Here is a 144179-nt window from a genome sequence, read left to right on the forward strand (position 1 = left end):
CTTCATTAGGTACACAATTTCTCGAGAATAACACAAGTATCTCAAAGTCTAGAGTACTGGCATATTGTAGTAGAATTCCCAAGAAAATTTCAAAAACATGTACTCAAAAGCAACAAATTTAACTAAACAAGAAAGGAGCATATCCAACTAATAAACATTAAACTTGGCTATAGAGAATGTATACTCCATTACATTTGGATCATAAGTTATTACTGAGAGGGTTTTTGAATCTATGACAGAAACAATGGCTAGATGACTCTTTAAGGGCATCTTTACACCACCCATTTCCACAATAATATGGTCAAGCATTCCTGTAGAAAAAGTTCCAAATGGTCATCCAAGTAATTCACTATGAATGCTGTTAATTCATTTATAAAGCAGTGCATAGCCTTGTACCTGCTGATGCCCTTCCTGTCCTTAATTTGCTCAGGTCTCGTGATAAGGCATCCATTGCTGCCTCCATCTGTGATTGAGAGCTACCTTAATAGTAGGCCCGATATCTGGCACAACTTGAACTGTATCTCCATCATCATCATCATTCCCTACAAACGCAGACAAAAGCTGTAATATACAACCATGAAGAAAATTGTTAAGTCACTGTAATAGGTGGATTGGAAACTCTGATTAGCAAAGTTTCTTGTACATCTGAAAATTGTGTGGTTCCTCCACAAAAAAGACTCTCCCTTGCCATGCTGTTTATAGGCACCACTTAATTGAAATAAATTTTAAAAACAATACAAACAGAATCTAAACAGCCAACACATCATTCACCAATGGTCTCATAATTGTTCTAGAAATATTACCTCATGGGCTCAAACAAACACATGGCTAGCATTCAGCTTGTATCTAACAAGCAAAGCCAACATTCGAGAGTGAGAAAGAATGTATTTTCAGAGGTCCATTTGAGACCCTAAAGTCAATAAAACAAGCAATGTCAATATTAGATCAGTGCCTAAAGGCTAAAGCATATTCGATTCCATTCCTCCTATGAGGGTTTTCACTGGAACTGAAATGGATCGTTTATAAAAAACGATAGTAATAATTGGAATGTCCAATCCTTACCTAAATAAATATGTTATTTCAATTTGGAGCAACCCAACATGGATATATCTAAGTTGAGAATGTTTTTTCTTTAACCTTTTAATTTGGTCTATATTCAAATTCGGTTTTTATGATTTTCACAAATACAACTAAAATATCTTCGAAATTATTAAAGTTGGCAAGAAGCTCGGTCTTTTTAGCCTTTCCTTTATCTATGTCTTGATATTTTCACATATACTGCAGAACATCTCCTTGTAGAGTTCCAGCAACATATTCGATAAATCTTTCTTTAGATCATGAATTTTTATATGTAGAAATAAGGATAGAAAAGGTTTGTGTATCCATTCATCAATTACTTCTTTGTAGGTTTTGACTGAAATATGAATTAGTCAAGATAGGTACCACCTGATGCAACATTGATTTTATTAAGAACATCTCTTCTTTGATAGAAGGGTGTCGGTGTTGGATCATCTTTAGCTTCAGTGGCAAAGAGGTTAGCACAAAAATATGGTCTGAGTCCTGTTTAAGAAACAAACTCAGGGTCTTTTGGGACTAAAGTTTGCACACTCTCACCGATCTCCCAAACCCCCTGGTACTTGCTGTATTATTGGGTGTTACAAAACATTTGAGAGCTAGCAAACATTTCCTATTTGCGTTGTCTCTTTTTTTTTTTTTTTTCTCTTCAGTGGTGCTCTTTTCAGTAAGTGCATCAGGTTTGAACTCCCCGAGAGGTAAATCTAGGTCAAGTAACCTTATATTGACTTCCAAATCCTGAATCGATTTCTTATAATTATCTATAGTGACAGTAGGAATGGATCGAAAGTGGAGGATGGGAGACTGTGAGAGCGAGAGTGGTTCTGCGGACAGATCCTTTATAGCTAAACATGATCCTAGAGGTGGACGACCGCCGGAGAGAGGTCGTCAACTACATCTGATGGACTTTTGGAACCCCCTTCCAAAGGAGGTTGCCCAATCTGAGGGTGGTCCAAAGGTGATCTGTGATACTAGTGGAGAGAAGAATGTTGGGAGTGGGAAACCAATCCCACAGAAGAAGTCGCTTGCTACTGTGGTCGGTAATGTCATGTCGGATGTGGATTTGCTACCTAAGCCCATCGAAGCAAGATCGTATACTAAGATTGCCATACCCCAAGATGCCTACGAGAAGCGCCTAGATCTTTTTAAGTTTGCATTGATAGGGAGGGCTAACTTTTAATTTGTGTAAATGGATGAGATCAAACTTATGCTAAAGAGGTGTGGAACTTGAAGGGTGAGGTGTCATTGTCTCCAATGGGGAAGGGATTTATCTTGTTTCAATTCAAGCTTGAAGAGGATATGAATACTATTTGGAGATGTAATATAATAAAATTTAAGAATCAATTTATTCGGTTTCAAAGGTGGAAGCCAGAATTTGATGTCCATGTTGTTAACAAATCGATTAAATTGGGGTGTATCAGGTTTCCAGACCTACCACTAGAATACTGGAACAAGAAGATCTTGCTATCCATGGCAAAAGGGGCGGGAAAGCCTATCGCTCTGGATCGTAGAACTAGATCTTCTGCTATGGGAAGCTTTGCGAGAGTTCAGGCCGAGAAGGTGCTGGGATCCAAGAGGTTGGATCAAAGAAGACAGCCTGGGTCTGGTGAGATGTACTGGTTCAAATATAAAATCATCTATGAAGATGAGATAAATAAGTGTAGTTTCTGCCATAAAGTAGACCACGTTATCCAAGGTTGCAGAGATAAGAAGATGGTTGATGCTCAAGCAGGGGGTACTGAGCAGAGGGAGGCGGATAAGGAGGTCAGCGGTGCCTTAGAGGAGGTAGCCATGGATGGGATCGGTGCTTCAAGGAGAAGATCGATTGAGGACGGAGCTGAGGTGGCAGAAAATCTCGTTTCCAATCAGGGAAAGAGTCCTGCCTCAGATGGAGTCCATATTCCCTTAGATATTCCGCAATCTAAGGGGAATATGACGTCTAATATGGAAATAGAGATGGGAAGAGGCAATATCGAGGTCGTAATTCCTCTTGAGGAAAATTTGACCACTGAGTTAAATAATGACTTCAATGGGAACTCTAACAGACCCTATAACTTTGAAACGGATCATCTCATTGGGTCGGCAGCAGGTTCGGGTTGCGGGTCGGTTCATGGGAGGTGTTATGAATCCTCAAAGCAAGATGAAAAGGAAGAACGTAGGCCAGTGGTTCCTTCTGAGGAGAGCTGGGGGAAGGAAAGAGAAAGTCTAAGGGTTGAGCAACATGTGATAAGGGTTGTGGCACAAGCAGGGGGCAAGTCATCGGTCTGTTCTAGTGGCTCCCCATCGAAATTTTCATCAACATGCTGATGGGATTTCGGTCCATCACCATGAGGATGTGCTTCAGGTGGATAGGCTGGTTCGTGAGAAGGAGAAGGGCGCGGACACTAGCAGGCGCCAGAAAGGGAAGCCAGGTACTTCCCAAGAGCAGACTTAGAGGAAGTTTGATAGAATTGCTCTTAAAAAAAAGTAATTACATTAGTTCTCTACTGGAACATCAGAGAGATGAAAAAGAAGGCTGCTCGATTAGCCTTAGGGAAATTATTCAGGGAAAATTCTTTGGATATTGTCTGTATCATTGAGCCAATGTTGGAGGTGCAACAATTTCCTAGAATGTTTTTTTCTAAGCATGGTCTCGATGCTGATTTTATTCACAATTACAGAACTAATAAGGCCCCGAACCTATGGGTCTTTTGGAGAAGAGGGTTATTTAAATCGTTGGTGACTAGTATATATCTGTAAAGGTTCTTTGGCAGCAGAAAGCTTTTTCCTTGTCCATGGTCCATGCGAAGTGCCTAAGAGCTAAGAGAAGGGAGCTGTGGGCAAACTTGGTTGCCTCTTGGCCTGGTCAAGGTATGCCTTGGATGGTGATGGGAGACTTCAATGCTACTCTTTTTTCTCATGAAAAAAGATGTTTGAGATGTTTCAACATGGGATCTGCAGCAGAGTTCGGGGCTACGGTGGATGGGTGCTCTCTTATCCAAGTTCCCTTTCAAAGGCTCTCAAATTCACCTGGACAAATAATAGAAGAAGTGGGAACGTGGTAGCGGTCATGGGTAGAAGTTTTTGCAATGATTCTTGGTTTTTAATGTTCCAGGAATTCCATCAAAAGGTTCTGACATGTGGTGATTCTGATTATGCCCCTGTATTGTGGAGTTGGAGGCTACGATCAGGCCGGCAAAGTGTCCTTTTTGGTTCCAGAGATTTTGGACAGAGAATGAGTCTTTTCTCCAGGCTGTGAGGGACTCTTGGGGTGATTGGGTGAGTGGCTTAGTCATCTATGTGTTCAGCCAGAAAATTAAGAGAAGAAAGGTGCAATAAGGGTGTGGGCTAGGAAAATTTTTCCAAACATTAATTTGGAAATGGAGGATGCTATGAAAGGGCTAGAGGAGGTGCAATCTGAGATCAATACTAATGGAATGGATGACCATACTTTTAGTCGCGAAGCTGATGCTAGAACTTGCAATTTAAAGGTGATGGAGAATTATGATAAGCTCTTGGTAGAAAAATCTAGATCTTATTGGAGATTAGAGGGTGTGCTCGAAGTTCTTACATGTCTCAGCAAAAGTGCGAAGAATGAAGAATCCATTAGATCTCTGAAAGATGGTGAATTTCAGATTATCTCTGATAAGTTGCAGTTGGAAGATTTTGTTAATGCCTATTATAAAAATTTCCATAAATCTATTCATACAATGGAGCACTTGAATCTGCTAGATAGTATTCCCATAGTTCTGGAGGACCTTGACAAATGAAGGTTGGACTCGATTCCTGTTGATGCTGAAATTAAAAGAGCGGTTTGGGAACTTGATCTAGATAGTGCCCCGGGTCCAGACGGTTTCCCAAGTACGTTCCATAGAGTTTGCTTGGATATTATTTCTGGGGACGTATGCATGGCGGTCAAGGGTTTTTTTAGCAGTGGTTTTATGCCACAGGGACTAAATAGTAATTTCCTAGTCCTAATTCCCAAGGTTAAGGGTGCCATGTCGCTGGATAAAGTTAGGCCCCTTTGCTTAGGAAATTTCTTTTGCAAAATTATCTCTAAAATTTTGGCTTTGAGATTGCCCGTCCTGCTGCCTAAGCTCATCTCTGAGGAGCAGGGGGCATTCCAGAAAGGGAAAATCATTCATGCAAATATTTTCCTGGCATCTGAGTGGTCTAACATGATATTCTTATTGACTAGAGGGGGTGGAATGGGTTTGAAAATAGACATTTAGAAAGCCTATGACTTGATTTCATGGACTTTTTTGTATCATGTCTTAAGGAAATTCGGATTTTCTGAAAGATGGATTGCATGGGTTCACCAGCTGCTGGCTTCTGTGAAGCTATGTGTGCTTCTGAATTGTGGTCTAATAGGCTATTTTGGGGTAGAGCGTGGTTTGAGACAAGGGGACCCTCTATCACCTATGTTGTTCATTCTAGCTGAAGAAGTCCTGTGCTGAGGTCTTCACCGATTGGTGGCAGAAAAAGAAATAATTCCGTTGAAAGGTCCTAGAGGGAGTATCATGCCTACCCATAGCTTGTTCGTGGATGATATTTTTATCTTTGCAAATGCATCTATTAGATATTTTTTCCATTTGAAGTTATTTTTGCAAATATGCCAGGAGTTCTCTGGGCAATGTATCAACCTCGACAAAAGCAAATTATTCCTCAACAATCTCCCTCCTCAGAGAAAGCAGGTCATTGCGGAAGAGTTAGGCATTCCTCTATGCTCTCTTCCTACCAAATATTTAGGGGTGGAGATCTTCAAGGGCAGAGTTAAGAAGGAGCATGTCTTGTCTATCATGGACAGGGTGAAGGATCGGCTAGCTGGCTGGAAGGGGAAAATTCTATCTTTGGCATGAAGGGTAGAGTTGGTGAAGATAGTGATCCTAAGCATGCCAATTCATAGGTTTGTGGTGTATTGGAGGCCTGAGCCTTCAAATGTGGCTATGGAAAGGTGGATGAAAAATTTTGTCAGGACAAAGGAGTTAGATATCTCGAAGAAAATAGTAGTCCACTGGGATCAAGGTTGTAAACCCAAGGAGGAGGGAGGCCTTAGGCTACGAAGGCTGAGAGATGTTAACATGGCACTGTCGTGTAAATCAGCTTGGAGAATCAAGAATGAAGAATCTATGGCTAGCAGGTTTTTGAGGGGTAGGTTCCTCAACAAAGAATGCCTACCAAAAAAGGCATACAGAAACTCCTCTATTTTTCCTGGAATCAGAAGAATTTGGGACTACATAAAATCTAAAGAGAGATAGATTGTTGGGGATGGTAGCAAAATAAAATGCTGGAAGGACATATGGGTGTAAGCAGTCACTGGAAGAAAGAATTGATCTGGATAATGTGGATTTGTGATCCTTTGTAGGTAAGGTGAGCCAATTTATTGAAAATTTTAATTGGAAGTTCCCTAATGTTGACTCTCTTGGCATGAAAAGCATCATTGAGAAGATTTCTAGGATTCCCATCCCTGAGTACGTCTACCAAGATAGATGTGTTTGGAGCTTAGCTCATGATGGTATGTTTAGCTCCAAATCGGTGTGGGAAGACCTTAGAAAGAAATAAGATATAGTCTCTTGGGCATCCCTTATTTGGTGCAAAAAGCAGCTGCCCAGAGTCTCTATTTTAGCATGGAGAGCGATTCATGGAAAGTTGTCTATAGATGAAGAGGTGAAGAAGAAAGCAGTCCCAATTGCATCTAGGTGCGAGCTATGCAAGTCTGAAGAGGAATCTTTAAATCATATGTTTGTAAATTGTCCTTTTGCTGCAAAAATCTAGAATCTTCTTTGTGATAGTTTCAATATCAGATGGCCTGGCCTGGGTTCGCTGCTTGATCTTGCTCAGTGGTGGAAAAGACAATGGAAAAATGTGTGTAGTAAGGAGGCGTGGAGCTTGGGAATGGCTATCGTCTTAGACCATCTTTGGAAAGAAAGAAATAACAGAAAATTTGAGGGCAAAGGCCAGCTGCCCAAGTACATGTATCTCATGGTGGTGGATGATATCAGGAGGAACAAGCCTCTCACTTTGGGCGAGGTTAAATCGGCTACTGATGTGCTATGTTGTAACCGCCTGGGGCTCTCCATCCAGGCTGCTACTCACAAAGACATTTTGGAAATTTTTTGGTGCAAACCTCCCATAAACTGGATTAAGCTTAATTTTGATGGAAGTTCGTTGGGAAACTCTGGGCGCTCTAGTGCGAGAGGAATTTTTGGAATAGCTCTGGTAGAGTTATAGCCAATTATAAAGTATTTTTGGGGGTTACAGGCGAATTTGAAGCTGAAGTCGAAGGGTTAATGGAGGGGCTCATGCCTGCTAAGGAAATGAATTTTAATCAGCTGTGGATGGAATCAGATTCTAGTGCAGTGTTCATTGTGCTTCATCAGAGGAAAATTCCTTGGTTTGCCCTACAGAGATGGTTGACTATCCTCCCTTTCTTAGATAGCATAAGATGGAAAATCACACACAATGATAGAGAAGGGAACTCTATTGCGGACTACTTGGCCAGAGACGCTGCTAAGTTGGGAGTATCTGCTAATAATGTGACATTCCCAGCGTACATTCAAGATATGATTGCTAGAGATGCGGAAGGAAGACCGCATTACCGTTTCGAGTAGTGCCTTTCCTTTCTCTTGCTGATGGCAATGCCGAAGGTGGGGGATAGGTTTGGCAAGTGTTTGGTTGTTGTTATTTCGGTTGTTGCTCTATTTTTCCTTTCCTTTCTTTCTTAATGAAATAATCTTTCTAGCAAAAAAAGTGAGAATAGAAGACATTAGGTTTCCTTGAAGAGACATCCTGAAGGAGTAGTGAAAACGAAATCTAGTCTACATTGGGCATCAATCTGCAACTCCTCCTGGAGAGAGAGGACCAAGCATTCATAGAGAATGATAAACTTAACCCATCTCTATTTCCTCTTTCTCTCACAAAATCCCACCCCACTAAAATGCACATAATTCTATTATGTCTTCCATTTTTCGTTTTCAAACCCAAACCTACCTCATCCCACAATATGACCAGTTCAGCATCAAGCAATCCTAGCCCTTGAAAACACAAGCGGGTTGGGGGATTGATCCTCTTCAACAGACCAAGATAACTACAGTTTGTTATTTAGGTCTATTGACGAGTTGATCCTGTTTGACTTAGAAGATTCAACCAAACCCAACCTTCTTTTGAACTTTTAAACAAAAAAAAAAAAAATTCCAACATACACAGACTAGGTCGTTGTTCGAACACTTCATTGGTCCATACCATGGAGGCTTGCCTAATCAGCTAATGTCATTTCTTTCTATATTACTATTTTTACTGTTTTCCATAGATCATAAATCAGGTATCATATGAAGACAAAAATGTCCACCAAAAAATTAATGAGGACAACAACCAAACTCAGAATTGGAAATTTCTGTGGGGTTTCGTGGCTTATAAAACTATCAAGTTTTTTGGCTCTTGCTAAAAGAAAATGGACAAGATAATCAGTAATTGTGAACTCATATCCAAGTTGACAATTAAAGGCAGGAACTTTCCTAATTGGCGAAACAATAGCTAGATGATCCAAATCTAGCCACTTTATGAGTTATTATTTATATATACTTTAGGAGTACTTGTTATACCTTTCTACATCCACGGAAAGAGAAATGGAGGGTGGTTTCGATTTAAGATATTCAACAATTCCTTTAGAAGCTAGAAAGTTTATCTCCACTGTGGGTGAAAGTAATGTACACTCATCTAAAGATTATTGTTGTTCTATCTTAATGTATAAAGCTAATAACACCCCTCTCCCAAGATGCCTTTCTCAAGAGTCTAAGACTCAAGACTTTTTTATTTTTTTTTAATCAAGGTGTTTGGGCCAGTTTACACGCACCTCAACTAATTTTTAGGGAAACTAGCGCAACAACCCTGGGATCGTGCACCTATCCACACAATCCCCAATTCATTCTAGCCATCTGGGTAACCCATGGATGGATGTCAAAGACTCAAGATAATACACATCCATCCGTAAAGGAATTCCTCTTTCGCCGTGAGTGTAGGGAAACCTCCTCCCATCCTACAAGTATTTAAAACTATGTTCTCAAAATAAAGTTTTAACACCCCCATAGGCCACCCCTCCTATCTGGATCGAAGGGAGGGGAGGCGAGGAGGGGTGGGGTGGCGTGGGGTGGGGTCACAATGGGGCCGTCACCTCGTTTAGTCACTAGTGTAGGAAAACTTTATCCTAAAATATTTGTTTTAACATTATTAAATCTACCCTCCAATACCATGGTTTGGTGAATCAGAATAAAAATGGGTGAATTTTCTGATTCAAATTGAAATTGGTTGAGCCCCAATCCGGTTATTCTAACCAATTCTTATAACCCAATTTTAATTCACCTCATGTTTCATTTAAAAAATAAAATAAAAATAAAAATAAATGCCATTATTTTATTTTTATAATCCGTTAAAATAGTAGAAAACCCATGAAACTTATCTCTTGTAACATGATTTTTAAGTTTATTTAATAAAAAAAATCTCTAATTTTTTTTTTTTTTAAATCTTTGCTTGTTCTTTCCGATTACCATTCTAGGGTTCCAATCAAATTTCATGTCCAATTTCGAGTTTATCTTGTCAAGTACTCAAATATATGTAAGCTGAGTTATATTATTGTTGTTGTCAATCCTTAATTTGAATTATTAAGGAAAGAATGGCTCTTGCAATCAGTAGAGGAAGGATCCTCAAGCCTTCGCTCCCGACACTTTGCTTACGTGCTATTCAAGCCTTTAGAGGCATGAAAATTTTGCATGGGAAAGCAACTGCTAATAGATATCATGTATTTATATGTCTACCATTATAGATATTTTTCACATCTTTTACAGACATGAGCAAAGTATAACTAGGATTTTGCACTATCAACCCCTCCTTTCTTTATAATACTCTACTAATTATGTTGGTACCAATATTTGAACGTGGTTGCTTAAGAACATTAACTTGGTTCTTACCATTTAAGAAACCCAAGATATTGGTAGTACTATAATAATTCATAACGTGATTAAAATATCAAGTCACTCTTTTTTTTTTTTTTTTTTTTATAGGATTAAAAGATATAAAAAATAAAAAAGAGAAAATGTCACTTACATGGCCCCATTTAAGGCTATTTGCATAGCGCTCCATTTTGGCCATGTGGAAGGCTGATGGATAGGAAACATATGGCTTGGTTCAGCCACATGTAAAATTTCAAGGTACATCTTATCCATATGGTGTCCACTATTTATCCTAGTGTACATATCATAGGCTAGGCTAGGCTTATCAGCCACTGTGCTGAGTTGAGATTTCTAGGTCTAGGATCAGGTCATGTGGACCTGACTAAGCCCGGCTCGACTTGACCTTATGTATATTTAGGGAGAAAGAACGTTGTCTATCCACACCCTCCCTTATGGCTAGAAAAAAATAGGCGTGAAAATATCCAACATGTATCAGGGCAGCCAGATCTTTTCATGCCTAGCCACGTCTACATGTAGAGGGCACGAGTAGATAGCATTCTCTTGATTAATATGGGAAAAGAGAGCTTCCTAATTGTGTGGTTAGCTCCTATGCCTAGACATAGTAGTGAGTGAAAACTGCTTGGCTCATATGAAAAAAAATAATAATAAATAAAAATTCCATAAATTTTGATGCCCTTGCACACCTTTCATTAAGGGATAGGATTTAAAAAACCTGACCTAGCCTGACCTGATTGGACTCTAAGTGCTTAATGATGCGGACAACATAACCACAAATTTGGGCATCAACAAGGTGCTCCATTATAGATATCTAAGGCCTTGTGTGCAGCCTTATTTTTATGGACCTTGAAGAGAACTTATCCCAGTGTAGAAAAAAAAAAAAAAAGGGCAGGAGATCACTTATTGGTCATGTGGCCCCGCATCAGAGCGTCAATATGGATAGATATTCGCTATTTCCATAGGAGGCGGGGTGGTAATTTCGTGATCTCCTGTGTATAGCCTCAGGAACCAAGCGACCAGGTAGAATTCTTGTTTAAAAGAAATTATAAAAAAGACAAGGAAGAGTGATAATTTTTGTAATTTTATGCTCATGGTGGCCTGATTTAGGAAGCAAAGAAACAATTGGAGATTCAATGCAACTTCGAGGAAGCAGAACTTATCTAATGAAGGGGCCACGAAATTGAAAATGAAAGAAGCTAGCGACAACCATAAACTCCCTCTTATCTGTACCTTTGTTGGCATCAATGGTGATTCTTTCCACGAACACCTCTTTTCCCATGCTTTTTCTCTTCTTATTTAAAGACCCTTTCTCTCTACTTATCTATCTACCATTTTCTGTCAACCCACGAACTCTCTCTACCTTCTATTACTAGAATTCATTTTGAAATGGCAGGAACCAGAGAAGTAGTTTTTCAAGATTTCTTTCCATCGATGGTTGAAAGATTAGGCTCCGAAGGATTTATCAGCGAGCTCTGCAATGGGTTCCGTCTGCTCATGGATGTAGAGAAGGGTCTCATCACATTTAAGAGCTTGAAGAGAAACTTCATGTTTTTGGGGTTGCAGGACTTGAGTGATGATGAGCTGTTCTGTATGTTGAGGGAAGGGGATTTAGATGGAGATGGGGCATTGAATCAGATGGAGTTCTGTATTCTCATGTTTAGATTGAGCCCATGTTTAATGAATGGATCGAGAAGGTGGCTAGAAGCAGCTGTTGTCAATGAGTTGTAAGCTGTAATTTTATATGTCAAAAAGTTTATAGATTGACAAATATTGTCTTTCCTGTAATTTGGTACAATTGAGTGTGGATCAGGTTCTAGAATCATTCTTGTATGATTTGATCCACATGGATGGAATTCATTATAGGATTTTCCTTATAATGGGCAGCCTGATACAATGTAAAAACTTCTATTTTTAAGTCAACTTTTTCTGAACCACCCCTTCCCTCCGACAAAATGTTAAGGGGCCAAGGTTAACCTTCCAACCCAGAGAAGAGAAAGCCTCTTAATCCATGGGGTCTCACCCTAAGATTGGATTGATAGAGGTATTTTGGATCTCTATAAATATGGACAACAGTTAATAATAGATATTCATTATTTCACGAGTCTAACCATATAATCATATCACTTTGAACAAAGAGATTCTCTCTCCACCTTCATGATTGCAAACTTTCTCTTAACTTTTGATGCACACAAAGAATAACCAAGAATTGCAACTAGGGGCCTGTATTGGCTGGCTTATTGTCAAAATCACATCTCAGCTTGATGACACACTATCCACCATATTCTAGAGGTTTTTTGAAACAAGATTCTAATCAAGTTGGGTTGAATTCTGCAAGCGAAATGGTATAAATCAGTGGCCCTCATTGACAAACATTTTATGGATCCAAAAATATTCTCTTTCCCCTAAATCCCACCAATGGCTTATGTACACGTCTGAAAATTACCCTCCCCATTGTTCTAGGAATTCTATTCCAGTGTCAAAACCTTTGAATGAATAGATTCACTTTTCACTATAGTTGAAGAAAAACTCAGTCCACCATCTCTGAACAATTATTTTCTTGTATCTATCTATTGATTAATTATGTCTTTTCAAGATATTCATTTTAAAATAAATCTAAGATCAAAGCCTTAGTGTTAGAGGATTCAGCCCAACATATGGAGGAGACAAAGGTTAGTTGTTGTACTACAACTCTACAAGTGCAACACCTTTGAGGAAACGCAACAGATCTTTGCAGCAACACCATGTGAAAGTGAGGAGGAGATCGTCTTCCCCATTCGACTAGGGTTCAAAACCCTAGATGTAAGAACTAGATAGAGAAGAGAGAGAGACTATGATTTCGTAAGGAGTGTCTCCAAATCGCAGGAATGGCAAGAGAAAGATATTATGTGCGGGCTAATTTAATTCCCCCTCTATCTCTTATAAAAAAAATATCTCATCTGCTAGACCCTACTTTGCTCTTATTGGTATTAGTGGGATCCGCAATTGCGCCATCCACTAAAGGATCCTTATTTAGCCATATCTCCAATACTCAATTAATAATATTTGCATACAAAGACCCTATCTAACGAATATACCACCAAACAAAGTAAGTTTATTAAAATAAAATACCTCCATATTTTGTAATGTGGCAAAACAAATACAAGTATATAAATAATTGTTGTCAGAATGTATAATACAGAGAATTTGCATCATCGATTGGACACCAAAAAATCCTTGCGAAACATTTAAAAAATAATTATTAATACATAATAATTTTTAATTCTTTTGTAAATAATTTACAAAGCATACCATTGTGTGACTGGAAGCTATCCATTCATTGGGTTTATGAAAAGTAAAGATAAGAGTACACAAACTTTTCGAAAATTTTTCCATAAAATCAATATAAATTATTATTATCAAAAAGATATATTATTTTTTAAATACCACAAGGCATTTATTTAGCCACATGGACATATGATATGTCTATTCTAATCATTTGATAGAGGGCATGGTCTAGAATAACCATATGTCCAATTTCAAAGTATAATTTAATCAAATACCTCATTTTTGTATTACATATCACGTGTATGTCCATGCGGCATATGTACTAGTACTCTAGACATTATTGTATACTCTCTCAATTCTAAGTGGAAAGAAACGGTTTGGATTAATTTAAAGAAAAAAAAAACTATAAAAATTGATGGCTCAAGTTTATTTGCGACTTTCAAAAACATCACCTTCCATTATTGTTACATGAACAGTTGCCCTAAAATCAAACATGGAAGCTATTAGTTTTGAACCCACACCCACACTCAGGAAGAAGAGAAAAAGATAAGATGCAAAAGAGATGTACACCAATTTTATAGTGGTTCAGCAACCTTGCTTAATTACATCCACTCCCGGGGGCTAGTCTAGCACCTCTGGCTTTTAACTCTCAATTTTTTTTTTCGGGATAGCAGTCAAACCCTTACAAGTAGTTTTTCTTGGTTCACTTCAAAACAATTAGGTGTTCTTCCAAATGGCTCAACACAGAACCAAGTATTTTCCCAATGGCTAACACCCAACCTCAAAGTGTTTTTCAATGGAAAAATACAAACCAAGTGTTTACCAAATGGCACACACCCACCTTTTAATTTTAGTCTTCAAGTGACTCTTCTTGTGTCTCTCACACAATGTAACAATACTCATTTGCAAGAGAGAAAATAAAGCATCTAAACTAGGCAAAATCTGCGAAATATAAGTAAAGAACATCTAGAAGTCACAATTGCAGAGGAAGTGTCTGAATGAGACCTCAAAATTGGTGCATTTGGCACTTGAAACTTCTTTCTTAGTCCTTTATTTTATTCCAAAAAGATATTAATTTAAAGGATAAAATGATTCTCAAACTATTTTGGAAGCATAGCATTAAATAGATTGATGGACATGCATGAAGAAGGGTAGGAATGTCTATTCAAACCCTTTTAACCATCTCTCTCTCTCTCTCCGTCCGAATGCTTTGAGTGTGAAAATCATGTCTTGTTGGGCATCAAGCGTTGGTCATTTGGGACAAACTCCAATGACTATGTGAGAAGTTTATAGAGGGCCAAATAATTAAGGGAAATAAAGTCCAAAATGACAACACTTTTCCTTTTTCACATGATCAAATTTTTTTTTTTTTAATTATTTGACATCATTTTTTTTTTGAAAAAAAAAAAAAAAAAAAAAAAACCATTAAAGTAAAACCCCAGATACACCAATGTCAGCATTGGCGACAAAGAAAGTACTTTTGTTGTTAATAGCCCAATGGGTTAATGGAGCTAAAAGAAGGAATGGGCTGTTAGAACGGCTGAGCCGAAAGGAGATAGTAGGAAAAAGATTATAAAAAAAAAAAAAAAAAAAAAAGGGTAATTTTAGATGACCCGACTCGGGATCAATCATGGCCAGTTCTGACCCATTGATCAATTCAACAAAGGAAAAAATTCAATGAGACTGATTCGATATGCAATTTCGAGTTTAAAAAATCCTTGGTCGAATTGGTTAACACAAATTGGAATTGGCTGTGATTGATCCTGATTTTGACCGTTTTGAAATGGTTAATTCTTGGATTTTTGGGATAATGTTGTTCGATTTTCAGATTTAAGGGCCGACTCTAAATCAACCAAGATAGATTCAATATATGCCAAGTTTAAAATCCTTGATTGAATCGGTTGATTTGGATTGGAATTAGCCATGACAGATCATTATTCCGACTTGATTTGATATGCAATTCCAGTTTGAAATTCTTGATCAAATTGGTCAGCTCGAATGAGAATTGATCAGTTGATTCTTAGGCTTTAGGGACTCGATCGTTGGGTTTCATCACTATTTTACTCTTCAATATATTCCATATCAATGTTCAGATTAGTGATGTCTATATGTGAGAGTTTGGTAATGATCATATCTTCCACTGTTAATAATGAAAGTGACTCATGCAGAGATAGTTTTATTAGTATTAGTGATAGCTGAACATAGTTATAATAAAAATGGTAAAGAAGTTGTTCTGATCATCTGCAAGTATAGTATTAGAATTAAAAAGGGACACTATAAGAGACTTAAAAGATAAAGCATAGAAGAATTCGTACAATACTTCCAAGTAGGAGAACCTCTTTTTTTCAAAGTGATATGATAAAAAGACAGACCTATTAAGGAAGTATTTTTCCATTAAAATTAGTAAATCATAAGCTACCTTCATATTTTGGAGAGCAAATTTTGGTCCATCCAATTAGGTGTGATTTTTTGTCTGATTTATGTTTCCATTCCAAAAGTGGAGATATATGGAATCTAGCTTTTTGCAAGAAACTTTGTGAAATGTAAAACAGGACATGAGGTAAGACGGTGTGATGAAAGAATAGATTGGATGAGAACAATGTGGATAAACCTGGTACCCCTAACTCTAGGATGAAATAAATTGTTGCCAAGACATATAGAATCATTGTTCATCCAGGATTAGGCCATGCAAATTTGACTGAGCCCGGATGGACCTAACCTTATATATATTTAGGGAGAAAGAACGTTGTTCATCCGCACCCTCCTATATGGCCTAGACACATGAGCACATGAAAAATGCCCGACCGTCTGAAACAAAAAAAAATTCCATACATTTTGATGCCCTTGCACACCTCTCATTGGGGGTTGGGATTTAAAAAACTGACCTAGCCCGACCTGGTTGAACTCCTAGCGGATAATGATGTCACACCCCGTATCCACTCACGTGAAAGCTGGTGATATGGACATACACACATGTCCACAATCTATTCAGGATCTAAGATGTAGTACTTTAAGTACATAAAATTATGAAATGATTCTACAATCACAAGAGAATAATAATAATAATCAAATATACACAACTGGTGAAGTCTAATAATAATTATCATATTTATCAAAAGATTTTCATAGTGGAAGTCATAATTATAGTTATGCCACTACGGCTACATCTAATATGTAAAACAAAAGAATAAAAAGAGAAGATGATACTCTCATCCCCAACGTGCTTCGAATGCATAATCATCACAATTATATCCGTCCTTGTGCATAGCTAGCTTCTCATCCCAAAGGTCATCACCATAAATAGCCAACCATAGACTCCGAATGGTTACCTGAATCAACATATAAAAAGAGGCGACAATGGAAGTGAGCTTCCATGAAGCTCAGTGAGGGGTGCACACACACAAACAAATATAAATACAACAATAAATATTTACAAGATAAAACAAATATACATATGAAGCAACATAATGGAACAACAAAGATTTAATGAATACAATTATGCTTTGGATTATTATCACATAAGTCTATCCACTAAACTAATTAAATGTTAGGGTCTGAGTACTACTACAATATAAGGGATATCCTTGGTCCTGAATCAAGTACATCGATCACCCAAAGATATATGCTAGTTGCAAGTCAGAAGCCTGCAGGTCCTGGAATCAAGAGCATTGATCACCCCGTAAACCACTAACAAATAATACCACCTTATAGCCATGGTCTCGGAATCAAACACATCGGTCACCCAAGTATAGAGCAGCCACCTCATGAAAATAAAACTAATTTACATTAGGGTCTGAGTACTACTGCAACATAGAGGATATCTCTGATCCCGGAATCAAGCAAATCGGTCACCCAGTGATATACACTAGTTGTGAGTCAGGAGCCTATAGGTCCCAGAATCAAGAGTATCGGTCACCCTGCAAACCCTAACAAATAATACCACCCTATATCATGGTCCCATAATCAAGCACATTAGTCACCCATGCCATAAGAGTGTAGCACTCGATTGTTTTTCCTAGTCCACTTGTTCTAAGTCTCTAGTAGGTACTAGTGCTATTGCAACATAAGGGATATCCCTAGTCCCGGAATCAAGGACATCGGTCACACAGTGATATACGCTAGTTACGAGTCAGGAGTTTACAGGTTCCGAAATCGAGCACATCGGTCACCCTGCAAATCCCTAACGAATAATCTCACCCTACAACCACGGTCTCGAAAAACCCATCGGTCACCCAAGTTGTTTAATAGTCAACACATAAACCCCTATTGGTAAGGGTTGTAGCACCAGGGTGATTATTCTCCTAACCAAATGCATTATAACATGCCACATACCAAATCATAGTCACGCTCATACACACTATCATACTATCACGCAACACCACATTCACCAAATAGAACAAGCTTATCATATGCAATGCATCATGTTAGAAACAACAATATCATCAATATCCACAATTTAACATGCAATCAGGAAAATAAGTTACACATGCAACTACCATGAATGCACGTATGGATGACATATTATAAAAACTTCATAAAATAACACAAAATCCCCTCACCTCGATTCCTAGGTGATGATAGACAACCGATGGCCTCGTGCCACGTTGTCCCGTCACTTCTTAGTTCTACTTCTAGGATAAATAAGATTTAAAAATAAATAAATCATCCATAGGAAAATGGGATCCTAGGCATATGTTCTAGCTTCATTTCCTATTCTCCCTTTTCTTTGAAATCGTTCCCAAATTGAGAATTTTATGCCTATAGGGCTGATTTATATGTGGGGGATGTTCACCCACCTCAATGGGTTGGTTAAGATGGATTTACACAAATCATCCAAAGTTCCAATCATGACTAAGCTAAATTAGGAAATTTCGTTTGAGGGTTTATGTGGTGACCATTAATGATTTATGTGATCACCTCATTAGAAAAAAACAGGGTCTTTAGGTGCAGATTTAGGGGCGGTTTAATTTATCTGCCACTATAGGGTGTCAATTAGGGGCAGTTTTTTTATTTGCCTCTAAAGGTGGACAAATAGGGGTGGTTATATTTATTGGCCTCTAAAAGGTACCCAATAGAGGCAGTATTTGTGTATCTACCTCAATAGATAGTATTTTCCTAACTAAAATATAAGAATGACATATCCTATAGGGGCGGATTTGTTATATACCACTAAAAGTTATCCAATAGGGCGGTATTTGGTGCCCGCCCTAGAAAAGGTTGTTTCCAAGAAAAATATAAAGCATCATGCCACCACATACCCTATAGGGACAGTTTTATTTATTCGCCGCTAATTTTGCTACTATAGTAGCACTTTACTTCCCGGCCCTAACACTACAAAAGGAATATAACGGCTTATTGGGGTGGTTTATTGCATCAAATATCCTATGGGAGCAGTTGATTATCGGCCACTAAAGTTTTTGGAGGCAAAATTCATTGGAATGGAATTGGAGAGTCCCGCACTCTATTTTCCTTGCCTCGTGTTTTTTTCCCAATCCCGCTCCGTCCTCTGTTCTACCTTGAAATCCTATCAGCATCAGTCCCACGCTCACTGGCTCGGGGGTGTCTTCACTAGCTCAATATATGCATTGCAAGTGGAAGATGAATAGATTATGAGGCGTGCATTTCCCTTTCTTAGTTATTTGTTATGCAATTATACTCTGTTCTTTCTTTTTCCTTCGAAAATCTCTTATATGTCTTTCACTTCTCCTAAACCCTAACTTTCCCCCATTCTGTTCTTACCTTATAGCATTAGTAAAGGGGTTGGAGTACAGAGACCAACTTTATAGTGATTGGTAAGGAGGACAGCTGGAGGAATACAGAGTGGTCTAACTACTGCTCTAAACTAAGGTACAACACCAAATCATCTTCGTTCCTTACATTTTTAATGTATGATTTCTGTAAAGTGTTTTTAATTAATATACTACATTGTTTTGTAGGACTATTATGAAATTGAAATTTTAGAAAAAAAAAAATGGGTTATTCAAAAAATGGGTATCCAGTGGAAGGACTTCAGGTTTGAATTAAAAGAAATATATGATAAATCAACGACGATTGATGAATGCTTTGCAAGACGTGATGTCCGTGATAGTGGAAATACCTTATAGATATGTGGGGTGATGTGAAGTATTAGGTAATGATGCCTATGCAAACCTTTTACTTGTTTTCATATTTGCTTTTTGAATATTGTATGATTTGTGTTTTCACTATGGTATGCAATAGAAAATGAGTCACATTGCGGGCCGACAAAGTTTTGCTCAAGTTTTTGATGAAAATGTTAGTTTCATATCATGGGAACTACATTTCATTGGATCATTTGAAGAACCCATGATGGTATATTTTTGTATGTTTTTATTCTTTGTTTTATTTGATCAGCTTCAATGGAGAAAAACCATTGAAGGTCGATTTTTACAAGATAATACATGTGAAAAAGAACTTAGAACCGGTTGATGAAGAATCAAGCAAAAAGCTAGTGTATATTGTGTTTTTTATTCATAGTTACTAAGTCCTTGATCATTGTTGGTAACTTGCTCGGTTTACAATAATTTGTAGAAAGAGATGGAAGATAAGTTAGTGGCAATACCAATAGAATTACAAAAAAAAAAAAACAAAGAGACTCATGAATCCATATGGACATAATCATTTGGTGAGGAATCCCATGGCCGAGTGCGCCTAGTTGGAGTTGGGGTAAGCCCAAAAGACCTTGAATCGTCAAAAAGTAATGCCGCATTCAACCGGAAGAACAAGGAGTTTCAAAATAAAGTGGAGATGCTACAGGAGAAGATGGAATTAGAAAGGAAGAAGAATGAAGCTGTGATGAAGAAGAATGAAAATGTGATTAGCAGTATGCAATCACAAATTGAAAAACTTACCCAATTTTTCATGAATAGAAACTCGTAGGATTTAGTTAATCTAGGTAAAGATTAGCTCTTCTCAATTTTGATGTTAGAGATTATAGTTTTATCGATAATGATCCATAAGTTTGTGATCATCTTTTGTTTTGAAAAACCAGGAAGTAACAAATGGAGAATTCAGCTTCTATATGAATCTTATACATTTCCTACTGTTGAGTAAGACAATTCTTCCTCTTATAAATGAAAGAGGAAGAACTGTCCAGAATGAGACATTGAGTAAAAACTGTAATGATGCACTTCGCATTCTTCTCCATTCAAATTTATTTCTTGTATCTTGATTTTCTGTTTTTTCCTATATGATTCTTTTTTGTTTTTAATCCTTTTTTTTTTCTCTCCTTGTTCTTTGTATTACAATTTATAGGCTGGTAAGACTCTTCATTAACTCTATTTCTTTTGTCAACCTTTTTTTCTCTTATGTATTAGTTGTTGAAATAATTTATTCCTTAAATCATTCCTTACTTTTTTATTTTTTTTTTTCAGTAATTGGTTGTTCTCCATGTGGTAGAATTATGCTTATTCCATTGTCTCTCTTTACCCTTTTTTCTATCTAATATCTTCCTTGATTCAGTTTTACACTTTACAGAAGCTTATTGCTTTTCAATCTTCTTTTTTTGCTTCTTAGTTTTCATCTGTACCCCACATGGTTAATTATTTTCCTCCTACCTCTACTGTAGTTAGTAATTCAATGATTTTCCCCCTATTGATCTCACTGGATGAACCCTTCTCTTTAAGTTTATCTCACTGGATGAACCCTTCTTTTTATGGTCTTGAATCTTGAATCTTGAATCTTGAATCTTGATGCTGGTTGGTGTTTTTCTAGGGAATAGTAATAAGTGAAAGCTTGAAGGAAGTGGAGAAGGCCCAAATCTTAAATGGGGGTCTTCTTAAATTTTTTTTTTTTTCAATGAAAACAATGTCTCTGTGGGACCCATATGATTTGACTTCTGAGGATCTATGGATGATAATGATTTCGGTGCAGTGTGAAGACAAGAAAGAGTGAGGGAAGAAATGGGAAAGAGAGAGGGGTCATTGGCCCATAGCCCATAACATAGCCTCAGTTTTCCTTCTCCTTTCAAGTCATTCATCCTATCCGATAATAATTCTAGTCAGCTGTCTGAGAGAAGGGATCATAACCTTTTGGTGTATTGCTTTATTTTATTTTTTTGTGAAATAACCCGTAATTTAGGCTTGATCTATCACAAGAATGCTCTTACTTCGATGATGCAATTACAAGAAGGACCACATATAAAGTACTCATAAAATAATCACAAATGGATCATTCTAAAAATTAAACTAAAGATCTAGCTTATTGAGTAAGCCAAAAATTAGATCTAGCTTATTGAATAAGCCAAAAATTATCTGTAATTTTACCTGCAGGTAGCAAACTCAACAGAGAAGAAACAGAAAATTTGGCCATCCTTTGAGAGGACCCACCCTGATAACCTAAGCTAACTAATATCATTGAATTTGGGAATCTGATTGTGACCAAACTGTGACCTTTTCTTGGGTTCATCACCATCAACTATTCTACCTGGCCATGTTAGCCAGCTAAGTGTATCACCACTTAATATATTGTCGGTGTATGATGTCTTGTATTCCGTCACAGTTTAATTCAAGGAGTACTGGTGCAGCACCTTAATAAGTAGGACGACGGTCCCGCTAGCCGATTAGCTGGCCGTGGGGATTGCAAGGGGTGCAGGAGGCCCCCTACATAGTAGGGGGTGTAGGGGGGCGCAGCCTCCTACTCGAATTTTTTATTTGAAGGCAATTGTGTACTTTCCGGATTAAAGTTTTTTGCTATATATTTGTAGCGAGGGTTTCTTTTTCTGTAATGCAAGCAATACTGAGAAGTGTGAGGGACGAGAGTTGTAACCCTATTCTCCATTGATAATGAAGCAGGATCTCATCTCACCGGGGACGTAAGCAATTTTGTTAAACCTCGTAAATCTGTGTGCAATTTTCGTTCTTGTTTTTCCTTATCTTCTGCATCGTTTTAGGGTTGCGTTTCTACTTATATCTCCCACTTGATTCTGCTACTTGTGTATATACTATTAAGAACCACTCTATTATCCAGTACTGCCCAATCTATAAGTTAAAAGAGTGTAGAAGGAAGGAGAAACGATTGCTCATCATCATGGATTATCTTTGATATAATTTAATTTAGTGGCTTTGATTCAAGAGATGGCAGCGGGTTTGACGCACGAATGGCAAAGGAAAGGAGTGAAGAGTGAGGAGTGAGGAGGGAGTAGAGAGTTTCATATGTTAATTGTTTCAATGCTTCAATTTATAATATTCAGTTGTTTTATTGTTTTATAATTTGTTACATTGTGGAGGTTGACATAATTGGGGTGAGTTGATCTTCTTCTAAGGGTTTATCATGTAGAAAATGAGGGCATCATGCTAACAGGAGAAGAGAATGAGATTCAAGACCTTTACAAGTCAAATTTGATTTACATTTCACATGATAGGAAAAATGTATCTTGCTACTTTGAGTACAATGGTTTCACTATTTTTGTAATGTTTTCAATTTCTTTTGTTTAGGCTTAGAGAACTGGGTCTGTAGAACAGTATTTTGAAATGATTCACAATCATTTTCTCTTTTATGAAGACTTGTTTAATCTTCTCAATTATTTCCTCTTTTGTCAAGATTTCTTGTTTAATCTTCATTTTTTTTTTTTTGGTTGCGTGAGTGTGGGGGATTTATAATTATCTAAATTTATCAAAAGGGACAGCAGCCTTAGGGTCTTAAGGTGGCAAAGATCGGTGCATTCATGCATAAATCTGTGATTAAAAAAAAAAAAAAACTACTGGGGCGGTAATAAACTGCTACTAAAAACTAGAGAATATTATATCTTTAATTGCGGTAAACGATCTGTCCCATTACACGCCTTTAGTGGTGGTATGTATAATGCTCCAAATGACATTATTATTAGCAGCAGAAAAATATTGCCTCATAAGATATAGTTTTATACACTTTTAAATACGATTATTATATATTAGCGAGGGTAATTATCCGCCCCTAAAGGCTACATTTTTAGCGGTGGATTATATAAGCATCCCTAAAGACCCCTTTTACGCACGGGGCCAAAATCTGCCCCTCAGCAATAGCGGCGCCACATATAGTGACTGGTATCTGGCGGTTTTTATAGTTTTAGCGGCAGAAAAAACCCACCACTAAAGACCATTTTTTTTGTATTGTCCCAATCCACTATACCCATTTTTAATTTTATTTTTTCCAACCCAATTTTGGGTTTGAATGTGAAGTATAGAGGGTTTGGGCAAAACCCACAATTTCTAGGGTTTAGTTACCCAAATTGGGGATTTCATTAGGGAGGGTTCATAGACTCAAATTGATCTATCAATCTTGCTAGAATAAGTCTCTTACACTAAAACCCTCTCCCAATTTGTAGCATTGACAAATGGAAAAGTGGGTTTTAGGAAATTTTTCCATTTCTAGGTTTTGTGTTACCCAAATTGGGTTTTGAAATGGGGATTTCACTAGGGAAGGTTCATGGGTTTAAATTGAATCATGGATCTTGCTAAGACAAGTCTCTAACATCAAATCCCCCAATTGATTTATACATTAGGTAAGTGGGTGGGTAGATTCGGTTGTGGCGATCTCCATTAGCTTTAATGGATAGTGGAAATGGAAGGGAGAGAGAGAGATGACTACTTAGAAGGTAGAGAGAGAGAGAGATGGCTTACCTTAGATGGGTAGGTGCTCCCTTTCTCCTCTCTTCTTACTCCTCCCTTGGTCTTCTCCTTCTTCTTCTTCTTCTTCTTCTTCTTCTCCTTTCTCTCTTCTCTTGCTTTTAGTTTAGTAAGAATGAAAGAAATGAATGGCTAAGGCTTCTATTTATAGCCACTTAAGTTTCTTGAGGGCTGTTTGGAAAAATAGTTTTCACTTTTTACCAGGTTAAATAGTCATTTGGCACTAATGGGCCCACCTTGAGGTGTCCGGATATATTAGTCTATTCCCCAATATGTTGTCCCAACTAATGGAAGTGGTTTGAGGTGCACAGGTGCGAGGGTCTGAGCCCCACAATAACCCTGTTTTGGCCGGTATACCTCACCAGAGGTGTCCACCAATGAAGGCCGAGTTGGTTCCCTTTGTGTGGAAATGGATATTTAAGTTGAACGGTGCCTTTTCAAGGTGTTTTCAGTGCATGGAGCCCACCCCTGGGTACATTTCACTATTAAAACTCGGCAAATCCACAATTTACTAGTGGTTGTCACCCGGGTTATATTACCCATGTCCAAAAGTCCAAATTTGCCCGGGATTTTGAACGCGGGTATAACAAATGATGCAGATAACATAACCACAAATTTGGGCATCAACAAGCTGCCACATAATAGATAGCTAAGGCCTCATTTTAATGGACAGTGAAAGAGAACTTATCCCAAAGTAGGAAAAAAAAAGATTGGAAAAGAGATCACTTACTGGTCGTGTGCACCGCATCAGAGCATCAATATGGGTAGATACTTGATTTTTTCATAGGAGGCAGGATGGTAATTTCGTGGACTCCTGTGTTTAGGTGCAGGAACCAAGCGACCAGGTAGAGTTCTTGTTCAAAAATAATAATAATAGAAAAAGACAAGGAAGAGTGATATTTTTTGTAATTTTATGCTCATGGTGGCCGGAGATTCAATGCAACTTCGAGGAAGAGGAACTTGTCTAACGATGGGGCCACGAAATTGAAAATGAAAGAAGCTAGCAACAACCGTAAACTCCCTCTTATCTGTACCTTTGTTGGCATCAATGTTGATTCTTTCCACCAACACCTCTTTCCCATGCGTTTTCTCTTCTTATTTAAAGACCCTTTCTCTCTACTTCTCTATCTACCATTTTGAAATGGCAGGAACCAGTGAAGTTTAAGGGAAGGGGATTTAGATGGAGATGGGGCATTGAATCAGATGGAGTTCTGTATTCTCATGTTTAGATTGAGTCCAGGTTTAATGACTGGATGAAGAAGGTGTCTGGAGGAAGCTGTTAATGAGTTGTAAGCTGTTTTCTATGTCAAGAAGTTCATATATTAATAAATATTGTCTTCGCTGTAATTTCGTACAATTGAGTGTGGATCAGGTTCTAGAATCATTCTTGTACGGTCTGATCCATACATATAGAATTCACTATAGGATTTTCCTTATATGTATTTCATGTGTGTTGATCAGGATCATAGGTCTCGTACAAGAACCTGATCCACTCTCCAATTGAGTCCTGGTATCATCAAAACCCTTTTCTCAGATTTTTTATATTCAGTTTGTGTTATATTATTGGGCAGCCTGATACACATCTAAAAACTTTTTAAGTCAATTTGTTCTAAATCACCCCCTCCCTTCAACAAAAGGTGAAGGGGCCAAGTTTAACCTTCCACCCTAGAGAAAAGAAAACCTCTTAATTCATGGGGTCTCACCCTAACATTGGATTGATAGAGGATTTTGAATCTTTATAAATATAGACGAGAATTAATAATAGATATTTATTATTTCTCAAGTTTAATCATATCATCAAATCACCTTGAACGAAGAGATTCTCTCTCCACCCTCATGATTGAAAACTTTCTCCTAACTTTTAATATACACAAAGAATAACCAAGAATTGCAACTAGGGGCCTATATTGGCTGGCTTATTGTCAAAATCACATCTCAGCTTGATGACACACTATCCACCATATTCTAGAGGTTTTTTGAAACAAGATTGTTGGGTTGAATTCAACTAGCAGAATGGTATAAATCAGTGGCCCTTATTGACAAACATTTTATGGATCCGAAAATATTTTCTTTCCCCAAAATCCCACCAATGGCTTTTGTACACGTCTGAAAATTACCCTCCTCATTGTTTTAGGAATTTTATTCATGTGTCAAAAATCTATGAATGAATAGATTCACTTTTCACTATGGTTAAAGGAAAACTCAGTCCACCTTTTCTGAACAATTATTTTCTTGTATCTATCTATTGATTGATTATGTCTTTTCAAGATATTGGTTTTAAAATAAATCTAAGACCAAAGCCTTAGTGTTATAGCATTCAGCCCAACATATGGATGAGACAAATGTTAGTTGTTGTACTACAACTCTACAAGTGCAACACCTTTGGGGAAACGCAACAAATCTTCGCAACAACATCATGTGAAAGTGAGGAGGAGATCATCTTCTCCATTTGACTAGGGTTCAAAACCCTAAATGTAAGAACTAGATAGAGAAGAGAGAGAGACTATGATTTGGCAAGGAGTGTCTTCAAATCGTAGGAATGGAGAGAGAAATGTAATATGTGTGGGTTAATTTATCTCTCCCCTCCTCTATTTCTTCTGGAAAAAAATATCTCATCAGCTAAACCCTACTTTGCTCTTATTGGTAATAGTGGGATCCCCAATTGGGCCATCCACCTAAGCATCCTTATTTAGCAATATCTCCAATATTCAATTAATAATATTTGCATATAAAGACACTAAATCTAACGCATATACCACGAAAGAAAGTTTATTAATCAAATTTCTCCATTTTGCAATGTCGCAAAATGAATATAATTATTGTCAGAATGTATTATACAAAGGATTTGCATCATCGATTGGATGCCAAAAAATGCATGTAAGACATTTAAAAAATAATTATTAGTACATATTAATTTTTAACTCTTTTGTAAATAATTTACAAAGCATACCGCTGTGGGACCAGAAGCTATCTATTCATTGGGTTTATGAAAAGTAAAGATAGAGTTCAAAAAAAAAAAAATTCCATAAAATTAATATCAATTATTATTATCAAAAAGATCTGTTATTTTTTAAATATCACAAGGCATCTATTCTGCCACATGGACATATGATATGTTTATTCCAATCATTTGATCATGGTTTCAAGTATTGGTCTTGAATTGGTCTTATCGGATCAGTATCAGCTCTGATCAATCCCCATTTTTGACCGATCCGGATAGGCTATCCGTATTGTTTCAAGGGTAAAATAGTAAAAAAATAGTACTTAAAAAAAAGGGGGTAAAACTGATCGATACCTACAGATCCGATCCAACACGGATTGGTATCGACAAATACTGATACTGATACCATCCCCTAAATCACTGCATTTGATGGAGAGGACATGGTCTAGAATAGCCACATGTCCAATTTCAAAGTAGAATTTAATCAAATACCTCATTTTTGTATTACATATCAAGTGTATGTCCATACGGCATGTGTACTAGTACTCTAGATATTATTGTGCACACTCTCAACTCTAAGTGAAAAGAAACGGTTTACATTAAAAAAAAAAAAATATATATATATATATATATATAATTAATGGCTCAAGTTTATTTGTAACTTTCAAAAACATCACCTTCCATTGTTACATGAATAACTACCCTAAAATCAAACATGCAAGCTATTAGTTTTGAACCCACACCCACACCCACACCCACACTCAAGGAAGAAGAGGAAAAGAAAAAATGGAAAAGAGATGTACACCAATTTTATAGTAGTTCAGCAACCTTGCTTAATTACATCCACTCCCAAGGGTTAGTCTAGCACCCCTGGCTTTTAACCCTCAATTTTTTTCACGATAGCAATCAAACCCCTACAAATAGTTTTTCTTGGTTCACTTCAAAACGTTAGGTGTTCTTGCAAATGGCTCAACACCGAACCAAGTATGTTCCCAATGTCTAACACCCAGCCTTAAAGTGTTTTTCAATGGCTCAATCCAAACCAGTGTTTACCAAATGGCTCACATCCAACCTTTAATTTCAGTCTCCAAATGACTCTTCTTGTGTCTCTCACACAACGTAACAATATTCATTCGGAAGAGAAAAAATAAAGCCTCTAAAGTTGGCAAAATCTGCAAAATATGAGTAAAGAACATCTAGAAGTTAAATATGCAGAGGAAGTAGTGTCTGAATGAGACCTCAATTGGTGCATTTGGCAATTGAAACTTCTTTGTTTGGCCTTTGTTTATTTCAAAAAGAGATAAATTTAAAGGATCAAAATGAATTTACAAACTATTTTGGAAGCATGACATTAAATATATTGAATGGACATGCATGAAGAAGGGTAAGAATGTCTATTCTCTCTCTCAAATGCTTTAAGTGTAAAAATGATGTATTGTTTTCACCTAAAAAAAAAATGATGTTTTGTTGGGCATTAGGAGTTGGTCATTTGGGAAAAACTCCAATGACCATGTGAGAGGTCTAAAGACGGCCAAATAATTTTGGGGAAAAATAAAATTCAAAATCACAATTCCTTTCTGTTTCACATGATCAATGGATTTTTTTATTGTATTTTATTTTATTTTTATCAATTAGAAAAAAATAAACATCAAGATTATGTCACTACTTCGATCAACCCTCTAAAACCCTACAATTGTACAAGTCATCCTATAGGGTCCACTGGATAAGAGGTTGAGTGGTGTGGACACTGTTGTATGGGACCACCAAGGAATTCCACATGTGGTAGTCTCAAAGCCTATCAAATTTGCTAATATATTGATTGGGTAAGCATTGGCTATTCGAGAAGGACATCAAAATTATGTCACCACTTTCGATCAACCCTCTAAAACTCTACAACTATACAAGTCATCCTATAGGGTCCACTAGATAAGAGGTTGAGTGGTGTGGGCATTGTTGTGTGGGGCCACCTAGGAATTCCACATGTGGCAGTCTCAAAGCCTATCAAAGTTGCTAATATATTGGTTGGCTAAGCATTGGCTATTCAAGAAGGTATACTGGAGGTCTTAGCTGAAGGGCTGGATCGTTTGATGGTAGAGAGTGATAACCAAGAGGTGGTTTTATGTCTACTAGACCCAGCAAGGAGTTCAGCATTGTTAAATGGGAAGTAAACAAGTATTGGGGATTACCTCAATATAGCTTTCCTTGCAGTGGACTGGATCAGGTTGCACCACGCGTCGTTCTGCATGAACAGCGACGAACAAAAGGTTGTGGCGATCTTGCTAAACAATATTTCACCCTTCAAATCCAAGGTTGCAATGGAGATCTTTGGAGACACACACTCTCAATTGGGAGAGACAGAAGAGAATGGGGAGAAAGATAACTCTTGTAATTAAGTCAAAACCCTCTTATTTATAAAGAATTGGCTAGCTAGAGTTCCCAATCCTAGTGGGTCTATTATTATCACAAGTGGGTGACCCACGAAGGAATCGAAACCCAATCTGCCCCATATTAATTAACATCTCTCACTCTCCCACACAAGGTGGACATACTCAATTGTCCATTCTAGAAGTCTCTCTACCACAAGTGTCTCATCATACAGGAAATGAAGCGTGCGGCCTAACGAGATAATATGAATGTAGGAATGCTATATCAAGCTTCCATCTAAACAACATAGCACATCACTCACAAATAATCTGGGGTACCCTAAATAATCCAATTACACCAAGTCTAGCACTCTTGATCCCTCATGATGAGTAATACTGACCCTAAAACATGCAATGTGCTTATGACTATATTGAAACATAAATACGACAAGTCGCCCGAACAATAAGTCACAAAACAAGGGTGTAATTTTGAATAGTTTTTCCTAAGCCCACATATCAATCCGACTATTTTCAACCGCTTTCTCAATCGTGTCTTGCTGGACCGCATCATCTATGATCCTAAGGAGCACGTCAAAGTAGCATCATTGGGCATCCTCTTCATGACATGGTCTCAGGTAGAGGGTATCCATAGAATCAATTCAGTTTGATCCAAGTGGCTCACATAGTGACGAAGAAGGGATCCATTTAGTCACTCTCACAAACGGTCGAAATAAAGCACATACAGTATGAAATGTTTGCTATGATGCAACTCCCACTAAGGTGGACATGTCACTCATAAAATAGAAAGAACACCATATGAGTCTAGGTTCAGTCGCACTTTCAAGCACTTAACCTGAGTAAATCAGCTCAGTCGCCCCCATGGCATTTGTTTGAGTTCTCACATTCAGCTATAAGTAGGCTACATTAAGACGTGGGATCTCTGTGTTCAACCATAGAAAGGTCTCATTTTAGCTCTAACTAAGGCTCCACTTAGCTAAAAAGCTATCTGTTCATCTTGCTCACTATCTTCAAGCGCCAAGGTGAATTTGGCTCATCTTGCTCATTGTTTCCAAGCACCAAGGTGAATCACCCGTGTAATTAGGTCGATTCAAGCTTAGTGACATATTTACTAAATAAAATGTGTACACATGTAAATCACTCTAAAAAATTGTCTCACATATAAATCAAATAGTGATAACAATAATGTCTAAAGAAAATGTCAAAACTCAAAATACAAATCATCCACGTCTAAGTCCCAGATTCCTAACATGAGTAAGAAAAATATCCCGAGCAATAGGCTTAGTCAATGGATTAGCCACCATGCTACTCGTGGAAATATGCTTCAAGACAACTTTTCCTTACTAACCATTTCTCGATTGTAGTCATATCTGATATCTATGTGTTTGGCTTTCTCATGAAACTTAGTGTCCTTAGTGAATGCCAAAGTTGTCATACTATCACAGTGTTGATTCATCTCTTCATCAGTCTTAGGGCACTAGTTAAGGCTCAGAACATAAGCCTTGTCCATGGGAGTGTCAATTGGTTTAGACTTATCCATGTGGAATCGTAAGGATCTTTATGTAAGTCTCTTGTCCTCATAGCAGCTTGCCACTTATCCTTAGCAAGTGGGAGAGCACCTCTCGAAAGAAGGGTAATTCCCTACCCTCGCCAAGAATAGGTGAGACGCTTTCCTCATCTTCTATCTTAAAGAGATCGAGATCCCTACTGGCGTCACCAATGCTAAGAAATTCTGGTGCTATATGTTTTGTTGCTTCATATTGACAATCCAATTAGACTGTGTATGGGAAACCAAAACATGGGTACAAATAAATATGCAGAGAGAGTGGGATAGAAATGATACCTACTTCGGCTCAGTGCTCACGAGCAAAGTGCCCCATCTTCTTGCAGTTGTAGCATTTGACTTTGGATAAATCTTTCTTTCTGCCACGCCTGCCTCTTTTATACTTGGCAAGCTTGCTTTCTTTTGGTGCCTAGTTCTAAGCCATACCATGATTTCTTGGGTTGCCCCCGCCTCAAGTTCCACATGTTGTGCAACATTAATAAAATTTCTAATGTTGTTATTATGTGTGAGAACGAGCTTTATGGGGTTCCAAGAATCTGGTAGTGTTCTAATGACAACTTGAATCTGCTGCTCATCAGTAAGAGTGGTCCCAACATCTTTCAGCTTTCGATTAATAGAGATATTACCCTTCTGTAGACACCCAATTCTTCTGATTAACAAAGATGACATTTGACTAAGGTAACCCAACCTATAACCACCTAAGAATCCCAAAAATCCCACGGGAAGGAAAAGAAAGGTCTAATTATAACTTCTAATATACGAAGGAATTTGGTCCAAAATGATCATACGGATGGATAGTACTCAGAATCACGATTCCAATGATATATGGTACATCAAATTCGGACCGTCGGATCCCGCCAATCATTCCAAGAAAATTATACCTTGTTACCTCTGGCCGCTACCCTCCCAGTGGCGACTCCACTGAGGAACACTGTTAACCTTCTGACACTAGATGCTACCATTAAATGCAAGAACATTTTCCACCACAGCCGGTTGAAAACATATTTGGCTAACCCCATTTTTGTAATTGTATTCGCTAATCGCATCATGCATCGTGCTTGAAGTGAAATCATTTAGCAAGGGATTCCTTGTCATGCCCGCACCCTCGGGGAGGTCAGTGCATATCATGGAGAGTACTCTGAGAGCAAATGGTAGTTGCTTCCTGTACAAGGGTGTGGGGTATTGTTAAATGGCAAGGATGTTCGTAGTTGTGCCAGCACCCTCGGGGAGGTCCATACACTTTATGACATTCTGAGATCAAATAATGATATTCCTGCATTACACTTTTACACATAAATAGTCATAGTTCCACCACCCCGTGGCCAGTTGCTTAACCTTGTGTGTAGTCACGAGTAATGGGCAGGGAAGTCACCCCCTTGATCTCGTACCTCTGGGTATATCAAAAGGATCACGTACCTCGCGTATATAGATCCTGTCAAGGAATCCTTGTCGGTCCTATTGCATCCACTGCATACTCACATCATTTAGAAAATAGTTGGAGAACGTTAGGAATGCCACAAGTTGATCTGTAGAATTTATTTGAGGTTTTGAAAATGAATCTTCCAAGGAATGCCACAAGTTGATCTGTAGAATTTATTTGAGGTTTTGAAAATGAATCTTCCTATAATGTATTATAGTTATAATGAGATGCTCTCTTAAGTGGGTTTCCGATAAAAGGTGTCCTTCCTCCTTAGAAATGAGATGTTTAGATGATTTGGTATATGTGACCTCAGGGTGATTCCCGTTTAAGTCCCACAAAACACCAAATTATCTAAAAGACCCGAGGAAATTAGGAGGAAGTTCACCTAATGGGATGAGATTAAGGGAAGCATGACTTTATTGATAGAGAATGTCTTAATAGGAAGATTCTGGTTAAGCTATTAGTGTGAAGCTCCCACTTATGGCATTGAGTGGACTAGGGGCATCAACCCCTATCCACTCCCTATCATTAAGTGGACTAACTTTGTTAAATCATTAGTTGACATTTAAATGAATGAATGAACAAAGGGTTGGGAATACAAGAGTCCTAAAATAAGCCACTTTTGGTTTAAGCATAATTCCACACTTTAAGTATTCTCTACGGTCCGTTTGGACATGTCAGGCTAATCGGTTGACTCGCTTAAGTCTAGTGTCACCTCCATCGTCTCTCCGAGATTGTCTACTGCCAAATGATTATAGCCCAATCTACATGGACCCACATGACTTTGAATCACCCGAGCAAGCATAGGTCCATCCCGTAGAGACCTTGCAGACAGAAATGACCGAAGTCAAGAGAGGATTAGCCTAGATCTTGTACATGCTTCAAAACCCTCCCAGGACTGATCCTAGGATTGAACCAACACCAATTACAGGAGATTTGGAATAGAACAGAGCTATGGGTTATCATGGAAATTCTTTTTGAGTCAACTCAGGAGAACCAGAACAAGTCAAGCCAATCGGTCAACGAGGAGTTTCACCTACTCGCTCGAATGGTCAATGGGGAACCTATTCCAGGGTCCCTCCGCCCAAGGTAGTGATTGAAGATGAGAAAGAAAAGTTTGCGGCCCATGTCCAAATGGAACCTCCAAAGACTGAGAAAGAAAGAAAACTCATAGAGCAATTAGAAAAATTAGAAAATATGATTTGAGTGGGAGAAGGCTCGAAAAATCAAATGGTGAATTTTGATGAAATGAGTTTCTTCTCCAGGGCATAAATCCCCAAAAAGTTCAAATGGCAAATTGATAGATTTGACAGGTCAAGGGACCTTAAGGCTCATCTCAAAGTCTTCGTTAGCATCACTAAATCATGGCAAGTTGCGGATAACCAGATGGGACAAGCCTTCATGTTAATCTTATCAGGGCCAGCACTGAGGTGGCTCACACAATTAAAGTTTGCCCAAACTCAAAATTGGGCAACAGTGGTGAAAGCCTTCACTAAGTAGTACTCATACAACATTGAAGTGGATGTGAAGCGATGAGAGCTTGAGACATTGAGGCAACAACCCAAATAAGAATTCACCGTCTTCCTAATGAGGTTTAGAGATAAGGCCGCTAAGAAGGCAGACTGACCTTCTAAGGCAGAGCAAGTAGAAATGTTGACTAAAAACTTGTTAAAGTGTTATTATGATACCCTCTATTACCAACAACTGTAAACTTTTGATGCCTCAATAGCCACTGGTACATGTGTGGAAAACAAAATAAGAACACTATAGTTGGACAAGGAAAAGGTCCCGAGGCCAATGTGGTAGGCACAATCTAGCCGTTGGTATCACCTGCCACCTCTTCACAACCTTTTGTGATGAGAAGCTAAAGAAACAAGGATTGCTAGGCACAATAGCCCCAAGGACAATCAGCAACCCTCCTCTAGTAGAAAAAGAGAAGGAGAAAAATTTTTAAGAGACACACCCTTTGTACCTCCTTCCAAGCCATATAAGAATTTTTATGATGCTTATATGAGTATTGGTAACCCTAGTGTAAGGCCTTTGCCTATAACTATTCCACTTAACTCTTTTTCTATAGACATGTTAAAAGTTGTCCAAGATCAGTAGCACCAATTAAAGCGGACCCTAAAACCCAAACCCAAGCCAAAGCCCACCTATGTAGAAACCCAACTATCTAGACCACCCTCTGTGAGGGTAGCGGTCGGAGATGGATCCTCGCCCTCTCTCCTTTCTCCCTTCATCTTCGTGGCAAGGGGGAGGTGGCTCAAGTCACACGTGCTTCACTTGCAGGCCCTGCACCATCGTATCGCCGCTTTTGGAGTCACCACCTATGGTTATGGGCCTAGGACCCGGGGGTGGGCTCGATTCTTGAGAAAAGGGCCTAAAATTTGGTATGGTCTAGATATTTAGGGTAAGTGTCAGGTTACAAACTTAGTACCAGCTCAGACTGTCTTTTGTGTTCTCTTGGCTCAGGGGAGGATAGTCTTGACCTCCAACTTCCTTTCTTGAGAGATGCTAATCATGATGGTATCTGAACAGAGTTTCGACTAGGAAGGGTTGCTTTCAGATTTGGATTCGAACAGAGCTTTGGCTAAGGAAGACTATTTCTGGATTTGGATTCGAATAAAGCTTTGGCTAGGGAAGGCTATTTCTGGGCTTGGGAGAAAGTGGTACTCCGATAGAACTTCAACTCGGAATAGGCTAAGGGAGGGCTAGGCTGAGATGGCACTTCGACAGAGCTTCTACTGGGAATGGCTATTCCTAAAAAGATTTCAGGGACACTCAGACAGAGGTTCAGCTAGGAAAGGCTATTTTCGGGCTTGGGATGAGGTGGCACTCCGACAGAGCTTCCGTTGGGAATGGCTATTCCTAAGAAGATTCTAGGGACACTCGGACAGAGGTTCGGCTAGGAAAGGCTATCCCTAAAAAAAAAAACAAGTTGGCCCAAAAATGGATTGAAGAACTCCAAAGTTCTGAAGAACACTTTGAAGATCCGAACAGAGTTTCAGATCTTAACAAAGATCTCTTCGTAGACCTGAAGAACCTCAAAAAAAGGGGGGGATTCTATCTCAAGAATGCTCAAGAACGCTCAAGAATACTCAAGGGAGGTGGCTCAAGAACATACTATTTTTGGCTAAAAACTAGATCTAACTAGGAATTTGGATTGAAAATCTTCAAGATCCCGAAGAACACTTCGAAGATCCGAATGAGTTTTCGGATCTTGACGAAGATCGCTCCAAAGATCAGAAGACAATCAAGAGGGGGGAGGGGAGGAAAATTTCACTCTGAAAGGGGATTCAGGTGTTTGTTGGTGTGCTTTTTCTAAGGGAAAGGGGGGTATTTATAGTTTTTTTTCAACCAAGTAGGAGAGGGGGAATCCCTTTATCCAGTAGAGGAAAGGGGGGCTCTTGCCTAAAGTGAAAAGATAGGATTTTTGTCCAATGGGTAAAAGGGGGGTTGAAGGCAAAAATGGGTGGGGAGGGCTTTTGTCTAGTGGGTAAATGGGGTTTTTAGAAAAAGGGGAGTAGAAAGAAATTTTATCTTGGAAAAAGGTGGTTTTTAGAAAAGCGGGAGGAGAGAGAAAATTTTATCGAAAAAGGCAGTTTTTGGAAAAGCTAGAGGAGAGAGAAAATTTTTCCAAAAAAGGCAATTTTTGAAAAAGTGAGGAGAGAAAATTTTATCAAAAATGTAGTTTTTGAAAAAGCGAGAGGAGAGAGAAAATTTTGTCAAAAAAAGTAGTTTTCAAAAAAACGAGAGAATTTTATCGAAAAAGGTAATTTTTAGAAAAGTGAGAGGAGAGAGAAAATTTTACCGGGAGTGCGGGTGATGTCATGGGTGCACGAATGCATGGTTGTGCAGGCCATGTGCATGGTGTGCGGGCTATGTGTACGGTGTGCGGGCTATGTGTGCATGGTGTGGGGGAACGGTGTGCATGGTGTGCAAGCCATGTACACGGTGTGCGGGCCAGGTGTGTATAGTGTGCGGGCATAGTGTGCATAGTGTGCGGCAGGGCCATGCACAGGTGTGCGGCTAGGTTGGGCTTGGCTGGGTTGGCTGGGCTGGTTGGCTTGGCTGAGCTGGATGGCTTGGCTGGGCTGAATGGCTTGGCCGATCGGGCCGATGTGCGCAACATGCTGCCAGAAAAACATGATTTTCCTAGAATGATTGTCGAAGATCCGTCAATCTAATTTTGGTGTACCATATATCATCAGAATCGTATTTTTGAGCACTATTCATCTGTATGGTTATCTTAACAAAATTCCTTCATATATGAAAAGTCAAAATTAGACCCCTTCTCTCCAACACGGGAATTTCTAAGGTTTCAGACCTGGGAGTGTTCCGGAGTTATCTGGGTAGGTAGGGGATAAATTTTAGGGTGTTTGGGTCAGGTGAGAGATTTTTCAAAGTTTCCAGTGGGACTGTCTATGTGCATGGCATATGTGCGAGAAGGCACGACATGCGCGCGAAAAAACATGATTTTCCAGGAACGATTGCTAGAGATCTGTTGGTCCAATTTTGGCATATCATATATCGTCAGAATTGTATTTGTAATTACTATTCATCTGTATGGTCTTCTTGACCAGATTCCTTCATATATGAAAAGTCAAAATTAGGCCTTCCTCTCTCCCGCGTGGGGATTTTTAGGGTTTTGGGTAGGAGAATGTTTCCATCAGCATCTCTGTCGGTCGAAAGTCAGAAGTCGGAAGTCGCGTCTAAAATCCATATTTCATCATAGCTCGAGGAGGGTGACAAAATTGGGTGTCTACACCCTCTTTTTCATATTCCCTTCAACCATATACTCCTTCCTTTGGCCCTCCTTCATTAATCCCCTATGTTCCACCTCCTCCGTCATCCTCACAGCCAGCCCCAACTTGTGGTCCTATAGAGAACCCAAATATCCTCTCTTCCCTCCTAAAAACTTTAGCCTCTCAACCTCCCCAACCTCAGATACTATCATCTCCAGATGTTTCTGATGAGGAAAATTATAGGGTTGCTTTCTTGAACGAGACCCAAGATACGATGATGGTTTCTGAGCAGCAAGCTGATGGTGCTACAGTTACTGACATAGGTGACAATGAAGAAGAAGGTGAAGGTGAAGCAACCGGTCCTCAACAGTACTCAAGCAGTGGTGGTGGTCCTAATCCTTATCATAACTAGGATCCCAAATAGTTTTTCACCCTTTTTGATGTCCCTATACCCAAATGGCCGGATAGAATTTCAAAATTTTAGGCTTGACTCACTTCTGAGCTACTTATTGAAGGGGCTACCCCAAATTCTGTTATCTCAAAGTTTTGGGCAAGAACACAAGGAAGATTGAGAGAATGGTTCCTTTCCCTTAGAGGATGTCGACAACTTCAACTAGTCCAAGTTCCTAAGGTTGAAGCATTTTTGGTCATTCTCCACAATGAGTTTCTTGGTCCTCCTCAAAATCTTAAAGACAAAACGAAGGAAGAATTCCTCCAAATGAAGTGTTGTTCTTTTCAAAAGAAGGATCATGATATACACTATGACTGAATGTCTTCTCGATTTTATCATATTGGTGGACCCGATGACTCAACCCTCAAACGGATCTTCCTTAGTTCCCTTGCCGAACCTCTTGGGGTTGAAGCAACAAAATTATGTGAACAACAAGGTATTGCCATTGATCGCCTCTCTCTTGGTGAAATTTATCAAAAGGCACTTTCTGCACTTGGAAAGTTTTGCAATAAAAAACAGTTTCTTAAGGAATGGGTTAAACTTTCCTTCAAGCTGAAGAATGCTTGTGACAAATCCCATTTGCAAATCAAGTGCAAAGATCCACATACTTGTGACTGCTCCACAAAAAGGAAAAATCACTACAAATCTTTCCGACCCTACAAGAAAAAGATTTGGAAAAAATGGACGGCAACCCTCTCACAAGAATTGGAGATAGAAATATTTTCGTGAGAAGAAGGTTCATGGAAAGAATAGTGATCGTTGCTATGTATGTGGAAAAAAGGGGCACTTTGCAAAAAATTGCCCTAATCAGAAGAAGCGGGAAAAGCTAATCCATATGTTATCTCAATTCCAAGAGCCATATGAGGTCTCTTTTGATGAAGACATTGAATCAATCTACTCTTTGGATTATGAACTTTCTCAGGATTCTCTATTTGACATTGAAGCACCTTCAGATCTACAAGATTTTTCCTCCTCCTCTAAAGATGAGCTCGAGGGATTTGACCCCCTCTACCAGTTAGATTTAGTTCATCCAACTCCTCCACTAGTATATACACCACCAATTACTCTAGTCCATCCTAGTTATCTTCCATTTGCTCCAGTTTACCTTTTCCCTTCAACCTATGACAGACCTATCAAAGCAATTGCTTTCTTTGACATTGGATCTGCAACAACCATTGTTAATTCACACATCCTCCCATCTTGGTGTTGGAAGCCTCATAAACAAGAATTTTGGGCTGCAAATGGACAGATTTTTACTGATCAAGATATTACCCACTTTGGTTATCAACCATAGAGTTCTAGGTTCTTCCCGTCCTGCCAAGGATATTCTTCTTGGTTTTGATGTTTTAAGTCAACTTTCTACCTTAAAATGGACCCCTACAGGATTGAATGCAAACAAAATTTTCTTCCATGGACACAGGTTACTAACTTGTTTCTTGCAAAATCTCTGTCCTCCTTCAAGGAGCATCTTATGGCCACTTCTTGTGCGGAAAATCACACAGAATTCATGCAAAAATGCTCTTTTCCATTATTGCAGAATCCAGATTTCTTCATCCAGCTTCCTTTAAAAAAGAATGAAGATATCAACCCCACCAAGGCGAACCATTCTGGGATGAACCCTAAAAATCCTCGCTCTGGCTATTGAGGAACTCCAACAGCTCCAACAGCAAGGGTTGATTGAACCAACCACCTCGGCATGGGCATGTGTAGCTTTCTATGTGTACAAAAGAGCAGAGTAAACTAGAGGAAAGATGAGAATTGTCATTAATTATCAACCTCTTAATGCTTTTCTTGTAGATGACAAGTTTCCTTTGCCAACAGGGCCCGTTCTTCTATCCCAATTACCAGATGCCTGAGTTTTTTCAAAGTTTGATCTAAAAGCAGGGTTTTGGCAACTTGGTATTCATCCAGATGATAGACTAAAGACAGCTTTCTACATTCCTGGCCATCATTATCAATGGAAAGTCATGCCTTTTGGCTTAAAAACAGCTCCATCCATCTTCCAAAGAGCCATGATGAAGATTCTCTCTCCTATTGAGAAATCTGCTTTGATCTATATTGATGATATTCTTCTCTTCCCCAAAGACATGGATTCTCATTCCAAATTGTTGCAAGAATTCCACTCTATTGTGCAAGCCTATGGAGTTATGCTCTCTACGAAGAAATTGACAATCGGTGTCTCTGAAATTGATTTCCTTGGAGTCACCATTAGAGACGGACAGTATCAGCTTCAACCTCTTATTGGAAAATCACTATTCCAATTTTTTTATGAAAATCTTACTAAGTAGCAAGTGTAATAATTTCTTGTAATTGTCAATTATATGTTGGAATTCATTCCCAGCAGAATCCAACTCACAGCAATTCTACATGCCTTTTTGAAAAAGAATGCTCCACCATGGTCTTCTCAACATAAAAAGGCGATTCAGTCATTGAAGCGGATAGCACAATCTATTCCACCATTAAAACTCCCTTCTACAAGATTGTAAATTCTTCAGACTGGCGCAAGTGATCATTTTTTAGGAGCAATCCTTTTTGAAGAGCTGAATAGCCAAAGGCATGTTTGTGGTTATAAAAGTGGATAGTTCACTCCAGCAGAAAAAAATTTCCATAGCATATTCAAAGAAATTTTGGCTGTGAAAAGAGGTATTGAAAAATTTCAGTTCCACTTAATTGGTCATACTTTTCAAATAGAGATGGATATGTCTTCTTTCCCAAGGAAGTTAGTCTAGGCATCTCGGTATGATCAGTATGTCATCCCTGCTATAGCTCAAGAGCAATTCTTTACTCTTGAACTACCACCTGATCTGTAATACCCTGCTTCTTAAACCCGGTCTGATTTCGTGGTTGAACCGGTTTGACCATGCAGGAACCGAGCCAGAGAAAATTAGAGCGGGTTCCTTATGGGCTATGATGGCACGGGTGACCTTAAACATCGGCTGGCCCGACAAGTCCGAGCCAGTGCCAGAAGAAACGGGAGTGCCCAAGCCGTGCACATGCACCTACCATAAGGCCATGTACGGATAAAACAAGTATTATATCCATATATTAAGGTATATATGTATGCTACATCGTATGCCAGGGGTGGGGTTCGTGCCGAGGCCCGAACCCTGTCAAAATCCCAAGTTTTGGCCCTTAGGTGGGCGGACAGGTGGGTGCACCCACCCATCTGAGTGACCCATCCATGTGCACTATTCACTTAATTAGGAATTGTATATATAGCTTTATGTTTTTCTTTTCTTTCCATTTATGTCACCCGTACGTTGGTGAGGATAGTAAAGAGGAGAGAGAAAAGAAAGGGAAGAAGAAGGGAAGAGAAGGAAGAGGAAGAAAAGAGGGATTTCAGTGGAGCCGAAGCTCGATCTTCCCATTCCGGTGCCGGGAGAGTGATCTTCAACTCTAGATCTACAGTTAGAGGTAACCAAAGTTGGGTTTTGTGAACATTCACCATACCCAAGCTTTAAACCCTTGATTCGAGTAGAGTTTCTTGAGAACTTGTAAATCCCCTTTGAAATGATGAATCTAAAGTTTAATAGATGAGTTATGTGTTGATCTTGAAGGATTTGAAGAGATATTGACAAGGTGGAAGAAGCATTGTGGGTTTGAAGTGATTTGGAGGGTTTGAAGTCGTTCTTGAGCAAAGAAGGTAAGATGGTTTCCCATCACTTGAATCTAACCTAGATCTAGGTTAGAACCATCCTATAAGACCTTGAAGGTGTGAAGAATGGATGGGAAAAGCCCCCATTTGATTCCCCAAAGAATGGAGAAAATGGGGAAGAAACAGGGTGTTTCCCGCCAAGACCGGTGGGTGCAACCGGTGGGCCCCTACCCGCCTGTGGGCACCCACCTGAGAAGGCAGGGGGCCATCGGGCACAACCGGCGGGCCATCCTACCCCCGGTCCTAGCAGGGGCCCCTGGCCCAACGGCGGGTGGAACCGGCGGCCCTACCGCGGTCCCAACCGGTGGGTAGGATCGGTGGGCCAGAGCCCACCTGTTGACCCACCCGTGTGGCCCCGACACGATTTTGTCATCGGATTTCATTAATTTTGATCCTAAAATGGTGAAGTACTAACCCCGCTCAATTATGTTAGGTTCACCAAATCTACCCGATTCGCACCGATCTCACCCGTACCGACGGAACTTGTTTCAAGGCATTGTTTGGCATTCATTTAATTATATCTAGTCTAGTCATGCCATCATAAATATGCTATGTAGACTATTCATTCCACACATTGATGTGCATATGTGCTATGTTTACTTTCCAAATGCCAATTGAATGAGATATTTATAAGTTGGATGTGGACATCATTATGCATGTTGCATTGATAGACTAGATACCGTAGTCGGCTTGGAGACGAGTGCATTGGTGGCCCGTGGAATGGGACACGGAGGCACTATGCAATCGTACTATTGTCATATAGGAGCATGCGGTATTAGGATTCTCACCATCCCGTGCTAGACCCTTCCCAACAGGGGTTAAGGTGTTGGGTTATCATTTGGGGGGAAGCAGTGGTCGCGGTCGTCGGGTCACTGTGGCGGTTAGACATAAGCCCGCGGGTCATGTAGGACAGCGGCAACCCCGGTGGTACATTCAAGAGGGCCAATCGTACTGCTTTTAAATTGCTGGAGTCAGCACCTTTATTTCAGTCATTTACATTTCTGTTGAGAGCCGGTGGACGGCATTGTCTTTACTTTTCCGAGTACTCACGGTGGGCCTTCTCCGACAGCCCTATGGGCATATCGCGGGAGGGAGTTCGCGGCTCGTACCGGAGTATACGCGCACTGTGGTTGTAGTAGCACTAAAACCAAGGACTTAGTAATGTTGCTTAGGTGGATGTGATTTAAAATGTATAGCATGGCATGTAGTGCATATGATGTGTTGTGATGTGTGGACTACTGTGTGGTCCATCTTACCACTTACTGAGCTAGTGAGCTCATCCCACGTATACGCCCCTTTTTAGATGATTTTGCAGGTCATACATCTGAGGAGCACGGGGTGGGTCCCACAGTCGAGTTTCCTGAAGAGGACTGGTGGACCCCTGAGGAGTTAGGGCATGGCACTGACTGCTCATACAAGAGCTGTGCTGCGGGACAGTAGTTCTGAGGCCGAGCTGAGCTCCACCTTTGAGGCCGTGTTGAGCTCCATTTCTGAGGCCGAGCTGAGCTCTTCTATGTGATGCCGAGCTGGCATGACCCTTGATGCCAAGCTGAGCTCTAGCCTTGATACCGAGCCGAGCTGTGTACTCTGATTGTTTTGGTGGATTTCCTTATGTACTTGATATTTGAATTTTATTCTTTTTGTGTAATTATCATGTCTTCGGGCCAAATGTATATAATTATTATATCACAATTCGGGTATCAAGTATTATGGGCTTATTCACAGGTAAAACTTAGTCTTCGGCTGATCTGATGAGTTTATATTAGTTGTGTGTATGCTGTGGTGGAATACAGTATCTAATGATCCTGGCAGGTTTGGGTTAGCCGGTGTTAACTCGGTCACTGGCCCGGTTCAGTGTGAACGGGGTGTGACAAACGGTGGTATCAGAGCGTGATGCTCTGCTTCACTCACAGCATACCATTAGAATCCCATAGACTCTATAATAGGGAAATGGGGTTGGGTTAATATAAAAGCTTTAAAGAGTAAAAGCCAAAGAATGGAGTATTAAAAAGGGTTGCATTATATGTTGCATTCATGGCATGCTGAGTATAGATAAAAGGTAATTAGGTTGGTGATATAACCTATAGAGTACTACTTGACGAAATTTCGGCAGCATAACGGCGTAAAATGGGATTTCCAAAAATTTTAACAAACTGATAAACATAGGAAGGAATCTCCAAGTGCCTGCCTCTCCAGGACTGCTCCGCAGATGGTCTCGTAGATGAAGTCCGCGTCCCAGGCTCATGAACGGTCCAGAGGCTTACTCCTGGGAGGATGTAGTATCGGTGTCCAGCCGCGATATACCCAGGATGCTGGCCAAGGTGCCCACCGTCAGCTGGATGTCTACCCCCTTCACCAAGCTGCTAATGGTGAACTCCCCGTACGGATACGACACCTCCAAGTTGCAGTAGAACCGACGGACTAGCTGCTCGTAGCATGGTCGGTCTACATGAAGAATAGAGTCCCAGCCCAATGCTGAGAACCTCTCCTGAAGCCGAGCCTTATGGAAGTCTTCGACTACCACGGTCTTCTCCATCATCACTGACCCCTTCAGGAAGTTAGGCCAGTTGGCTGCTGCCTCTGCACTAAGGAAGTGCTCCTCATCATAGTCTGTAGGGTCAGACCGGGCAGGTCCGGGTCTCCCTGTGCGAGGGGCTGAAGAGCTGGTCTCCGCACTCTTCCGCTTAGAAGCGATAGTCTTACGTCGAGCGCCAGAGGAAGATGGTCCTTTGCCGGTGCGAGATGACATCCTGGCAATAAGAAAAGAAAGTGGGGTTAGTAAGTAATGGAAAATGACAGCATTAGAAAGGGGAAACCCAAAACCGAATACTCGCAAAATGGAAACGGCGACAAGCTAGAAATGATAGGGAACCTATGGACATGATGCACGGTAAGCGACAAAGGAGAAATATGCCAAAACAGTAAAATGACGGCAAAGAGCATATTAACATGAGAGGATTCGATTCAATGCACCAACTCATTCACAACGAAGTAAAAGCTTTAAACCCTAGGTCTAGAAGAAATGCCATAGTAGCGGGATCATGAAAGTGCAAGAACATACCCAAATAGACTATGGAGTTCCATGAATACAAGTATGGGATGAAAATCAAGGAAACCAATACAAAAAGAGGGATTTTCATGGAAATACATGGGGATTCCAAGCATAATGGATGATTCATGAAATCTAAAGCATATCAAGCACAAATCAAATGGAATGCATCACAAGGGAGTTATCAATTGGAGAAAAGGATCAAAAATGTAAGAAACCCCCAAATTTGGAAACCTAGGGCACGAATTGGGGTTTTCTCCAAATGAAGAGATAAAATTCCTATAAACTACAGATGACCACAGTAGAGGCATCACAATCACATGGAAATACTATTCTATGGTGAAAAATATGAAAAGGAAACCTAAAAAGTAAAGCTTATGCATGCATTCTACCCCAAGTGAAAATTCTGAGAAAAGAAAAGGAGGAACTTACTTGAAGGAGGGAGAGTTGACTCTTCTCTAAAGCGCCGAGTTGATGAGTAGACTCGCGAGTAGAAGCGCCGAGGAGACCTCCAAGATCGCCCAAGGAAGAAAGGAAGAAAGAGAAAGGAGATGGGGAAAGAGACAAACAGAATAGGGTTTGTAGGGCCCTGTTCGTGTTTTTACACGGGCAGGACCGGCGGGTATGACCGGCGGGCCCCTACCCGCCGGTGCCACCCGCCGGTTTGATGCACTAGGACCGGTGGGCTCGACCGGTGGGCCCTTACCCACCGGTGCAACCCACTGGTTGTGAAAATGGGGAAATTTTGAAAATTTTTTTCTTCCCTTCTCTCCTCCTAGCATGATTACATTGATCCTCATTATTGATTATTATTCCTATGATTAATGTGCTATGGTCAAGTGGGACCATTGACATATCTGTTGGGGCCTTTGCCCTGTATCTTGGAATTAAGCTGCGGTTATTTACAGGCTATCATACACTACAACACCTTATGTGATGGCATAAACTTGTGTGCCAAAATCAATTCTACGGTGTTTAACCAGTATGGTGTGTGATATGTTCCAGGTACAGGAATACGATGGTACGTACTAGATCCAGTAGTAATGCCCGAGGTACCTCGCGGGGTCCTCGTCCGGTCGGTCGACCACAAAATCCCAGGGGGTCCCGCTCTGTGGGGCAAATCTCACCTCCACTACTTCCAGAGACCCTTGGTCAGGGTGGGGCACATGGGGACCCACCTATGACTACACTCCCGGACCCTCCACCGGTCATTACACCAGGAGATGTTGCTACTATAATTCAGCAGTCCCAACAAGCTTTTCAGCAACAAATGCTTCAGCAACAGCAAGCATTTATGACTGCTATCCAGCAACAGTTGGACTTTTCTCAACCGGGTCAACCTCCCCGGGTACTCACTCCACAGGACCCGCCTGTAGGGTCGGGAACGGGACCACAAGTGGGGGGTACACCCCCAATCCCACCATTCGGTGTTCCTCAGTATGGGATGCCTCCTCCATACTCCTACTATCCTGCCTATGCACCTAACTTCCCGACGATGAGTAATACGTCAAGGGTAGTGGAGTCATTCAAGAGGAACTTACCACCTATATTCTCTAAGGTGGGGAGTGATCCTCTGGAACCGGATCAATGGATCCAAGAATTAGAGAAGATATTTGAGGTGCTTGAGTGCACGGATGCACAGAAACTCATTTGTGCTGGTTTGCAACTCAAGAAAGAGGCAAATTCTTAGTGGTAAGCCTCCAAGCCTATATTGTTGGCTGCTCATCCAGAACCCACTTGGGAGCAGTTCAAGGAGTTGTTCTTGGACAACCATTATCCGTGCAGTTTCAGAGACCGAAAGGAGACTGAGTTCATGGCCTTAGCCCAAGGAGGTAAGACTGTCCTTGAGTACCAACAACAATTCGAGAGTTTGTTCCATTTTGCCCCAAGGCATATGAGGACAGCTGAAGAGAAGGCAGCAAGGTTCCTAAAAGGCCTAAAAGCATCTATTGGGTCTGTACTTGAGGTCTTAGATTTGACCGAATATGGCCAGATAGTGCAGAAGGCCAAGACCATGGAAGATAAGCAAAAGGGTGAACAGTCCCTCACCCCTGGACTGTGGAAGAGAACAAATCCATTCCCGGATATGGGAAATTCTTCCAAGGCATACCGCGGATCATACAGTTCTGGGCCTATGTATAGGCAGCCCTATAGGCCATCTAGCTACCCTCCTAGGCCAATTGGTGGTTCGGGTTCCACCTCTTTTCGCCCGAACACTAGTGTGGCACCTACAGCTCCAAGGCCACCTCGACCTCCATCTACAACGGGTCAAGTGCAGAGGGGCCCCGCTCCAGTTTCGACATCTCAGATTCGTTGCTTCAACTGCCATTCATATGGGCATTATGCGAAAGACTGTCGGGCCAGACCAGCCTTACCCTCCAGTCAGCCCTCTGCGTACCGACTCCCTTCCTCGGGAATAACCAGGGAAGATGTATGCTCTGTCAACCGAGGAAGCTAAGGCCAGTACAGAAGTAGTGGCAGGTACATTTTAAATTAAGAAATTCATTATGATTAATATTGATGACCTGTTGAAATTATATGCATTGTTATACTAGGTATCCTACCCATATCAGGCATACCAGCCTATGTTTTATTCGATTCAGGAGCTACTCATTCATTCGCATCTAAGAGATTTGTAGAAAAACTTGGGATGTCACCCAGGATCCGAGATCATGGAATGATTGTTAGTATGTCGACTGGTAAAGTTGCACAGTTGAAGGAAGTGTATGGGCCATGCCCAGTGGAGATTAATGGGAAGAACCTTGATGCACAACTCATTAAGTTTAATATGCAGAATTTTGATGTTATATTGGGTATGGATTGGTTGTCGGCTCATCGAGCTAGTGTGATCTGTGCTGAAAAACCGATTAGGGTGACAGATGATGAAGGGAAAGAATTGGTATACCGAGCAGATCCCATGAAAAGAGTGAAGAAGGTCCTTGTCTCTACTCTTCAAGTGGTAAAATTAATCGAAAGTGGATGTCATGGTTACTTGGCATCGGTACTTGATGTTGACGCAAGGATTACACCTCTAGAAGAGGTAAAGGAGGTTAAAGAGTTTCTCGATGTTTTCCCAGATGATCTGATGCATTTACCACCTGATAGAGAGTTGGAGTTTGCCATAGACTTGACTCCTGGAGCAGCTCCGATATCTAAGGCTCCATACAGGATGGCACCAGCTGAATTGAAGGAGTTGCAGATGCAGTTGCAGGAATTATTAGAAAAGGGGTTTATTCGCCCAAGTGTTTCACCTTGGGGTGCCTCGGTGTTGTTTGTCAAGAAGAAGGATGGTAGTTTGCGTGTGTGCATAGATTACCGGGAGTTGAATAAGCTAACTATTAAGAACCGATATCCATTGCCACGCATTGATGATTTATTTGATCAGTTGCAGGGAGCCAGAGTATTTTCAAAGATAGACCTTCGGTCCGGCTATTATCAGCTCAAGATAAAGAACAATGATATACTCAAAACAGCATTTAGGACTCGATACGGTCACTATGAGTTCCTAGTGTTATCATTTGGGCTAACCAATGCACCGAAAGCATTCATGGATCTAATGAATCGAGTATTTCAGGATGTGCTCGACAAGTGGGTAATTGTTTTTATTGACGATATCTTGATCTACTCCAAGACCGAAGAGGAGCACACTCAACACTTGAGGATGGTGTTACAGAGGTTGAGAGATCAACAGTTGTTTGCCAAGTACAGTAAGTGTGAATTCTGGCTTGAACAAGTTGGATTCCTGGGGCACGTAGTGTCTAAAGCCGGAATCGAAGTAGATCCTGCTAAGGTGAAAGCAGTAGTGGAATGGGAAAGCCCCAAGAATGTTACCGAAATTAGAAGCTTCTTGGGTTTGGCTGGATACTACTGGCGCTTTATTGAGAATTTTGCTCGGATCTCAGCGCCAATGACCAAGTTGACTAAAAAGGGTGTGAAATTCGACCGGGTAGAGGAATGTGAGAAGAGCTTCCAAGAATTGAAAGAAAAGTTGGTGACTGCCCCTGTGCTGACTATTCCTGAAGGCACAGGTGGAATGACAGTTTATACCGATGCTTCCAAAGTTGGTTTGGGTTGTGTTCTCATGCAACGCGGTAAGGTAATAGCGTATGCATCCCGACAACTAAAGGAGTATGAGAAGAATTACCCCACTCATGACTTGGAACTAGCTGCAGTCATTTTTGCCCTTAAGATCTGGCGACATTATTTGTATGGGGAGAAGTGCGAGATATACAGTGATCACAAAAGCCTGAAGTACTTCTTCACCTAGAAAGATTTGAACATGAGACAGAGGAGATGGCTTGAACTCATGAAGGATTATGACTGTGACATTCAGTATCATCCCGGCAAGGCTAATGTAGTGGCAAATGCATTGAGTCGGAAGACACAGACTGTGTCGCTCTCATACTTAGCAGTCAGTCCACCACTCGTGCAAGAGGCAATGCTAATGGACGAAACCCTCTTGTATGAAGGGGCAACCTTAGAGCTTGAACCTCAACCAGAAACCCTGAAATGGTTGACTGTATCCTTGACGGCTCTACAGGTGCATCCGGAAATTAGGCAAGAGGTGATAATGAAGCAACCTTTGGATCCGGAATTGCAGCGGATCAGAATTAAGATTCAAGACCAAACAATGAACGACCCAGATTTTACTTTAGCCAGTGATGGGGCATTGATGTTTCGAGACAGATTGTGTGTACCCGATGATTTGGATATACAAGACAAGATAGTGCGAGAAGCACATAGCTCCGAGTACTCACTTCATCCAGGAAGTACCAAAATTTACAAAGACCTCAAACAAAGTTACTGGTGGCCAAATATGAAAGTCACCATAGCTTTGTATGTGGCGACTTGTCTTACCTGCCAGAAAGTAAAAGCTGAGAGGCATCGACCTTATGGTACTCTTCAGCCACTCCCAGTACCAGAATGGAAGTGGGAAAGGATTACAATGGACTTCATCACCGGACTACCAAGTACACCTAAGGGAATGGACGCGATATGGGTGATCGTGGATCGGCTTACCAGACTGCTCATTTTATTCCTATCAAGACCAAGTTCTCCATGACCAAACTAGCACAACTTTACATGGACAACATAGTGCGTTTACATGGAGTGCCAGTGAGCATTGTTTCAGATAGGGAAAGCTTACAGCGTGCCTTGGGATCACAGCTGAATTTGAGTACAGCTTTTCACCCACAGACGGATGGTCAGTCGGAGCGAACCATACAGATATTAGAAGACATGCTCAGGGCATGTACAATGGAGATGAGTGGCAGTTGGGAAGAATATATACCTCTTATGGAGTTTGCATATAACAACAGTTACCAAGCTACAATCGGGATGGCTCCGTATGAGGCGTTATATGGCAAGAAGTGCAGAACTCCTTTGTATTGGAATGAGGTAGGTGAACGTCGAATGTTAGGACCTGAGATGATCCAAATGACTTGTGATAAAGTCGACATTATTAGAGAACGGATTAAAGCAGCTCAGTCCCGTCAAAAGAGCTATGCGGACACCCGCAGAAAAGATATTGAATTTCAGCCAGGAGAAAAGGTATTTCTCAAGATCTCTCCTACTAAAGGGTTGCAAAGATTCCACAGAAAGGGAAGTTGAGCCCAAGATACATTGGACCATTTGAGATCTTATCCCGGGTTGGCTCAGTAGCCTACATGCTTGCTCTGCCACCTTCACTTGGGGATGTTCACAATGTATTCATGTATCCATGCTGAAGAGATATGCATGATCCATCTCATGTACTACCCGTGGAACCAGATAGCTTTATGTTTTTTTCTTTCTTTCCATTTATGTCACCCGTACGTTGGTGAGGATAGTAAAGAGGAGAGAGAAAAGAAAGGGAAGAAGAAGGGAAGACGGTGCCGGGAGAGTGATCTTCAACTCTAGATCTACAGTTAGAGGTAAGCAAAGTTGGGTTTTGTGAACATTCACCGTACCCAAGCTTTAAACCCTTGATTCGAGTAGGTTTCTTGAGATCTTGTAAATCCCCTTTGAAATGATGAATTAAGGTTTAATAGATGATTTATGTATATTGACAAGGTGGAAGAAGCATGGTGGGTTTGAAGTGATTTGGAGGGTTTGAAGTCGTTCTTGAGCAAAGAAGGTAAGATGGTTTCCCATTACTTGAATCAAGTTGGGAAGAAATAGGGTGTTTCCCGCCAAGACCGGTGGGTGCAACCGGTGGGCCCCTACCTGCCTGTGGGCACCCACCTGAGAAGGCAGGGGGGCCTTCGGGCAGACGCCACCTGTTACCCACCCGTGTGGCCCGAGGTGATCCTTATGTCCGATTGGACCCAAATCAGTGTGACCTTCTTTGACTATCTCACCCGTACGAACGGGAATCCTTGTACACTACAAGTAAGTGGGGAGAGGATGTTTGGCCTTGTTTCAAGGCATTGTTTGGCATTCATTTAAATATATCTAGTCTAGTCATGCCATCATGAATATGCTATATAGTCTAGTCATCCCACACATTGATGTGCATATGTGCTATGTTTACTTTCCAAATGCCAATTGAATGAGATGTTTATATGTTGAATGTGGACATCATTGTGCATGTTGCATTGATAGACTAGATGCCGTAGTCGGCTTGGAGACGAGTGCATTGGTGGCCCGTGGAATGGGACACGGAGGCACTATGCAATCGTACTATTGTCATATAGGAGCATGCGGTATTAAGATTTTTACCATCCCGTGCTACGACCCTTCCCAATAGGGGTTAAGGTGTTGGGTTATCATTTGGGGGGAAGCAGTGGTCGCGGGTGTCGGGTCACTGTGGCGGTTAGACATAACGCCCGACGAGTCATGTAGGACAGTCGGCAACCCCGGTGGTACATTCAAGAGGGCCAATCGTACTGCTTTTAAATTGCTGGAGTCAGCACCTTTATTTTCATCATTTATATTTCTGTTGAGAGCCGGTGGATGGCATTGTCTTTACTTTTCTGAGTACTCACGGTGGGCCTTTTCTGACAGCCCTATGGACGTATCGCGGGAGGGAGTTCGCGGCTCGTACCCGGAGTATACGCGCACTGTGGTTATAGTAGCACTAAAACCAAGGACTTAGTAATGTTGTTTAGGTGGATGTGATTTAAAATGTATAGCATGGCATGTAGTGCATATGATGTGTTGTGATGTGTGGACTGTTGTGTGGTCCAACTTACCACTTACTGAGCTAGTGAGCTCATCCCACGTATACGCCCCTTTTTAGATGATTTTGCAGGTCATACATCTGAGGAGCACGGGGTGGGTCCCACAGTCGAGTTTCCTGAAGAGGACTGGTGGACCCCTGAGCAGTTAGAGCACGGCACCGACTGCTCGTGTGAGAGTTGTGCTGCGGGACAGCAGTTCTGAGGCCGTGCTGAGCTCTACTACGTGATGCCAAGCTGAGCTCTAGCCTTGATACGGAGCCGAGCTGTGTACTCTGATTGTTTTTGTGGATTTCCTTACGTACTTGATAATTGAATTTTATTCTTTTTGTGTAAATATCATGCCTTCGGGCCCAAATGTATATAATTATTGTATCACTATCCGGGTATCAAGTATTATGGGATTATTCATAGGTAAAACTTAGTCTTCCGCTGATCTGATGAGTTTATATTAGTTGTGTGTATGCTGTGGTGGAATACAGTATCTGATGATCCTGGCAGGTTTGGGTTAATCGGTATTAACTCGGTCACTGGCCCGGTTCTGTGAGAACGGGGTGTGACAGGGGGGGTTGTAACCGTTCTTCACTGCTAACCAAACTCCATAACCCTAAGACTTTAGGTAAGCCTCCATCCTGATTTTTCAGAAGTTGTAACTCGACCCATCAAAGAGAGGAATCTTTCCATGCATACGATTACCATCATTGGATGCCATCTATATCTTCTTAGTATTCAGACCTGAAACTGTTAAGCTTCCTCCTTAGGGAACCTTGCTCTGCTACCACTTGATGTTCTCAGGTTGACACTGAGAGGGGGTGAATCAGTGGTTCTAAAAATTTCTTTATTTGCAACTCAACAAAAAAACTTCCACTGTGCAATTGTAGATTGGCCAGGGCAATCCCGTGATTACCAATCACGCAAACAACGACACGTCCACCTCACACCATAATGTGGTTGGGTCTACCTGACAATGTCCCACCACTCTGCATAACATGCACTTCAAATATATGTAGAAAAATAAATGTGAGACAATAACACCAGATATACGTGGTTCAGCCAAAGTGCCTACTCCACGGAGGAATACCCATATAGGGTTTCGTATTTCTCCAATACTCAACTTTTTCAACCGCTACAATGGTCTAGGAACCTATCCTGCTTCAATCTGAGATGCAACTCAGACAAGGGCAAAAACCCCACACCCTAGACAAGCCCCAACTTGCTAGGTTCACAATTTTAAACAAATAAAATAAAATCCCAACCTAATACACCATTATTCTAGAGTTTCTCAACAATATACACTCTAGAATATAAAAATAGCGATTTCAGATACGGGTTACCTCAGCCTGTGTAAACCCCATTGATGATTGCTTGCTTGATGTTTAGAAGAAGACTTGAACACGCTCAAACCATCAACATAGCAGCAAGACGCTAATCTTCTTTTATTCTTGTTCATAGTGAAATCTCCATTGAATGTTTAACAAAGAAACGTACGACTAACGAACATAATTCTTTTTCTCCCTTCTTGCTATTCCTCTTCAAATTAATTGTCGTATCAAGTCTCACGGTTCTGCAGGTTTTTATTGCTTATAGAAGCAACAACCGATCCTCTTTGAAATCAAGCTCTGCGCATTCTTGGACTCTCCCCTTTTCTCTTTTAATTTTTATCTCTTCTTAGATGTTGTTCACGTGTAAAAATAAACATAGTTCTCTTGGACTCTTGTTGAAAGCATATAATTTGAATATTCTAATAGAAATAACCAACCAATGGTTTCCACATTGAAGAGTCCTAAATTTCGATTAAGTAAACAAGGCATCCAGATATGTCCTCACCTGTGACGATTCTTTTTCTCCTCCAAGCGTTGCTGCTATACAATTTAGATAACAATTTCTTCCTATATGAGACTTTGATTTCTATTAGAACTTAACTTCCTCTTTTCTTTTTAATTCTATTAATAGTAGCTGAACCAATAGTATGGCAACATATGGCATTGAAAAATCTGTTTTTCTTTTGCTGTCAAATTCTTGTTGTTTGCATTATCACATGTAACCATAATTCGAAACCAAGAACTTGGACTCCACATGGGTAGCAAGCAATTTATATACTAATTGGGCTTACATCACCATGTTAATTACCCAATTCAGTCGAACCCATCAATTCACCTAAATTAACAGTTGAACCAAGATGTTTCAAATTGAACCATAGACTCAAGTAATTGATCCATCAACTGTTGAACCACTTTAATAACTTTACCCACACATCACCTTCTAGTTGCCAACAATGACAATATTCAATCCAATTGCTCAACACAAACCAATCCGATCAACACTACACTTTGGATTGGTTTTTTTTTTTTTTCTTTTCTTTTTAGCGGCGGCCACAGCCCCGCATAACTTATGACGGTCACAGGCCTTCACGGCTAGAAACTCGATGTGTAAAGATGTATAGTTCAACCATTAACCTCTCTCTGATACCATTATTAAATGGAAAGTAAATGGGTATCGAAAAATACCTCAGTATAGCTTTCCTCGCGATGGAATAGATTAGGTTGCATCACACGTCGATCCGCATGAACAGCGATGAACGAAAGGTTACGACGATCTCACTAGGAAATATTCCACCCTCTAAATCCAAGGATTACGATGGAGATCCTTGGAGACACACACTCTCAATTGGGAGCGACAGAAGAGAATAGGAAGAAAGAGAACTCTAGAGATTAGGTCAAAACCCTAATTGACTTGTGGCCAAAACCCTATTATTTATAGAGAATTTGCTGGCTAGGGTTCCCAATCCTAGTAGGTCTATGATTACCCCAAGTGGGCGACCCACGAAGGAACCGGGTCGGAACCCAATCCGACCCATATTAATTAACATTTTCCTAATTTTGAAAACAATTTTTTTTCTTTTTTAAGGATGTTTTATTGGTTGAATCGAAAACGGCCAGCAAGCAATGAATCATTAAAAAAGTTCATTGTTATAATTTTCTCCCAACATAAATAAGCATAAGATTAGTATCTTCCATTGTGTAATTCAAACCTATGTTAAACTCAACCTTCATGGCTATAACAGTCATATTCAAAAGTGCTCTAGCCATGGCCATATTCTATGGAATGATCCAAATAAGGAAGAGGTGTCCAAGCATACACAGAGTTCGATGGGTTTGGTTTGAATGCTCAATCAGGAATCATTTATATTTACAATGGATTAAGTCAACTAGCCAACCAATAATTTTTGCCCATCGAGTCAACCCTGTTGAACTTATAGACCTGGCTTGCCTCGTTTATTAGGTTGTGATCCATGTATTGTAATAGATTTTAGGGTTTTAATGTTTTATGTTTTATTAGTCCATTTAACCCAACCCATGAAGGAAATCAATCCATCCATTAAGTTTCAGTCCTATTGAATTGAACTAACATATTGATCGACCCTGCCAATTGATTTTTCTTGATCATTTTGGATCCAGTTCAACCTTGATTTGACAAGCCCTATGGGATGATGGAATTACACACTCTGAACTATTTTATATGGCTCGACTAGTGGAAGGATGAAATTCAGTATTCTGGATTGCTTTTATTGCAAGGAAAATAGGACCAGAATCAAAGTTTGTTCAGAATTGTTTTGGAACGTAGTTTTTCAAAAATTTTCCAGTAGTGTTATGTCACTGTTCCATTACAGTAGTACTACTTTATCATTGTTCTGCTATGGTTGTAGAATTGTATTTCTATTTATGCAAGTTTATACATTGGTCTATCATTACCATAATATTGAGAAGTTATTTATGACTGAATATGTAAATTCATGGCCTGAAATTAATGTGAGTGTGAGCTTCTGCACATGCTTGGTTGCACAGTACATTTCTAAACAACTATGAAAAGATTAAGTGGAACCACCAAAGTGGTTCATCCTATTCTTTCATAATTTTTCCAAAGCAACAAAATTGGTGACGTTTGCCCAAAGGTGATGTCACCCAAGTTAAGAGAATTCATATATGAAAATGACAGTAACCTAGAGGTTTTTAAGCCCAAAGATGATGAAACTTTGAAAACTATTGATCTTTTCATGGTAAATGTACATTTGCAAGAGGACTAGTGCATTCTTAACCCAAATGATATGAAAGTAGTTACGGTTGTAACTCTTGCATAATTTATTTGCTAGATGGGCATGTTATATATTACATATTTTCTAGCCTGATTATTTGATGTGTATTTTTCATACCTAAGATTTGATTCTATTAGAATTTTGCATTAGTTATATTTTTATACTACTCCTTCAGGACGTCTCTTCTAGAATATTACTTTCTCTATTCTCATCTCTTCACCATAAATAATTATAAAGAGTGAGTTGAGGATCTTAAAATTAGTTGAGGGTATTTAATCCGGTTTAAGCTCTCAGGGAACCCAAACCAGTTGCTCTTACTGAACAAAGTACAACTGAAGGGAAACATGAATAGTTTTGGTTTAATTCTTTGAATATGTTTCTATTCAATTCTATTTTACTTGAGAACATAATCAGTTTTCTTTCTAGAATCATTCTAGGACCCTGTTTTCTTTACAAGAATGTTCTAGAGCAGTTTTGCTATCCTATTATATTTTGTAACAACTTTAGAATTATTTTGGAATGGTTCTTAGTCATAAATTTTGTTCTTCGGATTGTTTATCTACAATTTTAAGTTTTTTTTTGTTTGTGTTATCCTTGGTTGTGCAATAAACATATTAAAATGTATGCTCATGTATATATATATATATATATACATCTTCAATGAGGAAAACATGATGGGATTGAGCAAAATCCACCAAAGTGATACATTAAGTTCAATTGTGTATTTCCTAAGGTAAAGATGATATTTTTCCAAAGGTAATATCATCAAAGTTTATGGAAAAATATGTAGCCAATGAGAGTGCTAAAAAGCTATGTTTCTGACATGGGTGTTATTGAGATTCATGATATGCTTGGTAAGTGGGAGCTTTATAGTCTCATTAATTAAAGATATCATAGCGATAATAGCCAAAGTTTAAAGATGGCATTTCCCAAAATCCATAGGTGGTGCTTGGCATAGTTTATTGACAGTACTTAGCCCAATTAATTGGCGATATTTAGCCAAAGTTCAGGGTTATATGCGGTATTTAACCAAAGTTCATGGTAATAAGCGGTATTTATCCAAAGTATGGTGGTATTTACATATGCTGGTCTTTAGCCAAAGTATGGTGGTATTTACATATGGCGGTGTTTAGCCAAGATTCATGGTGTATTAAAGAAATGGCAATTTGCCACAAACGGTTTATCAAAGTAAAGGTATTAACCTCAAGTTATGATAGTTTTCCCAAGTACTGATTAATATCAAAGTTTTCTACCTTTGAGATAGTTCAAGGTAGGCTGATCTTTTGATCATGGAATGAACCTACAAGGAGGCACATTTATGTGATCACAAATGTATAATACAATTTCTTTGTTTATATCCCAAGTGATTCAAATAATAAGTATCCTTATGTTTGTGATAATAAGTAGTTGTATGTCATATATTGTGGTATATCTTTTGCTATTGTTCGACATAAGGGGCTAGATGTTTTGATCAAAGTTTTATAGTGGTGGTCTTAGCTTTGGGGTTGTGGGCTTCACTAATCTAGGTGATCCATTGACCCATAGCGATCTATTGTGGGAATGGATTAAGGCTAGGGATCTACTACATATAGTCTCTATGGTCCTTGTAGTCACCACTACATGAGATTATAGTTTACTCACAAAACAATGTGAAAGAACTATAGTGGGAGGCTGCAGAAGACCAAAGAGAGAACTTGTTGTAGGGATATCATTCATCATTCCAAGCTTGTTCGTCATCAACACACTCAGGTGCAAGCTACACGTCTTGTTTCTCCATGATTTTGATTCGATCGTGTTCTTATTTCTCTGTGTTGTTACCTCCATTGGGTTTCGGATTCGAACCCATAAGTTAATCTAACAGAACTCAACCTCTTAATTTTGAGGTGTTAGGCTTTGCCAACTAAGCAACTCCTTTGGGATAGGTCTCTACCTCTTTCACTCCTGCTTGGTGTTTCTCCACTTTCCTCATCGACAATCCAATAGAATAGTTGAACCTAATTAATCAAAATGTGAAGATAAAAGACACCAAACCCAACACGTTTTGCAATCAGTCCAATGTCTACCTCTTGCCATCATTGCATATTCACCTATTGCAGTCCTTGTCAAATTCCTCCCATTCCGTATACATGTGTGTTCATTGCATATCCATAATTCATACAATACCATTAGTAATTTAGACTCATAACGGAGTACAAATGACTAGACAATCTCAACTGTTTGCTACTCATAGCTACCATCACATATAATGATTGACTAATCTATAAATGAAAATCCTTGGAGTTACTCAAGACCATATTTGACCAACATAGACAATAAATTGAGAGTCAGCATTGTGAGGAAAAAAGAGATTTTTTATTGTACACATATTGTACAAGCACATGAGAACCATTTAATCCATATTTTTTCATGAATAGGACTAAGATTGTTGAAGACCCATGTATCAGGCTAAGAGTTATGAAAAACTGGTATCTTCAAAATCTCTGTACGAATTGACACTTGAAAGAGATATTTTATAAGACAAACATTCCATTTACTATTCAACATTTTTCTCACTCTTTAGATTGGAAAAATTATGGATGATGAGGAACTAAGATTTGGGGTAAATTTAAGTTATCCATATCCAGAATCCATTATCGATAAGAGCAAATGTAATTATCACATCCATTTGCCACCCACCAACACACCATATTTTAATAACTAAAGTATAAGAACAAATGTAATTATCACATCCATGCTCCACCCACCAACACACCGTATTTTTTTAACTAAAGTATAAGGATAAGCAATACTATTCCAAACCATAGGATTTAATACTTACCCTTGAAAACTTTAGCCCACATGGATGAAGAATTCGTAAACAGTCTCCTCCTAATTTTTACCCATCAAACCTAAATATTTAATTTTATCTTCATAATTTGTGTCGGGAATTTATTCCTTCTACAAAAAGATTTTCTACTTGCAAATTCATTGATCAAGCTTATGACATAATTTTCAACAAAGGGAGATGAATATTGTTAGAGAGAGAGAGGGATAGAGAGAGAGAGAGAGAGTCAAAGGGGAAGAACAAAGAAATGTAGCTTGGGGATTATAATTAGTGGGGTTGAGGGAGAAGGAGACAAAGAGAGATATTTACTATTATATTGATCCACCACTGCCGAATATTAATACCTTCACAAGAAGAACTTCTCTATCAATATTCTTTCACTTTTGCAACTCTCTCCCACTCTATTAGTGATCTCCATCTTTGGCAAGTGTTTTGATTTCTTCTCTGCTAATTGTTTACCTATGTACGATTAGTCAAAGAGAAGAAGAGCAACTTCTCAGGTAATACTCTTCACTTTCTTCAACAATCTTCCTCTCCGTCAATGAGCTCTTTCTATTGCCACACTTTTGATTTCCACTTCCGCAACTGTTTCTTTCATCTTTGGCAGTGATTCTCCAACAATAATCATTAATAATTTCTAGGTAACAATGAAGAAGTTTCAAAATAATTCCCGCTATTATATGTATGTACCATTTTTGAATTCTTTCCTTATGTTATTTTTAATTTTTAATTTATGATATCTGTACTAGTTTTGGCATATCAAATTTAAATGCTATATGTTTTAGTTGTACATGTATTTTGTACTATTACAGCTAGAAATCGTCCTAGGCTTTCTTCGAATCTTGCAAAGAGGAACAAACGCAAGAGAGCGAGCGTCGGACTGATCCGGTGGGGAACTCTCCGATGCCTAAGTTAGACTTCTGTGCAAACAGATAATTCCAACTAGAATGGAAAAAGATCAGTGCTCTGGAAAAGATTTTACCTAGGTTTTTATATTTGGAGATGGCGGTTGTCCGTGGAGAGTCCCGATTTGGTAGTCATTTATTGTAGGTAGGAGTCTAGATCTGATAAGAGTTATAGTAGGAAAGTGATCATGGAGATCGTTCCAAACATGGAAACCTTGTGTATATGCCATGTTCTGGGGGACCAGATCAAGATGTCCCTTGAGGGGAGGATCCATAACCCTCGTGACAGTCCCTTACAGATTTGGACTGATCCGTATCTGGTGGCCCACGTGCTGGGCCTGATAAGTTTCCTTGAGAATGCCCTGCTTAGTATCGAGCTTACAAACCGAGTGACCTAATCACTGGGCCAATAGCCATTCACCGAGGGTTGTGGCTCATGGGATTGATTCACCCTTGGGGCTCCATACCCGTTCGATGGGTCGACCCGATTTGGTTCAGGTGGCTAGGAAGGTCGACTGGCAAGTCTATATCTAGCTATTTACATGTCATTAACTCCATTGGTGTGATCAACTGTCTTGTCCCCTTCCTAATTTCCATTTGGTCTAATTTCAAATTTTTCAAACGACCGTAAATATTTCCCATAACATGTACATAGAATATTAAAACAGTTCTACCAAAAAAAAAAAAAAAAGTTTTAAAACGGTGATTGAATCTAAACCAAAAAAAAAAAAAAAGCTGAAATGACTTTCCCTTGACCAAGCCTCGAAGCAAAACTTTGTCCGTCTTTACCAAAGGCTACTTCAGAGCTTGAGAGTTTGAGAGCTGGTCGAGCTTTCTTCTATGCTTGAGGGAAGTTTCAGAATAGAGAATAGGTCCAAAGACAAAGAAAATAGAAGGAATATATATAGATGCCACAAGGGCAAATTAGTCTTTTTACAGGCCAATTTAACACTGTCAATCACTTATGGGATGATTGAAAGAATTTTCAAATTCAAAGGAAGGAAATTGGTATTTATGTAAGTACAAAGAATTTTCAAATTCAAAGGAAGGAAATTGGTATTTATGTAAGTACGTGGGGAGAAACCACTATTACACCATAGTTCAGGGAATGCAAAAACCTCGAAAAAAAAAAAAAGCATAACTTTGTCAACGAAAATTTCGTCCATTCAACAGTCTGCATGTCTTATCTTAACAGCAAAAGAAACTTGTGAAAAAAAAAAGGGAAAATTACATGATTACCCACTTTTGGGTTTTCCTTTACAAAATTACCCACAAAAAGTTTTGGTCAACAAAAATACACAAAATTAGGTTTGGATTTACAAAACTACCCAAAACAGTGATTCTCCTTCATGTGCCTATTTGTTTTGTCATTTTTACCCCTGGCCAAGGCTATAGCACGGCCTATGGAGGCCGAGGTGGCAGCCCGCCCTGATGGAGGCCGAGGAGATAGCGCGGCCTGTTGGAGGCCTAGGTTCAGCACGGCTTTACGGTGGCAGAGGTGGAGCGCAGCCTGATGGAGGCCGAGGTGGCAGAACGGCCTGATTTAGGCCGAGGTTGAGCACGGCCTATGATGCCTAGGTTCAACTCGGCTTTAAGAGGCAGAGGTGGAGCGCGGGCTACCACCTCGGCCTAAATCAGGCCGCGCTATCACCTCGGCCTCCATCAGGCCAGGCTTCCACTTCGGCCTCCATAGGCCATGCTACAACCTTGGCCAGGGGTAAAAATGACAAAACAAATAGGCAGATGAAGGAGAATCACTGTTTTGAGTAGTTTTGTAAACCCAAACCTAATTTTTGGTATTTTTGTTGACCAAAACTTTTTGTGGGTAATTTTGTAAAGGGAAACCCAAAAGTAAGTAATCATGTAATTTTCCCAAAAAAAAACTGAAGGCGGGCTTCTGGCCTCCAAGTTGGGAGTGAATCCCAAGGCTGATTCCATCCAACGGCACAGAAATTAAAAGATTACATTAACGATCAACACCTATTTCCAAATATGGCTCTCAGGGTACGCCGCCACTTCTCTTCTTCCACGATTGAGTACTACTTTGCTTATGTTTAGTAGAGCATTTGCTCCGAAGTTGCTCTGCAATTCTTGGGTTGTTCTCTGCAAATCTATTGCTGAAAATCACCTTCAAATTCAACTCCATTAAAGTAGAAATTGATTATAAAAAAAAGAAGAAAAATGATTCTAAATCGATCCCTGCGCCCTCGCTTCCGGCCTTCCTGGTTGCATTCTTTGTTTTCTTCGGTTGCAGCTGTTGAAGCAGAGTGAACGATACGGGAAGGACCGAGGAATGACTGGACCATTGAAGAAATCAAATCGATCTATGATTCTCCAATTCTGGATCTCCTTTATCATGGCGAGAGTTTGGCTTCTGTCGGTCGATTTTGAGCCCTATTGAGCTTCTCTAGAACAAATGCTTCCTTTTTTTAATGATGATGAAGGAAATGGTACTTTGAGATGTGATTTCTTTGATCTGATTCTAGCTACTAGTGGATTAATTGGAACACATAGAACTGTTAAATCAGCTCACAAAATATGTATTTTTGAGCAACCTTGGAAGGCTCATTCATAAATCAGAATAGTTGTGCGTGTTAATTTTTTCCTTCTTAGTTCGCAGTGGACAAGGAGAGTTTAAAACAGATTTAGAGCCCAGTAAACTCCCCGAATGTTTGCAATGTAACATTAGGACCCCTTATGATCAATATTTTAGTAAGGAAACAAGAAATACCTACTTATATCAAATGATAGTCAGAGGAAGCAAGCTGGTTCCAATGTTCATGACTAATATATCTTATACCCATCTTATATTAGTTGTTTCTATGTATTAGAAGTTATATGAGTGGATTTATATGGAAAGCTATTGATCCTTCTGTATTTACATGCTACTGGACATTTTTGTCCAATCGACTTGGTTTTTTCAAAACATTTGTGTGGTTGGCATTTAAACTGTGCAAGGGGCATAACATGCCCAGTTATAGATGTTATTTACTAATTTGTCCCGATTAAAGTATTACATTGGGTAAATCACATAAATACACCATTGCAGATTAAAACCAGTGCAAAAGACCTACAATGTAATTAGTCTATTGAGTGTTCTACTAACCAAAATTCATGCAGGGTCACAATGACCAGTTCTTTGACTTGATCAGATAAATTTACAAAAATGCCCCTCATAAGAGAGTGCATATATTTCATTAAGATAGTTCAAGAGCAATGTGAAAAATAAGTAAATTCATCATCATGTTTAAGGCAAACTAATACACTAAATTGAATTCTGTGCATGTCGATAACATAAATAGTAAATTCTGCACAAGCTATCGAGACTAGGTATGTGGATTGAATCCATTGGCTCAATTCACTCAATCAAAAGACAATTACCCAATGGATGGTGAACTCTGATTGCTACTCTATGAGTATGAGCCCCTTTTCCTCAGTTGTTGGCATCTTTATGTGGTGCCACATACAAAACAACACCATGTGTACTACCATGAGTATGTGGTTCTAGTGATGCTCTGCATCACTGACCCACAGTATCAAGCCAGTTCTGTCATTTTTAATTTAGGGTTGGTGTCAAGCACTATAATTAACGTGCAAGAAAGAAGCTCAAATAAGGGCATGCTCCTTGATGGTGCTAGAGGCAGGTGGCATACACCTTTCTAGGAGTGATTTTCTCAATTTCAGCACCATGGAATTGGTGCTTGATATCATACACAGGTGCAGAAGATTGATTTTGCTTGACAAACATAAGGAATGTATTCGGATATTCTATATTTTCAATCTCATGGCTCTTTGTTCCATTCCTTTCGAATGCTCCAATGCTTTTCTGATAGTTTCACTCAGCTGATTTCAAATTGTTTCAGCATGGCATGAGGTACTCTCGTGATTCTTGAAGAAGTGATAGAATTTTTTTTATTTAATAATGAGGAAAGTCAGGTTCTGATTATTCCAAGCACAATTTATTTTTTCACGCATATAATATTCATCATAAACAGTGTTATTTTCCTGATAGTATGGTTTTTTTTGTCTGCCTCTTGGTATTGAAATATTTTTAAGATGCTTAAATTTTACAAATGTCTAAACAAAGTTCTTACCCTTGGTTAAGTTATAGAATACTGATATAGATCGAGCTATCAAAAAGAGAATTCAATGTTGGCCCAATTCTGGTTCAGGTCTGGTTCAGTTTCGTACATCGAACCAGCCTTATTTTTCTCCAATTGGATCACCCAACCTGCTGTTATTGTTCATGCAGGTACTGTTCACGTGAACAGTACCTTGGGGTCCAATATTGACGGCTGGTTTGGGAAAGATGCTGTCAGCACTTGTTAGGATATTAGATATTAGTTTATATTTTTATTTCTTTGCTTTATCTTGGCAGGTAAGCTTTGTAACTTAAGAAGATTTGTTTCTTTATTTAGTTAGTTTCTATTTTCTCAGTGAGCTAGTTAGTTTCCTATTTTGTTGGTCGAAAGAAGTTTCTATTTTGTAACTTAGCTTAGTTTCCTTTCTATCATTAGTTGTTAGTTTCTAATTTACTCTTACTTGGTTAGCAAGTTATAAGTTAAATTAGAAAGTTTTATTTTAAGCTTTAGGTTTCTTTTTTATTATGTCTTTGTGTCCAAGCAATGTAAGGCTATTTAAAGCCCATCAATTATAATGAGAAGACAGATTTCAGTTAAACAAAAACACAGATGGTTTATACTGTTATGCTTTGGGATGCAGTTGGGTGAGATGCCCATTCTTTAATTCTTCTTTCACCCTTCTCAACCTTCCATCAAATTCTCTTTCTTTTCTTATTTTTCTTTTATTTATTTGTTTAGAACCAAATCTATTGGAGGACATCTTCCTTATTCAGCCAGATTTTGAGATCCTGCCTGGGATTAGGATCACTTGTGATTTTAGCTCTACATTAATTGGTACCAGAGCTTAGCCAAAGCAAGGATGGAGCCACGTGATTTTCATGAGGAACTTTCTTCATACATTTTCCTTGAATGGATAGATAAATTGGATAAGTACTTTGACAACTACAACTTGACAGAGACGCAACAGCTTTGATATTTTTGCTCCCAGATGAGTGATTGTGTTTGAATAAGATTGAGAGTCCATGAAAGGCAACTTCAAGCACAAGGACGTGAGCCTAGAACATGGGAAGAGATGCAACACAAGTTGACGGGCATGTACCTATCAAACTATGAACAGAGAATGTACTTCCCTTCACCAAATTTTCAAAAGCCACCCACAAGTCACAAGATTGCTATTGTCGAGAAAGAGGTAGTCATTGATGTTCCAATCAAAGAGATTAATGTGGATGAAATCGAAAGCAGCATGGTAACAATGGTGGACAAAGAGATTGAACCCAAGGAGATTAGTGCTACAACAACTATGGTGATTATGGACAGCTAAGCGGAAGATCCTAAAGGGTTCGAGATTGTAGTAATGGTCGATGAAACCATTGAGGAGATTGTGAACGACAGGGACAAAGGACTTGACGAGCCTATGATTAATGAAGAGTAAGTAGAGGGCATGCTAGAAGATGATCCCATGGATACATCTGAAGACCTTGAAATTGAGCGCGTGGAGTTCGTCATCCCTTTGAAGTGCCTCAAAGAGCATCAACCGTGCCTATACAACTACATCCGTATGATCAAAGTGTTACCTGAAATTTTCTACAGCTTGAAAAGGGATGTGCACCATGCTACAATCACCCTCACACTGAACAAAATTCGAGGACGAATATTTTCTAAGAGAGCGCAAGTTGATGTAGATCGAGCTGTCGAAAAGAGAATTGAATGATTGCCCAATTCTGGTTCAAGTTTGGTTCAGTTTCGTACATCGACCCAGCCTTATTTTTCTCCAATTGGATCAGCCAACCTGTTGTTACTATTCATGCAGGTACTAACATACTGTTCACGTGAACAGTACCTTGGGGTCCAATATTGACAGCAGGTTTGGGAAAGATGCTGCCAGCACTTGTTAGTATATTAGATATTAGTTTCTATTTTTATTTATTTGCTTTATCTTGGCAAGTAAGCTTTGTAACTTAGGAACGTTTGTTTCTTTTTTTACTTAGTTTCTATTTTCTTAGTGAGCTAGTTAGTTTCCTGTTTTGTTGGTCAAAAGAAGTTTCTATTTTATAACTTAGCTTAGTTTCCTTTCTATCATTAGTTGTTAGTTTCTAATTTACTCTTACTTGGTTAGCAAGTTAGAAGTTAAATTAGAAGGTTTTATTTTTAGCTTTAGTTTCCTTTTTTATTATGTCTTTGTGTCCAAGCAATGTAAGGCTATTTAAATAATGTGAATACAGATTTCAGTTAAACAAAAAAAAGATGGCTTATGCAGTTATGCTTTGGGATGCAGTTGGGTGAAATGCCCTAGGTGAGATGCCTAAACTTGAGGGGTGAGATGCCCATTCTTTAATTCTTCTTCCACCCTTCTCAACCCTCCATCAAATTCTCTTTCTTTTCTTATTTTCCTTTTATTTGTTTGCTTAGAACCAAATCTATTGGAAGACATCTTCCTTATTTAACCAGATTTTGGGATCCTGCCTGGGATTAGGATCACTTGTGATTCTAGTTCTACATTATTTGGTACCAAAGCCTAGCCAAAGCAAGGATGGAGCCATGTGATTTTCATGAGGAACTTTCTACATGCATCTTCCTCGAATGGATAAATGAATTGGATATGTACTTTGACAACTACAACTTGACAGAGATGCAACGACTTCAATATGTTTGCTCCCAGATACGTGATTGTGTTCGAATACGATGAAGAGTCCGTGAAAGGCAACTTCAAGCACAAGGACATGAGCCTAGAATGTGGGAAGAGATGCAATACAAGTTGATGGGCATGTACCTATCAAAATCTGAATGGAGAATGTACTTCCCTTCATCAAATTCTCAAAAGCCACCCACAAGTCACTAGATTGCTATTGTTGAGAAAGAGGTTGTCATTGATGTTCCATTTAGAGAGATTAATGTGGATGAAATCGAAAGCAGCATGGTCACAATGGTGGACAAAGAGGTTGAACGCGAGGAGATTAGTGCTACAACAACTATGGTGATTATGGACAGCTAAGCGAAAGATCCTAAAGGGTTCGAGATTGCAGTAATGGTTGACGAAACCATTGAGGAGACTGTGAACGACAGGGACAAAGGACTTGAAGAGCCTATGATTGAATAAGAGTAAGTAGAGGGCATGCTAGAAGACGATCCCATGGATACATCTAAAGACCTTGAAATTGAGTGCGTGGAGTTCGTCATCCCTTTGAAGTACCTTGAAGAACATCAACCGTGCCTATACGACTACATCCGTATGATCGAGGTGTTACCTGAAATTTTTTACAGCTTGAAGAGAGACGTGCACCATGCTACAATCACCCTCACACTCTACAAAATTCGAGGATGAATTTTTTCTAAGAGAGGGCCAGAATATGTAGATCAAGCTATCGAAAAGAGAATTCAATGCTGGCCCAATTCTGGTTCAGGTTTGGTTCAGTTTCGTACATCGAACTAGCCTTATTTTTCTCCAATTGGATCAGCCAACCTATTGTTAGTGTTCATGCAGGTACTAACATATTGTTCACGTGAACAGTACCTTGGGGTCCAATATTGACAGCTGGTTTAGGAAAGATGCTGTCAGCACTTGTTAGTATATTAGATATTAGTTTCTATTTTTATTTCTTTGCTTTATCTTGGCAAGTAAGCTCTGTAACTTAGGAAGGTTTGTTTCTTTTTTTAGTTAGTTTCTATTTTCTTAGTGAGCTAGTTAGTTTTCTATTTTGTTGGTCAAAAGAAGTTTCTTTTTTGTAACTTAGTTTAGTTCCCTTTCTAGCATTAGTTGTTAGTTTCTAATTTACTCTTACTTGGTTAGCAAGTTAGAAGTTAAATTAGAAGGTTTTATTTTTAGCTTTAGTTTCTTTTTTTATTATGTCTTTGTGTCCAAGCAATGTAAGGCTATTTAAAGCCCATCAATTATAATGAGAAGACAGATTTCAGCTAAACAAGAAAAAAGATGGCTTATGCTGTTATGCTGTGGGATGCAGTTGGGTGAGATGCCCTAGGTGAGATGCCAAAACTTAAGGGGTGAGATGCCCATTCCTTAATTCTTCTTCAACCCTTTTCAACCCTCCATCAAATTCTATTTCTTTTCTTATTTTCCTTTTATTTGTTTGCTTAGAACCAAACCTATTGGAGGACATCTTCCTTATTCATCCAGATTTTGGGATCTTGCCTGGGATTAGGATCACTTGTGATTCTAGTTCTACATTAAATATACATAATTTGGAATTTACCTTCTTCAGTACATTTGTGAATTATTAAAGAAGGCCACATGGACCCTTTGTACCGTGGGGGTTCAAAGGGTACATGTGTGAGTCGATGGCATCTCTTTGATGCCTTAACTTTCACATTATTTCTGTTTCCTATTAGTACTAGGATTTTATTCCTTAAGCTTGTTTCCTCTTTTTTTTATTTCCTAGTTAAGGTAGATTATGATTTACTAAGTTTCCTTTTTTACTTGTAATAGGTTCAGTTATAAATAAGAAAGGTAAGGGAGACTGCTGGTCACGATTTTGTGATCCAGCAGTCCTTTTCTCTTGGATTGCTGGGTGTTAGCTTTTCATATTGTTATATGGTATCAGAGCCCAGCTAAACCTAGTGATCACTCCTGGTTACATTGGTGTTTTGGTTCTTCATCAAAGGATCGATCCTTTTCTGGTTGCAGCAACTTGTGCTGCCTAATGACCTAGTATTGCCCTGGTTCATGATGATAAAAGGATAACCAGGGCTCTTCTTCATTACTACCTTGATTATTATGGAGTTTCTCTAATCTTGAGGTCTACTATCTTCTTCTTCATAGCTGCTGCTCCAATTTTTGGAAATATTTGTGCAAGTATTGAAGCTACTGCTACTTACTACTTTACTTGCTGATGGATCTAAGTTTTTGGGGGTTGTTTCCTCTAGTCTAAAGGGACACTTGACCCTTGTTCTACCTCATATTGGTGGCTTAGTCAAGTACTGCTGGAAGCCTCCTTCATTCTTGCGGCTACTTGGTTTTCAGGGACTTTTTCAGCTTCAAAGTTGGAACCATATCTTCTGCCTTGGTTCTCTAATCAGGCTCAAAATTGGGGTTTTAATCCCTTTCTCAGGTGCTTCCTTCGAACCTAAAATTGGTCCTTTTCCTAATCTTTTTTTCATAAACCTAAATTTTCCCTAATTTTTGCTGCCGCAAGTGCTCTGTTTTGAGGTTTTTCTGCTGCCGGCCATTGTATCTATTGTAGCTTAGTGTCTATTGCGCTCTTTGAGTTCCTACGTCTTGCTATCTTAATCTTACTTAGTTGGTTGAGTTTCTACTGCACTTGGTGCACTAATGGCTGAACCAAAAGTTCCCAATGATCCTGTTCAAGTCCAGGAATAGTTGTCACGGTGCCAAGGTGAACTAAAGCGTTGGAGGGCTGTCTAAGTGCTTAAGCAACAAGGCATCCGCCTTAAGGTGAAGAAGGTGACCGAATGTTATTTTTTATTTATATTATTTTCTAACATTATTTAGAATGCTACATATACCTTGTATCATAAAAAATCAATATTAAGCCACACCAAATTAGCAAAAATCAACATCAAGCCACATCAATTCATCAAAGATCAACATTAAGTCATAAAAACCAACATTTAGAGATATGCTCTTGTTCTATAAGAAGTTTTACTAGTCATTTGTGACATGTCTTCTAGTTCTCAAGCCCTCTAGGCCTTGGATGTTGTCTTTTCTGGACTTTAGCTACCCTAGGGGCTATATTCTCCCTCCCCCATCTTTTAATGCATTTATTAATTCACCCAAAGAAAGTTTTACTGGTCAAATGATTTTATTTTTACATGAGACTTTTTGTATTGGGCATAGTACAAAACCAGCTTTCCAACAAGTCTAAGATTACTTAAATACGAGTTGTAATGACAAAGTTATTCCGGTCAAACTTATTTTAAAGTGCGCGAATGCGGTTAAAACCGCTTAAATAATTGTAAAGATATTAAAACAAAAGATTATTTTACCAGACTTTTGGTTTTTAGTAATGTTTTACCATGATTAGATTTATAAAATTTTCAGAATTGAGAAAACCCTAGCATTTGAAAGTTGAAAATCGCCCCTGCAACCAAAAATCTAGTTTTTGTTCTTAGATTAGGGGTTTGACTTTTTATCCTTTTGGGATTTTATTTTTAAACTATTTTTATTGGATTCAAATAGAGGGTATTTGCTTATTTATGAGTAATAAATTTCTTAAGTAAATGAAATAACAAATGATATTTGACATAAATAAGTCAAAGTATAAGGTGACATACAGTGCAATAAGGTGACAATCGCCTAGGACCTAGGCAAACCGTCTGGATGCCAAGGTGGCGCCTTGGCAACTATGAGTCCAAGTAACTACTATCAAGCTTTTCAGAGTTTCTAACTATGTTCTGTGGGCCCAGGCTGTACATGCCTATATTCATGCTAAGGGTAAACTTCAACACATTGCTGATAACCCTCCCAAAATTGATCGTAAGGATTCTACTACTAAAATTGCTTATGATGATTGGATGTGTGAGAACTCTATTATATTGTTGTGGAATAGTGTTGAACCTTCTATTGCTTCCAATGTTATGTTTCACACTCTTGCCAAGGGGGTTTGGGAGGATTTACAGGAGAGTTTCTCACAGGAGAAAAATATTTCTCATACTTATGACTTGTATGAAAAGATGTTCAACTTCAAGCAAGGTGATAAAACTCTTATTGGGTAAAACATGGCCAGCTGGAATGGGCTAATGAATCAACCGATATTGCCACTACTGATTTCGAGCATGGTACTTTAGGAGACACCAGTCTTGCATCTGCGCTAGGCGCTTCTTCCACTAGTACTGTGTCTTGTGATGACTTTAATTAACTATTCAAGCGTCTCCAATAGCTTAAGTCTGCATTAGCCTCCACTTCCATCGCTACTTTAGCCCTAAACATATTAGGTAAAACATGGCCAGCCGGAGGGAGCCGATATTGTCACTACTAATTTTGAGCGTGGTACTTCGGGAGACACCAGTCTTATATCTGTACTAGGCGCTTCTTCCACTAGTACTGTGTCTTGTGATGACTTTAATCAACTACTCAAGTGTCTCCAATAGCTTAAGTCTACATCAACCTCCATTTCCATCGCTACTTTAGCCCTCACAAGTAACTCTACCCTTCTTACCTCTACTTCCATCCATTGGGTTATTGACTTCGGTGCTTCCTACCATATGACGGGTGAGTCCAACTTGTTTTCTTCTATTTCTAAAGTTTCTAATTCTTCACCTATTATGCTTGCTGATGGTTCCTCTACTCAAGTGACAAGTCATGGTGTGGTCACTCCTACCTCATCTATAAATCGGTCCCATGTTCTCTATGTTCCTAAGTTGGTCTTAAGTCTTCTTTCTATCAGTTAATTTAATAAGTCTCTCAATTTTTCCCATCTTGTTTGTTTTCAAGACCTTTAGACCATGAGGACGATTGATGGAGGGCTTGAGCGGGCTGGCTTGTAGTATTTAGACGGCACTAGTCCGACTACTGCTGCTGCTACAACTACTAGTGGTTCTTCTCTTCATTGGCACTTCCGTCTTCGGCATCCCTCCTTATCAAAGCTTCAATTGACGGTCCCCAGTTGTTGCTCTCTTTCTCGTATTGAGTGTGAGGCTTGTGAACTTGGGAAGCATCATCACTCCACGTTTCTTGCTCGTAGTGTGACTCATAGTTCGTCTTTATTTTCATTAGTTCATTCAGATATTTGGGGACCTTGTTGGGCTAGTAATAGATTAGGTTTTTTCATACTTTATTAGTTTTGTTGATGACCATTCTCGCTCGAGTTGGGTCTACTTGTTAAAATATCGATCACAATTTCTCTCCATGTTAAAAAACTTTTGTCATGTAATAAAAACTTAGTTTGATGCTTGATTTAAAATTTTTTTGTCAAACAATGCACTTGAATATACTCAGCAAGAAATCTCTTAGTTTTGTTTATCTAATGGTATGATCCATCAAACCAATTGGAGTTGCAGAGTGGAAAAATAGACACTTGTTGGAAGTTTCCAGGTTCATTATGATTCATATGTATGTTCCTAAGCATTTTTGGTGTGATACAGCTCTTATTGCCTGTTACCTTATTAATTGCATGCCTTTGTTTGTATTAGATAATCATACCCGGTTTTCTGTTTTATATACCCATGCATCTTTGTTTAGTCTTCCTTCTCGCATTTTTGGTTGTGTGTTTTGTTCATATTTTACAACCCCAAGTTGATGAGTTATCTCCTCAGGCTGTTAAATGTGTATTTCTTGGTTATTCTTGAACCAAAAAAGGGTATAAGTATTATGACCCTATTTCTCATTGACAGTTTGTTAGTTCCATTGTTACTTGCTGCTTACTATTCTCCTTCTATTCCATCTTTAATTTTTCCTGTAGCTCCTAATGGACCACCTATTCTGGTTCTTGTATCTCTTGCCAATGAGCCTACTCGTCCCCACAAGTGTATCAGTGGTGTCGGAAGACTTTGCCACCAGCCTCCACTATCAGTCCTACTCTGCCCACCGACCAGCCTGATCCTGGTACTATAGGTTTCTTTGACCAAGTCATTGCCCTTCGGAAAGGTACACGTTCTTGTACTCAGAAATCATTGGCGGCTTATCCTATTGAAATTTTAAGTGTCTATTTCTCAGCTTCCATCTTCTTTTCGGAATATTGCTTTTTCTTTGTTTACTAACTCAGCCCATAACCTCCTGGTAAGGATCTTGTGTGTTGCTGATGGGTGTAGACTATTAGATATAATCTTGATGTTCTATTTAGCGCCTTAAAGCGCGACTGGTAGCCAAAGGATGTACTCAGACCTACGGTATGGACTACTTTGAAACATTCTCTCCGATAGCATAGTTAAACTCCATTTGGGTTCTTATTTCTTTTGTTTTCAATCTTGATTGGCCTCTCTATCAGATGGATATCAAAAATGCTTTTCTATATGGTGACCTTCAATAAGAAGTTAATATGAAGCAACCTCCAAGGTATGTCGCTTAGGGGGAGAATTCTGGTAGAGCATACAGACTTCACAAGGCCATTTATGGGTTAAAGCAATCACCACGGGTGTGTTTTGACAAATTTAGTTCTATTGTTCTTCGTTGTGGGTTCTCACAATGCTACTCTGATCACTTGGCATTTGTTCGGCACCAAAAGTGCAAGATTGTTGTTCTTGTTGTTTATGTGGATGATATCATTATATTCGGCAATGATGGTGCTAGTATTACTGAAGTTAAATCTTATCATCATCAACATTTCTTGATAGAGGACTTGGGATCCCTCTGGTATTTTATGGGCATTGAAGTTCTTCAGAGTAAGAAAGAGATTAGCTTATCCCAAAGAAAATATGTTCTTGATCTTCTATTTGATACGGGGTTGTTAGCTTCCAAACCGGTCGATACTCCTATAGATCCTTATCAAAAGTTTGGGGCTACTAATGGTGAAGACTTTGAAGCAAACACCGGCATAGGGGATTAGTGGGAAAACTTATTTACCTCATTGTCACTAGCCCAGACATATCATTTGCCATTGGAGTGGTTAGTCAATATGTGCAATCTCTACTACGAAGATACATTGGGAGCTAGTCTGTCGCATCTTGAAGTTTTTGAAAGGAGCCCTAGGGAAGGGGCTCGTCTATTGTCCCCATCAGAGTGTTGATTTGATTAGCTTCTCAAAGGTGGATTGGGCTGGTGTTGATGGTGACAGGAGATCAACCATCGGATATTGCACAGTTGTGGGTGGTAACCTTGTTACTTGGCAAAGTAAAAAGCAACCCATGGTTGCTAGGTCCAGTCTAGAAGCTGAGTATCGAGCCATGGCTTATACTTCAGTTGAGTTGATGTGGTTAAAGTCATTACTTCATGAATTGGGTTTTCTTGTCACTCAACCTATGAAGATGCTTTATAATAATCAGGTGGCTATCTATATTGCAAGTAATCCTGCGTTTCAGAAGCGCATTAAGCACATTGAAGTGGATTGTCATTTTGTGCGTAATGCTGTCATGAATAAGTTGATCGTCACTCCATTCATTGCTTCCACTGACCAACTTGGTGATATGTTTACTAAGCCCTTATTTGGTCCTGCCTTCAGAAAACTATGTTCCAACCTGAGCATGAGTGTTCTGTATGTTCCAGCTTGAGGGGAGTGTTAAAGAAGGCCACATGGACCCTTTGTACTCTGGGGGTACATAGGGTACATGTGTGAGTCGATGGCATCTATTTGATGCTTGACTCTTATGTTATTTCTGTTTCCTATTAGTAATAGGATTTTATTCCTTATGTTTGTTTCCTCTTTTGTTTATTTCCTAGTTAAGGTAGATTATCATTTTACTAAGTTTCCTTTTTACTTGTAATGGGTTCAGTTAGAAAGAAAGGTAAAGGAGATTGTTGGTCATGATTCTGTGATCCAGTAGTCTCGGTTCTCTTCTTCTTCTTCCTTTTCTCTTGGATTTCTGGGTGTTAGCTTTGCATATTGTTACAAGAATGACTTCCTCCTTTTACCTCCTGATTATGTAAACAAAGTACTTACTCATGCTTAAGTTATAAGATATACACAATTTGGAATTTTCCATTTTGCGACATTTGAGTGACTACCTCCCCTTACTTCCTACTTATGCATTCTGATTAGGATAAGACTTTGTTTTGATTGACCTTAATCTGATAATTTGATATTGTAGCTGTAAGCATATTTCTTAAAACAAGAGCAAACTGGTGGTTTATCAGGGTTAGAATGGAATGGGCCACCAAATGGTTCTTGGTTTTCTAGTCAGAACCCCTGGTTTTTGGCAACAGCTGATGGTGAAACTAGAAAAACTAGAGCTGGATGCCTAAATGGTTTGATGTCAGGTTTGGTTTTCAAAATTGTGGTGTAAGCTTGTCCAGTTGAAGCCTAAATGGATGCATCTATGGTGAGGTAGGATTAAATTTATCAAACCAAGCATAAACTTAAGGATGCAGTTTGGTTCTAATTTATTACTTCTAGTTCTATATCCTGTGCCTTTGGTTATTTTCGCAGAAGTATGTGCTATTGTTATTATTATCAATTTTTTATCATCATGATTGGAGTATCACCATCATCGTCGGCATTGTTTTCATCATTGTTATCATCACCATCATTTCATGGGATTTGTATGTCTGATGAGAGATTTGTGACTTCGACAGGCTCAAATACATAGACATGCACACAACTTCAGGGAAGTGCAGCAGTGCACTCTTCTTTCTATTAAAACAGGTGGGTGCAGTGAAGATTGTTCATACTATCCCGAATCCTCTAGGTATGACACTGGATTGAAAGCACAAAAGCCGATGAACAAAGATGCTATTATAGAGGTAGCGCAAAAGGTACATCCATTCAATAATTTAAAGACTAGTTAGAATTTAGTTGCTAGCTTTTATCTGTTGATTTATCCTGGAGCCATGATCCCCACATCATTTTGAGAATTACTTGATTCTATGTGGTTCATTGATGTAGCAGCGCTACGATGGATCGACCCAAACCCCCTCCAAAACCCGGAACGAGAACCAGATCCAATTTGGGATCGAAGTTACTGATTTGGGTTCAAGATTATTATAATATTCTAGGATTTTATTTTTATTTGTAATCTTTTATTTTTGGGTAGTTTCTAGATAGGTAAGAAGTTTCCAATTTGGGTCCTTCTTTGTTTCTAATTCTATTAGTCTAGAATTTAGGGGATTTTATTTCTATTCCAGTCTTGGACTTTAATTAGGAAGTTTTGATTTTGATTTATTATAAATTAGGCATATAACCAAGTTATTCAGAATTAATGAAGAATGAACTGCTTTTGGAAAACCCCAGTGCGGCTGCCTCCCCCCCCCCCTTCTTCTTCTTCCCTGCGATCCCTATCTTCCCTCTTCTCTTATCTTTCTTTCTCCTTGTTCTCTCTTCTTTTCTGGTTCTCTGTTCCTGCGATCTTAACAGTCCAGCAAGGAAGGTACTGAACCCCTTCCCTTCCTTCTTCTCTTCCAACTTCTCTTCTTTCCTTTTCTATTTCATTTCCTGCAACTTGTGATGCAAGCATACTAAAAAGCAATTGTTTGAGCTCTCATCTCTAATCTGTTGGACTTGAAGTTTGGGTTGAAGGTTACCACCCTGTAGACGACCCAAAGCCCTAGGGTTACGACTCCTGGATCCCCTTCTCTACTAAAACCCTTCCCTGCAACTAGAACAGTGCACAAACCCTTCTGTCAGGGCCTTTTTTCAGAATTTTCCAAGCTAACCTGAGTCTGCTCATTCAAGTTATCATAGGTTACCATTGATAGGGTCGAGTCTTAAGAATTGATCCCTGAAACTTCACTTCAAGTGGAGCCCACATAGGTGAGATCGATCATCTAAAACCATACTGGTTTCGCTGCCCTTGTTCCTGTCCAAAGGTTGAAGACAACCTAAATCGTGGGATTTATTTCAAGCTCTCTATTCTGATTTTCCCATTATACCCCTATAAAGCCCCTTTATGCCACTTTATCCTTTAATTTCTTTTAGTTCCAAATCCAGCCTTGAACAATAATTTAAATCCCCACTTGTGTCCTCTCTCCTTAACCAACCCATTCGAACTTTAGGAATTTTTGGTTATTTACAAGTGTCATTCCACCCTTATGAACTTCAATGTAATTATTGGACTGCCACTCCACTGCAAACATTAATCTATTTACTGTTTTGCCACCTAATCTTAGACCTGAATTACTTAAGTTCTTAAGTGGGCTCAAAGCCACCCAAGTTTTGTCTTTTGGGGGCCACTAGCCCCGTATTATTTGTGAGATCGATCACCTAAAACTAGACTGGTTCTGCCGTCCTTGTTCCTGTCCAATGGTCGAAGGCAACCTAAATCGTGGGATTTATTTCAAGTTCTCTATTCTGGTTTTCCCATTATACACCTATATAGCCCCTTTATGCTATTTTGTCTTTTAATTTCTTTAAATCCCCACTTGTGTCCTCTCTACTTAACCAATCCATTCAGACTTTAGGAATTTCTGGGTATTTTCAAAAGTGCCATTCCACCCTTATGAACTTCAATGTGATTACTGGACTGCCACTCCAATGCAAACATCAATCTATTTACTATTTTGCCACCTAATCTTAGACCTGAATTACTTAAGTTCTTAATAGGCTCACAGCCACACGAGTTTGGTCTTTTGGGGCCCACCGGCCAGGCATTATTTGATATCAGAGCAAAAGTTCCTATTTCAAGTCATGCCAACCCCTTTTACTACCATAGACTTATGGGAAAGACTATTTCAATAGAATGAAGAGATATTGAAAGCTAGTCAAGAAATGCTCAGAGCTACACATGCAAAGTTGATTGCAAGTAGGACAGATAGGGAAGCACAAGCTATTACCATCCAGGTCATTACCACAAGACTTGCTGCCATAAAGACACATTCTGAATCGAGACGGACAACAAGGTCACATTATTCATGACACTATGATGTCACCTCGGGAACCATGCTCTCTCCAACAGGATGAAGAAGCCTTGAAAGCTCTCCAAGCTAATCTAGAAGTGCTTAATGTTTCCCATCTAGAGGCCATTAGAGCTGTTGGTGTACGATGTCTTGTATTCCATCGTAGTTTAATCCAGGGAGTACTGGTGCAGCACCTAGACAGGCAGATGGCGGTCCCGCTAGCCAGTTAGCAGGCTGTGGGGGTTGCAAGGGGGGTAGGAGGCCCCCCTGCATAGCAGGGGGTGTAGCCCCACTTGAATTTTTTATTTGAGGGCAATTGTCTACTTTCTGGATTAGGATTTTTTTCGCTATATATTTGTAGCGAGGGTTTCTTTCTTTGTAATGCAAGCAATACTGAGAGGTGTGAGGACGAGCACTGTAACCCTACTCTCCATTGATAGTGAAGCAGGATCTCATCTCACCGGGGACGTAGGCAACCTTGCCGAACCTTGTAAAATCCATGTGCATTGTTTGTTTTGTTTTTTCCATTATCTTCTGCATCGTTTTAGGGTTGCGTTTCTATATAAAGAAAGTTTGTAGCCGATATTAAAGATGAACTAGAAGATGTGATGGTGGTTACATCTGAAGAACTAATCAATGGTCAAATTTTAGTTATGAAACCCCTCCATCCGATTCCAATCAAAGTTATATCATTTTTTTATGGCCATCAGGATAACGTGACCGTTGACTATGAGATGTGCTAGATCTTTGCTCCATCGAAGTTGTTGATCGAGTGGTGCTGATTCTCTCCTTCTATAAAATTCGTGGACGAGTTTTTCTAAACATCAGGGGAATTGATGTAGCAACGCTACGATGGATCAAAATTATTGATTTGGGTTCATGATTATTAGAATATTCTAGGATTTTATTTTTGGGTAGTTTCTAGATAGGTAAGAAGTTTCCAATTTGAGTCCTTCTTTGTTTCTAATTCTATTAGTCTAGATTTTAGGGGATTTTATTTCTATTCCAGTCTTAGACTTTAATTAGGAAGTTTTGATTTTGATTTATTATAAATTAGGCATGTAACCAAGTTATGGGGAATTAATGAAGAATGAATTGATTTTGGAAAACCCTAGCGTGGCTACCTTCTTCCCCGTCCCCCTATTCCTTCTTCTTTGAGATCTCTTCTTGCCCCCTTCTCTCTCTTATTTCCTCCTTGTCCAGTAAGACAACCCCCCCTTTCTTCTTCTTCCCTGCGGTCTCCCTATCTCCCATCTTCTCCTATCTTTCTTTCTCCTTGTTTCTCTTCTATTCTGGTTCTCTGTTCCTTCGATCTTAGCAGTCCAGCAAGGAAGGTACTGAACCCCTTCCCTTCCTTCTCTCTCCAACTTCTCTTCTTTCCTTTTCTGTTTCGTTTCCTGCAACTTGTTATGCAAGCAGACTGAAAAGCAATAGTTTGAGCTCTCATCTCTAATCTGTTGGACTTAAAGTTTGGGTTGAAGGTTACTACCCTGTAGGCGACCCAAAGCCCTAGGGTTTCAAATCCTGGATCCCCTTCTCTGCTGAAACCCTTCCCTGCAACCAAAACAGAGCACAAATCCTTCCGCCAGGGCTTGTTTCAGAATTTTCCAAGCTAACCTGAGCCTGCTAGTTCGAGTTATCGTGGGTTACCATTGATAGCCGAGTCTTAAGAATTGATCCCTGAAACTTCACTTCGAGTGGAGCCCACATAGGTGAGGTCGATCACCTGAAACCATACTGGTTTTCCACCCTTGTTCCTGTCCAAAGGTTGACGACAACCTAAATCATGGGATTTATTTCAAGTTCTACATTTTGGTTTTCCCATTATACCCCTATAAAGCCCCTTTATGCCACTTTGTCCTTTAATTTCTTTTAGTTCCAAATCCAGCCTTGAACAATAGTTTAAATCCCCACTTGTGTCCTCTCTTTTTAACTAGCCCATTTAAACTTTACGAATTTCTGGGTATTTACAAAAGTGCCATTCCACCCTTACGAACTTCAATGTAATTACTGGACTGCCACTCCAGTGCAAACATCAATCTATTCACTGTTTTGCCACCTAATCTTAGACCTGAATTCCTTAAGTTCTTAAGTGGGCTCACAGCCACCCGAGTTTGGTCTTTTGGGTCCCACTGGCCCCGCAATATTCATATTTCTCTACTTTTCCCTTCTCATCAGGAATTCCTCGCAGTATTATTTATATAATATATATGGTCACATTGGTCAAGGGATAGATACATTTATGTCTTGGGCTCCCATCTAGATATCATGGTGTCTGGATTTGACTAAGTTATCATGATGTTTAATGGGTTCGTAGTAAAAAAATTGTTGAGATCCGTGATTAAATATCTCAAGTTATTGATTGTTTTGTTTAATTTTAATTGACTGGAGTCATTTAGTTTGACTTCTGTATTAAGCTGATAGAACTTGTCTTTGAATGTACAAAATAGTTCCCCAATGGCTATGTTATTTTTCATTAGTATTTTGTATACTAGATTCAGACATAGGGCCATCTAATCAACAATAACAAATGTTTTCTTGGAAATTGACTGATATCATTTTGCTCAACTTTCTTATGAAGCTGACAGAACTTGTTTGGAACAGATTAGTTCACCAATGGCTATGTTGATGCTCATAACAATTCTGGATGCTGGATTTATATGTAGTCTCCATTGTGGATCATATGAATGGTCATGCCTTCACGGTGGATTTAGATTCTTGGAAAAATTGTGCTACTAGACATCACACCTTTGTTTATATGGCGAATGAAAACATCCAGTTAAAATTCATCATCCTGATCCATATTTCTGATACATGTTCAAGTGTTTCATGTGATATGATGACCTAATGTTCTATTATCAGTTGGAATCATTTGCTAATTTCTTGGCAGGCAAAGGAGGCTGGTAGTACCCGTTTCTGCATGGGCGCTGAATGGAGGGATACCATTGGCAGGAAGACCAATTTCAACCAGATCCTTGAATATGTAAAAGAAATAAGGTATGAGGAAACTCCTGCTATTTCTTAAGTGCTTTGGTAGGAAGGTTGAGTGATCAATGTGAATATAAACATATTTCTCAATTATGTCTCGGTAATGGTAGCCACTACAATAAAAAATCTGCCAGTCTTTATTGTGTGCTGAGTTGAATTGTGTAGTAAATGAAAATAGATTTCTAATGAACGTATGGGTGATTGTGAGTTATCTATATTGAATAAATGAGGGACTCCAGCAACATGGATCCCTCAATCCGTATCTTTCATCTGTGCTTATGTGAGAATGACATCACTTGTCAATGTGGTTCAAAGACCTTGTGGGATCATCGATTTCTCGAGGATACACACCCGTAAAATAAGTGAGAAACTGAACTACTGAAGGATTAATATATAATGTATACCTTACCCTTGGTACAGGGGTATGGGCATGGAGGTGTGCTGCACTTTGGGAATGCTAGAGAAGCAGCAAGCCATGGAACTCAAGAAGGGCTTACAGCATACAACCATAATCTGGATACCTCAAGAGAGTACTACCCCAACATCATAACCACAAGATCATATGATGAACGCCTGGAAACTCTTCAGTTTGTTCGAGACGTGGGAATCAATGTCTGTTCATCTGATTTGCTTCAGAAAATCTATGAACTCCTAAAGCATAGTCTTGCCAAAAAATATCACAATAGGAATCTTGATTATGCCCTTTACTATAGATAGCTAATTAGCCGACTGAGTTTGGTTTAGTTCTTGGATGAAATGGAGGACACATTTTTGTCAATGAAAAATGGTTTACTCATGAACTTGCCAAGTTGGTCAACATTTTTGTTATAAAAAATGATTCTGTATTTGAGAGAGAGAGAGAGAAAGGAGATGGGAAACATTACCCCATTGTGCAAGGTGAGCCTTAAGACATGCTTTCACTTAATCTCCTTGATTCTTCTGAAGCCATACTATAATGACTTACTTTCAGGTAGCCTTTTGTGGTTTATGATGTTCAGTAATTCTTCCACTCTTAATGATTGTATTAGGGATTACCATCCAATGAATCTCTTGCGTACTACTTACAACATACTGTCCAGGGTTCTTGCTTCAAGACTTTCTGAAGTTCTGAAGCCTAGGATCTATCAAAGTTATGGGAATTTATTGTACTGATGGGAGATTCTTGAACCTTCCACTCCAAACTATTTCATGAATTACTAAAATTTTGGTTGAAATATTGCACATTTCAACCAAAAAATTGAAGTGGCATTTTGGTGGTCTAACAGTTGATTTTGCCCCGAAATTTCTGGCAAGCTATTTAGGCTTGATTACACATATTCAAACCATTAGATTGAAACTGACACACATGTACAAAATGGTAGTTTGGCTTTCGACCCTAGGTTGCTATTGTAAATTGTAGCCTACTGTATCATTCTTATACATAACCTATTATACACATAATTTAGTACTAGAAAACACCAAATTCAAATGAGTAACTCGGCTACTGCAGGTCCTCCAGCACGTTGTGACTGCCGGTAGGGAGTTTCTGTCTTTTTCTGTTTCTTTATTCCCCCATCTCTACCTTGTGCAGAACCATTATCACCGATGATGTAGATCCGGGTTCCAAATCGGAATTGAATTACTTATGGACCCACTTAAATAATTAAGATCCAAATAGAAGAGATAATGGGCCTCTTGTAATTAAATTGAATGACAACTGTAATTAATGTAGAATTTTTAATGCAGTGGCAGAATTGTAATTATGAGGAACTTCACTTTAAGAGAAGAGGCAAAGAAGGGTAGTGGGACATGTGGGGCCCTTTTGATAACACTCTGGGAGAATGTTTCTGATGTTCTTCTATTCTGCGGGAATGCAAATAGAACAGAAATATGTTTGGCACGTCCGGTTCATTTTTGTATTCCCGCAGAATGAACCAATGAAAAAGAATGACTAAGAATACATTGCAAGAATACAAAAAAGTAACTTTGTCTATTCTTCTACTAACTTAAAAGAACAAAAACCCTCCAAAACCCCACAAACCCCTTTACTATTTTTCCAACAACTCCCGATCAAAAATCCCCAAACCCGTCTCTTCCCTTGCAAGAAGCCAGCAAAAAGGGTCGCCGCTTCCCTGCAACAGGTTCTCTCTCTCTCTCTCTCTCTCTCGCTCGCTCTCTTGCTCTGTTTGAAAAATAGTTCTATCTCCCTGGAACAGGTATTGTCTCTCACAAGAACCATAAAACTGGTTTCAAGCTCAAGATCATGACTCAAAGGGGCTTCCTATTTGTTCTCCTACAACAGGTATTGTCTCTCTCTCTCTCGCTCTCTCACAATCTCTCTCTCTCGCTCTCTCACAATCTCTCTCTCTCTCTCTCTCTCTCTCTCTCTCTGCCGCTCTTTCTTCCTGCTATCTTGTTCAACCCCAAATTAAAAAAAAAAAAAAGGTGGGGATTTGCTTTTTTTTTTCTTTCTAGGTTTTCAGCCATTGATGCTTTGGTTTGTTGCTTGAAGAGAAGATTAATTTTTTCATCTTTATATTCCAAGTAATTAATAGAGGTAAAATCTTTGAGCATTTCTTATTTTCTTGATATGGGTTTCTTATTTCACTCTCGTTTCTTGCTTGGATTTTGGGACATCTGTAAATTGCAGTGATTTGGGAGATTTTCTTGCTCTGATATTGTGATTTTTGTGAAGTCTGAAAATGTGTTTGGTAAATTTTTTATTTCTTTCTGGTTATGGTGATCTCTGTTCTTGACTGCTCAAGTTTCGTAGTTGCTTACTTTGATCGTGATGGGTTTCTGAACAATACCCATTTGAGCATATTTCATCATTCTCATCTTCGATCAAGGTATGAATCACGAAAAGAAATCATATAGTGATTTTATCCAACTAATGGGGTCATAAGTACAGATGAGACATTTGCTTTCTAGATAACATTCTATTCAACTTATTTTTTTCACAATGTGTTCTTCCTATTGGGTTTTGTATTCCAAAAAGCAAGGACTTTCCATGCATCTTACCCTCTACTTCGGACCTAGCGTGGGTACCTGGTGTGGGTGATAGTGTAATTGACGGTTGCAGTGAGAGAACCGGAGTTGGAGCGGGATGGAGGAGAAGAGACTGATCTGAAGAACAAGAGTGAATCTGATTTTGCCGAGCTGAAGTTTCCATAGTTGGAATTCCTGGAGCCAGACTTGGCTCTGGAATTCCTGAAACCGAAGTTTTCCGAGGCTGAAACCGCTCTGATCCATATGCACCTGAGAAAATAAAATAACACTTGAATATACCTTTATTTTCCATTTCTTGAATCAAATAAGAAACAAACATTTCAATTCCTAATTAGGTAAATTTGATTCTAAAAGCACAAGACAAAGATATGCAAACAAGTAAGTTTGAAGGGATAAAAACTCTAATTTTGTTGGTTTTTAGCCCTACCTTTTTAGTTTTCTCCGATATCTCAAGTTAAAAGACAGATTCACCTCTGAACATATTATTACTTATGTCCCATTGAAGTGTTGTTTTTTTTTTTAACCAAAACATGCCAGACTTAAATAGAATGGCACAACAATAAACAATGTATGAAGACTCCTCACATTGTGATTATGATAATATGATACAAAAAACATATGATAATATGATACAAAAAACATGAAGGAAGTAGAGGTGCCATTTAGCAAGCACTCATTACAATGGGCATTTCATCACATTCTGCTTACATTAATATCCAATTAATTTTAAGGGTCCAGAGTCTAGACAATGCCATATATTTCAGCCACATTCTTCTCTTAGTTAACATGCAAATTGTGTGCAAAATGATTCATGTTCTTCTTGCTCTTGAAATCCAGCTCATTTGGTTATTCTTTCTCCTTGGCCAAGCCCAAAGGATTCCTAGTTTAGACTATCTGGGGTCGTGCATTATGTCATGGAGAAATCTCCATAAAGCACTAACGTTTTTGGCTTCTCCTATTGAAGAGAGAGTCAGGGTAGTCAACATTCATGGAGAACAAGAAGATGGTGATGTTGCTGGTACTTCTACTACAATTCATCAGGGCAGTCAACGTGTACAAGGAAGACAGATGAATGAGCTAAGGATACAAATTGCAAATCAAATGGCAGTAGATAAGGGTTACCCCCTGATTTGATTGTTTATGTAATAAAATTTCAAGACACCCATTTGTAGCTATGATTTTTATTTTGTAATTCCTATAAACTTGAATAGTAGACTCTTGTTTTTTTATTAAGATAAATGTGGAAACTCTTTATGCTTATATTTTATTTTTTCCTTTAAGTAATAGTATTTTAAAAGATAATTTCATAAAAAAATTATTTCCTTATTTAAGTTAAATTTGACCATAATAACATGTTTGTAATTATTGATTTCATTGTTCAAAAGTGAATTTTCATTATTGTCCTTGAAGGAATAGAAGTGTTTGTCAAACTCTGTTTCTGTTCTTTTCCTGTTCTAAGGATATTTCTGAAATAGTTTTACCAAACATTGTTTCTATTCCGCCAGAGTGTCTTCACAGCATGGAATCGAAAAGAACACTTCTGTAAAAGAACACTCTCCAGGAATAGAAGTGTTATCAAACGACCCCATAGTGTAAAGGCCAAAAGGGTATTCTTAGAATGGAAAAATCTCAATGGCAAACTGTAATATGGAGGGGATGGAGGGGCATTAATATGAAAATATACAATTAAGGGTTTCAAGCTACGATTCAAGGAAGGGATCGGAGTCATCTTCAACCTTGGGTTGGAAACAGAAGCGGAAAACCAGTTGCGGCTTCAAAGAAGAGAACTTCTTCCCTTGAGCTCTGTTAGATCTCATATTTTACGGCAAGGTTCCCAAGTCAAGGGCCTCTTGGTTGCAGCTAATGGATACACAAAACAGTAAAGGAAGAGAGAGGATCTGATGTCTGAACTATAACTGGTGGTAGAACCAAAACCAGAACTGATTCCAGGTAGGGAAAACACTCCTGCGAGGAGGATTAGGAAGCAAATATGCCAGGTTTGGGTCGCCCTAGAGGGGTAATCCAACCCTAAAAGTTTCAGCTCCAACCGATCTTCCACTGGAGAGTTCAATTCCTTAGGGCTAGAGTACGACAGTTGCAGAATAGAGGAAGGAAAACAGCAAAGGGGAAGAAGATAAGAAAAGAAGAAACAAGAGAAAGGAGATCAGAGATGGAAAGGGAGCGAAGCATGCACAACATCCATTGTTTCACCCACAATCTTCATTCAATTCCTTTCAGTTCTCAAACTCAAAACTGAAACTCCATCGACTGACATGGTAATATAATGGAAAAAATTAAATACAAGAAAACTAATTGCCATGGAAACTAACCTAAATTAGAAATAAAATCCTAATCAAATAAAACTTGACTCTCAGCTAACATGAACTGTACTAACTCTAAAAAGGAAGAAAATAAATAACAAAATCAAATTCAAAGTAACCCTAAATAAACCAACGGCCTATGGCATCAACCGACCTATGGTGCAGCTGGTCTAGAGGAACCAGCTCCTCCCCTGAACTTTCTGCCTCTATTCTACTCTCGCAAATGTGTAACTTGGCTTGATTCCCTAACAAGCCGTATCTGTCTTCCTCTGCTTTTGTCTCAACATCAGCAGGCATATGCTCATCACTACTATCATACAGATCCCTTGGTGCTGGAATTCTTTCAAGTACTGACTCAAACACCTCCCTAGCCTTCTGCTTGTCCAACTTTCTTTGTGTTCCTCCCTTCATGAGGGTAACCATGATCTTTTTCACCTCACTAAGGACCCTAAGGCAGATGCAAGAGCGATTCATTGGATCGGGTTGAGCCTGTTCAAGTGCCCTAACTAAGAACCTGGTCCAAGATTGGTATTTGTTCAGTAGGAAATTTAGGATTTATTTTAGTTGGGAAAGATATGTGATCTTTTATTTTGTGGTAGCTATTAGTCAAGTCGAGAAATTTCCAATTTAACTTTTACTGAGTTTATATTTTTGTTTATCTAAGGTTTAATTTGGAAGTTATTAGGAGTCTTTGCCTTTTGGGTTTTATAAATAGATGTGTAACCAATGATTGGAGTGGTAGAATGAAAAGATCAATTGAGTTTGATGTGTTTGAGAGCATGTGTGATGTAGATAAATCACTTGGGCTTATTTTATTGTAAATAAACCTTAGGTTGTGTTATGTATGTGTTGGGCCTTTGATCCCATGGATTTTCTTTGAAATGAGCACTTTAATTGGCCTAAAATATGGGTAAAAGGTAGGAAAACATGATTTATATTCAGTGCTTTTATTTAAGTTGTTTTAATTCAATAAAGGCCCATGGGGCCCATCGAGTGTAATGTCCTATATGGACTAGTAGTTAGTCAGTCCTACACTATGTTGGAGTTAGAAGTCTAGTCCTAGTTCTATTTGAAGTCCTAGTTGCAGTAGGAGTGTCTAGTCCTATTTGGAAACTAGATCCTAGTCAAGGTATTATTGTAATTCTGTCATCTTTAAATAGAGGAGCTTATGCACTGATATTTTTTAGATTTGAATAAAGAAGATTTGCAATCAATTGCTTAGAGCAGCCGGGATAGCTGTGGGTGAGAAGCCCGAGCCGAGATAGTCATCTCCTCTCCCACTTTCCTTGTTTCTTCTTTATTTAATCACTTTATTTCCTTTCTATTTTCTGTTTACTGTTATTAGAAGTTCAGACCTGTTAAAGCATTCAAAATCAGAATCGATCAGTCAAAGAGTTCTTGTTTTTGAAGCCAATCGACCCTCATTGCTGCCCAAATCTGAGAACTGATCTGTAGATGCTTTGGAAGACTGGTTCTATACTCTAAGAAGATCAATCGATCCTCTCTTGAAGGTTATTTGAAGAAGACAAGTTGCTGTTCCTGCAGAATTCTTCACATTCTCTTTCCTAGGTTTGAAAATCAAGAAAGCGCATAACTCCATAACCAGCAATCAGAAGCTCTTCATATTTGGGGGGTTTTGTACCCTTGGTGGGCCCTACAATCGATCAAATTTGTAGCTCAATCGGACTCCTATAGACCTAGCCGCACCTCTCTCTCTCTCTCTCCAGCTCTATAGCAGGTCTTTCTCTCTCCTATTGGGTTGGGTTTTGGGCTGGTTTTGCTCTTATATGGGTATTATATCCTTGGGGGTTTATTTGATGGTCTTATTTTTTTATTTCCTACTCCTATTTGTATTGTTTAGGGTTATAAACTGTTGGGGTAGTTTCTTGTAATCTACTCCTGCATTACTGTGGGCTGATGCATGTGATTCTCTCCCCCTCATCTTCTTGTATGATCTCTCTCTCTTCCTTTCTATCTTCTGTATTCTTCTCCCTTATTTCTTCTATTGATGTTTCCTTGTTACTCTGTTTTATGAGCGATACTTCAGTCCTAATTCCCAAACTTGGAGATTGATATCCCTCTTCTCCTTCTCTTTCCTCCTCAAACTTGGTGTGTTAATGCCCACCCTAAGGGCAACCCAGTGTATGGGATATGGTGTCTAATACTTACGATGGCCGTGGGAAACAAATGGATTTTAAGATCTAATGTCCCTTGTTCCGCATGGTAGAGTTTCAGTTGCTTGATATGAAATGCTGGGTTTTTCTTTCGAGTGATTATGAACTATGTTCAAGAGGGTCTTATGTTAGTCATCCATCCCTGAAACTTCATCTTGACAGTAGTTGGTATTACATGAGCTCTTTCATCGCAAGTCAGGAGCCTAGCTCTGGTTTGATATCCCAAGGTTGAAAGCAACTTCTTGGTTGTCTTTTGAAACACTTTTACTTTTTTGGGAGATGTAAATCTACGAGGGTGGGGTAGCTTGGGGTATTCCTGAGGGTTTAGAAGTGGGTTAGTATATGGATTGTTGAGAGTGGTTTGGGTTCAGCAAGGAACCTATGTGTAGTTATGTTAGGTGTTATACTTTTTAACACTATAATGGTACATTATTGATTAGGAACCTAAACTACTAGAGAGGACACGAAGATTGATCTCAGGTACTGTACTTGTGATTTGGGTTCTAAGGTGAGTGGGTGATGATCTTAATTTACGGAGTGTTTCTGCATTTCTTTTATAATTTTGCATAAAACAAATGTTATGATTGATTGATATATCTTGTTATTTCTGTTGTCATTTATGTGAATGTGGTATGATGAGATTGTGGAATGGTTGCTTTGAACTGTGAAGGTAAGAGAGGTAAGACGGGACATGGTGGGCCAAAAGGTGAATTCCGGCACCGTGTGCCCGATGCTTGTGTTTATATTGTGTGATGGATGGTGGATGGATAGCATTATGTAGAATGCATTTGGGTTAGGTTATCACAACCCGAGTGCTACAACCCCTTGTCAGTAGGGGTGATTTATTGACTAATCCCATTCAGTGGTTGCCTAATTAACAATGCACTTCCACGGCATGACGGACTGTACCCAGTGGCGGATTGCAGCATGGTACAACATACTGTACGCATAATTGCTGGGGTTATTAACCTAGGGGTTAGCCGGGGACCAAGGTTCTTTTGCGATTGGCGGACTCTTGCATGTGACTAGCTTGTATTTCTGGAGCCCTACATACTAGGGAGGGGATACAACCTACGTTGTGTAGCACTAATACCACGAGGATAGTCCTAGTAATGGAATAGGAAGTAGAATAGCCAAATGGACTCATGACCATCATATAATGGAGTGGGGCATGCATTCCATCATATGTATAGTGTTGCATGCCTGCCCCCACCCCTCACTAAGCTTGTGAAGCTCACCCCATTCTTTATGTATTTTTTTTAGATGGAGAGATCACTGAGTTGTCAGGTACCAGTACTGATACATCAGGAGTGGTTCTAGACATTTGGTTAGTTATTTCAGAAGCAGAGGTAGAGCACGGACCCGACTGCGGGTGTGATGACTATGCCTTTGGAGTCTTGGATTGCTGAGTGCCTTTTGGAGTTTTTTGTTATGTTTTGTGTATATATCTGCTGCTATGTAATATAATTCTGATGGATGTGTATGGATCTGTGGAGATGGATGTAAATAACCCTTTGAGATGTAAATAATGCAGTATCATGTAGCTAACACCAATATTATCTATCTGATCTTTGTTATGTATATGATTTTAGTTATCTTGTTGGATTGTGTGCATCAACCTATAGCTTTGTGATCCTGGTGTGTCAGGCTGACTGGATACGTTAAGGTGTCTAGTGCCGTATACCTTGGCCTAAATAAGGCAAGGTGTGACAGTTTTCCCATAACTCCTCCCCTTCTTACTCCAAATTAGATCCTCGTGCCCTGAGGTGTGTGTTCCTTGGTTACTTGGCCTCTCTAAGGGGTATAGATGTTTTCACCCTCCTACTTGCTGATTGTATGTAAATATGGATGTCACTTTTTATGAATATGAGGCATATTTCAAGTCACCTCTTCAGTGGAGAGTCTTGAGGAAGAGCTTTCGTTAGTCATTGATATGTCTCCAATTCAAGGGGGAGACACCGGTTCAGGGGGAGCCACCAATTCAGCCACCAGTTTAGAGTTTAAAGGATGTGATGACTTATGCTCGAAGGTCCAAGAAAAAGGACACCACTAGTGACCAACCATACCCTTCTGCAGCACCTCCATTGGATCCACCATCATCAGTTAATACTTCTCATGTGCTTGATAATATATATGTTGCCCCTTTAGAGGATGATCAACCCATTGCTGTTCGAGAAGGAGTTCATTCCTGTACCCAACACCCTATTTCCCATTTTGTTTCTTATGCATCTCTATCACCCTCCTATAGGGCCTTTGTTTCTTCGTTGTCTTCTATGTTTATTCCACAGGGTTGGTAAGAAGCAATTAATGATCCAAATTGGAAGGTTGCTATGGTGGAGGAATTCTAGCATTACATAAAAATGGTACCTTGGAACTTGTCTCTCCTCCTCAAAGGAAGAAAGTAGTCGGGTCCAAATGGGTTCTTACAATCAAGCAAAGGGCCGATGGGATTGTTGAGAGGTTGGAAGAACCGTTAGTAGCCAAAGGTTTCACCCAAACCTATGGGATTGAGTACCAAGAGACCTTTTCACACGTAGCAAAGGTGAATTCGGTCAGGGCGTTGTTGTTAGTGGCTTTCAATCTGGGGTAGAATTTTCAACGGTTGGATGTCAAGTTGAAGAGGAAATCTAAATGGATGTTCCTCTTGGTTTTGCATCTTCATTCATTACTGGTCATGTCTGCAAGTTGAAGAAGTCACTGTATGGCCTCAAACAATCTCTTAGGGCATGGTTTGGCCAGTCTATAAAATCTATGAAGAGCCTTGGATACAGACAGAATCAAGCAAATCATATCCTATTCAAGGGAAAAGGTAACTAGATTATTACTCTGATTGTCTATGTTGATGATATAATAATTACTGGGAACAATGATGAGGAGATCTCCAATCTCAAGGCCCTACTAGTAGTAGAGTTTGAAACTAAAGACTTAGGGCCTCTTCGGAATTTCATTGGGATCGAAGTTGCAAGATCCAGTAGAAGTATGTCTTAGATCTCCTTAGTGAGTCTGGTATGCTTGGTTGCAAGCCTGTAGATGTTCTTATAGAGGTCAATCGTCAACTCAACAATGCAGTGGGTGAATCGGTCGATAAAGAACAGTACCAAAGTCTTGTTGGCCGACTGATCTATTTATCCCACACTAGGCCTGATATTGCCTATGTCGTAGGGATTGTTAACCGCTTCCTTCATGATCCCCGAACATCTCATCTTGTTGCTGTGTACCAAATTTTAAGATATTTGAAGTCCAATCATGGGAAATGCTCTTCTCTAATAATGGGCACTTGAAGATAAAGAAGCCTTTACCAATGCTAATTGGGCTACATCTGTGGATGATCGGAGATCTACATCTAGATATTGTTCCTTTCTTGAGGGAAATCTTGTGACATGGCGAAGAAAGAAGCAGTTAGTTGTGTCTCGTTCTAGTGTCGAAGCTGACATTTGGATATTATTCCTTTCTTAAGGGAAATTTGTTACATTGCAAAGCAAGAAGCCATTAGTTGTGTCTCTTTCTAGTGTCGAAGCTGAGTATGTGCAATAACACAGCGGATTTGTGAGCTGACATGGCTTAAGAGCCTCTTGTGTGATCTTGGAGTTGTTTTTTAAGACCCTACGTGGTTGTACTGTGATAACAAGGTAACCATTATTATTACTCACACATCCAACATGACAGGACGAAGCATATTAAGATTGATAAGCACTTCATCAAAGAGAATCGAACATGGGATGATCTGCATACCCTTTGTTAGTTTTGAAAATCAATTAGCTGATGTGTTTACCAAGGCTGTTCTTTGTCAGACATTTCATCCTCTTGTCGCCAAATTGGGCATGCATGATATATTTGCACCAACTTGAGGGGAAGTGTTGAGATGACCATAGTTAGTTTACTATTTTAGCATGGTTATTTACTATTACCATAGTAACTCTTGTAGATAGGGAGGTTTAATCAGCGATATCCTAATTTCCTTATTTTGGTTGTAATGTTCTTATAAATAAAGGTGACCTCTGTCATTATTGACAAGTCTAATCAATAATCATTCTCAAACCATTGGTTCTCAACTGTAAGGTACAAGGACTTGGCTAAAATGTGTCAAGAAATAGTTTTATTGAATTGGAAAAAAGGGTTAATGTCTCAGAAGGGAGAGGAGGGAGGGCTAGTTTGCTTCTATTTTTCACAGCTATGACCAAGATGCGGGTGGACCTTGGCGAAATGGTGAAGTTGCTCCATTGCGAACTAGTGGTTGTAGTGTCGAGTCGGGAAGTAGCCTCTCTGCGATGTGGGGGCAAGGCTGCATATATTATGAACTTCCCCAGACCCTGCAGTGGTGGGAGCCTCCTGCATTGGGTATGGCCTTTTTTTTTTCTTTCACAGCTATGTTCAAGTGTACAACTGCTGGGAGATGTCATATTCAAATCTCATCTCCATGTTGTGTTACACTGACGGGTTATCCCAGGGGTTTAGCAAATAATAGACTTGCCCTTGAATACTGACGTCAGTTTAGCGTATAGCTTGTTGCAATCATGAAGATGCTTTTTTAGTCGATGCCTTACAAAAAGAAATGGTTTTATTGAATTAAGAAAAGACTAATCTCTCATTTTGAGAGAAGGGTTAATCTACCTGTGATTCACAACCATGTCAGTGTCCAACTGCTGGGTGATGTCATACTCACATCCATTTCCATGTGGTATGCTCTCCAGGGGCTGAGCAAATAATAGACTTGGCCCTGAGTACCGACATCAGTCTGGCACATTGCTTGTTGCATTTGTGAAGATAAACTTTTCTCCAGTATCTTGTAAGCACTACTTGCCAATCTTATGTGTCGTTAATCTTGTAAATTCTCGCTCATTCTTTTCTGCAAGAGGTACAAATGGAGCATTAGTTACTCTGATGATATTCGCACTACTACTTGACTGACTCTAGAACCCTGCTTTAAAACACAATAGAGAACTTATTTTGGTCCTGAAACCATATTCCTGTCCTTTCTTTTCCATGGTAAAATCCTCCCTTATGGGCTTCCTTAAATGGTCTCAGATCTGGTTGTCCCATCATATTACTAAATATGTTTCCTTTTCCAATGGATGAAGTAATTTTCTTTATCTAGTGGCTATCTTCCGCCATGTGAAGGGCTGATTCAGCATTCTTACTGTTGGATATGTTTGGTATCATTTTCATTGGCCACGTTTTAAATTTGGTTGCTCATCAGAGCCATATGGTTCACAATTAATTGAATTCTTCCCGTTGTAGTTCTTAGCAGTCTAATTTTTTAACAAGATTGAATTCGACCAATAATGGAACTTTTATTTTGGCACATGCGAAAGTCCTATTGGGCTGAAATTTTATAGACTAGAGGGTACTAGATATCCACAAAGTTCAGCTGCCAACTGTACATACACATGATAGATATACTCGCCAGACAAGGAACGGTTTTATGAGATCATATGTAGGGCCAGACATAGAAGATCACTCACTTTGTGTGAGAATTGTCATTATTTTTATTATATATCTATTTGTTTGTTTTGCTTTTAGATGCTACCCTTGTTTTAATTAATTGCGACACTCACTTGTGGAGTAATGCTTTCAAGTCATATTCTGTTGTGGGATTACCTTTTTCCCTTCACATTGGTCTGGGGAATTTGTGGCTGAAACTTTCTTCCTTATTCCATTTTCAAAATGTTTTTTTTTTTTCTGAAGAGGTGTCAGATGAACCTATCATAAATAGTCATTGTCTACTGAGCAACCCTGTATTTTCCTATTACAGGAGGAATAATAGGACTTGGTGAAGCAGAGGAGGACCGAGTTGGCCTGTTGCATACATTGGCAACACTTCCTACTCATCCAGAGAGTGTTCTCATCAATGCCCTGGTTGCAGTCAAAGGCACACCTCTTCATGACCAGAAGGTACCTTTTCTTTTTTCCTTCTAATGTTTTTGATTCTGCTTGATAATGGATGAGTTTATCAATCTCTTGAAAAGCTTTTTTCTCTAGTCAGCAGTTGAAACCATAATAAATTTTATGTTAAATTATGTCAATTCAATTCATATTTTGCTTTAGGCAACTGTTTCTTGGCATTCCAGTTGTACAATTTCTTATTAAACAACGAAAATGTCGTGAAATATTGATTTCTCTTTCGCTATTCAAATCTAATGACTACAAGCTCCAACTCAAATTCCCAGAGCATCATTTGGCCAGTTCATGGTGGGCCATTGACATTTATAGGATCTTGTGGGTAAGATATTGGGTCCACTTTTTGGTTTTGCTCCCATTTCTGCATCCCTGTGTACTTCATCAGGTCCTTCCCTTGAATCACTAGTTATATTTCCCTGAGTCTGTTCAATCTCATTTAAAACTTCAAATATAGATTAACATACTCAAGAAGCTATGCTATTTCTTATGTTCATGTGGTTTCGTACAGAACAAAGTTGTAGTCCCTTTGTCCCACAATGACTGTTCTCGTTTCCATTTTGGTCCATCCAAAATTGGACCTTACCTTGAATCAGTAGATATACTTCCATGAATCTGTGCAATCATCTTCTAATTTAAACTTCAACTTTAGATTAAAATATTCAAAAGGCTATGCTATTTTCCATGTACAGATGTTTTCCTACAGAACAAAGTTGTAGTCCCTTTGTCCCACAATGACTGTCTTCTTTTCCATTTTGGGCCATCCAAAATTGGATTTGCTCCTTGTCTCTGTTAGCGCATTTCAATGTTTGAAAATAAGTGGAGAAATGTTTGCTTACACATTAATGGGACAGTGATATTGAAAAATCACTTGTTCTTCAATGCTTAGGTCACTCTTCTAAATTGTAGAATTCTTAAAATGGGACAATCATGTGGGATTGAAGGTGTTGCTAATTTTTATCAGCTCCAATATAGATCTGCATGTGCTTCTTCTTTGTATGAGTAAGGGTGTGCTTTTCTGTGGATTCAGGCACATGCTAAGCTGGAAAGGGAGGATGATTAATGTAATGCTGGATCACACTAACCTAACCCAAGATAGGTTCAGACTAACCCAACCGACCACTATTTTCAGACTCAATAACAGTATATCAACATTAACTCAGCAACAAATAAACAATGGGTATAAGAGTTCCTAAACTCCCAACAATACCCTACATATGTAGGGAAAAACCCCAGCCAAATATCACAATTGGCAACAGTCTATAACTCCTGCTGCAGACTAGAATAGAGCTTAAATTTCAGAAAATAAAATTGAAACAAAAAGACACAGAAACACTCTTAAGGGATTTGGGAGGTATTACCATCTAATGGAGGGATTGAAAATTGGGATCAGACCTCAAAATATGAGCCCAAACTGATGGCTGAATCTGTAGCTGTATCAATTCTGGAGTTAGGTCAGAGATTGGGAGATTTCCTAGATGTCACAAACCAGGCGTCAGATTAGGCCAAATTCCTGGTCGAGTGGGGGCCTTGGTGTGGTGATTTGATCCTCCAAATATCAGCCTCAACAGCCCACTGGTTGGCGAGATTGACAAGTAGTAGGGTTTTGGAGAAAACCATCCAAAACCGGAAACCGCAGTTGAGGGAAAACCTCCTTCAATGAACTATGGTGGAAGCGGCAACTTGTGGTGAGCTGGTGGATTGATGGTGATGATGAGCAGCCTCTAAGGAGTGCTTGGTTGGAGCTTTGATGATAAAATGTTACAAACTCAGAAATGGGAAGAGTAGGAGGAAAGGGGGAATGCAATAATGGCTATCGCAGCCAAGGGTATCTCACAAAGTCTCGCACCTCACAGCCTCTCACTGGACAACATTGCACAAAGCAAAGAGTTTTTCTTTTCATTAAATTGTGGCGAGAACCCAATAGCTCCACTACATATATGGTGTTAATTGCTAGAACCAAAAAGGAAAGTATTTTAGAAGGAGAAAAAGTGAGACTTAATCACCAAGCAATTAAAGTCTAACTTGTCTTTTGTTAAGTAACAAGAAAAAAAGGAAACAAATCTTAGAATAATAAAAAAGAAACAAATCAGCTTTGACCAAGGACAAGCTTGCAGCCTAAACTATCCAAAATAACCCCAAAGATTCTGGTTTTGGGAGAACTAGTAACTAATGCAGCACTAAAGACCATAGTTGTCATGGCGTCACCTAGGTGTCGTCAAAGCGGCGATTTGGCGTCCTGACAGAAAAAGAAGTTCATGGCAATGCTATGATTTACGTGACTCACAAATGGCGATCATCATTGGCTGATAGGCGTCGCTATGGTATCGCCATGGATGCCAGGTCACGCCTGATTCACTAGGCGGTTTATTTTTTGTAAATGCAGGGTGATTTTGATAGGGCTATGTTGATTTTTGATGATTTGATGTTGCTTAATGTTGGTTTTATATGTTATAGGGTATATATTGTAGGCTTGTAGCATGCTAAATAACTTTAGAAAATAGGGGAAATAAAAAAATAGCATACTAAATAAATGTAGAAAATAAGAAAAATAAAAAATGACACATGGACGATTTGACCGCCATGGCAACGCCGTAACGGGCGATTCATTGCCAAATCGATTAGCCACCCCTCCACCGCCTTGGATCGATTTGACGCTGTGACAACTATGCTAAAGACATATGCAAGGAGGAAGAAAAGGGGAGTCATCCAGGGCAAGGACAGCTAGGGATTTTTGTTTGCTTTTATGGGATCTAGTTTCTATTTTGTAGATGCTAATTTAGCTTCTAATTTTTCTAGTTTCTATTTTCAGTTTTAATAATTATGTAAGTTTCTAATTTTGTAACTATCCCATCAAAGTTATAAATAAAGAGGAGTTTTATGAATTAAACAAAGCTCTGTTGCTGCATCTCCTCTGGGAATGCTTACTTTGTGTTTGATCAAAGTGTGGGTTGGTGTGTGATCCAACGACTCCTTGTGGTGGGAAGCCCAGGAGGATCTTCTTACTATTCAAGTGTTTCTTTCTCTCTTCAAGTGGTTTACAAGGATCTACTGTGTTCTGCAAACCAGGTATTTACTTATTTCTTTTTCTTTCTCAATTCTGCCCAGAGAAAGAGGGATCAGTTAGCATCACATTCTGGTTCTGCCCAGGTCAACTCAGCCGATAGCTTGGGCTGATACTCAGGTTGGAAATTCCCCTCAACTAGGGAGGAACTCGACCCATCCCTGAGAGCCATCTGAGACCTGGTTATTGAAATATAAGATTTCTCCTTATTTTTGTCTTGTAGTGTCATGTACTCTCCAGAACTGAGATGAATAGATCTGATTTAATTCCTATTATTGTTTTGGGACCACAGAGGATTCCTGTAGTACAACCACCTTTTGAAGAGCATGTGAGGAGTTACTTTGACAATACATACCATAGGCATTTAGGAGACTCACAGAAGTTCAAGCTTGACCTCAAGGAGTATGATGGTAAAAATGACCCCCAAGTGTTCTATGATTGCATAGCTGCATTGGATGATTATTTTGATTACTATGACCTATCTGAGGAACAAAAAATTAAACTAGCTCATGCTAAGCTAGTTGAGGCTGCCCGTGATTGGTGGAGAACCTATGAGCATGAATTGGAAGACAGTCATAGAGAACCTACTACATAGGAGGAGATGAAGCAAGAACTGTCTGACAAGTACTTGCCACTTAACTTTAATGCTCGCATACATGACTAGATGAGCTCTTTTCGTCAAGGGAATATGATTGTTGCAGAGTATGTGAACAAATTTGATGCATTTTATTCTCATACATGCATTAGGAAAAATGAGAGGCAATTACTTTCTCGGTTTTGATTGGGATTGCCAGCTGAAATTAATTGGGGAATTGGTGTTGCTGATATTTATACAATGAAAGATTGTTTTGATAAAGCTCTTCGAGCATAGGAACTCATGATACCTACAAGTAGAAGGTTTGGATATCAAGCTGGGGAGGTCAAGAAAAATTTTCTAGCTACTAAACCTAACCTTGCAACACCCCCAAGAGCCACAATTACTCCATGGGTTGATTACAAAGGAAAGGCACCTATGACAAGCAACAACAATGTACAATGTTTTCATTGCCAAGAGATTGGACACTTTGCTAAGGCTTGTCCACATAAATAGAGGGTTAATACTCTTGCTGATATTGAAGAAACCAATGGGAAAGATGATTCACTCTTTTTCCATACCTCTTGGATGACGATGATGATGGTGGGGATGACCATGACTGTGAGGATGCTAATGATGATGGCACTTATGGTATTATCATTACTCGTATTTTGGTGGCTGAAACCAAAGGAGAGGATTGGCGACGTAATTGTATCTTCTATAGCCATATGAAATTCGTGGATCGTACTTATTTAGTGATAATTGACAGTGGTAGCTGTGTCAATGTCACTTTAGAAGCCTTTGTGAAGAAAGCCAACTTGAAGCTTGAACCACATCCTCAACCTTATATGGTATCGTTGCTGAATGGAAATACCTTAGAGGTAAATAAATGGTCCTCAGTTCCTTTGAAGCTTTACCAGTGTGAAGAAAATGTTTGGTGTGATGTAATTCCAATGAAGCTCACAGATGTGTTGTTTAGTCATTCGTGTATGATAATGATGCTATAGTTGGGGGAAAGAAAAATCTATGTTCATTTGAATGGAAGGGTGTTCCTACAACTTTCTATCCGGTAAATGTTCCCACTGAAATGCGATGACGAAGGGCTCTAAGGTCAAACCAAAAGGTCATTGAGACTGAGAAGAAGGTAGTAGCTATGCCTATGAAGGATTTGCTAACTATTCCCCACAAGCAATTTATACACACAAGTCAGAAAACGGGCATGGTAATGGCTCTTGTTACTCTGGAAGTCACTCCCTAACCTGAGGTAACTTATAGCATGCCTATCAAAGAGCTTTTATTTGATTTTTCTGATTTGGTACCTGATGAGCTTCTAGATGAGCTACCACCCATGCTTGATATACAATGTTCTATTGACTTGGTACCCAGTTCGGTCTTACCTAACCTCCCTCCTACAGACTTAGTCCTACTGAACATGCCGAGCTAAAATGGCAAGTGGATGGGCTATTACAAAAAAGATTCATTGAGGAGAGTCTGAGTCCTTGTGCGGTACCAGCTTTACTCATGTCGAAGAAGGATGATTCTTGGCATATATGTGTGGACATTCGAGCTATCAACAAGATAACAGTCAAGTATAGAGTTCCTATTCCACGACTTGATGACATGTTGGACATGCTGTCCGAAGCTAAGATCTTCTCCAAATTGGATCTTAGGAGTGGCTACCATCAGATTCACATTAGTTTTGGGGACAAATGGAAGACCACCTTCAAATCCAAGGATGGCTTGTATGAGTGGAAAGTCATGCCTTTCGGTCTGACGAATGCACTTAGCACCTTCATGCATATCATAACACAGGTACTTCATCTTTTTATTGGTCGCTTTTTGGTTGTTTACTTAAAAGATATTTTGATTTATAGTAAGAACCAAGAAGAGCACATTGACCACTTGAAGAAAGTCTTGAGAGTACTCCGCAAAGAAAAGCTCTACATAAATCTCAAGAAGTGCTCCTTTATGCTGCCCAAGGTTGTGTTCCTTGGATTCATTTTGTCATCTAAAGGTGTTGAAGCTGATCCAGAGAAGATCAAGAGTATCACTGATTGGCCTGTACCAAAGACATTGACAAAAGTCCGTAGCTTCCATGGTTTGGCGTCCTTCTACGAGAGATTTATTTGGAACTTTAGTGCAGTTATGGCACCCATTACCAAATGCATGAAATAAAGTAAAGGAAAGTTTGAATGGATAGCTGCAGTAACCAAAGCCTTCATTCTTGTCAAGAAGAAGATGACAGAGGCTCTGATCCTACGCCTACCTAACTTTGGCAGAGTATTTGAAGTAGTTATAGATACTTCACTATTGGTCTAGGAGGAGTGTTGGTGCAAGGAGGACACCCCATCGCGAGAAATTGAATGAAGCTAAGAAACACTACTTGACTTCTGATCTGGAATTATATGCAGTTGTCCAAGTGCTACGCCATTGGAGACACCACCTCATCAGTAAGGAGTTCATTCTATATACTGATCATGAGGCATTGAAGCATCTTCATTCCCAAAATTCGATTAGCCACCAGCATGCCAAATGGTAGCTTACTTGCAGGAGTTCATGTTTATCATGAAGTACAAGGCCGGAAAAGAGAACATAGTGGCTGATGCACTTAGACGGAAAGTGCGAACACAGTGGCTGATGCACTTAGGTGGAAAGTGCTCACACTTAACACATTTTTAGCACATGTTATTCACATTGATCAGATACGAGGAGAATACAAATCTGATCCTAATTTCAGTATTGTTTTCGCGGAATTACAACAAGGTGGACAACACCAAAATATTCAATTCATGAAGGGTATTTGTTCTTTGGCACACGGTTATGCATTCTAAATTCTTCCCTACGTCACCACATCATATGAAAATTACATGGAGGAGGTTTGGGAGGACATTTTGGGAAGGATAAGACTCTTGTACAGGTAACCAATCGATACTATTGGCCACGCATTGCACAGGATGTCGACAATGTGATCAAGAGGTGTCGTATATGTCAGTTAGAAAAAGGGGGAAAGCAAAATACTTGGACTACTCCTTATAAGAGAGCGATATGATTCCATTATGGTGGTTGTGGATTGCTTCTCTAATATGGCCCACTTTATACCATGTCGTAAAACCTTTGATGCATATCAGGTTGCAAAGCTCTTCTTCAAAGAAGTAGGGCGACTACATGGGTTGGCTGCTAGTATTGTGTCTGATTGTGATGCCAAGTTTATGAGTTATTTTTGGAAGACATTGTGGCTGAAAACAAATACAAAGCTGAAGTTTTCAACCTCATTTCATCCACAGACTGACGGATAGACAGAGGTGGTGAATAGAAGCTTGGAAAATCTGTTGAGATGTTTGGTTCGAGATTATAAGAAGACGTGGCCTTCCATCCTTGACATTGCTGAGTTTGCCTACAACAATTCAGTGAACAGGACAACGAGTTATACTCCTTTTGAGATCTTGCTTGGAGTTCAGCTTAAGTGGCCTATTTATCTTGTCACTCCCACCTTAAGCTCGAGTTAGCCTTAAGGCTGATGAGTTCTTGCGCTATATTACTGAGGTGCATTCCAATGTTTGACGGCGTATTGCCTAGAATAATGAGGTGTGTAAGGGCTTTAATTGATTGTCATCAGCGTTATGTGGAGTTGAAACCCGAGGACATGGTGATGATACATGTCAATCTTGAACAGTTCCAACGGGTGTCAATACTAAACTCCACCCACAAAAAATGGGCCTCTATAAGGTGTTGAAACGTATAGGGCCTAATGCTTATGTGCTTGACTTGCCTAATGATATGACCATAAGCAATGTGTTTAATGTGGTTGATCTTCATCTTTATGTTGGACATCATTCGGATGACGGAGACACAAAGCAAATGTTGCGGCTGCCCCAACTTAAGCCACCTACAACTAATGTCATTGAAGATGTCTTGGATGATAATCACAAGACTACTTGTCGTGGTACCAGCTATCACTCATTCCTTGTCAAGTGGAAGGGCTGTCCCCTTAGTGACTATACTTGGATTCATGCTGATGACTTCAAACAACTTGATCCCGACTTGTGCGAACGCTACATGTCCATCACGCATTCGACGGAGACGAATGTTTTCAAGCTGGGGAGAGTTGATGTAGCATTAAAGACATATGCAAGAAGGAAGAAAATGGGAGTTGGCCATGGCAAGGACTGCTAGGGATTTTTGCTTGCTTTGATGGGATCTAGTTTCTATTTCAGTGTTCAGTAGTTTCTATTTTCAGTAGCTATTAATTTAGCTTCTAATTTTCCTAGTTTCTATTTTCAGTTTTAGTAACTAGAAGACTTACTATTTTACAAGTTTCCTATTTCAGTTTTTAGTAACTATGTAAGGTTCTAATTTTGTAACCATCCCATCAAAGTTATAAATAAAGAGGAGGGCTCCCATTAAGCCCCACGATTTTATGAATTAAACAAAGCTCTGTTGCTGCATCTCCTCTGGGAATGCTTACTTTGTGTTTGATCAAAGTGTGGGTTGGTGTGTGATCCAACGACTCCTTGCTGTGGGAAGCCCATGAGGATCTTCTTACTATTCAAGTGTTTCTTTCTCTCTTCAAGTGGTTTACAAGGATCTACTGTGTTCTGCAAACCAGGAATTTACTTATTTCTTTTTCTTTCTCAATTCTACCCAGAGAAAGAGGGATCAGTTAGCATCACATTCTGGTTCTACCCAGGTCAACTCAGCCGATAGCTTGGGCTGATACTCAGGTTGGAAATTCCCCTCAACTAGGGAGGAACTCGACCCATCCCTGAGAGCCATCTGGGACATGGTTATTGAAATATAAGATTTCTCCTTATTTTTGTCTTTTAGTGGCCTGTACTGTCCAGAACTGAGATCTATAGAACTGATTTAATTCCTATTTTTATTTTGGGATATGATTCATGTTACTAAGCTGGGTTGGTTTGTCAATTCTAGTTCTACATTAGTAACTGCCAGCCGCAAGGGCTGGCCCAGTCAAAGTCTGGTTGGCCCAAAGGCCTAAAGGTCTTGGTCACTAGGGGGGATATGAACCTGACCCTTTTGGATTCCTCTGGCTATACTTCAGCGTAGGAATTGATCTACATGAGATCCCCCCCTCTCAAAGGCCTTTGACTTTAAGGAATGAAGGACGAACATGGAGCGGTTGTAGAGATTTGGGTTGAGACGCGCCACCCCGCATCATAGTGAAGTTGTTTTCAAGGACGTCTTCAATCTTTTCATTCGACAGGGGCTAAAAATTGAGGAAGCTGTAGTGTGTGCTCAGTGTCATCCTCGTCTGAATGGCTAATCTTCATGTCTTGAGGCAACTCTAACATGTAAGCATTAGGCCCAATACGTTTCAGCACCTTCAATTGGACCCATTTTATGAGGATGCAGCTTGTGATTCCAAAGCTATACGAACCACCATCACATATTCTGGCTGAAATTCAATGAAAAGACAATGCTGGTTAATGGCTGCCTTGTATCCATCATTACTAATGCAGCGCGGTGACAAACATCAGTGTGAATATCTATAATGTGTCGTTAAAACTCATCCGCCTTAAAGGTCACGTGTACGTGAGGGGTGTAATTATACCAAATCCATATGTATTGTACACGAACTCGGCAATGTCAAGGAGTAGCATCAACGGGGATCTCCACGCAGATTCAAGCCTAAGCCAATCTATTTTGGGTGAGAGTTCTATGACCAAAGTAAAGGGGCTTTTCAATCATAGAGCCAATGATGCTAAGGCCATGCGTGCACCAATAGTGAAGAGGAAGCTTCAGGAGGGAGATCCATATCAGATGCTTTGTAATCCACTTTGTAAAGGGAGACATGTTGGTCCCATTGTTGAAGGAAAATAGGCTTTTTGAGCACGATTCCTTTCATCTTGATTAGAGAAGTTGAAAATAAAAATTCTGTTGTCAATTAGGAATGCAAAGAGCACAGACAGAAACCGACCAGGGATTCATTGAAGAAGTGAGGACCTTAGGAGGACTACTTGATCCAAAATTGACGATCATCTGTCGCTTCTAGCCCTAGTTCTTGAAGAATCACCAAAAGTTTCTTTTTTCTTGCAACTACATAGACAATTGTGATAGCAATCTTTCTGCCAGATTTCTTAATAAACAAATTGTGGTCGGCATTGGTTTGAGAGTAGCTTGTAGCAATCATGGCCTTGTGCCCATATAATGCACGCTTCATCTTGCACATCTTCCCTTGGGTTTTAGATCAAGTGAATCTAGGAGGAATATCCGTATACAGTTCCTCCTCAATTACCCCATTTATGGAATGAATTCTTCACGTCCAGCTGTTGAAAGTCCCAGCCTAAGTTAACAGCATAGGATAAGATAACGGACAGTTTTGATTTCTCACCAGCAGGGAGCTGTTCTAGGGTTAGCGTCGCCTAGGAGGTAGCAAACTTTGCCCACAATCTCTGGTTCAACTGATCGGAAGTAAACCTTCAGCCTAGCTTTCTTAGAAAAGAATAACAAGAGGGGAAAAGAAAGAAGACTAAAAGAATTGAAAAGAGAAGAGAAGGAGAGAGCTATACAAGCAGCCATGGTTCCATATCAAGCTATTAAATCAATTTTCCATTCCAAAAATCTAGTCCCATAATTGGGTACAAAATTCTATTTAAAGACTTAGAAATAACCTACCTTCCTATTCTAAAACTAAAACAAAAATGGGATCCAAATCAAATAAAACTTGACTCTCAATCTATTTTAAAAAAGGAAATAAACCAAACACAAAACGGTAACTAAATAATCCTTCGCCCAATTGCATCAATTAGCATTCTGCTTAACTGTTAAGACCCACTTACAATCAACTGTCTTCTTCTATGAGGGAAGACGCACTAAATCCCATGTGTCGTTCTTCCTTTGAGCCTGCTTCTCCTCAACCATAGCTGTTTGTCATTGTGAGTCTGCACTCGCTTCCTACCAAGTATGGGGAATAGACATAGAGAACAAAGAGGACACGAAACTATAGCAGGATGGAGAAAGTGAGTCAAACGAAATAGTTTTAGGAATAGGATTTACAGTGCAGGACCTAGTGCCTTTGTGAATAGCAATATGTAACTTAAGAGTAGGGTTAACACTAACAATTGGAACATCAACAAGTGGGGGAAGAGAATTACTTGTGCCTGAGCGAATTGGATCAAGTTTTTGAGGAGACGACTAGCATGGTAGAGTAGGTGCATGATGTGTAGTGGTCTGGGTCTGTTGTCTGCGACCATAACACGCATCTTTGGACAAGGCCGAGCTGGAGTAGGAGTGGTAGTCTACCCATTAAATGGAACATCAATAAGGATAACAAATGATAGTATATCAAGTTCAAGAGGTGGCACATCTTCCACTATGGAAGAAGACTCCCCCTGAAGAGGTGGCGTAGTGTAGTAAGATGTAGATTGGTGAAAGACAACATTTATAGTCACAAACCAACGTCGAGTGGGAGGATGATAACATCAATAGCCTTCATGAGTGGCAGAGTACCATAAAAAAAGCACCCGATACCACGAAGATCTAACTTCCTATGAGGATGATGGTCATGAGCATAACAGATGCAACCAAATACCTTAGGAGGAACAAGAAAAGCAGAAGAGCCCTAGAGAAGATCCAGAGGAAGCGGAAGTCAAAGACCCGAGAAGGCATTCTGTTGATAAAAAAATAGTAGTGAGAACCGTGTCACTCCAGTATTAGGGAGGAGCATGCATCTCAAACATGAGAGTGTGCGACCTCACAAAGGTGGTGATTCTTCTGATCAGTAACACCATTCTGAGTTGGAGTATCGACACAACTAGTCTGATGAACCATCCCATGAGCGGAATGATAATCCTGAAAAAACCCTTCGAAGTATTCATGACTATTAACAGACGTAACCAAATACCTTAGGAGGAACAGGAAAAGCAGAAGAGCCCTAGAGAAGATCCAGAGGAAGCGGAAGTCAAGGACCCAAGAAGGCATTCTGTTGATAAAAAAAACAGCAGTGAGAACTGCGTCACTCCAGTATTGGGAAGGAGCATGCATCTCAAACATGAGAGTGTGCGACCTCACAAAGGTGGTGATTCTTCTGCTTAGCAACATCATTCCGAGTTGGAGTATCGACACAACTAGTCTGATGAACCATCACATGAGTGGAAAGATAATCCTGAAAAGATCCTTCGAAATATTCATGACTATTGTCACTTCGAAGAATCTTAATAGTAGCACTTAATTGGTCTGCTTTATGTGGTGAAACTAATGAAAAACCTCGCTCTTGGTGCGCATCATATAGACTCAAGTGGATCGAGAATGGCAGTCGATAAAAGAAACAAACCACCGAAAATCATTTATAGACACATAATGGGATGGACCCTAAATATCAAAACGTATCAATAAAAAATGAGTGGCACTTTTATTAGCATAAATAGAATCAGTGAATCGATTTTGTTTGGTCAATACACATACCTCCCAAAAAATACTCGAATTACAATGCTTAAAAGAATGAAAAAACCTAGCTAAAGTCCTCAAAGGAGGATGTCCCAACCAACTGTGCCACTATAGTAACTCAAACATGGGAGGTGACGGAGAAGATGTTTGGAGAGCCTGACTAGAGACAGAAGAGTCATCATCAAGCAGATACAGACCATTGCACACCCTACCAGAGCCAATCATTGCCCTTGTCACCAGAACTTAAAAAACACAATGAGAAGAGAAAAAAATGTTCCTTTGCAATTAAGACTTGAAGCGAGACTAATAATGGACAATAAAATAGTATGAAAGGATGGAACATACAAAATAGTTGAAAGAGTTAAAGTAGGTTTACAACTAACAAAGTCCTTTCCCAAAGTAGTGGAATGATTCCTGTTAACCAATCTGACCTTACCATTACCAGAACAGGAAGTATACTGAGAGAAAAGAGCTAAAGAGCCTGTCATGTGATCTGATGCTCCAGAGTCAATAATCCAAGGGGTAGACTAGACAAATGTACAATGATCACAAAAATAGATGCCTGAACTAGATGGATTGGAGTTAGTAGAACTCGTTGTTGCAGATGCTAGAGGATCCACAAGAATCAGAAGAAGCCGAAAGGTAATAAGCTCTTCAGATGATAGATATGTTGCTAAAATGCTTGGTGTAAAAAGAGTTAGAGGCCTCATTATGGTTGGCCTGACCAGGATTACCACGCCCCTTTCCATGATGTTTTCTAGATGTATTTGCAGGGCTACCATGAAGCTTCTAACAATGCTCCTTGGTATGACACTCCTTGCCATAATAGTCGCACTTTATAGGTGCTCTGGTAAAGAGCCACCAGAGTATGGGGCTATGTTGTAGGACTGAGTGCCAAAGGCAAAAGCAAATCTCTCTGTGGGAGCGGCAATAGGCTGTGGGAATAGTAGTTCGGTGCATGTCCTCAAGTTGTATCATAAAGTGGGCTTGCTCCAAAATAAGAAAGGGAGACTGACTCGGAACATGAGCCCACAGTTGGTCGTATTCCACATTCAGCCCTACCAGGAAATAATAGACTCTGATCTTGTTTTCCCATTTCTAGAAGGTAGTGATATCAATAGGAGTGGTGGGAACATACTCCTCATAGAAGTGTAACTCATGCGATGAGTTCGCAAATCATAATAGTACTGATAGAGTTAGCCCCTTTTGCTTCAGATCGTGACCTGAGTATCATTCCCAATCTAGGAGTAAATGTTTTGTATATACTTTTATATCTTCATTGTGGAGTCAAGGAGGAGATAACCATGAGCAATTTGTGGTTGCATAATTGATAAGGAAAACTATGACAAGAGAGTTTGCACAATCCCATTTATCAATATCAGTAACTGTGGTAGGCTGCTTTATGGTTCCAGTAAGATATCCATAATTATCATGGGACTTGATGAAGATACAACACGAGTGTGACCACATAAGATATTAGCATCAAGCATGATAGCACATGGAGGGAATGTGGGAAGGGTGCCGGAGTTGTCCCCACCAGTGGTAGCAGTTGAGCTCGCAGACCCAGACATGATTACCACTCAAAGAGGTTGCAGAGATGGACGAAACAAGCTAACACACCAACCATAGGTAGAAGAAGCACCAAAAAAATGGAAAACCCTTAAAAACACAAAAATCGATAAAGGGAGAAAACCCTGACAAAATCGATTTTGGGTAAAGCTATGCAACAAAGTCTTGAGACGGTAATGTGGCTAATACATACCACAAAAACAATCAATAGAACCAACTGGAATCATCTTCAAGACGATCGATGCATCAAATGGGAAGAAAAACCCTGATATCAAAAGTTGACCAGGGTAAAAAAACCTTAAAAAATCGATAAAAAGGGTGAACTAGGTCTCTCAGATCATTAGAGAGGAGAGATCTAGGAGCCTAGGAAAGAAGATGGAAGGGGCTATAGACCTCCCTTGGTAGTTTAAGAGTACCATTGAGAGAGGGAGGCGATAGAAGAAGAGGTGAGAAAGAGAGATGATGGAGGGAGGCGCAGGTGGGAGGCACTAAGCACAAAAACAAAAAAGAGAGAGTGGCGAGAGTGAAAGAGATGAGAGCCGTTAGGGTTTGGATCTAGGGTTCTGATACCATGTTGAATGGCATAATGACTTGTGTCTAATGGATACAAATCAGTTCTATATATAATATGGAAGAGAACATTCCAGAAATGAGTACAAGATTAAAATACCCCTAACAGACAATTCTACTTTTGCACCCATTTACAATAGGTAGTGTTGTCCGTTTGACAAGATGAAATATAAGTGATCTTTATACGACATATACATAGAGCTCAAACTGAGAAGCCACATATATGATATATCCTAATCAAGAGATCCAGTTAAGGAACCATAAGTCCTTAGACTATACTACTAGCCATTGGGAAGCCTCTCCCACCGACACCCTTTGCTTATTGTTGACCTTTATGGTAAAACTATTAAAAGAGAAATTACATCATCTAAAAAGATCAGATGAACTCTTCACTATAAACTCTTAACAATACTACTTACCCACTATGTTATAAGAATTTGTCTTCATCATCACATATTCACATGTATCTAAATTAGCGGCATGACTAAGGACCATATCCATGGAGAAATGCTGAATGATTCTTTAATAGTAGAAACTCTATATTTGAAAATAAATTAGTGCTTTCCATTTAAACAAGATTATGGATTTGAATTGAGATGAGCAATGTCTTTCCTGCTTCTACAAAACATTGATCCTATACAGTTTTTATTGTTATATATTTGTCTACTGCTGGCCGATTTGTTTCCTTTTTTTGAAAGAAAGCAACACATTCTGTGCTTTTGTAATATACTAATATTTCACCAAGCTCTATTGACCTAGCATCGTTTGAGCTGGTTCCCAATCAGCAGTTAATCCATACGCCAGGGTTCTAGGTATCGGTATACATCTGGATACCAAACTGATACAACTACCAAAATGGGTCGCTCATATCAGTCAATAAGTGGATTTTTGATCTTGAATTGGTCCAATACTCCCGATGCTAGGTCAATAGAGCGTGGTAATATACTAATTTTACCAAGCTCTATCGACCTAGCTAGAATGCTCTCTCTCCTTCACTAGTGGGCTTGAATTTGTCTTGTCCTGCATGGCTATCCGTAACATTTAATACAATTTTCCTTAACACATGTACTTGAAAATCTAATGTTGGGCTACCTTTTTTTTTTTTTTCAGCCAGTTGAAGTATGGGAGATGATTCGGATGATTGGCACTGCTTGAATTGTGATGCTGAAGGCAATGGTGAGACTGTCAGCTGGCGGGTAATTTTCCATGGCTGAGCAAGCAATATGTTTCCGTGCTGGTGCTAATTCCATTTTTACCGGTGAGAAGCTGTTGACGACAGTCAACAATGATTTTGATGCTGATCAACTGATGTTCAAGGTGCTTGGACTTATTCCTAAAGCTCCATCTTTTTCTGATAAGAATCTCACTTCAGAAGTACAGATATGTGAAGAAGAAGCACTCGCTACTTCCGGCTAAGATTATTGTTGATTCACTAGAATGTATCTCTTCTTGACCAAGATAAATATTACCCTATAGCTAATTTAAGTTGAAATTAAAGAGAAGTTTTATTATTGCCATCCTTTGTTTAAGTTTTATTATTGCCATCCTTTATTCCTGAGCAGATATATAATGGTCCACCCTAATGAAAATTTTGGCATCATCAATCCCCAGCCACCACGAACCCACCCCCTCTCCCCCGTCCTCCCCACTAACCCCCCCAAAAAAAAAAAAGGGAAAATTTTCCCTTCACGTGGGTGAAGGGTTCCCAAGGTGTGTGTCCTTCTCCCCTTAGGAGTAGTAGGTTGGCCATTGGCCCTGCAATGCCTACTAAGGGCCGTTGTAGGATACATTAGCAACCAAAAAAACAAGTAAAAATGGTGCACGTAATGCGTGGTCAATTGGTTATATCTATTGTCATTGGGTTAGTTTAATTAAAAAGAAGTTATTGTCTTTGTGGGTTTGTAAAAGTAATGGAAGGCCTGAAAAAAAAAAAAAAAGGATGCAGTAATTGGGAGTCATAGGTTAATTATGGGATACAGGATACTTTGATGGATTAGTGTGAGGATTTATCATTTAGAGAAAATACCCCCAACCCTCTTTAGATAGACCTAAAAGAGGGTAGAGAGGTCCCTAAAGCACATACGACATTCTCCTCAATACAAAAGAATCGAAGAATTATAAACAACATAATAAATCATACGGGCTGCATCATTATTCACGAGCATTTGGCTCATTAGAAAATCCGAAGGGCTGCATCATTATCCAGAAGAGAATTTAGCTCATTAAAAAAATTGAAGGAAGGATTTTATCTCCACATCACATGTAGCAACAAAACCCATAAAAATAAGTCATAAAGTTGGTAAATCTCAAAATAATGAATAATTTTTTTTATTTGATTGAATAATTGAGTTAGGAAACAGCCTCTTCGTGAAGTGTGGTAAGGTTTGTGTACATTATGATCATCCAAGAACTTGCAATTGCGGGCGCCCCGTGCATTTGGTAAATCCATTTCTGTATAACTAATTAGATTTAGTATTTTGCATCTTTTTTATGATCTACTCTAATAACTATAAGTGCATGTATATATTTATTTCTTTTCATTTTTTTTTTTTTTTGGGTAGAAGAGGGAAGGGCTGTTGAGTTTTAGAGAATCATTTGCTCCAATTTGAAAAAAAAATCTCAAATCTTAGAGCGGAGCAATCACCCTAAGAAACATCCCTTCTCTCTGAAGGAGCCTTATATATGAATGTAATTTCAATGGGTATATTAACACAAAAGGCATAGATTTTGACTGATTTCTTCCGCTCAAGCTCGTTTATGTTTCAAGTTATCGACCAGAGCCCAACCCGACCCAACTAACCTCACCTTGGGTTTTAAACCTTCATCCAAACCTGAGCCTCGAGCCTGAAAAAAGTCCTGAACTTGTATGTATTTTTGGGTTGGACTTATGAGGTTCGAGTGAAACTGCCCAAATGTCCAAAACCTATGAGTAAACCAGAAAATGGGGCGATCAGAGGCCATTAAATCCACTTAATAAAATATAAAACATATTGCTAGCTTTTAATCGAACTGGGTCTTGACCCGGATCATTCGTGGGTCATCCACTTGGAACAAATATAATCCCACTAGGAATAGGAACTCTAGCTAGCTAGATCTTAATAAATAAGAGGTTTAGCCACAACGAAACAAAATTTTTGACTTAATCTCAAGATCTCTATCTTTCTCTCCCTATTATCTTTTGTCTCTCACAAATCAGAGTATCTCTAAGGATCTCTATTGCTATCATTGCATTTGGAAGGTTGAACTTTGCCTAGCGAGATCGTCGCAAACCATCGATCATCACGATCGTACATAAATGACGCATATGACAACCAAATCCATTCTGCTACGAGGAAAGCTACATTAAGACAATTCTAAATCTCTATTTACTTTCTGTTTTACATTGGTATCAGAGACATAGGTTTGATTGTGCATTGCTGCCAACACCTCATAGCATGATCATGAAAGATTGCATGCAATTGTGTTTCGTCGTGATTCAAGACCGTGACTTGGCGGCATGCTTTTTGTGCACATCACAGTTGCAGTGGAAATTGCTGCCGCTTGATCCCCACAACCCCATTTTTTGTGCTTTGTGCTCCTTGCAATGGAGAATGCCTAGGCAAAAAGCCCTTGCGCTTATTTTTTTATGCACAATGGTAGGGACTATATTTCTACCAAAATTGTGTTTGTGCGGGAGAGTAAAGATTTGCATTTAGTGCATGACTGCAATATTGACTTATTTACTAATAGGGGTTTCCTTTTTAAGGTAATTATCATACTTTTCTCTATTAAAACAAAAGGGATGTGAAGGGGTGGGGCACTTCAGCTATACTTGGTTATTCTTTTTGTCTTTGGCTATAGGTAGCAAGCCCCGCGGATCGGCTGCTCATGAAAAAAAGAAAGAAAAGAGTTTAATTTCTTTTATTCAAATTCAAAATTGATTTGGTATACTAGAGATGAGGCAACTTGGAGCTGGATCGGCTTGGTTAAGTCAATACCAATTGGATATCGATTTGGGTCAGTCTTGGATTGGATTGATTTATCCCTTTTTTTGTTTTTTTTAATAAAATCAATTATTTATTACATCTTTATCCTTGGGCCCTTTCTGTGTGACAGGATTGGGCATTGCTAAAGGTCGATACCAATCCAATTTCACCAATACTAATTGATTTGTTCTAATTTTTTAGAACCATGATGTAGATGATGACTTTAATATTTAGGATTTGTGTAACCTTATCCTAAATTATAGTTTTGCCCTTAATGACTTACATCAACATTTGTGAGCTTTATGTGATGGGTTTGATCATGATGGCATGTGTTATTTTAGGGATGGATATGGAGATGATTTTTTTTTTTTTTTTTTTTTTTTTTTTTTTTTTTTTGTGATATTGATTATCATATGAAGCATGTTCATGCTGTTTGTTTTAAGATATTTAGATCAATGGCATGACTCGAACTTGTAAACTTTGGCTCATATATAATTCTCTTTAATATGTTTATCTTGAATATACATGTTTTGTCAAATGATGTTACCCTCCCATGAGTATTTATGGATATTTTACCGTTCAATTATACCATCCCATGGGGATTAATTGACTTGTGACTCACTCCACTTATTGGGATGTGTACCCATCGGCCTGTGGTTATTTATTCTTGTTTAGTTTGGAGACATAATGTCACACCCTACCCCAAATATGGCATAAGGTATGCGGCACTGGATTTTCAATCCAGTTATCTTGACTATACCTATGATCACAGATGTAGTACAGTAGCCAAAACCCACCTTACAAGTCAGAGTACGTATTTAAGATCCATAAAACATAAATAAGTGTGGTGACCAGATTACTGTGATATCAAATATTATAATTACAGATCCATTGATCCATTTATAAGAAATATAAATATTTATAACCTTGCAACAATTTTGCAATAATACATCACGTACAACATTACTTTTATCATCTGTCCCGGCAAGTGTCTGTCAATTACACCTACATGTCCGAACTGTCTCTACCTTGCCAAAGCTCCAGTTTCAATATCTAAAAAGAAAATATCAATGGGGTGAGCTACATAGCTCAGTGAGGGGTGAGCATGTAAGCACACACACACAAATCATGAATGCCAACACAAGTTCACAATATCATTCCACATACTCCATATGCAAGATCCACATGATTCATTTATTAATCTATAAATTTCATTCTAACTACTAAGTCTCAATATCTATGGGTATAAATGCTATATAAGCAACGTAGGTGGCATTCCCTACCCTGTACATTGGGCCTCAGGAATACAAGCTCGTTGCAAACAAGAGTCAGCCAGTCCCGATAAGAAGCTCGGTCCCCCAGCTAACCCCTAAATAGTAACCCCTCACAACATGGTCCCTGTCAGAACCTCGGTCCCCCATGTGTCCAACAGCCATGCGTACAGTATGTTGTACCATGTTGTGCCCTCTCAAGATACAGTATATCGTATCTAGGCATAGTAGTCCCCCACAACCTACCACTGAATGGGATTAGCCAATACCTCACCCCCTATTGGCAAGGGGTTATAACAATAAGGATGTGAGCCTAATCATATGCATGAACATGTATCTACATGCATCCAATACAACCATAGCATTCCATCACATCCAATTGCAGTCATAGACGTAAGAGTGACCTCTGAGCCCATGGTACTGGATTGAACCTCAGTCATACCGTGCCACAGACCATCAATATTACATCTACTACCATCCACTGTCACAATAGTCATCCACAAATCTCGATCACGCCATCTATGGCTATAGATATAAGACTGACCTCTGAGCCTATGGTACCGGATAGAACCTCGGCCACATCGTGCCTCAGACCGTTAATATTACACCCACTACCATCCACTATCACAATAAATCATCCACAAATCTCGATCACATCCAAGTCGGTAAAACATACATCATGTGAAATTATAAAATTTTATATAAAATAAATCCATAACACAGAATTTCACTACATCCACGTGTAAGCAAAACCAAAATATACAAGAAACACTCCGTAAAATAAACCAAATACCCACTCACCTGAATTCCCAAATCTAAAAATATCTGCTAGATTCCTGCTTACGCATATCCTCACCAGGTATACTTTTTAGGTTCCTAATTATCAAGTCACATGTAAGTTAATTTTATTAGCATCATTATGTATAACTTATCTCTTCCTATGTCTCATCTGAATTCTTGTATCAGAATCCACTCGTAACTAACCAATTGACATTCCTTTTTATCCAATTTAAAAGGGCATTTATTCAACTCACATAGTCATTAAACTCATTCTTGGGTTACTGGGCTAGTCTTACAGGTATTTACCTCATATATATTCCACTGGTATGTGGGTATTGCCCTTGGCTCAAGGAAATACTTAGATGAGGTAGGAAGGGAAAGATGGTCATTTGCAACCTCATACCTGCTCTATCCTTTTCTACCTTTTGATTTCTAACTTTTTTTTTTCCCAATTATATTATAAAACATGGCCACACATTGCATAACTAGTCCTCAAGTAAGTCAGAACACACACACACCCAAACATAGGCCAATTAGAAAATTTCCCTTAATAGCCCTATTCCATCAGGTCCAAACCGGTAGGTCGGGTTTCCTGGGGCTATCTGGCCGGTTACCTAGCAGAATATTCTATTCTCAGCTTATGAGCCCTGCCTCTCTGCGTGGAATTGCCTCGAGCAATTCCAACCTCTGATGTCCAACATACCCATCTTAATTCAAGTTTCCACACCTTATGGGTTAGCTTCTAGCTCCAACTTGGGTCTCTGAACACTGTATTGGGTTTTGGGTTTCACTTTTACCCAATTTCTTCCCCAGGTAAATTGGCTATAAGTTTTGCCAGTCCCTGGGCAAAATTGGAAATATGTGAAGTTAAACCTTACGCCCAATTACAGTCAATTTAGTCCAATTGGAAAAAGCCCTATAGTTAAGGGTTCCTAGGACAATAGTATAGTTAATCGGGTCTCAATTAGGATTTATAATTTGGGACTTTCACTATAGAAAGTGACACCTGACTCTTATAGGCAGATTCCCCTAATCAATTTCACCATTAGGCTAACCCTAACCCTGGCCGATTCCTACCCTAGTTCAATTCACTGGGTTGGGTTAGAATTTGTTACCTTCCCTATGTTCTTAGGGTATGCATACATCACCATCCACAGTTGGATAGCTTCGGATTCCAGTAGTGATAACACCTATGGCAGTCTCTTCCTACTGTGGACAACATGTAGAAAGGCATGCATGGTGCTAACAGCAGCCTTAGTAGCAGTAGAGAGGCAGCATCTACTATAGAGGGACAACAGCTGCACTCTCTCTCTCCTTCCCTTTCTTCTTCTTTCACTTCTTCTCTTCTCCTTCTTCTTCTCCTTCTCTTTTCTTTTCTTCTTCTCCCCCTTTTCTATTTTCATTTTGTTTCACAGCAGCAAAGTGAAAGAACACAACCGACTCGCCCCCCTTTTGTAAACTGAATAGACCTTAGGGTCTCTTTGGCAAATTACTTTTTAGAAAAGTCATTTTTCATAAGTATTTAAAATTAAATAATTGTTCATAGGGTTTAGGGTTGGATATGAAATTTGTTGCATTAAAACCCTCTAACATGTCCCTACACATGGTAGAAAATGGGTGGAATGACCCTATTTGAGATTTAAAAGTAACTGTAAGCATACAGATCAATGTAGCTAATAGGTCGAACACAAGGAGAGCAGCCACTTTATTTTAGGCTTCTTCTAGTAATCCGAAAGTGCACAGATTAATTATGGTGATTTACTTCTAACTGCCACCCTAAAAAAATGCATCTAAAAATGTCATAACCAACACATCTAAGAATTTAAATACTTCAAACCATATAGATAAAAAGGTAATAATTAAACGTAAAAGTGCTGAAATAAAAGGCAATAAAGTAAAGGGAAAAGAAAAAAAAGTACTGAAATTAAAAGGGAAGAAAGCTAGAGAAAGGCTCACAAGTAGGTTTCTCTGCTTACCCAAGGGGTGCATCGCAAATAATGCAAGCTTCCCTACTTGACTAGAGAGTAACTCTTACAAGGGCTCTTCTATTTAGCTTTAGGGAAAAGGATAACTGAAAGTAAAGAACTGAAAGTAAAAACTGAAATAAAAGGATGATTCTATAGCTAAGAGGGGCAGAGCCAACACATCGGCTAGCCATGAACCTTGGGGGAAATGGAAAACAATAAAGTAAAACTAAAATTAAAAAGCCTAAGTTAAGAACGAATGGGTAGCAAGAAGAGGGAATGAGAAGGGGAATGGGTAGAAGCTTACATACCTGAACTTCAATCCTTGAATTAAGGCTTAATTGATTTGAAATACTACCAGCCCTAAAAACCAGATCTGGAATAAACCAAATCTGAAATTGCTAGGCCTGGAGAAAACAAACCTTAAAGAGAAACTTGCACTTGAATAGAGATGCTCCAAAGCTTGGATCTTGTCACCTAGATCTAAGCCTTGAACTAAAAAATTAAAATTATTACAACTTGAATAACTTGAATAGCATAAACAATAAAAGTGAAAGACATTGCATTAATTGAATAAAACCAATTAAAAAGTGTTTAAAGCAAAAACTAAATACTAGAACTAGAGCTAAAGAGATTGCATAATGAAAACTAGAGAAAAAGAGAGCAAGAGAAGGACAAGAGGACTCCCTCTCTTGGCTTGGACGATCCTCTTTTATAGGGGATAGGTAAGAGATCAGAAAAAAAGGAAAGTAGGGAAAAAGGGGAGAACGCCAAAGGGTGGATCCCTTGGACGATTTTGTGAGGTGGAGGGGAGAGAGAAGAAAAAAGGAGAAGAAATGACCTTTCCGTCCATATGGCATAGGCATGGCGGCACTGGATACCTTACAACACCCAGTCAGCCTGCTTATCCCAGAATCCTACTCGAGGAGAGTCCACAACACCACTTCACAAGATATAAATATTTGCATAAAAATTTTTTGCAGCGAATAATATAAAATCAAGTAAGGTTTATACTCACCCAGTGTATCTATGTGGTACCTGATAATATATGTATAATAATTCATAATTTACTTACAGTAATCCATTATATTACAGTAATCCAAGTATCAAAATGTATACACAAAAGTTCTCCCACCTATTAATTACATAACATGTCTCCACCTGAAATCCAAACCATAAAAAACTGGATTCTACATCCATCCTCATATATACACAAAAGAATGATCATAAATATCACATCTTATAAAAACTGTCCACCATAAACACAATCATCGCACTCGCAATCGGGTTTATGATTGAAATCATCAAAGTCTTGAGTACAAGCCAGCTGATCCATAACCATAGCATCATCCTCAGAACTAGTAACCTGTAGGTGACTGCTCTCCTCATCTATAGATCAAAGGAAAGGGGGATGAGCATTGGTAATGCTCAGTGAGAGGTGGGGTAGACAAATTACACGCAACCATATGCAATGCTTGCTCCACATATAAAGATGATGCTCATGAATCCATTTTTTTAACTATATAGATTTCCCTAATCCTTTACTAAGTCTCATCACCAATGGGTAAAGTGCTACACAATGTAGGTGGCATTCCCTACCCTATACGTTGGGCCTTAGGAATACAAGCTCATTGTAGGTAGGAGCCAGCCGGTCTCGGTCAGAGCCTCTGTCCCTCGGCTAACCCCTAGATGGTAACCCTGTCTAATAATATTCACTAGGCATACAGTACGTCGTATCCTATCTCACATCCATCTCTAGTACAGTACGTCATACCATTCACAGTGCACTACTGATCAGGCAGCCACATATGTTGGGATTAGTTCGTACCTAACCCAGCATACTATATGATGCACAGCCAATCAACCAAATCACATATGCAAACATGGGTACCTACTCGTGACCCATCTTACCTGTCTTACCTTTCATATTTCCCATGCCATCACATTCATCATATCACAATTTGTAATAATGCATATGCACATACACAATCAATAATGCATGATCAACAATTAAGAAACACACCAAAAGAAAGGAGGTTACAGGGGCACCCACTCACCTGGACAATCTGATTCAGTTATCACTTTTCCAGGTGTTGTACTGGTTCCCTCACTTCTATTTAGAATTCCAAAAAATCAACAATTATACATATATTTATTAATTAGATTTTAGAGCTCAAACACAAACCCTAATGGAATCATTACTATTCTCCTATAAGCCCTACAGGTCCCCTCTCAGACCCATACATCACTGTCAAAGTCAGAGAACAAAACAGTCTCTAGAAGTCTAACCGGCTGGAGACCTTGGCCCGACTTGCCAGTTGGATGTCTCCCACCGGTCGTGCCTTTTTTGCAGAATTTCAATTCTGTCAACTTTCGCTACTGATTACTCATTTGTTTTGGTCCTTTTTGCCCTGTTCCTGTACTGTATTTCCACAACACTAATACAATACTTCAATTCCATCACTTTATTAATCCAATCATTAACCTATTTTAATCAATTCTGATTAATTACCCAATTTGGCAGAAATTTCCATAATCATACCTCATATTCATATAATCTTATTCACAAGTTTGAATTAAAGTAAGAGCTTCATGATCAGACCTCAATCTAAGGTTGCATGCATGAAATCCATCTTTAATTTCACTTTGCATGTGAAGAATCAAGCCTCTAATCATCATGCATGTATCCTTACAACCTTAGAACAGAAAGATTAAGGTGGGATTTCTCTTAATTCACATGTAATCTTTTTGTTTTATGAAACTTAGTGAGAATCCTCACTCTTAAGTCCCAATCGGCCATGGTTCTTGTAACCATTTTATGATTTTTAAAGTCCTTCAACTAATCCATCAAAGAACAGGGAAATTAGACTCCATATAGTTAGAGTATTGCTGAAATTCCAGAATTTTTTCCATACAACAGAATTTGGTTCCTACCTCTTCTCTATTTCTGAATCTTTTTCTTACTACAGGTTCATATAGGTGAGAATTACATACCTATTTGCTGAATTTTGCAGTAGCTTCCCAAGTAAGTGAATTTCTTCTCCAATTTCCCTCTCTTCTCTTCTTTCTTTTTTCTTCCTCTTACTGTCCAAGTAAGTTTTGTGTGAAAAAAAATGGGGTATAGTGGTCGGTGGTGGCTCTTATATAGCCCCACATTAGTGGCCCACTAATTCCTTAATATTATATAATATAATATATATTATATCCATATATACATATAATCATATTACTTATACAATATAATATTATAATTACATATATAAAACTAATTATGTTCCCATAATTAAATTTATAATTTATAATTTTATAATTTTATTATTTAACTTATTTAATCATATCAGACCCATAGAAATAGGCCCACATGTCAAATTTTCAAGTGTGGGACCCATTTTAGCCAATTCTGGCCATTCTGTTCACATGATAGGCTTATCATGTCCAGAAGTCTCTAGCCGGTTGAGCCAGACTTGCTCCCCTTTGAGTCTATTGTATTCCCTATAATATCCAATCCATATTAAAAGTTAATAATCACCTATTGGCCCACTTTGCTTGCTAATTTTTCCAACAATGTCGGCAGGAGGCACAGATACATGTTGGGTCATCCTTCCGTTCCTGGCATTCCATTGCTGCCAGCCAAGCTAGTGTTGGCCTCTCAAACTTGTTACTCTTGCTCGTTCACAGTCAATGTAAAGAGGTGAGACTTGAGGTGTTACAAAAAAAGGAAAGAAAAAGATATGATTGGTTTGGATTTCCAATTTGGTCTTGATTGGGAGAGATAGGGAGATAAAATAGGAAGCTTTTCATTCCTTTCTTTTTTTTCTTTTTTTTTTTTTTCTTTTCTTCGAACGTGGGCAGCCTCTCTTGGACGATTTCTACTCTTGATTGATTTGGACAATCTTTTATTTCATGTGGAAATCTCATCCATGCCCTTGACCTTTAAGTGGAATGTAGGAGATAGAGAATCTTCAACCACATCTCCAAAAAAATAGGAGATCTTGTGTTCAACGCCCAAGGAGAGAGAGTGGCACCCAAGGTGGCCCCTCCTACTTTGTTGGAATCTGGACTAACTCTTATTCCCATGGGACAACTACAGAAGGGTTGGGCATGCATCTCGGTTATGTTCTGGTTCATTATTCTTTTTCTGACCCAAAAAGAATAATCACGTGTACGAGTTCCAAAGAAAATGTGTATTTTTAATGCAACACATCCATCTTGCTTAGAATTCCATCCTCTTCATAGCCATGAAAAGAAATGGGACCTCTTTACATTTAAAATTTGAGATATGATGCCCGATAGTCCTTAAGGCCTTTTAAATACAAAACTTACAAAAAGAGAGTAAAACCCAAGGTAGCTCCATTCTAAGTATGTAAAATGCATGCTTTACTACCTAAGATTTCACACATTAGTGTGCTCATCAGACCCCTCAAAGTAGTGGGGTCCACAGAGGAAAAATACCAAATCTGGGCATTCTATTAGCACAACTGGCTAGTTGGTTAGCCAGGGCCTATCCCACCGATTAGCCCTTTTTGGCTTCCCTGTTGTCCTGCCTTCTACCTATGATATCCTATCATGTGTGGGCCCTTCTCCACACCTAAATCATCAATTCCCCCATCTTTCCATTACTTCCACTTATCCCCCCCATTCTTTTCATTATATTTTAGCTTCTGGCTATAATTCACTATCACCACCTTCAAGACTAAGAGAGTTCTGAACTTAGGATGTTACACATAATCGGTATTTATTTAAGTGGGCATGTTCCTTAAGTATGTATGTTAGAGATAGTTTTCATGCGTGATGTAAAGTGTGGCAATCCCTTTTTAGTAGATTGATGTAGTAGAACTTTTAAATGTTGTAATTATTATTTGGGATAATATTATTAATTTTTTTAGAAAGCGCCTTGCACTGCATATCTGTGAGGGCAACGACCGGATGGGGTGGGGTTGGCCCTCTCTTCTCGATGTTTCCATGGACCCCATGCCACTGCATCCTCGCTCGGGTACACATGGGGGGCCTATTTCATTGGTTGTCGAAGTGGAGGGGGTATAGAGTTATGTGGGAGACATACTCCCTTCCAAAACATTTTCCATGGTTATTCCTGTACCACATGCATTACTAAATTATTACATGTATACACTACCATAATGTGAATAAAAAAACTACATTATGCTATGTCAGTGAGTTATTATACCTGAGCTTGACCCCTATTTTGGGTCAAGAGGAGTGGAGCCGTTGATGAAATGATTATGGATCTTCTTATGAGTTTTCCCGGCTTAGAAGCAAGTGGCTTTGACATCTAACTTCCTTTCTTCAGAGATGTTGACCATAGTGGTCCTTCGGGTATTTGGACAGAGATTCATCTTAGGAGAGTGATTATTGACCTGAGACTTAGTGGAATTTTGACAGAGCTTTGGCTAGGGAAGTGCTATAAAGGACTAAGGCTTTGGCGACACTTCGGCAGAGCTTTGGCTAGGGAAGTGTAATAAAGGACTAAAGGCTTTGGTGGCACTTTGGTAGAGCTTTAGCTAGGGAATGCTACTAAAGATCTAAGGCTTTGTGTTTGAGATTTAAAAGCAATCGCAAGCATACGGATCATCGTAGCAACAGGTCAAACATAAGGAGGCAACCACTTTATTTTAGGCTTCTTCTAGTAATGCGAAAGTGAACAGATTGAGGATTGTGATCTACTTCTAACTTCCACCCTAGAACACATGCATCTAAAAGAATGTCCTAACCAACAACTAAGGAAATTGGAATTACAATTGAAATTAAAAACCTAACCATTCAAAGCAAATAATTAAAAAGCAATAAAGAAAAAGTAAAAGAAATGTGCTTAAATAAAATAAATAAAATAAATAAAATAAATAAAATAAATAAAATAAATAAAATAAAAGGGGAATAAAGCTAGAGGGAGGCACATAAGTAGGTATCTCTAATTAGCCCGAGGAACACATCGCCAATAGTACAAGCTTCTCTACTTGACCAGAGAGTACTCTTACAAGGGCTTATCTACTTAGCTTTAGGGAAAGGGAGGCAATATAAAAAAAGAAAAAGAAAAAGTAAAAGGATGGTTTCATGGTTAGAGAGAGGTAAAGCCAAAACATCATCTAGCCAAGGACCTAGGGGGAAAGGGAAAGCATCAAAGTAAAACTTAAAATTAAAACCCTAAATTAAGAATGATGGGTAGCAAGAAGAGGGGATGAGAAGGGGGGGTGAGAAGACTAATGTAGAAGCCTACCTACTTGAACTTCAATCCATGAATTAAAAATTTGATTGATTTGAAATTCTGTCAGCCCTAAAAACCAGATCTGTAATAAACCAAATCTGAAATTGCTAGGCCTGGAGAATACAAATCTCAAAGAAAAACTTGCACTTGAAAAGAGATGCTCCAAAGCTTGGTTCTTGTCACCAAGATCTAAGCCATGAACTAGAGATTTAAAATTATTACAACTTGAATAACTTGAATAGCATAAACAATAAAAGTAAAAGACATTGCATTAACTAAATAAAACCAATCACAAAAGTGTTTAAAGCAAAATCAAAGGAGACTAGAACTAGAGAAAGAGCTCAACTAAAACTAGAGAATAAAAGAACTAGAGAAGGACTAAAAGAGGACGCCCTTCCCCCCCTTGGTCGACTCTCTTTTATAGGGAATAGGGGAATTCTTGTTTCCTAAAAAGTGGGATATTCTTGAGATCCTTGGTGATGAGGTGGAGGGTAGGAGAGCAGAGAGAAAAAGAGAGAACATATGATAGAGGTGATATCCCACTTGGCCGATTTTCTCTTCTTGCTTTGATCGATTTGGACAATCTTCTATTTTAATTGAAAATTCCATCCATGCCCTCGGTCTTTAAGTAAGTGGAAAGTAGAAGATCTTCAACAAATCTCCAAAAAATAGGAGAGAGAAAGTCTTCAATGTATAAGGGGAGCAAAGAGGCTGTAGCGCCCAAGTGTGTGGGTCCCTCCATCTTTGTTGGCATCTGCACAATCTCTTATACCCCTGGGACAACTATAGAAGGGTTGGGCCTGCATCTTGGTTTTGTTCTGGTCCATTATTCTTTTTCTAGACCGAAAATAATAGTCACGTGTACAGGTGCCAAAACGAATGTATACTTCTAATGCAACACATTTATCTTGCATATAATTTCATCCCCTTTGCAGCCATGAAAAGAAACATGACCTCTTTATGTGTAAAATTGGAGATATAACACCCAATAGTTCTTAAGGCCTTTAAATACAAAACCTACAAAAAGGAAGAAAAACCCAGGGTAGCTCCATTCTAAGTATGTAAAATGCATGTTTTACTACCTAAGATTTCACACATAAAGGTGCTCATCAAAATTCCCCCACATTTATACTTTGCTAGTCGTCGAGCAAAACAAAAAGAATAAAAAGTAAACAATAAAAAACCTAAGTCACTTTCGTAGGAATCATGATTGCACTTAACATGTGCAACCAGCCTTTAAACCACTAGAGGACGAGTTGTATCTTGTGGGTGTTTGCAGTGAATATACACCCAAAATTTAGAAAAAAAAAATCCCAACCTTGGCTAAAGGTAAGGGCCATATTGATCCAGAGCAAAAATAATTCCTCTTATACTTGATATAGGGACCCCCACACTTGAATTTTTATTACCCCATATCAATTCCAGGCACCAGCATATTTCTTAATTCAGAACTCACCTTGTCTCTTCCAAAACATCCTTATCCTAAGGCAAGACCACTTGTGAAATAATAGGGAACTAAAGACTAAGGGGTTGGAGTGTTTTTGACTAAACATGTTTCCAAGGCATTGATGACATTTGCACATACTTTTCTGCTGTGTGGTTTTATTTCTCTCTCTCTCTCTCTCTCTTTTTTTTAATGATAAACTCTATCCTACTCCACTACTGTTGGCTTGAATGAAAAGGTGGAGCAAACACCAGACACCCAAGTTACTATGTAGCTTCGGTTTTTGCATATGCCCACATAGATAGTGATGCTAGAGTTCTTTCAGAAATTTCTTCCCTAAGAGGTTCGATCAAGATACCATGCTTCCTGAGGCGCAATGCTCTGTATAGTTCCAAGGAAATCAACTCTTACTATTCTTTTATATCACTTTCCACCCTTCATTCAAAATTGTGTATTTGTCAACTCATGCCAATCTAAAAAGAAGGTCTCAACTCCAAATCAAGAGTACAAGGAACCCATAGACTTCCATATGGCCAACATTGTAAAACAAGGGTCTCTTATTTTTTAAAAGAGAGTACCACCTCAAGCCACAACTTGTTTCTTTTTTCTCACCAGGGTTTTTATGCATTCAAGATGGGTACTTTAATCAAAATTATTACTTTCATACATCAAGCAACCAAGTGGTATGATCATTAGCCAAAGGCCAAAATAGGACTTCATCCTTAGCAAGCTCAAAAACAAAAAGAAAAGCAAACAAAAACAAAGGGGAAAAAACAAAAAACAAGAAGAAACTGGTTTCCCTCCCCCACACTTAAGTCATGCAATATCCACAATGCATGGAAAGAATTAAAAGAAATGACAATGCAAGGGGGTAATACCTGGGTAAAAGTTAGTCATATGTGTAAAGATGTTCATGGAGATCCATGAACTCTTCACTAGCTGCAAGAGGAAGCTCAAGGAATGGTTTTAAATGCTGACCATTAACCTTCGAAATTATCTCTGTTCCTGGATTCAAAATCTCCATAGTCCAATGGGGATATATATTATATACAATAAACGAGCCATCCCATCGGGATATAAGCTTACCAGGGAAAAGGTGCAATAGAGAATTGTACAATAATACCTTATCACCAATTGTAAAAGATTTGTGAAGAATATGCTTATCATGGAAAGCTGTGGTCTTCTCCTTGTAAATCTTGGAACTTTCATAGGCATTATTCCTAATTTCCTCGAACTCAAATAGTTGGAGCCTACGATGAATACCCACATCAGACAAATCAAAGTTGAGGTTTTTGATTGCCCAAAAGGCCTTATGCTCCAATTCAACTGGTAAGACGACTTTCCCACACACCAAACGGTAGGGAGGCTGATTAAGGTTAGTCTCGAATGTAGGCCGATGGGCCCACAAGGCAACAATGAGCCTAGGGACCAATCCTAACGGTTGGGATTAACAGTTTTTTCCAAAATTTGTTTGATTTTCCTATTATACACCTCCACTTGGCCACTAGTTTGGGGGTGATAAGGGGTAGCTAACTTATGGCTGATCCCCTACTTTTTCATCAAGGTCTCAAAAGGTTGATTACAAAAATGAGTACCTCTATCACTAATTATAGCACGTGGTGTACCAAAGCAGGAAAAGATGTTTTTTTCTGAGAAACTTGACCACCACTTTGTGGTCATTAGATTTACAAGGTATGGCCTCTATCCATTTAGAAACATAATCAACGGCCAAAAGTATGTATAAATTCCCAAAGGAATTAGGTAATGGTCCTATGAAATCGATGCCCCATGCATCAAAGATCTCAATTACCCAAATAGGGTTGAGGGGCATCATATTCCTTTTATTGACACGGCTGAAAGACTGACTGACGGGAAAAGCCTTACAAAAATCAAAGGCATCACAAAAAAGAGTGGGCCAATAAAATCCGCATTGGAGTACCTTTGTGGCAATCTTCTTAGGGCCAAAGTGTCCACCACATGCATGATCATGGAAAATATATAAAATTGAGTGTTGCTCATGATCTGGCACACAACATCTGATAATTTGGTCATGATAAACTTTAAAAAGATAAGGGTCGTTCCAAAAGAAATGCTTGATTTGGGAAAGGAATCGTTACCTATCTTGGGTGGACCAGTGATCTAGAGTCACACCCGAAACTAAGAAGTTGACAATGTCAGCAGACCATGGTTCACTGGACATTGTAAGTAACTATTCATCTGGAAAATTCTCATTGAGTGGAGAATTGACAGTCAAAGAATTGGGAAGTTGGGATAAATGGTTTGCAACTAGGTTTTCAACCCTTTTCTTATCCCTAATTTCCAAATCAAACTCTTCGAAAAGTAAAACCCACCTAATGAGACGGGCTTTGGCATCCTTCTACTGAACAAAGTATTTAAGAGTGGAATGATCAGTGTACACCATAGTTGTCAAGGCGTTTTTTTAGGGGCAGGGCGAGGGACGCCATTGTGTACATAGGAAAGGCGTCGCTTTTGGTGTTAAGGCATCAAAAAGGCGTCGCCTTTGGCGCCTTGGACGACTTTGTATAAAAGGCGTACGCCTTGTGTGTGTTTTTTTTTCCTTCCACTTAAGTATTTTTTTTATATTCTAATTGTAAATTTTTCTTTTGATGAAGTACAGGTTTTTAAATGGTGTGAGATGCATGGAATCATTTTACCCCCCTTAAGTGAACAAAAAATAAAAAAATAAAAAAATAAAAAGGTTTGGTGGTGGGGGGAAATATAACGTGAAAGGGTTAGAATTTAAAACCCTCCACTGTTTTTCTCTCTTGATGAAGTTTGTCTCTCTGTCGATTAAGTTCTCTACACCTGTCAACCTAGAGAACCTGCGTTGGATTCATTGATTCGACCGATTGAGATTGAAGTTGGACTTGCCTGAAATCCCTCATTCCCTCCTTTGTTTCGACTTCAGGTATGTTTGCAATTGATTTTTTCCCCTCCTTCCTACTTTGTCTTCTGCTTCTTCGTTTGTGAGTTGCGACTGGTTTTTTTCCCCTCTTCTTCCTCTGCTTCTTTTTCGTCTGTGGCTATTTTTTTCCTCTCTTCTTCCTCTACTTCTTCTTCGTCTGCGACTGGTTTTTTTTTCCCCTCTTCTTCCTCTGCTTCTTCTTCGTCTGTTGCTTCTTCATCTGCATCTGTTTTTTTTTTCCTCTCTTCTTCCTCTGCTTCTTCTTCGTCTACGACTCATTTTTTTTTCCTCTCTTATTCCTCTGCTTCTTCTTCATCTGCGGTTGGTTTTTTTTCCCTCACGTCTTCCTCTGCTTCTTCTTCATTTGCGTCTTTTTTTTTCTTTGCTTCTTCTTCGCCTGCGTCTGGTTTTTTTTTTCTCTCTTCTTCCTGTCTCTTCTTCCTCCTTTGCTTCGTCTATCCTAGCAGCCCTGCTGTTAGTGGCTAGTGTTTTTTTTTTCCTTAGTTATTATTTTTTAGTTTGTAGAGTACATTAGTGGTAGTGCAATGCTTCTTCTCTTATGAATTTTTTTTACTACTATTGACTGTTGTGCATTAGTGCAATTTTTTATTTTTTATTTTTTGTTAGTTTCTCTGGTTGTTGTTCCTTATGTTTGTGTAGTTTATTCAAATAGATATGGCTACTAGTGGTAGTGGCAGGCCTACTGCTAGTATGGGAGCATCAACATATGATCCAAGCAAAGATCCAACTAGGAAGGCCAAATCAAAAGACCCCGGGTGGAAGTATGGATATTGGCCAGATCTTAATGATAAGAACTTAGTGCGATGTACACTTTGTGAAAAAGATGCCAAAGGAGGAATCAAAAGGCTTAAGCAACATTTAATTGGTGGGTATGGAGATATATCAAAGTGCCCAAAAACAACTGCAGCAATCGCTATAGAGATGCATGAAGCTATCATGCGAAATCAGAAGAGGAAGCCTGATGTATTTGATGAGGATTATTCTGTTGATCATCAGAAGGGAGAGGATTTGCCTAAAGAAATAGAAAGTAGAGGGCAACTCCAGTCTGGTGCACCAAGGCCCCCAACTATAGACTCCTCAATAAGGAAGCTTGTGCCAAGCTTTAGGACAGCTTCCAAAAGAAATAAAGCTAATGTTATTACACCAGTGATAGTAAAGGGTCCGATAGATTCTTATCTTCGATGGACTCCTGAAGAAATAGTTGGTGAGAGGAGGTCTAAAGGTTCTACCCAGACAACAATACAAAGAAGCTTAAGATCAAATGCAGACAGAAAGAAAACTAATGCATATGCTGTAAAATGGTTTTATGAAGCTGGCATCCCATTCAATACAGTCAAGTTAAGGAGCTTTGAGGAGATGGTTGAATCCATTGCGCAGTTTGGGTCAGGATATAAGCCCCCTTCTTACTATGAGTTGAGAGTGCCCTTGTTATAGGATGAAAAAGCTCAGATTGACTGTATTAAGAAGAAATATGAAGATTATTGGAAAAGGTACGGGTGCACTCCTATGTCTGACGGGTGGACTGACAAGAGAGGTAGACACTTGATTAATTTCCTTGTCAATTGTCCATTGGGGACTTATTTTATGGGCTCTGTAGATATATCTAGTGATTCTCAATATGCGGACATGTTATTTCAACTACTTGATAGTAAAATTGAAGAAATTGGAGAGGATAATGTGGTACAAGTAGTTACAGACAATGCAACTAATTATGTTGCAGCTGGTAGAATGTTGATGCAAAAATGGAGTAAGCTTTATTGGACTCCTTGTGCAGCTTATTGTTTGGTCCTCATGTTAGAGGACATTGGCAAGTTGAAAGTTTATAAAACAACAATAGAGAGGGCAAAAACAATGACAAGTTTTATCTACAGACATTACAAACTTGTTGATGCTTTGAGAAAAAGGACAAATGGGATAGATCTGGTGAGGTCTGGAGTTACAAGATTTGCTACCTCATTCTTGACACTACAAAGTTTGTACAAGAACAAGGATGCCTTGAAGCAATTATTTGTATCTGATGATTGGAATAGTTCTAAGTTGTCCAAGACAGAGGCAGGTAAGAAAGTACTTGAGACAATACTTGCACAAACATTCTGGAACTGTGTACTAGATTGCTTAAGAGCATCCCAACCAATTTTAGTTGTTTTGAGGTTAGTAGATGGTGATGAGAGGCCTGCATTGCCTGAAGTTTATTTGGCAATGGAAATAGCAAAAAAAAGGATAAAAGTAAATTTTGCCAACAAAGAACGGTCATGGAAGAAGGTGTTAGCAATTATTGATGACCATTGGGAGGTCCAAATAGATCGACCTTTATATGCTGCTGGCTTTTACCTAAATGCTAGCAAATATTTTGACTACATCAATGATGAGAGACTCCCTTTTGAAGAATCATGTAAAATACAAGATGCATGTATGATCTTGTATATTAGTTTGTAATTATACTTTTTACATCTATTTCTTGACTTAAATAAAGAGTATTTATGGATTCAGATTCACACCAAGAAGAGGAATGGACTAGAACATTAGCGCTTGAATGATCTAGTCTATATCCAATATAATCGTCGGCTTCATTCAAGGTTCCAAGAAAGAAGGGAAAAGGGCAGCAATTGTGATCCATTAATTCTTGATGAAATGAATTGGAGTAGTGAATGGATAACAGGGGATCAAGAAGATGGAGATTTAGTCCATCCTGGAGACGACCTCACATGGGAGATGTTGATAGAGCCAAGTAAAATATCATGTTCATGGACTCATGGTCTATGATGGACTTTGTGGATCTCGTTTTGGGCATCATAGAGGTAAGTATATCTAACTACATACTTAAATAGTTAAATATTATATTATTTATAATATTTCATTAGGAATTATATGTTGTTATGCACTTATGCCTTTTGTTTTATTTATAGTTTTTTTTTTATGAATAATTTTTTTATTTTTTGTTGTGTATTCTCATGTTAGAAAATATATCACTTTGCAATTTGCATTGATATGAATTTCATGTTGAATGTTGATTCTTGTATCTTGATATTGCTTAAAGTGTGTATTTTTTCCCTTGATGTTGCTTAAAGTCGTGCTTCTTGTATTTTGATATAACTTAAAGGCTTGATTTTTTACAAGCAATTTAAAATTAAGTATATCATTGTTATACAGTTATACTAGATATTATAGATATATTAAAAAAATAGTAACGTCTTTTTTGGCGCCGTATTCGCCGTAAGGCGGGCGCCTTCTCGCCTAAGCGCTTAGACAGCCCTCCAGCGCCTTGGTTCGCCTTGGCGCCATGACAACTATGCACCAATTCCTTCAGCCTTATCAAACACAAGACAAATCTCCATGACGAAGACAATCGCAGCAGCCATTAATTTGTTTTTCAAAATCATTAGGCTTTAGGAGCCTCTTTTCTTTATTTATAATGTTAATGGGAGAGGGAATTAAAAATAGAAGATTCTTCAAAAAAGAAACCAAATATTCTCCTAATACAATAGTTATTAAAAATTGAAATTAGAAACTAGTTGAAAAAGGAAACTAACTACTAATGACTTGACTCAATTAATAACTTGACTCTTAAAATATAACTCAAATCAAGCCCAACTAAAAAGGAAACTAATGAAAATGGAAACTAACTAGTAATCCCGTACTCAATCTTAAAGCTCCCCTTTTAGACCCGTAAAAGTGGTCTATTACACTCAAAACACATGAGATCAACGGATAACATGTATGAACCCAATCCTAGGCTTATTCCTAATAAAACAAGCTTATTTTGGTAATTAATCTGCATAGGGGGCTTTATGACGAGGGTATTCTGTGATGATGAAATTATCCAGATGCTTATTAGGGGGTTTTATAAGACCAGAATCAGATTAAAAAATAAATAAATTTCTATCTGAAAAAGGGAAATCTACCATTTTGTTTAAACATATTAGCAAAGGAAAATCCAATGCAATGTTCCTGAAGGAAAAAAAAGAGTAAAAAACCAGAGACAGAGAGAGATCAAGATAGCATTATTCAAGAACTTTAAAGTTCATCATAATCATCTTAGAACTCTCCCATGAAATCATCCATGTCCGTGTGAGCCCATCGTTTAATCATGCAAAGAAAGACCCCAAAGAAAAAACTTCGACGAAAAAAAAATCATAATACAAAAAGCCACCCACAAACTCGAGTTTTGAGGCGGAAACCTGAATCAAAGACAAGATGAAAGGTAATAAATAAGAAAAGACAAGGAAAACGAGGAGTATGAACTATGAACAAAATCAACACACCTTGCTGAAGAAACAAAGATCTTCGGCCAAATACCAATGGCCGAAATCAACAGCAAAAGAAAATAGAAGGAGAAATAAAGAGAAGAAAGAAGACATACAGACTTACTTGAGATGGGAGAGGAAACCGAAGGAGCTGGAGTTGGAGTCACGGCTAGAGTTGCAAAGCTGCCTTGGCTGGAGTCACGATGGTTTCCTTAGCTGGAGTTGCTGTCACGGCTAATTGCAAATCGTATTATAGAAGAAGGAGGAGAGGCAGCGGTTAGATTTTGAAATATATCAGAGAGAAAGCGGGATTGGGAAAATTTAGCCCGAAGACTCCTAATTTTATACTTTCCATTCAAATACTAAAACCCTAACTATAGTGGCGATAAAGATCAGCGCCGCTGCTCTCTCACTGTGAAAACCACCTCTAATGCATACTTTTTAGAAGCGATTTAATAAAATCGCCCCTAATTCTTTATTTTTAGTGGTAGGTGAAAAAACCCACCTCTAAATTAGCCCCTAATTCTTTATTTTTAGTGGTGGGTGCAAAAACCGCCCCTAATTCTTTAGTTTTAGTGGCATAAAATAAATCCACCCCTACAGGACATATGATACCTTATATTTTAATTAGAAAAATTATATCTATTGGGGCAGACACAAAATACCATCCCTATTGTATCACTTTAGAGTAATAAATAAACCGACCCTATTGTATCACATTTAGAGGCCAATAAATAAAATTGCCCCTAAATAATACCATTTAGTGACAGATAAATAAAATCGCACCTAATTAATACCCTATGCAGTAGATAAATAAAACCGCCCGTAAAACCATATATTTAGTGGTGGAAGAAAAAAACCACCCCTAAATCAGCCCCTATTGACCTTTTTTTTTGTAGTGATATATAACGTGCCCTAATATCAATAATAAAGCATTAAACCATCTGAAGTAGATCTTCCTAAGCTTCAATGTTAAATGATTCTAATTCCTCATACGTTTGTCGAAGCCTCTCCGTCTCAAGTTTAATGTCTACCATAGGTAAGTCACCAAGTTTTTCTAAATCAATGGGCTTTCTGTCTTTAAGTATTTGACTTTTTTTTACTTCTCCTTCATCAAATAATTCGTCGAATATATACCAAGTCTTCTAACATTTCTTTGGGCTAATCTATTTTTTTTCTTTGTTTGTGCTGCATCTCAAGCACTTCAATTATTCTCACAAGGAGAGGAACTACAAGATTTGTTCAAGATTCTACAAGCACCAGAAAATTCACATACAAAATTTGCTTTCAAATCCCTACAAATCATCACAACTAGATAAATATAAAATGCTACATTTAATAATAAAAAAAGTAACAATAAACTAATTAGCTTAGACACATACTTCATGGTTAGTTTTCATCATTGTCTACCCTGTTATATTGAACAACAATGGGCTCTTCATACGATAATCAACTACTTCTTATATGAATTTCTCACGATCTTTTAGATGAACCATAGTGTCTATAATTAATTCTTGTGCAATCATAAGTTTAGTTCCGTCAATATCAATTTGATCATCATATATAATAGAAGGATTTAAAATTGTAGCAAACACATGAACATGGCTAATAATGTTCTTCTCTTCAAAAAAAAAAAATAATAATAATAATAATGTTCTTCTCCACCCTAACATTAAACAAATCCATTATGATTAAATACTTCACTCATTCATTCTCCATAAATTTTTATAACGTTTATTTTTCATTTTTTGTTGCTTCACATAATTAACTTATAGTAGAACCCTCTGAATCAACAAGGCAAAAAATGAGAATAAGTGACTTTATAAAAGAAACAACCTTCTTTACCCCCTCCCAAAATGCATCTGATTGACTGATCTCAACAGTTCTTGCTGTCTTTTCAACTTTGTTTAACTGAAAGGCTCTATATTCAGATGATGCAACTAAAAGCCTTAACTCATCTTCAAATATAATAAGAGATTAATGCGTAAAAAGTAAGTAGCAAACCTTATCTCGAAAGCCTACTTGATATTTTTATTGTTTGTAAATTTCCTTAATAATGTTAAAAAACCTGTGTACTTGTGAATATAATCCACTATAAGTTTCTCATCTTCAATGACATCCTCACTCATTTAACTTTTTTTGTGGATATCTTTCAAAAGCAAATTGATTTTATGTACAACACAATTTATCCTATATATGTGATGTCATTTTTTCGCCAATATATCACTACAAGAAAAAAAGTTAGAATCATTATCTGAAACAAAATGCATAACATTTTTTGGTGTAACCATTTACTGACATTAAAAATTTCATTAAAGAGAAATGTTGAAGTTAATCTATCTACACCACATTCAATTTATTGAAAAACAGCATCACAAAGAGAGTAGACGATCACATTGACTCACTACCTCTTCTTTATGTCAGTCAAAGAATCAGATATAATTATTAACCTATGATACCTCATGTTGCATTTATGCTGTTAACAAATTTCATGGCATCTACCCTTTTTTTTTAAGGATTCGAGTGGACACAAGGATTATTATAAATAGATATAATGTAACTTGTCCCATATGTGCAACCCTCATCATTTCAATAAAAGAACTTGCATGAATGACATTAGGGATGTTAGTAACATAATAAGGTAGGTTACGTTTGGAAAAATAACAAAATGGTGAAAAGGTAAAATTCAATGAAAAAGGGTACATTATGGACTTTTTGATGGGGTAATTTAGATATTTCATTTTATTTTATTAGAATTCACAATTATATTGAAAAGTGACATCTAAAATGGCATTTCCTTCATTTCAAAACACTCCTTGTTTTACAGCTTACCCCTTTCTCTTCTGGCAGGATTGAGCTCTTGAAGTCGATCTCTAATTCATAGTCTACTTGCATCATTTTCAAAAATCCATCGCTTGAACCTCATATAGCCATAAAATACTCTTTCTTCATCAAATAGACGAATATCTCGTATCTCCTACCTTGACCTCTAGGAGCCTTGAGGTGTTTACGACTATTGGGAGTGGTGGAGGTGCCATCAAAATGAGTGATGAGTTGTTGCTGAGGTGAGTTGATTCATCAGGAACCACGATATGTGAGGTTTCTGTTGAGGTCCATTTTTAAAACCTTTGTTGTGAGTTCTTCTATAAATGCCACTGTCCAAATCGTTGTTGCAAGTTTGCAACTATCTTTCTGCTGCTTGTTCCCCAACCCACACGAGAGCATCGTCACCCCGAGAGTAGGAGGCGTTGCCCTCATAAGCAATAAAAGTAAACCCATTTTTCTTGGGTGCCTTTCTCTATTTCATTTCCATTAAGTCTCTCTTTCTCTGTTTCTCTACTTTTCATTATTACACATAAAATTTCTATTTTTTTAGTGGATTATTGCTGATTTTTGCATCTATAATCGTGGATGATTACTGCTCTTTGTAATAGTTGTTAGTACCAAGTATTACCATCTAAGGGCAAGATTAGAAAATTTAATTTTGTTGTTCTTGTTGCAGAGCTCTTTAGGGTTCAATTTCTCAAAACTATCTCATGGCCTATGAATACTAAATATACTTTTCAATGAGGAGCTCTGCAACAGATACATTCTCTTAACGGTTCTTTTAATTGGTTTAGGAAGGTCATTTTCCCTGCTTCTAGATTTTAAGGTAGAAGGATAAGATTGTTCAGAAAATGAGTTTCCCAGACATTATGTCTTCACCTATATCGTCGTTGTTCTTGTCCTCCAAGAATTTTCTTAATTTCTCTGTTTCAGATGAATTGTAAATAAACTTTGTGCAGCCTTATGGGCTGGGGTGGTTTTGAGTTTAACATATATAAGTTGAACCTAAATATAAATTTTTAAATCCTCCAGCTGTTTCGATGTTATCTCCAGGATCCTCAAGAATTGTCGGAGACAAGAGATGCTGGGTAGATGATTTTGGGGAAGATTGGTCAGTTCAATTACCATTTAACCCTTTATTACTAATTTTAATTGATTTTTCTTTTCTTGATTTTTTTTTAAAAATTTGGATAACTAATGTGAGGTTACTTAATTAACCTTTAAATTTATTCACAATCATATTCTTTATTGTTGTTTTAAGAGGGTAATAGGTGTCTTGTTATGTTTGGATAAATAACATACCTTTGTTACGTTAATAATTTCCCATAACATTAATAGAAATGTTATTATTGACAAAAAATTCGGTGACCAATATGTTTAAAAACTTCTTGTCTTTTTATTAGCCATCTCTACCACCATGGGTTGATGGGTATTCCTACCCTTTTGCATAGAAGGTGTGCTGGTTGTGGAACCCATTTCACTTTCTAAAGTATCACATCATTCTCTTTTTAGTAGATATAATTGAATTTAATTCGACAAGGGCATCAACTTAAATATACTCAGGAACTTGAGTGTAATTTTGAATATTACTATCAACTTGGCAAACCAAATGGACCTTCACTCTTGAAACACTCCCAGAGAAATTAAATCCACAATCTTTACACGTAAAATGATCCAAACCATGTTTCTTTACAAATTATTATTATTTTAATCAATGACATTCGGAACTGGTGTGATGACTTATTTCACTAAACATTTTGTTATGCAATTGTTGTTATTTTCTTAGATTGAAAATGTAGTTTTGGATTACATGGGAGAGCAAGGGCATGCAATAAAAATAATCATAGTAATAATTTTGTCACACCCCAATTCCAGGAGACCCAACTTACCATTAGGAATACCGGCGGTGTGAGTAAGACACGTACCTGTCTTACAAACCTATCAGGATCTCTGATAGTAGTACCTTAACATTTTCACAATTTCACACCACAAACCAACGTAAGGAGTAGAATCAGAGTATAGTAGCGGAATTATAAATAAAATGAAAAAACATCTAATGATAATATAATAGCAATAACCAAGTTATTCTGTTACATTCATCCATGATATATAATATAATCTCAAAAAAAATATACAATCCACGGCTATACCCAAAAGAATCAAAGTATGATGTACAATCTCACAGTGTGGCGTGTGCATAGTGGTTGCAAGCACAGTCCTGATCATGCTCCTCCGCTTCTGGCATCCACTAGTCGCTCACACCATACTCCGACCCAGAAGATACTGGGTCACCCACCATTGGCACCACGGTTTCTGTATCATCATCTAAAAAGGGGTGTATGCATGGGATGAGCTTTCCAACTCGCTCAGTGAGGGGTGGGGTCAAGCACATCCAAGCAAGACAATAGCAGTAATAATTTATGATGCATGATTGTGAAAATTAAACACATAGTCCATGATACTCGTGATGTAGTTTATTTATTTATTATCCACCTAACAATACAAACTAAGTATGGTAAATGCTACTACGACACATTAGGCTATATCTTTCGTCTCTAAACTTTCATCGACTACGCAAGGATACAAACCCTAGCCATGAATAGAAGCTTGTCGGTCCCTGTATGCATCCATGGGTCACCCAGCAAACCCCTGATAACCCCCTCTTGATAGTCATGACACCGGTACATCATCGGTCACACCACATAAGTTCCTCCCCTCGAGCAACAATCGCATCGTACCGTGGGTGTGGCATTCTGAAAAGGCACATCGAACATACCACAATGGGTTATCTAACACCTCAACCCCTGTTGGCAAGGGTTCATAGCATAGGGAGTGATACCTAACCACATATATGGTACATGCCTTCATAGTGATACAGTTAGTATGAATTACATAGTACCGATAAGACCTTGGCCACAAAGTGTAATCCATCTCCAAATACAGTCCCGGGTACACGATACCAGCTAGGCCTTGGCCACAAAGTGAAACCCGATACCGTTTACCTAATCTAGCATAATATCATAATTGAGTATGAACTACGTGACATCAGTACCAATCATTGGCCACGAAGCGCATCCATTTCCAAATGCAGTCCCAGGGTACACGATACCAACGAGACCTTGGCCACAAAGTGTAACCCGCGACTACAACTAACTCTAATGCACATAATCAATGCATGAATGCAACATCCATATGGCAATCATGACACCGGTACCACCTCAGCCACGCCAGATTCTGTCTCACTCACACAACCAAACACACGGTGATCACGATATCGGTACCACCTTGGCCACACCAGATCTCGTCATACATCTCCATACAGTTCATATCATGATCGTAAAATGACAAATGTAACATATCATCATCGTATTTAAGCAATTACAATTACATATATAATTCTAAGCATGTGAGTAATTTAATAATAATAAACATTCCAAAAATAAACACAGTCCATCCCTCACTTAGTTTATGATCGGGTGTATTCGGATTCAAGTACAGCCACCAATCGATCAAATCAATTCCAGCTTTGGGGCATGTGGGAATCATTGTCCTAGACACAAATGGAATCGTACATCAGTACACATCGGGAGCATCGGGAAGGACCCATATAGGCCACCTCCAAAGGGTACAGACACTATCCCCAAGTGACAGTATTGTCACCAGAAACCATAGTTAGCAAATTCGGATTTGGGAATTATTCGGACGGAGAATTATTCGGAATAATTCGACTGGTCAATTTAAGGGTTCGGTAAAAAAAGCGGTCAAAAAAACAGACAAAATAAAAATCGGATTCAAACGTTTTTTTTTTTATAATTTATTGTATCTTTTTTATTTATCAAGTAATTAACTTGATATGTACACCTAGAAATAGCAAATTACTGTAGTTCAAATATACAATACAATAAAAAACTAGGAAAAAGCTGTCATTGGGTGATGGAAACAATAGTTATAGTAACCCAATATCTAAAGAAATTGTCCTGTAGGAATATAAAAGTTTAAAATCACATCATTCAATCCATGGCTCACCTAGTTCCATGATTCCATCATCCATGCTTAAAAGGAAAAACTATTCTAAATAAAGCAAAACATCCACAAAAGCATAACAAAAGTTATTACATCACCACAACTTAAGTACTTAACTAAATTCGATAATACTATCTGAGGGTTGAGTCTCGCTCTCAGTAAAACTAGCACTTGCACCAAATAGCAAGTCTTCAGCGATGCTATCATCCACATCATCCAATAATCTCTTTACCTCTTTATCAACGCCCTCAATGCTCTGATCAAAATCATTGACACTAATATTGTCAAGATTAATGGGTAGCATGTTTTTTGGTTCAAGTTCACCCCTCTTTTCCATCATCAACTAATTCATTCTGACGTAGACTAAATCATCTAACATCGCCACTGACAATCTATTCCTCTTTTTTGTTTGTGCTGCATCCCAGACACTCCAATTCTCTCATAAGACGAAGAACTACATGGTTGGCTCAATATTCGAATGGCATACTTCTGTATGATAGGAATAGCATCACCTTGCATATGCCACCAAACCCCTGTTATTGGTAAAAGAATATATATATATATATATATAAATATACAATTTTAAATGACAAGTAATTTTCATATAAGAAAGAGTAAACTAAAAGTTTTAAAAAGAAAGTAATTATTACACTTACGAGGATGACTAGTTTCCATCAGCGTCTTGGCACTAGGAGTAAAAACAGTGCTAGACTTCATGTGGTATATTGCCAATTGTCCATAATATTCTCTCCTCTCATCTTGTGGAACCAATATCCCACCAATGAAATCTGTTACTTCTTTCAATTAAGGAATCTTTTTGAATCTTTCACTCAAAAAATAAGTAGGATTGAAAACAACAGTTGCATAGTGAATGGTACTTGAAATGTTTTCATCCCTTCTCTTATCAAAGATATCCAAAATTTGGTTATACCGATGGTCAACCTCATAAAGCCTTTCCAATACCTCTCTGGCTCTTTCCATTGCTTCATACAAATATCCTGATGTAGCCCCATCACCATCAACCAAACGAAGAACTCGAATGATTGGTTCCATAAATCTCAAAATCTCTTTTGAATCATTCCAAAACGACTCCCTTTGAATAGTGTACACTACTCTATCTACTTTAATAGATCTATAATTTCTTAGACTCCTCCACTCAGCTGATGCAACTAGGAGTCTAAGCTTCTCTTCCACTTCAACAATTGACTAAAGCATTAAAAAGTTTGAAGCAAATCTAGTTTTGCAAGGATATTTTAGGTCCTTGTTTGTGAAACTCCTCATCAATTGTAAGACAATTATTCACTTGTACAAGTAGTCAATAATTCTTTTTGCCTCATCAAAAATTTCTTAAACCCAAAAAACCTTTTCATAGATGTCCTTCAACATTAGATTGATACCATGGGCTGCACATTGAGTCTTAAACAACCAACGATACTTTCCAATAAGCATATCAAGTGCATTGGAATAATTGGATGCATTGTCTGAAATTATTTGAACCACTAAATTTTGGCCAACACTTTGAATCTCTCTATCAAGAATATCAAATATATAAGGACCAGTCAATCTAGCATGAGAACACTCCTCTAACCTCAGAAAGAGAGCACCACCCGGGGAATAAGCAATCACATTAAGAAAAGACTGCTTTTTCAAATCAGTCCATATATCAGACATAATTGTGCAACCAGTTTGTTTCCAACAAAATTTTACTTCTTCAGCATTTTTTTCAAGGTCCTTTCTTGCTTTAGGGATTATTCTTCCACGAAGGGTTCCATAACTTGGAATAGGAACACTAGGACCATAACGGGTTGTGCACTTCACAAACTTGATAAAAGCATCCGATTGAACAACATTGAAAGAAATGCTATTTTTAATAAATAAGTCACGCAAACATTTCTCCCAAGTTGGTTTGTCCATCTTAGGGATCATTTCCTCCATTGTAGACTGCCTTTGACTAGTTGTAGTTAAAGGAGTCAAAGGAGAGGAACCAACTATACTCTCACCACTGGTACAACTCTTACGCTTTTTACTACTTGATTCAGAATTAATAGCAAGAAGAGCTTCTGCTTGGACATCATCAGATACTTTCTCACAAGGTGCAACATCATGACCACTAACCTTAGCTAAATGATACTTGAGGCGAGTGACCCCTCCATAAACTTGTTTTTCACAAAATTCGCATTTGAAATGTGAACTATCAAGTGGCTCAGCATGTTGCCAAAACTTATCTTTTTGTCTCCCCATTTTTCCTATTTGTTGAAAGTTGAAACACAAAAAAAACAACATAAAAATCATTTCATATGAACAAGCAAATAAATCATATTAATAATTACAAAGAAAACATACCAAGAATACCAAGATTTTTGCATTATGAGTAGAACATACTAACAAAAACTCATTCGGTTACTGTGCTGTGCAATATAGTTTAGTTCACAATTTCATTCAATTAAAAAAAAATCCAAACCTATGAAACAGAACTACAGAACTATAGTTACATAATAGAACAACAATCAAATGCAAATTTAACACAGAGAAGGCAGTTAGATACAAATACAATCACAGAAAAACTCCTATGACAGATGATCTATGGCGATTTGTCATAGGAGTTTATCAAATGCAAATTGTTTGACAACATCCAATACTTATTGTTTTCTCCTTTAAACAATCAAATTATTTTGGATTTTACTGCCACTATTCAGGAGGATGATTACTAACCTGTAGCCGCAAGAGTCTACAAGAAGGAAGTGGATCGGTAGTTCATAACTCAGAAGGACTGAAGGAGTGTGGTCACTGGTAGCCCGTATCCGCAAGACGACAAAAGTCTGTAGAACCAAAAGATGTCGTAACCGTAAGTGGAAAGTGGAAACCAAAAGGCCAAAACCATGAGATTGATCTACAAGCTGAGAAGCCTGAGATGTGTTAGCTTTCTCTGAGAGGGTAAGCCAGTGAGGCAGGACTCAGGAGTGCAGGACCGCAGGAGGTGACGAGCGATGAGGGCCTCGAGGTAGGAGCCGTAGGACATAGGAATTAGAACCCTTCTACCACCAGGAGAATCCTGCACAGATGTAAGTTCAATTGGCACAATAAGAGGATCTCCACCTCTATCAGGTTTCTCATAATATATAGGACCCTGATTAGTAACCCATTAGTTTTATCATTAGCTTCTGTAGTGTCTCTGAGACTGACTGATTCATCCTAATCAAAAGGAAAACCTATGTTTCCACTCTCAACTCTCAAGTTCGGAGGCCAGAGGCGGGAGGCAGGGAGGCGACAAGGCAACGAAGCAGCGAGCCACGAGTGGTGAGGCAGTGAGGCGACGATCGACGAGGCAGGACTCAGGACTCAAGAGGCGGGATCGACGGAGGAGGTGAGCAATGAGGCAGCGAGCAACGAGGCAGCGTCATAGCGAGGTGGTGAGGCAGCGAAGCAATGAGGCTACGAGCGGTGATCAGTGATCGATAAGCGACGAGGTGCAGAGTCTGTCTGCAGAGACCGTAAGAAATGAGAGGGGTGTGGTTTTCACTTTTCAGAGAGGGTAAAGTTAAGACCGTTCGGTTTTGGTTTTTTATGTTTTGTTTTGTTTTTGTTTTTTTTTTTCAAGTGGGTTAATGGTAACCAAATAATTCGGTTTAATCCGGTTCGTCACGATTTATTCGTGGTTTATATTCACTTTTGAAAAAATCGTGAATTTTATCGATTTTTATTTTTTATTCGGATTCAGTCAGAATTTTTCATTTAATTCAGAAAAATTCGATTTGTTCGAATTGCTAACTAGGCCAGAAACACCCACCAGAAACAGGGTATTTTCATCGAAAATGTAAGTCCTGTTTATGGTGGAGAAGACAGAGAGCACATAAGGCCCATATTCTATGAAAACAACCCACTAAAACAGCTACAGTGTTTCTGTGCCATATTTCCGTGGTAATATAGAAAATCCAACTCGAATTGGGGCTTCCGCTTGGGCCCGATCATCGGATTTATTCCATAGAGTTTGTAGGGAATGTTCCTAGAATCATTGAAGCCAAGAAAATCCCAATTTCACTAACCCGTTTGGGAGATATGGCAAAACATGTTGCCAAAGCTCACCGGGTTGGTTCGAGCCGACAACAACTACGGGAGGGTAGAACATGCATCCTACAACCTCAACATGATTTGTAGACTAAAGCGGAAGTGGCACCAGGTAGGCCTCCAACCTCCTTCTTCTCCTCTTCTTCTTCTCCTCTTTCTCTCCTCTCCTATTGGGCACAAGGGAAATGAGGAAATGAATCCTCATTTCCAACTTATAACTTAAGTAGGCCTTAGGGTCTGTTTGGTTTGGACCTCTTTTGACCAATCGGTTTAAAATGGATTTTGGGCACAAGGACCCACACATTTAGTGCTTTCAGTGACTTGTTTCCGGTGGCCAAGATAGCTTGTTGTCTTGACATCTTGTTGTCCCATGGTTGGTCTCGCACGGTGGTTTTAATGCTGGAAATTCAAGTATGGGGAGTCAGGTATCATTTCATCTTCTCGCTCCCAGATGCTTCATGTTCGAGGTGGTTCATCCATTTCACTTTGACAAAGGAAATAGTGTGGTTGGGAAGAATATGGTCCTTTCGATCAACAATCTTCTCTGGATACTCCATGTGGGAAAAATCTTGTCTAACTCACGGGTATGTAAGTCAAGATGTGAGTGGGGTCGGGAATGTACTTCCTCAATATAGAAACATGGAAGACATCATGTGTACCTTCCAACTCTAGCGATAAAGCTATCCAATAAGCTACCAGTCCGATCCTCTCCAGTACATCATACGGTCCCATAAACCTTGGACTAAGCTTTCCCTTCTTTCGAACCGCATCACCCCTTGTCTCCAACACCAAACTCAGATGTTTCCTCCCAACATCTGCGTAGCTTTTTTGCCTTGACTGAGCTGCCTTGAACCTTTCTCTGATCACATTCACCTTCTCACTGGTAGCCTATATTAAGTTTGGACCCAAAATATGCCGCTCACCAACCTCATCCCAATAGAGTGGAGTTCGCACTTCCTGCCATATTGTGCCCGAATGGAGACATTCCGATGGTGGCCTGATAACTGTTATTGTAAGAGAACTCAATAAGGGAAATATGCTCATCCCAACTATAACTCATATCCAAGGCACATGCTCGGAGTAGGTCCTCGAATGTGTGAATAGTCCTCTCATTGACATCGGCTTTGGGTGAAAGGCAGTTGAAAGCCAACTGTGTGCCTATAGTCTTTTGCACACAGTTCAGAACTTAGAAGTGAACCTGGGATCTCGATCAGAGATGATACTAACTGCCATACCATGCAATCTGATGATGTATAGAAAATGTGATCTTGATTGGATAAAGGAGCTGCCTTGGTCAAGCGGTCAAACTACCCAAATGGAATAGGTAGGGACTGTAATAACCATGAGGCCTCGCCTCTCAGCCTTAACTTGCTGGCATGTGAGGCATCTGACACATGTGTGGCCACATCATTCTTCATTTCTTTCCCCAGTAGGAGCCTTTGAGGTCCTTGTACATTTTAGTGCTACTGGGATAAATGGAGTATGGAGAGTTATTGACTCCTTTTGGGTGAAGAAGTACTTAAGGCTCTTATGGTCACTGAAGATCTCACTCTTCTCACCTACAGGTAATGTCTCCAGATTTTCAGTGCAAAAATCACAGTGCAACTCCAAATCATGGGTGGGGTTTTCACAACATCAGACCACTCAAATTTTACACCCTTTCATGTCAGTCGGGTTATCGGAGTAGTAATGCAGAAAGTTCTCGATAAACCTCCTGTAGTATCGGCCAATCCTAGAAAACTACGTATGTTGCTATACTCTTGGAGTCTCCCATTCTAAACTGCCTTCACCTTGCCTGGTTAACCTTTAACCTTCGTCTGAAATAATCTGGCCTAGGAATGCCACCTGTGATAGCCAAAACTCACCCTTGTTGAATTTGGCATAGAGTTGCTTCTCCCTCAGCCATTGCAGTACTAACCTCAGGTGAACGGATGTTCCTCTCACTCTTGGAATAGACCAAAATGTCATCAATGAATACTATCACAAACTTATCTAGGACATCCTGGAATACCTAGTTCATCAAATCCATGAATGTAGCCTGTGCATTGGTCAACCCAAATGACATTACCAAGAATTCATAATGTCCATACTTTGATCTGAAGGTTGTCTTACTGACATCACTATCCTTGATCTTGAGCTAGTGGTAGCCCGATCTAAGGTTGATCTTGGAGAATACCTTGGCACCTTGCAACTAATCAAATAAATCATCTATTTATGGTAAAGGATGCTGGTTCTTGATGGTTAGCTTATTAAGCTCCCGGTAATCAATACACAATCTCATACTTTCGTCTTTCTTCTCGACAAACAATACCGGTGCTCCCCATGGAGACACACTAGGTCTAATGAATCCCTTCTTTAAAAGGTCTTGAAGTTGCACCTACAATTCCTTCAACTCTGTGGGGGCTATGTGATAAGGGGTCTTTGACACTGGTGCCGAGTAGGGAGTAGGTTTATAAACGATATGATAACTTTTTGGGTTTATCATCACCACGAGGTCTAAAAATGATAGTCTTCTCTGCTCTGTATGCGGACAAGCAGTCCATTCTTAAAATCACATTGAAGTCGTTCATATCCAACTCAATCAAGTGAGCATTCAACTCTGTTCACCTATGGTATGGACCTTCGGTGGGGGCATATTCTCACCATGTGGCTTGGTTGATCACAATGAAAGCATCTGAGATACAACCTAGACGGGAAGCTCCTCAAAGCTTGCTGATACTCGAGCAATTTGAGAAGTATGGGGGCCTAAGTCGTTGAAACTTCTCCATCATTTTTGTCAATTCTGTCCAGCCCTCTACATGGGCTTAGGCTTGAGCTTGATCCGGCATGGAGGTGACAGGCGTGATTGAGATCAGGATCCGGTGTTCCGGCGTGATATGACTCCTGTGAAGGAATCTGATTAGTGCACATGCATAAAAAGGTTGCATGTTCCTCCTCTCTGTAACCTAGTTTTGTGATTTTCTTCTCCGTGAGCTTTATACTCAGCCATTGTATCTGGTTTTTCATCTAAATCCTTAGGATGAAAAGGTCAGCAGCCTATAGAGGTAGAAGGTGGTGGTGCCGGTGGGGTCAGGGCCAAGGACAGAACCAGCAGCAACAATGGCAAGAGCAGCAAGAGTAGTGGCATGTTTGCCACTGTAGCTTTTAGGATTTTCCTTTCCATGTTTTATTTGTCATTTGCTTCAGTTGTTTAATTTCTTAACTTAAGTGTGTATTCAAATTCTCTATTATAATGAGACGGCTTTAACACCTATGCTGGCCTCCTACTTAAATAAAATGGAGAAACGTCTAATAATAAACATAATATCATTAACCAAGTTAT

The 144179-nt window shown here is 39.0% G+C and overlaps 1 protein-coding gene, 2 long non-coding RNA genes and 2 pseudogenes across 3 annotated transcripts; 2 read left to right on the forward strand and 3 right to left on the reverse strand.

Moving 5' to 3' along the window:
• Positions 1-1313, reverse strand: part of LOC122060639 — a 10572-nt pseudogene extending 9259 nt beyond the window's left edge.
• Positions 1314-16364: 15051 nt separating this feature from the next.
• LOC122061342 lies at positions 16365-23985 on the reverse strand. The gene is made up of 2 exons (XR_006134626.1): positions 23897-23985; positions 16365-16609 (listed from the first exon to the last, which is right to left on the reverse strand). It is a non-coding gene; the product is annotated as an uncharacterized LOC122061342 (long non-coding RNA).
• A 37283-nt stretch (positions 23986-61268) lies between these two features.
• On the forward strand, positions 61269-108625 carry LOC122062034 (annotated as a pseudogene).
• On the forward strand, positions 81570-83722 carry LOC122062035. The gene is made up of 3 exons (XR_006134786.1): positions 81570-81670; positions 81746-81831; positions 83503-83722. It is a non-coding gene; the product is annotated as an uncharacterized LOC122062035 (long non-coding RNA).
• Positions 108626-136904: 28279 nt separating the features above from the next.
• On the reverse strand, positions 136905-139033 carry LOC122060641. Its single transcript, XM_042623766.1, has 3 exons — positions 138155-139033; positions 137756-137998; positions 136905-137048 (listed from the first exon to the last, which is right to left on the reverse strand). Exons 1-3 carry the CDS (start codon positions 139031-139033, stop codon positions 136905-136907), a joined length of 1266 nt encoding a protein of 421 aa, XP_042479700.1.
• Positions 139034-144179: the final 5146 nt, after the last annotated feature.

Source organism: Macadamia integrifolia, chromosome 14 (assembly GCF_013358625.1).
Source record: "Macadamia integrifolia cultivar HAES 741 chromosome 14, SCU_Mint_v3, whole genome shotgun sequence".
NCBI lineage: Eukaryota > Viridiplantae > Streptophyta > Magnoliopsida > Proteales > Proteaceae > Macadamia > Macadamia integrifolia.

Coding starts and splice junctions, on each gene's coding strand:
- LOC122060641 (XM_042623766.1), bottom strand. CDS start 139,033: ATGGGGAGACAAAAAGATAAGTTTTGGCAACATGCTGAGCCACTTGAT. Junction 137,999..138,154: donor TGAAGGACATCTATGAAAAG/GTTTTTTGGGTT, acceptor TTAATGCTTTAG/TCAATTGTTGAAGTGGAAGA. Junction 137,049..137,755: donor CAATGGAAAGAGCCAGAGAG/GTATTGGAAAGG, acceptor GATTTTGATCAG/AGCATTGAGGGCGTTGATAA.